Source organism: Arabidopsis lyrata (assembly GCF_000004255.2).
Source record: "Arabidopsis lyrata subsp. lyrata unplaced genomic scaffold ARALYscaffold_6, whole genome shotgun sequence".
NCBI classification, from domain to species: domain Eukaryota; kingdom Viridiplantae; phylum Streptophyta; class Magnoliopsida; order Brassicales; family Brassicaceae; genus Arabidopsis; species Arabidopsis lyrata.
Window position 1 is genome coordinate 11,530,884 of NW_003302550.1, and position 137,949 is coordinate 11,668,832.

Here is a 137,949-nt window from a genome sequence, read left to right on the forward strand (position 1 = left end):
CTCCCTCAAAAATATCCTATTATAATAAATCGCTTTGAGATCGTAAGTAGGATTTATAAACCTAAATAATTAAATATGTTTTGAGATCGATACGTGAACATGACACACATAATAATTTGTTACAAGTTTAAAAAATTCAATTATAGAAAGGATTAAATACAACTACTACATAAACAATACGTGATTAAAAAAAAACTGTATACTTATAAATGTTTTAAAGATAATAATTAATGTTTTACATTGCTAATTAGACAATTTAACAAACTAGTAATTATTTTTTGAATGAGAATGAATGAAGCTAGAGTGTGCCAAATAGAGCATTAGTGACACGCCAAATCAAAGCCTTGTCACATTGCTATCAAGCAAACATAGAGGTTTTTGGTTCTCGAATCTGATGCCTATTCATAATGTAGCGCATACAAACACCAGAGTTGAGTTCATGCTTGTAAAACTATAGCAAGCACGTCCTAATGAACCTAAAACTGATTTTGTGACTCAAGAATCTGACCCTAAATTGTTGGATTCGATATCTGTGTTAAGAAATTCTACAAATACGATCTCATTGATGATGGTTTAGGGGTTCGATCTAGATATAAGGAAACTTATACGCTTATAACTAAATTGCTCACTACCTATTCAGTTCTCAAGCTTTGAATCTTTTTTTTTTTTTTAAAAGCTTTGAATCTTTATTTATATTTACTTTATTTTACCAAGTTCTTCCATTCACACAATTTAGCAAATGTTTCATCTTTTATGTGAATGAAATAACACCATGGGTATCTAGATAGTCATCTATGATGGAAATAGCTCAAAGCTATATATGTATGTATTGTGCAATGTGCATACCAATGCTAAAAAGAGCTCACCTTCTTTATTATATGAAAAAGTGTTCACAAAATTCAGTATCTCCATCATTATTTTTAAGGATGCTCTTTCCAGAAAGAAACAAATAGCTTACTAAATGCTCATGTTACCAAGTCCACTATGCCATATTGATGATATATAGATACCCTTTTCGGTTTAAAATTGATACAGCTCACATTTTACTGTCTTCCTGTCTAATATTTTTAGTCCATTAGCAAAAAGATCCTTGTAATGTCATTTTCTAGTTCTTGTAAAACACCATTTTCCTTGTTCCATTGTGTCTTAATAAACATGGATTTTACTGGTTTTTATTCAGAAATAATAATCGTCTTTTTTGTTATTACAAGTTGATTAAGCAGCTTAGCTAAGTGTATATGTACATGTACTCGTTTGTTATTTGTGTTATAAGTTAATCAATTATTTTAAAACGAACCTTTTTTTGTATAGTGCATGAAAATATAGTGAAACAATATATAATCTGATATTTGAGTCTAGGGGACGCAATCATCTATACCATTTGATGTCAAAGAGCACCAATTTCCAACACAATTTGGTTGACAAGCCAACCATATAATTCAGAGCCAAGAAAAAGCATAAAACTAAAAGCAAAAATTAAAGAAAGAAAACTTGAGAAAAAGCAGAAACATTATTTGAAAAAAGTAACTGTAACTGTAATGATAAATAGAATCTGTTCGCCTATTTGGAGTCAGCCACTACTAATTACTTCAACCAGATTTTAATTGAAATGAAAAAGTGAAGTTTCGAATTAAAGATTCGATGTTGACAATAATAAAATTGAAAGATTTGATTTTGGGATCTGAATATCTGATTTTGTTTCCTAAAATTTCCCCAACAGCTTGGCAAAAGTGTAGGGCTCCAGCTTGTTACTTATGTGCCTTTTACAAAAGTAAATTTCTGTAAGATCCTTGTTCCCCTTTTTTCCTTTTCCATTATACTTGTCATAATTTGCTCTTTATTTCATGTATAAATATCTCTTCTGATAAACTTAAAACTTCAAGAATTTAATAGGTATATATATATTTCTGAGTGGAAAAAATGAACCCATCTCGTAGAGAAATATATGTCAGTGTACATTCTCTAATTACATTGACATCTTAATGTAAGCCACATGCCATGACGCTAATTTATCTAGAATTTACATGACTTTCAGAGAGTTTACATGAATTTCAATTTCATATAGTCAAAAATGTTGAATCCTTTAAATAAAAATAATTGTCAAATAGAGACGAAAGAAACATTTACCTTAAAAAATCCAGTGAATTAAACAATATTGGTAATTTTGATCTGAACATGAGTTGTGATCATTGTCGCTTAAGTGGCCGCTATATTGAAGATAGGATCTATATAGGAGTTTAAAAAAAAAAAAATATTTAGAATCGAGGAAATAACCTCACCTTAATTATCTCGAATGTTTGATTCGTCAATATGTTGGGCAAAGAAAGATGCACTCCGTGAATGAATGGTCGTGTCTTCTTTGAATTTTGTCAATACAATGATAAGTTGCCCTGCGCCACAATCCTCAAGCAATTCAGCTAAAACATATTTTATACCAGTTTCTACAAGCTTTGATCGTGTTCTGTATAAAAATTTGTGAATATACTTGTTGGACAAACAAAACTACCGCAAGACTAGGGATTTTGTCAGCGTATGTTTTTTTTTTCTGTATTGAATCTACCATCTATTACCACAATTTTGTTGAACCTAAAAAAAAACATGATATAATAAGGAATCCAAATTTCAGGGGACTCGCACAAAGGGAGAAAACACTAAAATTGAGACACTCCATCTATTGATAATTCTTTTTCGGGATGATGGCTTACATCAACCATGTCACTCAAGACTTCATCCTCATCTAGAACATAAGTTATTCCATCCAAAACCAGTCACTGGGTTTTAGAATAAAAAAGAGCCTTCAATGCTCTCTAAAAGCTGTCTCTGCACCCTTCACAAGTAGAGTGGCCTCAAGCTCAAATATCCCAGCTCTTTAGCCACATATCATATATCTGTAACATCTTCTTTGGTGAGATAATCGCGAAAATATTGATTGTGGGGGACTAGCTTGCCAATAAAAACCAAATGAGCGATTTTTAATAAAACATTTTAGAGCATTAGCATCGGTGATCTCTAATAAAGTGTCTTATCATTAAAATAAAGAAAAAATAGAAAAATGAGAAGAGAAGGAGAGAAACGTCTCTCTAGTTTAAGAAATTTTAGAAAAAACATAAAAAACTCTTCTCACACATGTCTTTTTATGATTGCTTTAAAATTTTTGTTATTTAAAATTTAATTATAAACTTTAACTATATCAATAGTATTAATATTATTATTATTATGAGATACTATTGACAATATCTAGAACGATGGAGCTGCTCTTAGTATAAATAGATGAATATGTATCTTGTGGAAACTCCATAAACATCATAAACTATTTATCAAGAAAAAAGCTTTTAAAATTTTAGAAAGAAACAAGTAAGAAAAATTGCTAGTTTTTGGTAAAATAATCTAGACCTTTTACGAACACATTACATCGGTCGTGCTTTCTCATGTTAGGATCAAACACTAAAAACATAACCATCATCAGTTTTTACTTCAGCTTAATAAAATTTAGGGCCTATATCTTTGTTGTTATTCTTACAAAAAAAAAACCATAATGATTAATATTTTAAAAGAGTTTTCTAAAAAAAAACATTCAATTCGTCATATTTTGCAACTGTATCTCCTATCTCCAAAAAATACAGTTCAATATTTCCATAAAGGTAAAAATTAATATAAATCTCATACATATTTTCTAAAAAGTTTTACCGTCACATACATTATATTTTCAAAATTATAAATGTGGATTAAACTTCTCGTTGCAAAGGTTTCAAATTGATATATTACTTATCAAATTTAACAAATTTGACAATGATATAACGACTTATATTGCATATTACTTTTGATTTCGCGGGGTTGATTTGTATTTTTTTAGAGATAAAAAATAATTTAAAAAAGAATTTTTTCAGGATATCCAAAAAAACATAAACAAATAACGCGTGGTTGATTGTGTAGTGTTTGACATAATCAACTCCTTTTTTTCCTGTTAGTTTTTTCAAATATTTTGGTGAAAGAAAGAAAAAACAAGACGTGATTTATGTTAGTATTCAAAAGTGATATGATGAAAAAGATGATTAAACCTCTTTCAGTTTTAAGGGAAAATTTACCAAAATACATAACATAAATGAATGATTCATAAATAATTTCTCTCTATTTGATCAAATTACATAATTGAAAAAAAAATCAAAACTTAAAGACTATCTGAACTCTGAAGTAAAAATTAGAAAACAAAATCGTCATAATTTATACTTATAAACCGCATTTTAGAATATCGTATATAGTTTACAGTTAAAATATTGCTCATTTTTCTAAACAGAAACATTCGTAAAATAATATTCACCTCCCAAATTTAAATTCACAACCAGCAAAAAGGAAAAAAAGTTGCGCTGTCCGAAAATTCACCTCGTCATAGAGGAAGTACTGTAAAACCCAAAGAAGCGACCATAAGGTATAATTATAGGTTGATGAAGCTCTTTCTGCGGAGATACTTGTAACAATTTTTACCATTTTTCATTGTATTGTAGAGATCCTAATAATACGGCCAAGATAAAAACAACGTGATTATGAGATCCACAATGGAATCTAAATTGGACGATCTATCTGACTAGAGAGATCTAGTATAGATTTCAATATACCTAAATTTATTAACAAAAATATGACAAAAAAAAATCATGTGGAGGCCGTACATCTAGCAATAATTGGAAAAAAAACGGTCAGCAGAATTATAAATGTGCAGGTCTTAATTTCTGACGAATGTACAAGCAGTGGTCCTAATTTATATGACACTTCTACTAGGGAATGAAATCATTTCGACAACGAAATTTCATTGACACACTCATTGGTAGGACACATATTCAATTACTTATGTCCGTTAAAATAAAATAAAAAAGTTAAGTTAAAACAAAGATTATGTATATAAACAAAAAACCTCACCACAATACTCTGCCAAAAAAATTGAACCAAAAAAAGAGAGAAGAAAAACAAAGAGCATACCTAACTAGGGGAAACTAAAAAAAAACCCAAAAAAAAAGAGAAAAAGAAAAATTAGAAACATAGAAAGAAGGTATAGAAAGATTTACAAAGTGGGTTATAAGCATGCAAAGAGAAGAGGGTCCCCTCCTCTCCTTTGGGGCAGATGATCATCAATTCCCACCACAATCACTCTCACTAATTTCCTTTTCATTCTTTTCCCCAATTTGCATTGCAGCTGGAGATAAGTCTTAATTTACATCACCTCCTTTGAAACCAAACCATCAGTTTTCGATCGCTACCAGCGTTTGGCAAGTTATGTTTTCTTGATAGAAAACCTTAGCTTTCTCTCAACTGTCTAGTCTCTATAAGCTTGATTAGATTTTCTTGACTTGCTCGTCTTGTTTCCAACACTTGTGTATGTCTTCAGCTATTCTCTTTGCATCCATTGATGCTCCAGAAATCCCACGTTTTGTGAATCCGACCGCGTATAGCCCACATTCCCCTCTCCATCCCTCTGGGAACTCTTGTATTGGAAATCCATCTTTCTTACTAAACATTTTATTCTCCTGAAAAATTATTTATTTTCCAAAACTCATTTAGTACAAAATATAAGAAAATAAGAATAAAGATTTTGTTAAAGAAGGTGGACAAAGGTAAAATAACAATATTATCGTTATTGACTAATACCTTTAGCCAAGAGGGTACGTTGCTTTTGTAGCCAGTTGCCAATATAATGGCGTCAAATCTCTCTGTTTTTCCGTCATCGAACTCAACTTCATGTCGTTTTAACCTTCTTATCCCGGAACACACCTTTTTACCATTAACAAAATCAACTATCACAATCAGTAAACTGGTTTTTAGCATGTATTCATATCATATATTCTTTGATTAGATTATACAGTACCTTAATGTCTCCGGTTTTGATTTTGGCTAGAGTGCCAACGTCGAGAACCGGAGTTTTACCGGAGATATTTTTGAGCTCAAGTGGGCCTAACCGGGGCCGGTTAAGACCTAACAAGGTGGTATCCCCGAGGATGAACCGGGAAACTACCAAGAGGAAACGGTCAACGAGCCGGATGGGCAGCCATTTGAGTAAGAACATGGACAGCCCAAAAGTTGAAGTACCCAACATCTCTCGTGGTAGGACGTGCACCTTCACAAGTAAAAAAGAAAAGAAAAAGGAAATAATTAGCAAATACGGCAGATATATAGTAATTCGGATGAGAAAATCATATTATATTTTATTAGTTTATTATGAAAAATATTAAGAGACTGTTTTTTTTTCTTCTTTTGTGAGAATGTTTGCGCGTGCTCGTGACAATCCCAATAAAGTTGTTGTTCTCATAGTTTTTATTCTTTGAAAATGTTATAAAAATAATATTTCTGTATTAAAGAAATTAGGTAAACCTCTTTATTCATATAAAAATGTATTAACAAATTGTTGGAACTTGAAGTCACAAGGGCCTAAAGACAGAATAAAATTTTGAACTAGGATAATACCAGCCTTTGTATATTCTCGTAAATTTATGAATTTTCTTATTAAACATATTAAATAATAAGAATATCAAACTGAAAAAGCAAAAGAAATTATGATACGTATAAAAATATTACTGTAAAGTGTAAAATACACAAAATGGGAAAACATTTGCACAGATTATTTCTCCGAAATTATCAGCCAATCAATAATGAATCGATAATTAAAAATCCAAATATTTTTTAAATATTAGTTTAGATATAATTTGGTTTCCTTCAGAATTTTGTTACAATGAAAGCTAAATATTACTTATTACCGATAACAGTAAAAAAAATCTTTAAGCTATGCATAGTAAACAATTTTTTCTTCAAAAATATGAGTGTTCATTTAATCAAGTAATTTTTTCCATAATATAAACCAGAACGTTTTTTCTAAAACTCATTTCACAAGACCATCTTATAAAGCGCTGTAAAAAAAAAAAACTTAACATCTTAAAACATATTCGTGTAACAGAATTTAGTACTATTAAAAGAATCTATTATATTGATATCGGATAATACTTATAGGAATACACACATAATCCTAGAAATTCTAAAAATCTAGAAAACAAAAAGCAAAAGTTTATAAAAAAGTAGGTAATATCTTGAGTTAAGAATAGAAAAACTGTTAATATCAGAAGATCAACTTGAATGAAAAAGCTTTTCAAGATTTTGTTTTTTAGCAATAGAAGAACTCCTCAAAACATGAAGGAGCCAAAATATCGAAAACGCATGAGAAAAAGTTAATTTAGTTTCCACAATACTTTCTTTTTAAAAAAATCAAGAAACAAAAAAAGAAAGAAAAAAAAAAAAAACTCACAGCGTCTCTGACAACGAGAGAAGGCTGAGCACCGAAGTTGCAGAGATCCAAACAAACCTCCATACCGGAGTTTCCACATCCGACGATAAGAACCTTTTTTCCGGCGAAATCTCCACCGGTCTTATAATGACATGTGTGCTTAACTACCCCGGCGGCTGCAAACTTATCCATCCCCTCAAACCTCGGCACCACCGGCTCCGCATTCTCCCCCGTCGCCGCTACTAACCACCGGCAAACATACTCCGTCGTACCTTCCTCTCCCACGCTCGTCACGCGCCACATCCCAAGGTTTTCATCAAACTCAGCCGACTCAACCGTCTGGTTAAACTCCGGCTTTATGTCGAACCTCCTAGCATAGTCCTCAAGGTACTCGATGAACTGTTGCTTCGTCGGGTAGGTAGGGAAATCGGCGGGGAAGGGTAAAATCGGAAGTTCACAGAATTGTTTAGGAAGGTGAAGATGAAGACGGTCATAAGTCTTGAGCTGCCATAGTGATGCTATACAGTTTGATCTCTCTAGTAGTACGGACGTAATACCTCTCTCTTTTAAACATGCGGCCGTGGCTAGTCCCGACGGTCCGGCGCCTACGATCACCGGACCGGTCACGACGCATATACGACGCGGTGACGTCATGCCACGGTGGTCATGTGCTAGTTTACCTTCCATCTCTCTCTTCCAACAGAAATCCATCAAGAAAATAACTTCTTCTTGTTTCTCTCTCTTGGCTTTATATATATAGAGAGGGACTTTGGTGTAATAAGTACGTATTGGTTAAGAGAATACGAGAAGGGTTTGTAGTATAGAAGTAGTGGTGGTGGTGGTGACACTAATTAAGAGCAAAGGACAGAGAGAACAATTTGACATTGATGCATATATGAAGTGAAGTAAAACAAAAGAGATGGTAAAAATCTTTTTTATTATAAAGGTATTTATAATGTTTTTTTTAAGAGAAATATTCTCTAAAGATCGGAATCAAAGAGGTTAGGGTTTGGATTGAATCTGCTGAAAAGGAGGGAGAGAAAGAGAGAGATCTTATCCAAATGAGAAGAATGAGTAAAGAGAGTGAGAGAGATAAGCGTTGTGTTTGTGTTTTGATGAGTGTAAACCGGAGGATATGATCAGAGAACTACGGGTCTCTTTAAATCGCCATTCAAACTTATAGGAGAGAGAGATTGTTAGTTGTGATGTGACTATCTCTCATGTGTGATTGATTATGTGTATTTATATAATTATGACTCTGTATATATGTGTGCTTAAAAAATGGTTAAATATAAGGTTTATATATTTAATGGAGTTCTCTTTTGAATTCCCACCTGTAAGATTTTGGTGTTCCACTATACTTTTGACTCTTTCTTTACCTTATGGAAATCTCAAAGATTGATGTAAGTAATATTTTTATTGTATTATGATCAACCAATGGATGCATAAATAATATAATTTTAATAAACAAAGTAGATTAATTTTATATTTTTTCTAGGTATGCATGTCAAGTGAATAACTGAATAGCGGAATCCTTCAATATTATTAGAAAAGGTTTTTGTGAGGTATTTAGAAAATGCATTTACAAATCAAAAGAATAACCGACATACATTTTCTCTAAGTGAAAACGTGAATAAGTGGATGATTGGTTCGTCTGTAGCTGTAGATTTATTGCTGTAAAATTGTTGTTGTATGTGTGATGACTATAGCTGTAGGTTTTATTGTTGTAGAAATTAGGCTGTAGATTTTATTAATATAATATTATTATTTAAATAAATTGTTGTAGCAATAAGATTTTAGTTTTATGTACTTTTAAACAAAAATATAATAAATAAATAGTAGTTATGTGTTATATAATTTCTCAAATATCAATTTAATAAATTATGATATACATATATATAATGTATTTTAAAAAACCAATGTGAGTTATACATATTTTTTTGCCCCCAAAAGAGTTTTATGTCAAAAATAGATTTTTACCTACTACTTAGATCCATAAAAATAAATTTTCATAATATATATATGGATGAAACAATAATTACTTCTTAAAAGAAAACGAGAAAATAAAGTGGAAAGAAAAAAAAAAGGTACAACTCTTTTAAAGACCATAAAATTGTGCTGTAGAAAAATTTGTACTCACAGCCAAAATAATTAAAAAAAATATTATTTGGGCTATGAGAAAAAATAGGAAAGTTACAGCATAATTGTTTCAATTTTTTTTTTTTGAATGTAATGTTAAATTAAATTCAAAAAGAAAATAACGTTTTTACATCAAGTGCCACTTTTGGTTGAAAGAAGAAAATCAAAATCGTTTAAGCATGTGAATTGATATGGTCAGGTTCTTAATTGAAACCAAAATTGTTTTAATTTTGGGGATGTATCTTTTTTAGTGGCTTAAACATCTCATAGTCCAACCAATCATGCCCTAAATTGTATACAATTCAAGCCATCTTATTAATAAGTTTTTGTAACTCGTTTGATAGTGTAAATCATTCAAGCATAATGCTTTTTTTGAAGAAACGGGTGCAATTGGTATCATAGAAAAGTAAATTATAAAATCTGTATTTAAAAAAATATTTTAGTATCAGCATAATCTCTACAATCTTTTATAAAACTAGAATCTTGATAGAAAACGCCATGAACCGATTGAAAATATTGAAAATGATGTTTAAACATGTTTTATTTTGATAAATAATTGCTTGAAATGACAACTGCAATAGTAATTCATGATTTGTTTTCCCAACAAAAGCATCAAATTTATTGAGAATGTTTTTTACATCCATATCTAAGTCGAGCATAGTTTTTTAGTTTTTTTTTTTTAAAATGAAAACAAATAGTTGTATATTTTACCACGAGCTTTGTGACTTAGAAAATCTGCTTTGATATTAATTACAACCCCCTCGTTTCATGCAAACTAACTCAAATAAAGGAAATTGGGACCTTATGTTTTGGAAATCAATCAACTTCAACCCATATTTGAAACCATGAGTACTAGCTCCATTGATTATGTTATCATATAGTGAGCAGAAGCGAATATGCCACACCAAAGATAAGATCACCCAACGAGAATATAAAGCTCTAATTGTAGTGTCAAGTTTCTCTGACACCCTTTAATATCTAAGATATTTACTCTGTCTTCATGAAGTTGTAAGACCCATCATGTTTTGCTAGTGGCATTATATATCAGTAAACCACGAACCATAACAATGCATTTGCTCTTAAACAAAAGTATGAATATGCTGATCCTCTCTAACGTTGGCCGTGAATAACATTTTGCATTCCTTAGGTGCAATCTCAACCTTATGTTGATGAGAGATTGATCCCTACCTTTAAAGAGTCTCTTATTTTTGGCCTTTCAAATGAACCACACAATCTAAAGAAAGACCATCATCACTTGATTAGTTACATAATTTTAGATCCTATGTAATTTAACACATCAAAAGTGTTTGTTTAAATATCTGAAAGAACGTTGATGAGCAATTCTTCTTTAGCCAATGCAAATTACTGTTATGGCGGTTTGTAAACCGATCAAACATGAACTCAATGCTTGTTAAATTTCTTGTTTTCAAATGACGATTTAGAATTTATAGACTTTTCTGGTTTTAATGTTAATATTTTATACTAACCCCACCGGAAACGAAAGAGACATGACCAAATTTTTGTCTTCTTCAAATAATAAAATCAGTACAACCAAAATACAAAATATTTTAAATAACATTAGTTTATTTATGTGATTTGAGTCTCAGAACGATTCTTAATGCTTTTCTAATTTATTTATTTAATTTGTTATCGCATGTTTGAGTTCCTGCGATTTTTCTGATCTCTAAGTGCCTTTTAATCTATTGAATTCTTGTTATTTATTTGTTGGGGTTTTTTTCAGGCATCGAAAAAAGTTCAAATTTTTTTCTGGTAAATATTAAATAGTTGGGGTTTTTTTTTGGAATTTTCTCAAATGTAGATAGTGATAGCTCATTGTACTTAATTACTCAAACGTAGAGGTAAAACCATATGAAGTGTCGTGTCTCGCCAGCCACATAGATCGTACATTTGGCAACTTTGTACTTCATTTCATATGCTTTCTTTTTCCAAATGGTACCATTTTATATACATTCTTTTTGCCCCTCCTCAATAATCAATTTTATTGCTAAGCTTTTATTGGGTGTGTATGGACATTATAATTATAACATTTTCTTCTAGATTTCTGTCAAGGGAGTCTTTGCTTTATTTTTCAAAAAGATGACACAAAAATAATAATAAACTTAAGGTGGTTGATGAGTGATTAATCATGAGTAACAGTATTAGAAATTTTGGCTTTAATTAGAAAATCTAGCACGACGTATGTGATTTTTCTTTATATTTTTTGCACGAATGATATATATGATTAATAGTAATATAAATATCAAACTTATTGTAAGTATTTATATGAAAATTTGTTAGAATTACACAATGTATTAGTGTGTATATCACTTGAAAAGAGTAAGGTATTATATATAGGATTATACTATGAATATATGGACCAATTTGATTGCCGAATTAAATCATCGCAAATTTTAGTGTATTTAATCTAATACATGCAGGTTGAAACAATTGAGTAATTGAATCTGACTTAAGACTAAAATAGAAAATAATATAAATTATTAAATAAAAACCATATATATATGAATTTATATTTATGTATATATGATATACCAAATAAATATAAAATTGGTATATAGTATATCAAAATAAAGCCATACATACTTTAGAAGGTATACCAAATTCGTTATATTGCATGCTGATCAATTGGTAAACTAAAATAGTTTAAAGGCATACCAAATTCGTTATATTGCATGTCGACTAATTGGTGAACGTAAACAATATAAAAGGATACCAAATTCGTACACAATTTTAACCTTCTTGGCATCCCCTTTTGCTATTTAAATGGTTTTTCTTGGCTTTTGGTTATTTCGTCATTTCGGATGTCATGTAACCATGAGAGATAGAGAGACTTCATTGGATGTGGATATGAGTGGAGTAAAGATCCCAAGCAAGACAAAAATATAAATACCTAATCCTATTTGTTTAATTGACCACTTCGAGTGTTTGACGTAATTAATCAAATATCATCACCCAGTTGAATCTAGCAACCTACCCAACCATGTACGTTGTACATGTGTTTATTTAGATTTATAATTTTTCAAATAATTAAAACATTGTTTCAATAAATCTGACCCTAAGATTTTTTTTTTGGCCGTCATTGTTTCTAACTTATAATTTTTCGACTTATACACCATGCCGTGTGCTGTAAATTCTTAAAAAAAATTGCTGTTTTCTTAAAATGTATATATATACACTCTATTAATATAAGGTATCTTGAAAAACATTCTGATATAAATATATAAAGCAGTGCATAAGCACAATTATATAATTTAATCAAACTGATATCTGAAAAGGCCATGGGAACTGACTTCAAGATCAATAAATTAAAAGTATAAAGGACACAACGTTAGTAGGCTTTGTAGTGCCTATAATGTAGCCTAGGCGTTAAAATTGTCTTTACGCGTCGGTTTAAACCGCCTTCTTTATACATTTACTTATGCAATCAAAGTATCATGAAACTATATACTAAAGTGATTCTATAGTGCAACTTTAATAACCCTAGAGAACATTATAAAAGAAATAATATTCTAAAGGATCTCGCTCCAATTGGTAGTACTATAGGATAGTGGAATGTTTGTGGAATAAAACAGAATTAGTATATATATCCGTAGAACGAAAATCTCGTTCCGTCAAATTAACAAACACATGCAGATTTTTTTTTTCCTTCTCAGTAAAAAGTAAAAATTTTATGCCCAAGAAAAATGTTTTACCTATCATCCATATAAGAATTAGAAGCATAAAGATGTGCGTACATTTGACGAAATACATGAACGATTCAGAAAACTCAACTAAGAACATGTGCAATGAGAGTCTCTCAGCAAAGTCTTTCAAATATAAAAATATTAATAAAATAATCACTAGTATTATTTAAATACAAGAGTCTCTAAAAAAAGTAGAGAAAGTCTCCCATAATCTCACTAGACTCTCTCCACTTTTTTGAGAGACTTTTGTATTTAAATAAGAATATTGATTATTTTATTAATACTTTTGTATTTGAGAGACTATGGTGAGAGACTCCCATTGCACATGCTCTAAATCTTATTTAGACGTGGTGAAAGAAACTTTTCAACTTACACGAGCATTTTTTAGTACTTGTCCCGTTTTTTTCTTTTGTGTTTCGACTGTCCATAAGAGGTAATTCTTTGGTTGAGTGAGCATGTTCAACTGAGAAAAACACTTAACATTCTCTTCCACATCGCCAATAGCTTGCACCTTTTGCTTATTTTGGAGAGCTTCAGGGAATGAACTTGGTAGAGAGAACTTGCACCTTTTGCTTATTTTAGCGTGTGAGGTTCCTTTTCAGGGAAAGCTCATGAATTGAAACGAATAATCGAAATCTCACATGACACTGGGAGAGTATGTGATCGATGATTTGGAGTTTTTAACCGTTGACGGATAACAAGAGCATCATGCGAAAGGCTTCTATAGCTGTTGGTCCGTCGCATCAAGGTGTTTCACAATCTGTTTTCACGTTTTTATTTTTGCATCTCATCCGGGAAAGATAACAAGAATGTCATCGCTTCATCTTGTTCCAAAGCTTCATTGCTAGGTTGAATAGATGGACCAAAATTTGGTTTAATTACCGTCATATGTTTCTTTGTTTTTATTTTTTTGCTTTAGAACCATATGTATAGGTTTCTAATATTTTGATTGCTACTTAAACTATTTCCATATCTATGAAATATTTACAATTTAGCAAAAAAAAAAAAAATACATTGCCAATAGCTTGCTCCGGAATAGGAGAGCTAGGTTCACTTAGTTGTGTCAAAATCCAAATTATTTTTGTTTAGGAGAGTGTCTATATAAAACCCATGACTAACAATAAAATGTTTTCAAGACTTTCCGAAATACCAGACTACGACGTTGCAATACCTATTGATCTAGCTTGTTTTTTAAGGATCGTCTACAACAAGGTCATTAAGACAAGACGACACACTAGATCTAGATAGTGTAAACACTTGATAACATTTCCCGAAAAAATTGGTGCATTAGATGACCATGATTCTCATCTCGGATACTCCAAAGATAAGAAATGAATACCTGACTTGATCCGCATAAGACACTAGAAATGAAACATGGCAATCATGGTTTCTCATCTCTGATTTGTTTTTGTTTTTGATCGACAAATTTAGAGATTTTTGACACATATCCTTCATGGAACTTAAAGAAAATAAAAAAAAAAACATTAAGCCTTGGGGATAATCTGAATATGAAATTGGACTCTTAGTATTTCCAGTAAATACAACTTACTTCTTGAGAAAATAGCAGGCAAGTCTTACCTTAACTTGTTTTTTTTTTTGGTCCCATGCATCTTCAAAACTTGATGAATACCACAACTAAAAAAAAAGATGTTTCCGGATCTATGACATCAAGATTATGCCTTAATAGTTGATTTTCTATACTTTTGCCAATTGTGATACTATATGTTATATATATATATCTGTCAGGTTGGACCCATAATTAATGCATGATTATTAACTTAATCTCAAATAAAACTTTAATGATTATATGATAAGCATAATGATTGTTGCCTTGAGAGAGGGCCGATATAATTTGGCTATCCATGTTTTAGAAACAGCTTATATTAATATTACTCAAAAGAGTGATTCATGTGGAATGTTGTTTACATAAGTAATGTGTTGCGGTTCGGTACAATTTTGATTATTTGTCCGTTGCATCATTTTATTCATTAAACTTCACGCTCCTGCGATGAATAAATAAATATTATAGTTGTCAACTAGTTTAATCTCCTTAGTCATACATGTTTAGTTTTGAACTGCTAACAAAAAAAAAAAAAAAAATTGTATACAAATACAATTAAGATGGTCTATCTATAATCCTTTGCCCACTCACCTCCACTTAACTAAATAGTATCCTTTTTGCTTTTTGTTTTGTTTTCTGCTTTTCCGCTCACGAGACATTCGTGGGGGAGAATGACTTCTGGTTTTTAATCAATAATTAAAGGGAATTTCACACTGGCCGGTTTGTTTGCTTTACTTAGAAATATGATAAAAGGAAGAAAAAAACAAAGTGATGAATAATTAATCGTGCTAAGTTTTCTAATAGCAAATGGGGTTGCTAATAATTACCCAATCTGTCTAATGATTATAAGATTAAGTGGGGTTGTGAGAAAGAAGAAAGCAAAGGTAGGAATTCTAACATGATTAAAGAACTTATACATGCTTAATTGAAACTTTCTTACTTTTTTAGTTTAGCTTAAGCTTGTCTTTGCTTTTTTTTTTGGTCAAACATCTTATGATTGTGTCTTTGATAGTTTTCTATCTTTTTTTGTTTTTTTTGTCAAATCTTCTATACGTACTATGGAATTTGTTTGTAAAATAGTCAAATTTATTGTAATTCAAATAAGCTTTTAGAATGTAAAATATACCAAAATAACTTTGTAGTTAAAGCTTCGTATTGTGAAATTAATTGTTCGTGAAACCGTTTGTTATAATCGCATGTGTTACATATTAATAAATTTGATAGATTGATCATCGTTTGTAATAAAATATAATTTAATCAAAATATCTATATAATATTATAATAGATGATAAAAAACTAATTTAAGTAATCAATATCGGTATTTTTTCTTTAAAAATTATATGCAAATAATGATTAGTTTGAACTGTTGTCTCTGGATTTATATATAATTTTGGTCAATTTATCAATTTTGAACGCTAGATTTGTATTTTTGTTGGTTAAATTTTTAACAATGTAGACTTTTTAAGAGCGTTAGTATGTTGGTCGACGAAAAAATAATATACGTTAACAGTTGGTAAATAAGTCGACCAAGGTTAAATGAAAAATTGATAGTTTTCATGTATATTTTTTTTTCCTTCTAAATCTCCCTCTAGTAAATAAGGTCAAAGGTGGGGATGTGCCTTTAGTCAAGTGGTTAAGTTCACTTGACTCCGCCTTCCCCACCGGAGTTCGACTCCACTAAGTCGCGCTACCCTGCGTAGTAGAGATTAGCTATGGATTGGGTTTTGTCGATCCAAAAATGTCAAAAAAAAAAAAAGCTAAGTTATAATCGACCAAATAATCTAACGGAAAGCTAAGTTAAAAATCAATTGCACGCTATATATATATATATATTTTTTGGCGCATTTTCATGTAACTAACGGACCACCATATTTTGTGAAGTGTAAATCTAAGCCCATTATGGAAAATTAAAATGTTATGGGATAGGCATAGTGAGGGCATCCGCAGTGGTGTATCCTTGCGTGGGGTGTATCTATTTTAAAATACAAAAATAATGTAAAAGTTGTCTCTCTCTTCACATCCGGGTGTAAGTTTACACTCGGGTGTAAGCCACTCTATCTCTCTCTCTTTCTTTCTCTCTCTCTTTTATCTCTCACTTTAAATTATAATAATAAAAAAAATCTTACACCCCTCTTTCACACTTACACTACTGCGGATGGTCTGATACTGGTGGACTTGTTGTAGTTGTAGTTGTGGAGATTTCAATTGTAATTGGTTCTTTTCTTGACGCACATAGGTAAACTAATGATTGTCCCAAAAACTATTTATATGATTAAAAACTTCAATTAAAGTTCGTTAACGAAACTAAATGTCCATCTACAATCACGTGAAAATCTTAAAACTTTTTTTTCATAATGAAACGATGGGTTGTGTTTTGTGAAATGATTAGTTCATTAGTCCCAAACTAAAAGATTAGGGTTCTTGAGTGAAACCCGTTCCTTCCTTGATTGGTCCTAAAATATTTCTTCCAAATATAGAAAAAAAAAACAAAAATTGACTGTCGTATAGATTTCGTTGTATGTGAGGGGATTTCCAAAGGCGTATCATCCAGCTTGTGTAAATTCGTTGAGTCTTGTTTCCTTTTTATACTGTTAATAATGTGATATTGTTGTATATATTAGTTCTTGTTCATGAACTTATGATACTATATATTGTCGACGAGATTCAAACCGGCAACGTTAACACATTTCAATATCTTCACCAAGACATTGAGTCACTGGAATTCGGTTCTATCTCTTACAACTTGGGAATTTCGAATCTACATGATCGTGATCGTGACACGTATAAATTTTATATCAATGTATTTAAAATAGAGAAAATAATATATCAGTTGGAAGGTGAGGTTTGGGTTTTAAGCTCCCACCAATCTACTCTTGCCAAATTAGAGCTAAGAAATTATGGATTGTGTCTATCAATTTTTTTTTTTTTTAGTTGACCAATTATGTATTGTTAAGTGGGTGACTACTAGATCACACTTATCCTCCATTTGGAAACTTTTTCAATATGTTTAGATATACATGTTGAATTCGGAAACGTTGGTAACAATTAGTCGAATTTGATTGAACAAAATGTTAAGAAAAGGAGAAAAAAGAATACATGTTTAATATATAAAGTTCATGAATTAAACTCACAATGTTCATGAATTCAACACATCATCTTCTAAATAACAAGGTTATTCAGTAACCCTTACCGAACTAAATTCCACTATAAAATCAAAAACATTTCCAATTAATTCGGGGTTAGAATCGATACCATTTCAATATTAATAAATTTGCAAATCAAAATCAATTAACAAGTAGTGCAATGGCTCATATATCTTATATATGCATCTAACTATCTATGGCGCAAAGAAGTTAATCAAATATTAATTTGGTATAAGTGTCTCATACGAAGGTGAAAGACAAACTGGGCAAAAATATAATGGGCTTTAAATACCAAAGACTTATTTAGCTGGACATGCAGATGAAAGATGAAAGACTTATTTAGCTGGACATGAAGATGAAAGATGAAATGGCGTCGTTTTACACAGAGCTCAACAAAAAAAAAACAAAAAAATGCGGTGAGCGTGGATCGAACACGCGACCTTCAGATCTTCAGTCTAACGCTCTCCCAACTGAGCTATCCCCGCTTGTTGGTTGATTACATGTCTTTGTGTATTATATATATAATATTTGGGTGCACTAAACACCTGTCTGGGCCTTGCTTGACCCATTAATTCTGAAGGCCCTATAGATTTTATCTAGAAAAGTAGAACAAAATAGAAAATAATCAAATATAAAAGAAATATTTGTGGACAACAAACACAAATTTCTCCATCAAAATTTGTCGTTTATTTTCCTTATCTCAATTTCTTTGTCTTCCTTATCAGAATAAATAAAAACATTTTCCTTTTTCTATGGACCCTATCTCTTAAGAAGTGTAAAGACAGGTGGCGTTTCTTAATCTTGAATCTGTGAAATTACATTGTAGCAGAAACAGATTCTTTTTCCGACAAAACATGGGAGATGTTGAGGAGAAGAAGAAAGTACTTCCTATGTCTGAACCAGAAAAATCCACACCGATTAAGGTAAACAATATCAAGAATCTGTCTTAACTCTCAAACTTGAACCCTTTTTTGAAACAATCAACACACTACACCATTTTCTTGATTTGAGTAAAATGAAATCTTGATAAGTCGAATCTTGATTTTTAAAATGTTTTTTTTAGAGCTATGTCTCCTCGAGTCCACCTTCTGGTGAGCAAAAGGCTTTGTTTTTTTTTTTTTGACAGTATCGTTTCTGCAAGTCATGTGGTGAAGGAAGTAGTTGCAGGACAGTGAGGTCAAGAACAAAGCTTATGAACGTTTTGATAGAACGTGGACGGCCTCACGAGGCTCAAACTGTTTTCAAAACATTGGCAGAGACGGGTCATAGACCGTCTTTGATCAGTTACACAACTCTTTTAGCTGCAATGACGGTTCAGAAGCAGTATGGTTCCTTAAGCTCTATAGTCTCTGAAGTGGAACAGAGCGGGACAAAGCCTGATTCCATCTTCTTCAATGCTGTAATTAACGCTTTCTCTGAGTCCGGTAACATGGAAGATGCGGTGCAGGCTCTGTTGAAAATGAAAGAACTTGGTCTAAATCCAACTACGAGTACTTACAACACTTTGATTAAAGGGTATGGGATTGCAGGTAAGCCTGAGAGATCATCTGCGTTACTGGATCTTATGTTGGAGGAGAGCAACGTCGATGTTAGACCGAATATAAGGACGTTTAATGTGCTGGTGCAAGCCTGGTGCAAGAAGAAGAAGGTGGAGGAGGCGTGGGAAGTGGTGCATAAGATGGAAGAGTGTGGAGTTAGGCCGGATACGGTGACTTATAACACGATTGCAACTTGTTATGTGCAGAAAGGAGAGACTGTGAGAGCTGAGAGTGAGGTGGTTGAGAAGATGGTTATGAAGGAGAAGGCTAAACCAAACGGAAGGACTTGTGGGATAGTTGTGGGAGGGTATTGCAGAGAAGGGAGAGTGAGAGATGGTTTGAGGTTTGTCCGGAGAATGAAGGAAATGAGAGTTGAAGCGAACCTCGTGGTCTTCAATTCCTTGATAAATGGCTTTGTTGAAGTCATGGACCGTGATGGTATCGATGAGGTAACTTTAACGCTCTAGTTAATGTCTATTACTGGAGAGCTTGAATTGGTAGGTAATAAAAAGATGAAAGTGCAGGTTCTTACCTTGATGAAGGAGTGTAACGTGAAGGCTGATGTAATCACGTACAGTACTGTGATGAACGCTTGGAGCTCAGCTGGATACATGGAGAAAGCTGCACAAGTGTTTAAAGAAATGGTTAAAGCAGGAGTCAAACCAGACGCTCACGCTTACAGCATTTTAGCGAAAGGGTACGTTAGAGCAAAAGAGCCAAAGAAAGCTGAGGAGCTTCTTGAGACATTGATAGTTGAATCCAGGCCTAACGTTGTGATCTTCACCACGGTGATCAGCGGCTGGTGTAGCAGCGGAAGTATGGATGATGCAATGAGGGTTTTCAACAAAATGTGCAAGTTCGGGGTTTCGCCAAATATAAAGACGTTTGAGACGTTGATGTGGGGATACCTAGAGGTGAAGCAACCATGGAAAGCAGAAGAGGTTTTGCAGATGATGAGAGGGTTTGGTGTGAAGCCTGAGAATTCCACCTTCTTGCTGTTAGCAGAAGCTTGGCGTGTCGCGGGACTCACTGATGAGTCGAACAAAGCTATCAATGCATTGAAATGTAAGGACATAGAGATCGCAAAGTTAGAGAAGCTGTACCAAAAACAGTCCTCTGGTAGTAGTTTGAATCTATTGCAGATTCCAGTCGGGAAACGGGAGCTTCCAACCGCAAAAGCGATGAATCTTTCTGCTTGTAAACTCGGAGCTCGAGTGCCAATCATATGCCAGAAGCAGTCCCAAGCACAGTTTGGGATCAGTGGACAGTTTGTACATTCTTGTACAGTGTTCTTGAACTGAAGCCAGAGATTTGGCTTTTCTTTTCTTCTGTTGAAATTCCAGAGTCAATACTTTGAGAACTCTCACTATATGTACATTACAGCAGAATGTTCTTGTATATAAAAAAAAAGTATTGTACAGTTGCTATTTTCAATAACTGCAGACTCATAGATTTGGAAAGAAAAAAAAGACCTCTTAATAAGCAGTAAACATAGAAAAACTAGTGACTCAATTCTGCTTCAAGGAATCAACACACACTAACACACAGATAGGTTTAGAGTCTGTGTTTGCATTCAATTATTGCCTCACTTTTGGAGGGATTGTATAACTTCTTGATCCACAGGTTCTAAGGGAAATTTGCTGAGAAGCCAAACTAAGAGAACACCAAGAAGAGCACCCGAGAACTGCGCAACGGGTCTAACAGTTTGAATAATTGTCAAGAATTCATTGCCACCAAATATATATCCACAAAATTTAGTTTCTAATAATCCAGTTGAAGTCTGAGCTGCTTCAAATACCTGTGAGAATCAATGTACCACTTGTTACACAATTCCCAGTAAGAAATGAGACTATAACCACAATGATGATGATGTGTGTAAATGTTGAGAGACTCTTACCCTCTTCATAACAAACTGACCCAATATAAGAAATTCAAGAAATTTCCTCCAACCCGGAGACATCTACAAAAACAGTTTTAAAATAAGTCATTTTGATTGATTTATAAAAGGTACTTGGAACAAAGAGAGAAGAGAATTAGACTACCTTGACACGGACACTGATCACAAATAACCCGAAAACAGCTCCCGAGGCTCCAGCAGAAACTGAATTCGGCGGTAAAGTGAACCAAGAAACCAGGTTAGCTCCAACACCAGTGAACAAGTAGGACAACCACAAACCAAAGTTTCCTTTCTCTTCTTCAACAATCTTTCCTGTTAACCACAGAACCATTCCCATTGTCCATTAGCTCCGAATTCGATAGAGTCAAAACGAGGTTAAAAATCTTGAACTCTCACCAAAGATGTACAAGAGAAAAAGATTGCTGGAGAGATGGTTCCTAGAATCATATATATATATAAAAACAAAAACTAAGAATCAGGAAAAACGTTAATATCAGCCAGAGAAAAAAATTAAGTAAAAGAAAGCATAGAACTCTCACCAGTTAGCATGACAGAATGTTGCAGTCACAAACTGGTACCATGCCGGAAAATCGCTATACAAATACATAGATTTGATCCCGCGAACCTATATCGAATAAATTTTATAAACGTATGATACCATAGTGAAAAAAACAAACAATTCGAGTGACATTTGGGAGGAAACCATATAAGATGTCCTGGTCTCCGGTCTGAGAGGATGTATGGACCAACTAATACTTAACTCAAAAAAACCAACTAATACTTAAACTCAAAAAAAAAAATCATTCCTACAACTTAATCCAAACAGATACAAGTACCTGAAAGAAGTGTTGAGCCATAAATATGGCAAGATTGATAAGAATGATCAAAAATATGCCATTTGCTTGCTTTTGTGGTTTCTCCAATTCAAATTGTGGTGTGATGTCTGGAAAATTTTACTTGGATTTTCAAAAGTGTAAAGGAAATGATGGAAAAATCGACTTCGAGGTAAAAAGATCTCACCGGTTTCGCTGGAGCGAGATCTGACGACGGTGAGAGGACGCAAGACGATGGAATTAGTTGAGTTGATAGAGAGGCGAGAGTTGGTTGGCGAAGAAGCTACATGGCAACGATGTAAAGACGGTAATTTGGAACTAAGAGAAGAAGAATGGGGGAGGGAGAGATAGTGACGATAAAGCTGAAGGTGAAGGTGAAGCTGAGACATTTGAGAACTCAAAAATCTTTGATCAGACTCAGACTTGCTTCTGCAAAAATATGCTTTTGACTGAATTTGCTACAATAAGTTGTCTTTTACAAGATTTGAATCTACATTTTGTAGTTGTTCTAAGTTTTAAGATAAGATTAAATAAATTAAAAGTAAGATCAATGATTATATAAATTAAAAGTAAGCTCAACAACAACTACACCCACATGCTTTGGTTTGGGGAATGCTTAGTGCAGAACGCATACTTTAACGAATTAAAACGTTTTCACCGCTATTTTATTCTATTCTATATACTGACATCGTTTGATTTTTCTTTTGGGAAAAGATGGATACCAGTGTTGACAAACTTTAACAATGGAGGTGCTACTACTGATGGAACCAGTGAGTTGACACTGTCATTTGCTTTGTTGAAACTTGAGGTCTCGTCTATACCAAGCGGCAAGCGCAGTACTTTCGTCGAACTTAACAAATTCGATGTATCAAATTTCAAGTCGTGGTAGAAGAAGATGCATAGTTTTCTGTGCACCATGAGTTTTTGACAAGTATTTCACCGAGGTTAGACCAGTACTGCCTGCTGATAATACTAATCCACGTACATTGGTGAGCGTCCAAGCGTGGGACGATAGGGTTTTTTTTGTGAAAAGGCTACATTTAAGCTTGCTTAGCGGACAAACTATTCAAAGTTTACAATAAGGTTAAACTTCCAGATTTAGGATGCCTTGGAAAAGAAGTACAAGTTGTACAATGTAAGCCTCTGGAAAATTTGCAACAAAGAAGTTTCATAACTATCAAATGGTGGACTCTAGGCCTATCATGAAACAAGTACATGAGCTACAAGTGATCAGGCAAGATATAGCGACGAAGGAATTAAGATATGTGAGACTTACGCAGTGAATTGCTTCAAGGAGAAGCTATCCCTAGTTGGATTGACTTCAAATGGTATCTCGACCACAAGTAGAAGCCTCTGACTTTAGCTTAACTTGATTTTCAATCCTCAAAATGAGTCACTGAAATGCGATAAATCCATGTTTATAATGCGAATGTTGCTGAGTATAAGAAAAAGACGAAAGCCAAAATTGCGTCCAACAAGGTGGTGTAGCTATGATCACAAGGCGTCTGACTATCGCAGCAACGACCTGTGTGCGATGACTAAGGAAACAAATGTGGTCATGACTGATGAGAAAATTGCAAAAGTGTACCAAACTTTCAAGTTATGCGGAAAAATATATACTATCTTCTTGAAACTGGCTTTGGCTGAACCGAGGCCAGACAGTACATTACGACAGAATGGTCTTATATAAAAATGATATTTGTACAGTTGCTGTGTTCAATAACTGCATACTCACAAATTTGGAGAAAACCCTTCTTAACTAGCGTAAAATTCTGCTGCAAAAGAACTAGTACTCCAAGAAACTCGGATTAGAGCCCGTTCTTCAGATTTTTACAAGGATATTCTGTCAATCTATCAATCGTTTCATCTGCCTTGCGTTCACTGGACAGCTAGTATGTTCCTTACAAGAAAAGGTTATCCCGATTGTCTCCTCACTTTTGCGGGGACTTTTTAACTTCTTGATCCACAGATTCCGAAGGAAATTTGCTGAGAAGCCAAACTAAAACAACACCAACAAGAGCACCAGAGAGATGCGCAATGTGATTAACAGTTTGTAAAGAGTAGCCACCATATATAGTTCCTGATAATCCAGCCGACGCCTGAGCTGCTTCCATTACCTATGAAGATCAATAAACTAAACAATTATGGTCCCTGAATTCTAAGAGCTTCTATCGTATCACCACTTGTTATATATATCATCAGACATATTCTCTCCATATAGAGTATAATAAACACAATACTCATAAGAATATGGGACTGTAAGCAGGAATACGGTTATAACCAAACCGATGTTGTGAGTAAATTTTGAGAAAATCTTACCCTCTCAACAACGAACTGACCCAATATAAGAACTTCAAGGATTTTCCTCCAATCCCAAGACATCTACAAAATCAGTTAGAAAGAAGCTGAAATTAGCAAGATATTAATGAGGAGGTTGATTTACAAGGACCTTAAACAAGGAGAGAAAGAAAAAGTTAGTGCCTTGACGAGGACACTGATTGCAAATAACCCAAAAACAGCTCCTGAGGCTCCAACAGAAACAGCATTTCTCGGTAAAACTAACCAAGAAACCAGGTTAGCTCCAACACCAGTGAACAAGTAGGAGAGCCACAAACCAAAGTTTCCTTCTTCTTCTTCAACAAGCTTTCCTGATTCCCAAATGTCCATTAGCTCCGGATCAATAAACTAGCTAGAATCCAACTATGAGAAAATCTTGAATTCTCACCAAAGATGTACAAGAAAAAAAGATTGCTGGAGAGATGGTTCCTAGAATCATACACATATAAAAACAAAAACTAAGAATCACGAGAAACATCAACATCCGCCAGAGAAAAAAAAAAACTAAAGTAAAAAGAAAGCATAGAGCTCTCTCACCAGTTAGCATGACAGAATGTAGCAGTCACAAATTGGTACCATGCCGGAAAATTGTGATACAAATACAAAGATTTGATCCCGCGAACCTATATCGAATAAATAACATAAACGTATGATACAATGTAAAACATAGCAACATGAAACATCATGTTTCTGATAACCAGGTCACAATAGTAGTCTACACCGTGTAGATGAAGGATATCTAAATACAAGCCACATAGTCAATACCTGAAAGAAGTGATCAGCAACATATATGCCAAGATTGATAAGTATGATCCAAAATATGCCATTCGCTCGCTTTTGTGGTTTTCGATTGTCTTGTGCTTTATCCAATTCAAATTGTGGCGTAATATCTGGAAAATTTACAATAATCAGTGTATATGATGATTCCATTGAACATTAAGATACTGAAGAAGATGTTGCTAAGAATCCAATAGAATCACTGGGAATGTATCATTAACTCGAAAAAAGAAAAACGATTAGAGTTAAAAAAAAAAAAGTCTCACCTGATTGGCTGAATCTGCAAGTTATTTGAGATCTGGAGACTGTGAGAGAACGAAACACGGTGGATTCAGTTGAGTTAGACGGCGACGAAGCTGCACGGCGCCGATGTAAAGGCGGGAATCTGAAACGAAGAGACGATTGTGGGAGAGAGAGACGGTGAACGTGAAGAAGCTGAGACATTTGAGATTTGAGATTTGAGATTTGAGAGTTGAGAGAGATTCAGTTTTGGTCTAATCCGGTATAATAAATAAACAACAGAAAAATATTAAACTGAGATTTAAATAAACCAAACCAAATCAAACCAAACCGGATGATAGAACCGATGGTAATCGATCGTCTAGTGGTAAATCGTGGTGATTACTATTTATCATAACTACGTGAAAAAACTAAAGTTTAATAAAAAATTTGAAACTTAAATCATTATTTTATTCAAGAAAATAAATGATTTAAAAAATAAAAATTACCAGGCCTAGCAAGATTCTCTGCTACTGTATAATAAAATGAGATAAAGATAACCAATTATATGGAAAAATATATGATCTTTTGAATATTTTATTTTTTTCATTTCTAACTACTTTACGGTTCTATCTCGTTTTTCTCCTTATTTTTAGAAAACCGATTTTTTTTTTCAGTTTACAAGCATTCCAATCAGAGGAAAGAGAACGGAATTTTTTTAGAAGAAAACAAAAAGCAAACATGGTTAAGAATATAATTGTCGTTGTTTTTTTCAGTTTATTTATTTTATAGACGATTTCAACAGCTAATGCAAATCTGTGTCACAACAAAGGTCCAAGCAAGACTACACCACATTCTTGTAATAAACCTAATGGTACCCAAATATGTGAGACGACTGCTTGCCAAAAGGAATCATATCTTACTGGACAATGTATTCCGAGCAAACAAAAAACATGCAGGCTACGTGCATGTGTCATATGCATTGTTGGAATTTAAAACGTGCTGGCTAAATGTATGTGTGTATGTTTTATCCATATCGGGTTTAAAAACATTGGTCATATAACATGTCCTCGATAAAAACAATATATAAGATAATAAGACCAATGTTTGCTTTTATTTTATACAGCTATCTTATTCCGCTTATATATTTATTTTGAACATCATTAATTATATAGTATTACGAATGAAATCATATATTTGAATCAAAATGAACATTCACAAAAAATAATACAAACTATTAATTGTTGATATGTGATGTATATAGTGTGATTCTTTGGATAAAATACCAAAGATTAAATACTGTATAGATTTTAATGATTTTATTACTGTTAATTTGACATAAAGAGGAAGAATTAACGAAGCTTTACCTGCAAGTATGAGAGAGAGAGAGAGGGAGAGAGAGAGAGAGAAGAAGAAGAAAATTGACATAAAGAGGAAGAATTAACGAAGCTTTACCTGTAAGTATGAAAGAGAGAGAGACGAAGAAGAAGATGAAAATGACGATGAAACTTTATTTTATGTGTAGGTTTTTTTCTTTCCCCGAACCATAAAAAGTTTTATTAAGAACTTAAAGAATTTTATAAACAAACCGGATGATAGAACCGGTGGTAATCGATCGTCTAGGGCTAAAATTGTGGTGATTACTAGTTATCACAACTACGTGTCAAAAAAATAATAAAAGTTTGGAACTTAGATTATTATTTTATTCTTGATAAATGATTTTAAAAGTCAAAATTACTAGGTCTAGCTAAATTCTCGGCTAATGTATAATAAAATGAGCTAAAGATGGCAAATTAGATGGGAAATATATGGTGTATTGAATTTCTTTTTAAAAAAATATTTTGATTTCTAACTATTTTACATGAATTATTTACGGACTATTTTTTTTTTTTTTCTATTTTTAGAAAACCAAAATCATATATATATATATATATATATATGTATAATAAATGACTAAATACAAGTATTCCAATAAAAGAAAAGAGAACAAATTTTTTTTTTAAAAAAAGAGAGATAACAAAAAGCAAACATGGTTAAAAATATAATTGTTGTTGTTTTTTTCAGCTTATTGATTTTGTTGATATTGTCAACAGCTAATGCGGATCCGTGTTTCCAAAAAGGTCCAAGCAAAACGATTGCACCACATTCTTGTAATAAACCTAATGGTGCAAAAATATGTGAGATTGCTTGCTGGAAGGAAGCATACATTATCGGACATTGTATTCCGAACAAACAAAAAAATATGCCGGCTACGTGCATGTGTCATAATTATTGTTGGAATTTAACACGTGCTGGCTAAATGCATGTTGCATATGTCTTATCCGAGTCGGGTTTAAAAATATTGGTCTTATAACATAACCTCGATAAAACTAAAATTATACAAAATAATGATCTTACGTTTATTTATGGGAATTTTGTCAATAGTGCCATGAAAACCACTTTTAGTTTTTTAAAATGCCATTTCGAAAAACTCATATCCTAAAGTAGTCATATTTGGTTTTTGTGGCATGTGTAAAAGTCACTAATGCCCTCCGAAATTGTTAGCGTAAAAAATGATGAAGTGACGTCCCTGACATGTTTTTGTTGGAATAAGGCTGTAGTAAATGCCTAAAAGTAGATAGTACCATGCATTAATTGTCGACGTATATTGACCAAAAAGTTTTACATTTTTTTTTCAACTGATTTTGTATTAAGAGATCAACGGTTACATATGACCGGAGTTAAAGTCACCAAAAGAATCAGACTCAAAAGCCATCAGACAAAAAAGTTTAACATATATATTGACAAAAAAGTTTCATTGACATCAATGGCATATTTAATCATAAAGTTGTCTACAATCTCTTATGTCATACAATCAAGATAAACCTCTATAGTTATATAAACTTGAGAGCAAAAGGGTCCCAATCGCCGGTACATCCTAGAAGAGAAGCAATTCTGGGATAGTAGTGTGAGGCTTGCCATAGACCTTAAAAATGGTAGACGAATAAAGTCAATCAGGTGGACAAAATCAGAGAAAATGATGGACCAAAAATAATTCGACCCTTAAACTAAAGCTATTGAGATTTAGGACAAGTGAAAAATTCATAGATAAAATAGGCATTTACGAACACGAACCAGAGGGATTACAGGTTCGTCGTCTTGTTCTCCGTTGGTGTCATCGTCAACATGGTATTTTGACAGCTGCAAATGGTGGACAAAATTGACAATCAGGTGAACGTAAAAAATGGACCAAAAATTGACGAACCTGCGGGATTATAGGGCCGCTGTTATGTTCTCTCTGACTGCCAACATTCATTTTAAAAACCTGCAAACGGTGGACAATCTGATGGACTAAATAAAAAACAAAATGGACAATAAAATGGGTTACAAAACACTAAAATCATATTCAATGGGTGGTTGGTTAAACTTGATGAATATACAGATCAACTTACGGTTTCTTTCCAACGTCGATTTGTCTCTTTCACTCTTTCAAGCCGACGGAGAAGAAGAACTCTACTCGACATCGTTTGAGTTTCTCTTAAAAACAGATTTGTGTTTATTTTAATTTTTTTAATTACAAAAGAAATAAATTGTTTTTTACTTTAATTAGAATTTCAGTTTTTGTTTGAGTTGGCGACTTGGCGTGTGAGTCGAATGAGTGTTGTCATGTCATTAGTTTGGGTGTAAGATAGGAAGGGTAATTCTGTCATTTCGATTAAGAAAAATGTTGTTGTGTAAAAGATGTTTTTTAAATGGCATAGAGCAAAAGTAAAACTTAAAAAGGGGCATTCTCTTTAAAAATCTCTTTATTTGGGATATACAGCCATCTTATTCCGCTTATGTATTTATTTATTTACATATTTATTTTTTTGTCATCAATTTTTTTTTTATGTATTCCGCTTATGTATTTATTTTAAACATGATTAATTACGTAGTATTACGAATGAAATCATATATTTGAATCAAAATAAACATTCACCAAAAATAATACAAACTATTAATTGTTGATATGTGCTGTTTAGTGTGATTCTTTGGATTAAATACCAAAGATTAAATACTGTATAGATTTTATTACTGTTAAAAGTTTCCAGGAATGCTAATCTAATAGTAAAAATTAATTTTGGAGAAGTGTGGAGATATAATGTTTATTTATATTTTATTTTGGGAAAACTTCCAAACCAAACCAAACCGGAAGAATGAACCGGTGGTAATGGTCTGGTGGTAAAGAAACCCTAGGCTTTTTTTAGTGTCTCTGGACTCTGGTCTTCTTCTTCATCTAGTTGTTCTGAACCGCCGCAACACTAAGAATTGATCGGCGAGCGCTACGATGGCGAGCAATTACGAGTACGAGGAAGGTCCGGCGGCGAGCAACGAGAGGGAGAGCGGCGGGGAGAGCGGGTACGACCCAAATATAGTGGCGGATTCGGTGAAATCGTTCGTGGTACACATGTACAGACACATAAGGGAGAAGAACGTGTACGAGATCCACCAGATGTGTGAGACATCGTTCCAGAGCATATCGGAACGTCTGTTCAAGGAGACGCCATGGCCAAGTGTGGAAGCTATAGCTCCATACGTAGACAACGACCATGTGTTCTGTCTTCTGTACCGTGAGATGTGGTTTCGACATTTGTATGCGAGGTTATCTCCTACGTTGAAGCAGAGGATTGATTCTTATGACAACTATTGCAGCCTCTTTCAGGTCTGTTGTGTGTTGATTTGGATTTTGGATTCTTTCTGTGGATTTGAATTCTTTGAATTTGAATTGGTAAGTGGCTTCTTCTAGGTGGTGTTGCACGGCGTAGTGAATATGCAGTTACCGAACCAGTGGTTGTGGGATATGGTGGATGAGTTTGTCTACCAGTTCCAAAGTTTCTGTCAGTTCAGAGCAAAGCTCAAGAACAAAACAGAGCAGGAGATTGCATTGCTCAGACAGCATGATAAGGTCCCTATGATCCTACGATTCGATTCATCAACCAAATGTGTTACTTACTTACTTACCTCTATTGTTGTGTTACTTACCTCCTCAGGCATGGAATGTCTATGGCGTGCTCAACTTCTTGCAAGCACTTGTGGAAAAGTCTTGTATCATCCAAATTCTTGAGCATGACAAGCATGGCCTTGAACAGTTCACTGCCACTGATGGCTACGATTACAGCGGTGGAAGTAACGTCTTGAAGGTCCTCGGTTACTTCAGCATGGTCGGTCTCTTGCGTGTTCACTGCCTCCTCGGTGACTACCACACTGCTCTCAAATGGTTGCAGCCCATTGACATCACTCAGCAAGGTGTTTACACCAGTGTCATTGGATGCCATATTGCTACCATCTATCACTATGGATTTGCCAACCTTATGTTGCGACGCTATCTAGATTCTGTTCGTGAATTCAACAAGATTCTCCTCTACATTTTCAAGACTAAGCAGTACCATCAAAAGTCACCTCAGTACGAGCAACTACTCAAGAAGAATGAGCAGATGTATGCATTACTTGCTCTTTGCCTCTCCCTCTGCCCTCAACCTAAACTCGTTGATGACTCTGTCAGCTCTCAGTTGCGAGACAAGTATGGTGAAAAGATGATGAGGATGCTGAGGTATGACGATGAGGCCTTTGGTATTTACGATGAGCTCTTCTCTTATGCATGCCCCAAGTTTATCACCCCTTCCCCACCATGTTTCGAGGAACCTCTTGTCAATTACAATCAGGTTACTACTCCAGTTTCTTTATAAAACAAAATTTACGACGACTCCTTGTGTATTTAACTTTCCCAGCTTGGATTATCTCAGGATGCATACAGGCTTCAGTTGAAGATGTTCCTTTATGAGGTAAAGCAGCAGCAGCTCTTGTCGGGAGTGCGGACATTCCTGAAAGTCTACTCCTCCATTTCTCTTGCTAAGCTCGCAAACTGCATGGAAGTTGATGAGCCCACTCTAAGGTGAGGGAGCAACCATGGCCAGATAAATGGCTTTTACCAAAAGTCTCTCCGCAATCTACTTTTTTTTTTATATATCTTTGACATGTATGGGGTTTTAATTTGCAGGACCATATTGTTAACATACAAGCACAAGACCCATTCAGTTGATTCCGATGGTAGGATCATCTCCAATGCAGACATTGATTTCTACATCAACAATGTATGTTCTTTCCATATCTTTCTGATACCGATACTCTGGTGCTTTTAGAAGTAACTTTAAATCTGGTGAGACTGCAGGACATGATCTACGTTGTGGAATCAAAACCCGCAAAACGTTATGGTGATTTCCTCTTGCGACAGATTGCCAAGGTATGTAAACTGAAACTAAGACTTGTGCACATGCATGATAAGAGTCCTGACTGTTATTTTGATGTTTTTCCATTGCGCAGCTGGACGGTGTGATAAACGACATGGATCGTGTCAAACTGGAATGAGGACTTTTCTGTGTTACACCTATCATCAATGCCCAATCTGATCTGCTCTCTTTTAAACCCTAAATTTACTTGGAGCCAAACACTTTTGAGAAGCTGTCTTCATGTGGTCAAATGGTGTAGCTCGACTCTTTTCTTGTGTACTTGTAATCATCTTTGTATTGAATTATTGCCAGTTTTTTTTTTGATTGAGTATGGCACTTCAGATTATGAATTATCGCGTTCCTTCTGAACTATTTGTCCTGTTTTTCTATGCCAACAATGAGTTTAATCTTCAGAAGTACAATTTTTTTCCGTTTAAGATGTGCGAGCTTTATTGTTCTTGTGTTAGTAAGACTATTTGATCCACCTACAAAATTCATGATTGTCTCAATCTAATCAACAGTAGAGAAATTGTCAGTCGCCATCTTTACACTCTTTGCTCTTGTGTCATCGAATGGTTCTGGTTCTAACGAATTATTTTTAGATATTAAGTCACTTTCTTCTTTCACTTGTCTTTAACAAACAGGTGAACGAAACACCAAAAGAGAACAAATGACGTAGTCTTTCTTAAAAGTAAGTAGTCGAACGAAACTTATTCTCAGACAAAATCAAAATACTAATCAAAGGAAATAAAATACTGTAGTAACCATTCATCTAACCGCTGGGCTAATTTAGCGGGGTGAGATGTTGGTAACCGTGCACTGGTTAACTGAGCAAGAAGGTTCAGGAGTACTAGACGAAGGGTCGTCCGGACTCTTTCCAATGTAAAAACCGGGTGTTTTAGACTTGGGAATTTGACTTGTTTCGTTTCCTAACATCATTACCACGGATGACATCTTTGGTCTATCCTGGACGAGTTTTTGGACGCATAGGAGACCAATCTCAATGCACCTTAGGATTTGCCGAGACTGTGATGAATCATGTAATATGATTTCATCGACAATCTTTTCCCAACTTCCATTCATCCAGTTTATCCAGACCTATTCAGAGAAGAAAAAACACCAAGGCTTATTAATTTTTATAATTATACCAAAAAATCAACTTTCTTCTAAAAGCTTACATGGCTGAGGAGATTAGCACAGTTGGGGTCCGACAGGGAGAACGTCCTGTTCTTCTTGCCGCTTACAATCTCAAGCACAATTACTCCGAAGCTGTACACATCCGATTTCTTCGAGTATTTACCCTCTCCCGCGTATTCTGGAGACATGTAGCCACTGTATAATAAAAGATTAATCTTAATGCGGGAAAAAACCCGAAAAAACCGTCATCTATTTTTTTTTTTGCCGTTTAATACGTGTAGTATTAAATTTGGAATAAAAATACCTCGTTTAATTTCGGTTGTCTTTTAAAATTTTCGTTTTTTAAAAAATGGTAAAATCGTACCTCCGAGTTAACGACTGTTAACTTTGCTAACGGAAACCCTAACTGCGGTTAAACCTTAACCCATGGTGTTTACATATATATATATACAATATCTTTTCTAACATATACAAATATATTATCTTAGTCTGGTGGTTAAACGTGTGTTGAATTGTCCACTCGAATCTCACCGCCGTCACTTTAAAATGTTTTTTTTTTTTTTTTGGTCTTCGTCTTCTCTGTGAAGTATATGTGCAGACTGCAGACTAAGCATCTCCTTTTCAATCCTCGATTTTCCTCAGTTTTTGAATCTTAATCCATTGTTTGTTTGATTAGCGCCTCTGCAATTTGAGAAGTTCATGGAAAAATATAGTGTTTAGGGATTTGGAATCATACCAGAGTAAAAAGAAACTTATGGGTTTAAAGAGTTTAGGAATCTTAAATCACTTGTTTGATTTGATTTGATTATATATGTCTGACTTTGGGTTTTGAATGTTGTTTGATTAGATCCAATTGTGAAGTTTTTGATGGAGCAAATGCAGATCTGAGATTTTGTGGACACTTTTGGGTAAATCTAATTTCTGGAGAGAGATCGAGAATTGCTTTTGTTTTATTTCCAGATTTCGTTGAATAGATTTGCATTTTGTTTCAATAATTTCTCAATTGAGTGCTCTGATCTCTGAGTTTCTGGGTTTTGGGTTTGGTCTTGAAGCCATTGAGTAGGAGAAGAGGAAGACAAAAGAGAAGAAGGAGAAAAAAAAAACTAAAAAAAAAAAAACTAAAAAAAAAAAACTAAAAAAAAAAACGTCAAAATGGACAAATCGGTTTCGAACACAGGTTTAGTTGTCTTCCCACATTTAACCATCTCGCTACAACAATATCTTTGTAAGTTTTCGGATAGAGAATGTATATATATACTTAAACACCATGGGTTAAGTTTTTAACCACAGTTAGTTCTTCCGTTAGCAAAGTTAACAGTCGTTAACTCGGGGGTACGATTTTACCAATTTTTTAAAAACGAAGATTTTAAAAGACAACCGAAATTAAACGAGGTATTTTTATTCTAATTTTAATACTACACGTATTAAACGGCAAAAAAAAATAGATGGCGGTTTTTTCGGGTTTTTTCCCATCTTAATGCTAATGAGTTTACTAATACAAAATATATGTAGATAAGGTTTGAAGCAAAACTCTATTTATTATTCAGAGATGAGATGATGGCTTACTAAGTTCCAGGCGACGCAGTGGTAAGAGCTTCATCCTCGTTCTTTATGCAGATTCGTGCTAAACCGAAATCTGAAATCTTAGGGACCATATCTCTATCAAGCAAAATATTGGCTGGCTTAAGGTCTCTGTGTACAATTTTAACCCGTGATTCCTCTTGTATATATTCAAGTCCTCAAGCAATGCCATTAATAATCCCAAATCTTGTCTGCCAATTAAGTGTAGAGCTTTGGGTTCCACCTACAAAGATTGGAGGGTAAAGTATCAAATTCCCACTAATGCCAAACAACTTATGATCCCAAAATCCATCTGTCTGATTATCTATTATGAACTTGAGACTCATACTCTAAAAACAACTCATGCACATGCCAAGTTAATAAGTTAGTATATTACTAACCAAATAGATGGTCTTCAAGGCTTCCGTTTTCCAACTACTCGTAAATCAGCACCTTCTCGTCATTGTACGTACTCCAACCAAGGAGGCGAACAAGGTTAATGTGTTGAAGGCTTGCAATTATCTTAACTTCGTTCTGAAATTCAGAGATGCCTTGTGTTGAGGTCTCCAATAGCTTCTTCACTGCGATCTCTTCCCCGTCGTCATGTAACAGTCCCTGCAACCAAATTGCATGAATATGAAAATCCAATTTTTTTTTTTTATTTAAGTGTGTTCCAAAGCATAATTCTTACCTTATAGACTTTACCAAAGCCACCATGTCCAATTTCATTGGAATCAGAGAAATTGTCTGTGGCCCTTAAAATGATCCCAAAACGTATAATAATAATAATATATCATGAATCATCATTCCTGGAACATATATTATAAACCTAATATTAAAAACAAAACAAGAAAAGTTATTTACCAAGAGTTGTTCTTGATGATGTTGCTAGATTTTGTTTCCTTTTCCAGAAACAAAAACCAGCCACAGAGAATAAGACAATCACAGTGGGGATGCTAACCCCTAAACCTATGATTTTGCCTTTGTTGTTGTTCTTCTTCTTTCCTGAAAGATTCGTAAAATGATAATTTTTTAACTGATGATAATATAAGTCTAAGAGGATTCATCAGAACTAACCATCGAGTTTGATATAGATTTTTTGACTTTCATTAGAGTTACGCCGGAGATCGAGAAGTTCTCCTGTCCAAGTGACACATTCTAAGCTGCCACTTAGTAGGTTATGTGTTATTGAAAATGCAGTGCATTTACATCTGACAACACAAATATCCTGGCATTCTTGAATGTCGCTGGTCCCAGGGAACGACGTATTTTCTGTGTATGGAAAACTCATTTGTACTAGTGGGATAAACTTATCCGCGCCGCATTTCAGAGGCGTCTTCCGTGTGCAGCCATCTGTCATGTTGGTAGAGTTCCTCAGCTCAAACCCTTCAATACAGTTACAAAACTGTTTCGTGTTCACGTTCACGTCACAGTAAGCATTAGACCCACACCGATTGAAGAGATCGCATATGTGATTGAATAAACTCCATGACCAGTCCCACTCTGTTGTGCTCTGATTCCACGTATACTGGATTAACAATCCTGTGTAGGCCATTACTAATCTTGAGAAAGAGGTTTCGTATGTTGCTATGAACAAACAAGTGGGACCTACTCTTGTCCGTGTTAAATTAAACAACGGAGGTAGTTTATTAAACTTGTATCCATTCCATGGACCGCTATCGTATAATCGCCCGCCTTTATCCCAAATAGAAAGCTTAGGGGAAATTTCGGTTTCGAATTTGAATTTGTAATCTCCACTTGACGGATCATCTAGGCTTTTCCAAGATGTTAGAATGCTTTTAGGATCCAACCCGAGTTGCATATGAGGGAGGAGAGTATCCGTTGGGAAATCGAAACTCTGCCATAACAAGTCTTCTAGATGGTTTGATGATCTCAGCACAAAATTTCCGTTATCAAGAAGCGCTGCCACCACCGGAGATGTCTGGATTCTTAATTCCGTTGACCAGACGAGTGCATTAACTTGATCCCGGATCACAAGGTTAGTTTCAGATATTCCAAAGCTACCATTGGAATCCAAGAGAGGGTTATCTCGGTTTGCAACCCAAACATAGGTGCGTTGAGCTATGTTCTTGTACCAAATGCCGACCATGACTGAAAAAACCAAGCTCGAAGACATCCCCGGGAGACACAAGCGTACGGTTGCTTTGTGGCTGCAATGTTTCAAAAGAAAGCAACGTATTTGTGTTACTTAAAGGTGAACCAATATGAAAAATAAGACAAACGAGCAATCCAGCAAAGGAACGATGTAAACGCATATCTGTCGATGAAGAAGAAAAAGAATTTACTCCTCTGGAATCTGTAAATCACCAAGAACGAAGAACAAACATGTTGTTACTAGGATACATAAAAGTCAAGAAGCAATTGATGCTACTTTGAATTTAGTAGTGGCGACTTAAATTTTCAGAACCTTGAACACTTTCAATGTTTTTAAAATTTATCTTTTTACATGAACCAGATATAGTGGTATTAGTTAATAATATTAAACTCATCGTTGGCATATATCAAATCTGGACAAATAATTCCAAAGGAACTCGAGATCGGCTATAACTGAAATGCCATACTCAATACAAAAAAAATAAAAAAATAAATAACTGGCAATAATTCTTAAGAGCAACCCCAATGGATCCTTAAGAATTTTTTAATTGTAAATTTTGACAAATATAAAGTTAAGGATTTGTTTAGGGGTTCTTAGAAATATTCATGTCCAATGGTAGAAAACCTTAAGCGATCCTTGAGAAAATAAAATTTGGTGTTTGAGTTTTGATTGCTTGAAAAAAAAGATATAGAAGACAAACTATACAAGTTTTTGATAAACACATATTGAATAACAAAGATTCATGACAATAATATGACAAAGTATACAAGATTCATTTGAAAACACATCAAAGACAAAAAAAAACAAAGCTTTCACAGAGAAGGCAAAGTTAAATTCAAAGCTAGCAAATTTCAACAGAGAAGCCTGTCGCCAACATCATCACTGTCATCTTGATGCTTGTCTCCAGTACCATGATCACCCCTCTTACGCGTTACTCTTACTTCAATCCTTTTCTTGATATAGATATCGTTCACTAAACAATATTTACTAGTTACAATATTGTCTAAACACTAAACAACCCGAAAAAAACAATTAAGATACATAGAGGACATGTAAATGCTCAACTTTGTTTAAGCAAATCCAAACACACAAGGGTATCCAAAAACTTACTGGCTGGCTGTGTTTCTATTCTGAGATAAAAGTGATTGCTGTAGAGTCATCATTTGCTCAAGACCAAAAAACAATAGATAACATTAGGTTTAAGAATTACTTGAAAATAGCTTAGATACACAGAAATGTTTCTTTCGAGAGACCACATGCTCAAAATTCATATGCATACAGACAATAGAGGACCAACTAACCTGCATCATCTCCGGAGAACTAAACTGACGAAGGAAATCTGGATTCTGCATCATTTCCCTTAACTGAGGATTCAAATCTAGCATGCTTCGGAATTGCTCGCCATCGTCGCGCTCGCCGATCAATTCTTAGCGGTTGCGGCGTTTCAGAACAACTAGATGAAGAAGAAAACCAGAGACACTAAAAAAAGCCTATGAGGACCTGAAAAGACAAAAAAAAAATACCAATCTGTGATTAGAAAATGAACTGAGGTACTGCAAGTATAGAAAGAGATAATTAAACATGACAATGATGATATTTCAAAAAAGAGCATTCAAATGAGAGTCTCTGAAACTAAGCTATCACATGGAGTAATATTGCTAATTAGAGTAAAAGAAGACACAGGAACTTGCAAAAGAATTGTTACCAAAAAAAAAAAAAACTTGCAAAAGAAGACACAGATATCTGCTTGGATATTTGCAGAGAGAAACCATCGCCTATGCTCTTACACGAGCTATTAGGGAATCAATGAATAAAACAATAAAAATGAATACAAATCAATACAAATCAATACAAATTCTAGAACAACACAAATCTAGAAACGATAATAAGCACAATAATAATAAGTTCCAATTATTATCAATGGGCTAAGTGAAATACTAACAGAACAAAGACTTCAAAATAATGGATACATAGCAAAATCTTAAATAAATTGGTTCAAACACTGCGCAATTTTTTTCATATATAGCATGCTTATTCTACGGAAGTCACACTATACTACGGCTGAAATCACCTAACGGCCACATGCTCTTGAGATTACTACTTTAGCTCAATCGCACATTTATGCAAAGAGAGTTTTAAACCATCAGATACTGCTACTTCAAATATAGAGAACTACAAACAGATCATGGAGAATGTTCAGTGAATTTCTCATCCGAATCTAAACCACTTGTTACCTTTCAACCAGAAAAGAGAGCAAAAAACTAGTATTCTCCAAGACTCTAAACCATCTCAAAATACATGATTTTCCATAGATTTGAACCAACAGAAGACTTTTAAACCAAGGACACAGTCTAAATAAGTTTCAGGTCTTACATCTTAAACCAAAGAACAAACCTTTTGACAAAATGCACCAAAAGCTAAAATAAAGGAATCCATCTCTACCCTTCCCTCACTTCCACATGATTTGATGATCTAACAATGCCAATAAGAAGAATAACACAGAAGAAAAAGAAAGAAACACATAACAAAGAGCCAAAGTGACAGAACAATCTTAAGCTAAGCTAAAACATGTGTAAAAGGCACTGGCCAGACACTGGTTGGTACCAACACTAAATATGAAGAAACAATTATCAAAGGATACCATTTATAGATTAACAACTTGTAACTAGATTTAATTGTGAACATGCGGATTGTACATTAGTAGAGAACTTTTAAGTGAATATGAGCCTTGTCTTAGAAAGACACATCAAAATAAGCTCACGAAATAACCACAAAAACCAAGCTCAAAGGGCAATGATATTTCAAAAAAGAGCTAATTAGAGTTAAAAAGATACAGGAGCTTGCAAAAGAATTGTTACCAAAAAAAACACAATCAATTCAATAACAGTAGTCAATAGCAGAAATACTCAACTAATCCACAATATCAACACAGTGCACCTAGAAGAAGGATCCCAAAAAAAAGTTAGCAGTCACAAACAAAAAAAAAACCCAATTCGTCAAAATCATCATCGAACTCAATAGAAGAAGGATCACTTGGATGAAGATCAATTAACACGATCTAAGAAGGACAAAATCCAAAAGGGGGTGAGAAGAAAAATCCAATCTTACCAAATAAGAAGCAAAACCAAGATAAGGTTCGGCTTTCATGTAAATCTAGAGGAAGTTTTGCTGAGAACTTGTTTCCGACAAAAGAAGAACGTTGCGGCGTGGCTTTCTTCACAACTAGATGAAGAAGAAGAAGAGAAGATACACTAAAAAAAGCCTAGGGTTTCTTTACCACCGGTTCATTCTTCCGGTTTGGTTTGGTTTGGAGGTTTTCCTAAAATAAAATATAAATTAACATTGTATTTCCACACTTCTCCAACATAAATTTTTACTATTAGATTAGCATTCCTGGAAACTTCTAACAGTAATAAAATCTATAGATTCTATACAGTATTTAATCTTTGGTATTTTATCCAAAGAATCACATTAAGCATCACATATCAACAATTAATAGTTTGTATTATTTTTTCTGAATATTCGTTTTGATTAAAATATATGATTTCATTCGTAATACTACATTATTATTGATGTTCAAAATAAATATATACCAGAATAAGATGGTTGTATAAAATAAAAGCAAACATTGGTCTTATACATTGTTTTCATCGAGGACATGTTATATGACCAATGTTAAATAATAATAAGAATGAAGGTAAGGGTAATGCAGAGGTCGATGATGGAGATGATGTTGTGATAGATGCAGGAAACGGGGATAATGATGATAGGTTTCAGACACTGTTTGATGAAGGTGCAAGGACAACTGCAGAGTTAGATGAAGCTACACGTAAATTGGCTGAAGAAGAGGCAAGAAAAAAAAGCAAGGAGAAGAAGAAGAAACAGATCCAGAGTTCGGCTTAGAGGATGTAAAGTATCCAGATACTCCAATAGAGTCAGATGAGGAGTGGGAGCAATGGAAGAATCCACAACGCGAAAAGGGAAAACCGAAGTATCATGGAGATTTGAATACAGAGCCTTATATCTGGTTGTTTCAGACATTCAACAGTGGATTGGAGTTTAAGGATCAGCTACTGCGTTACTCCTTGAATACTCAATATGATATAAAAATGGCCAGGTCAGAAGCAAACAGGATAGCTGCCATTTGTTGCAATAAAAAGTGCAATTGGAAATTATATTGTTCAGTTGAGCCCAGATTGAATAAATGGATGGTGAAGGTATGTCACTACAAACACAATCATGCAAAATCTAGTCGAGTATCAATGTTGAAACAAGGTGTGATTGGAGGGTTGTTTAGAGAAGAAATAAGAAGGAATGTCAACTTAGCAGCTGCAGAGATAAAGGACATTATCAAGGAACGCTACGACATTGTTGTTAACATATCAAAGTGCTACAAAGGAAGACGGATCACTTTAGATTCAGTCCTTGAAGCTCAATCTGTACAATATTAGTTATTCAGTTGACTTGGCAACACGACAATGTGCATGTCGCCGATGGGATCTTACAGGTATGTTTTCTGTTGAATTCTAATTTGAGTTTGATTTTTGATGGTATTAATCTGAGTCTTGCTATCAATGATAGGCATACCATGCAAACATGCTGTATATGTTTTAGATGACAACCAAGACGATCCTGAGAAGTATGTGGCTGATTATTATCAATCCTCTTACTTAAAGAACACATATGTGGATAACATAAAACCTGTCAATGGTGAGCAACTTTGGACAAAAACATGGAAACCTCCTATTGGGATCCCTAACATTCGCAAGCCAAGAGGTCGACCAAAGAAACGTGACAGGAAAAAGGAACCTTTTGAATCACTCCAAAATGCAGGAAAATCAACCAGACATGGGAGGATACCACATTGCAGCCGATGTGGTCAAGCTGGCCATATTAAGAGTGGATGTAAAAATGAATTAGTTGTTGTGGAGGGACCAAAAAACAGACGTGGTAGACCTCGAAAACTTGCATCAGTTGAGGTATTTTCTCTTTCTTTCTAATTTTGATAAATGCTTGATAATTGGTTTTGAAATTCTCTGTTTTATTTGCATGAATCAGGTTCAGCCACTACGCCAACCAAAGCCAAGGAAACCTAGAGCCAATCCAGCTGCTTCCTCTCAACCATTACCAACCACTGCCACCATAATCAATCAAACTTCTGATGCAATAAGTTCTCAACAGTTACAATCCGGTCAATCAAGTTCTACAATTCCTACTTCAAGTGCACCACATCCTTCAATCTCGTCGAACAAACCAAAAGCTAAGAAGCGTGGACGGCCTTTAAAGACAAGAAAGGTGGAAAACATTCCAAGAGGAGTTGGAACATTTTGGAGTCCATTCACAGGTTGGCAAGTGTTTGGCGACAAGGCGTATGATATGTCTAACAATGACCCTCAACGTCCACTTTGAATGTTTTTGTCTTTCAATTTCTGTTTTGGGATTCATAGTTTTTGTTATCAATTTCTGGGTTTTGGAACAAAGTCTGTCTTTTGATGTATGTTCCGTGAACTTCCCGTATCTATGAATGAAGTTTATTATTTTTAAAAATTTTCTTCTTTTTCCTTTTTAATTTTAAATTATTCCTTTTAATTATATAAAGTCACGTTTGATTAAAAAAATACTCAAGAAAACAGATTTAATCAAACGGAGGTTAATGGTGTTAAGTGTTCTGTTAACAGATTCAAAAATTCTGTTAAATATTGTGAGCCCACGAATATAGTCATTTTGGGGTATTATGTTGCTAATGTTTTTACTTTGAGGTATTTAAGTGGAAGTGCAAAACTTTTAAGGTTTAAAGTGGGAACTGGTGTCACTTTGAAGGTTTTTTGTGGGATTTTCCCGTTTTTAAACCTGACTCGGATAAGACATCTGACACATGCATTTAACATTCCTTTTGCTTGGGCTTTTCTCGTGACACAGATTCGCATTAACTGTTGAAATCGTTAATAAAATCAAGAAACTGAAAAAAATAACAACAATTATATTCTTAACCATATTTGCTTTTTTTTTTTTTAAATCTTTTTTCTTAATAGAATTTCGTTCTATTTTCTTTTGTTGGAATGTATTTAGTCATTTATTATACATATATATATGATTGTGTTTTTCTAAAAATAAGAAAAAAACAAAATAGCCCGTAAATAATTCATGTAAAATAGTTAAAAAAAGCTATTTAGCCGAGATTCTAGGTAGGCCTAGTAATTTTTATTTTTTAAATCATTTATCAAGAATAAAATAATAATCTAATTCCAAACTTTTTATTAGTTTTTTCACGTAGTTGTGATAAATAGTAACTAATCACCACAATTTACCACTAGACAATCGATTACCTGCGCACCGGTTCTATCATCCGGTTTGTTTATAAAGTTTTTAATAAAACATTTTATGGTTCGGGAAAAAAAAAACTACACATAAAATAAAAGTTCCTTCGCCATTTTCTTCTTCTTCTTCTTCGTCGTCGTTCTCTCTCTCTCATACTTGTAGGTAAAGCTTCGTTAATTCTTCCTTTTATGTCAAATTATGGTTTTGCTTCCCTCCTATCTCTTTCTTTCAAGATCTCAAATCAGAGTCATTAATTAACCTTAATTATCATTGTTCTTGGATATAAAACACTTTTACCTAATGAATTACCGGAATCTAATAATTGCATCTGTGAATTACAAGAAAAAAAACTAATTTCTTGACGAACTAGTTTTTTTTTTTTTTTTAGTTCGTCTTGATTTTTTAGATTCTTTGTTTTGCAGTTGACAAATTCGATCTTGTTCTTTTCGGACAATTAGAGAGATGCAGGTACAAAATTGAAAATTTTAATGTTTTTTTTTTTTTTTTTTTTTGCAAAACTTTGACTAAGTATGTGTGTGTGTGATTGATTGATTGATTCATGTATAGGCATCAAGAGCGAGACAGTTTTAAGAATACAAAGAGGTTCATCGAGAGAAAGTAGCTGATCCAGATATTCAATTGGTGTGTGACGATACCAACATATTCAAATGGACCGCTCTTATCAAGGTTTTTTCGGATAAGAAAACTGAAAAGCTTCCTTCATTTTACAGGGAAAGTTTGTGGTTTCTGATTTTGAAACAGTGTCGTTGTTTGTTGTTGTATTGCTGCAGGGACCGTCGGAGACTCCTTATGAAGGCGGTGTTTTTCAGCTTGCTTTTGCTGTTCCTGAACCATATCCTTTGCAACCTCCTCAAGTGCGATTCTTGACCAAAATATTTCATCCAAATGTGCATTTCAAGGTGAAATGATGATTGCAGTTTTTAATAATCTCTCCGGTTTTAAAAAAAAGGGCACTGTTTTTTATTATTTGGAATTTGTAGACAGGGGAAATTTGCCTCGACATATTGAAGAATGCGTGGAGTCCCGCTTGGACGCTTCAGTCCGTGTGTAGAGCTATCATAGCATTGATGGCTCATCCTGAGCCGGACAGTCCTCTTAACTGCGACTCAGGTACAAAACTAGTTCAGTGTTTTATAGTATGCAACTGCTTTTTACTGAAATCTGTGTGTTTTGACACTTTTGTTGTTGGGGTTGTTGCTATGATAGGGAATCTTCTAAGATCTGGGGATGTGAGAGGGTTCAATTCAATGGCACGCATGTACACGCGCCTCGCCGCAATGCCAAAGAAAGGATGATGATCCTCTTGCTTTTTTCTTTGAATTTGTAATGATAATGATTTGCGAGAGTGAATACATTATTAAGTTTCACATGTGTAAGGTTTACAAGGAGATGATTCTTCTTATTAGTTCACAATTTTACCAATATTACAATCGGTTTAATCGCAAGTCATATCTTCTTCTTTAAGGAATTTGTCAAACCAGTCTGATGATTCTTTGATCATGAAACTCGTCACTTCGTGCCCAACTCCATCTTCTGCTTTGAACTGCTCTCTCGAAATATCAAAAGTTTTTTTTTTAAAATTCTCTCTGGTTGCAATAGAATTATAGACTAGATCAGAAGTTTACCTTGAAGTTTTCAGGAGAAGCAGTTTCCTTATACGCCTTCTCAGCTCTCTTTAACGGAACTTCTAGTCCGCCAAGAGGACATCGAGGATCTTTTGCTCCTGCATATGTAACGCGGCAAAACTTGTAAGTGTGTCGATAGATAATGAGCATACATATATATATCGATTGTGCTCACCGTTAAGGATGTAAAGAGGCCGCGGAGCAATCACTGGTAATGAGTAAGGCGAATCAAACTTAGAAGCTAGGCCAGGAGCTATTCTGTTCCACACCTGTTATGTCAATATATACTTACCAATTATAATTGAGTTGCAATCCAAATTCGTAGTCACTTTCAAGCTTCTTTACCTTCTCGACTAGTTCTTTGTCGATTACATTCTTTCCGAGATTGATCCTTGCTTCTGAAACCGTAGAAGAAAAACAAAAGCAAAGGAATTATAATCCTCGTACATATTATATTGACTCACTTTGTGTTTTTCAAAATCTGACCTTCAAATAAGGTTTTATGCTGTTGACTCTTGCTTCCCACTCATCATTGTCTATTGCCCATCTAAATCCCCGCCCAACATTCAAAAACATTGAAAAGTTTTCGAATTAGGAAACCACCCTCATACAAACAAGAATATCCTTGTAGTTGCTTATGTTGTTTATCGGTATTTGGTTAAGGGAAAGCAAAAGAAACTAATGATGATTTTGCACCTGAACACCGATTAAAGGGACAGCCACAGAATAGCGGGTATTAGCTGCAGCAGCAAACCAAGCATGCATCCCTGTATGTTTCTTTCACAATGAACAAATATTCCGTCCGTAAAAAATATTCTGTCTTCTTCATCATCGGCGCTTAACACTGAAACTGATTTTGTAATACCCCGGTTTCAGGAATATGGTGGTGCATGTGGAGAGGTTCAAAAGAATTGATTTGGCCACCTATGTCACCAAAGTGCACTTATCTTTTCGGTCAACCGTCCTGAGAGAACTCCACAGTTAAGCGTGCTTGGGCTGGAGTAGTTTCAGGATGGGTGACCTTCCGGGAAGTGATTATCGGAACTATATGAGTGAAGACAAAACACAGGTAAAGATCATGTGGTGATTTGTAGGGTCGGTAAACAAGTCTTTAAAGCCTCCTGGACGTAGCGGAGCAGCCGTTGGACATGAGTGGGGCTCACAGGCCTGAGAGAAGCGTGGGTGCTCACTGGTAGGGGTGGTCGGGGCGTTATAACTGGTATCAGAGCAGAACCCAGTCGAGTGTGGAGTCATGGTGGTGCATGCGGAGAGGTTTAAAAGAATTGATTTGGCCACCTATGTCACCAAAATGTACTTATCTATTCGGTCAACCGTCCTGAGAGAACTCCACAGTTAAGCGTGCTTGGGCTGGAATAGTTTCAAGATGGGTAACCTTCTGGGAAGTGATTGTCGGAACTGTGTCAGTGAGGACAAAACACAGGAAAATATCATGTGGTGATTTGTAGGGTTGGTAAACAGATCTTTAAATCATCCCGAACGTAGTGGAGCGGCCGTCAGACAGGAGTGGGGCCCATAAGCCTGAGAGAGGCATGGGTGCACACTGGTAGGGGCAGTCGGGGAGTTAGAGATTTGGTTATACACTGTTTTTTTTTGTTTATGTGGTGATTGGTAGTGATGATGAAGTTGTATACCATGATGATTAGTCAGAATTCGACACTGGATTCATAACAACGATATTACATCTCGATAGGCAGTTGTGCAATCAGCACGTTCACCGTGGTAGCAGCTCCTTCTTGTGAACAAGGACTCTAATAGTGTACAAGTCCGCTAGGTACCAAAGTACAAGATATGCTTCTATTGGGAATCTTCCATAGTGAACCGGGTTCAAGTTTATGGTGCTGAGAAATGAATATACCAGATGATAAGGTAGGCCAAGGAGTGGTCCTTGGTCAAGACCATATCTATGGATATAGAGCTTTAAGAATCCATGAAGTGTCTCGATTCCTCTGTATATCAAAATATTATCCAGCATCTTCTCTTGTAATCCTTGTGGCATACTTGTGGCATACTTGCGATCATACCCCTTAAGGTGTTTTCCGTTGGATTTTCTGGACTCAAGGTGAGAATCATTGGGACGATGGCTGAGATTTGTCGTTGAGTTCTTGATAGGAAATCAGGGAGAAAGTTGTCTTTTCCTTTGATATGTTTCACATCGAACTTCCATTGTGAAAACCAGCTTGCCCACCTGAGTAGTTGTGCTTGCGGTAGGACCTTCTGCTTGAATTGGATCATTTTAGGAAATGATGACATGTCCATTTCGATGAGGAAATGCTGGCCCACCAAGTGAAACTCGAACTTTTCTATCCCTCTTTTTATTGCAAGTATCTCCTTGTAGGTTGAATGGTAGTGCTTTTCACTGTCCTTGAAAACTCTGCTTTTGTAACCACAGATATGTCTTTTCCCTTTCTCATCTTCTTCCAAAAGGACTGCTCCCCAGTAAAAATCACTTGCATCCGTTTGTAGGATTCGTCTGCCTTTTGATGGAATCTTTAATGCTGGCAAGGTCTTCGAGATTCGTTTTAGCTCTCTTACTGCTTCTGTACATTTTTATCCCAAGTAGGGGCATTTTTCTTGAGTTGAGTAGAAAGTATCGATATGTGCTTCGCCAGACCATGGATGAATTCCGACATGTAATTGACAATGCCAAGGAATTGTTGGACTTACTTGAAAGAGAGGTTTTCGTCAGGGAACTCATCGAGTTGTGTTTGCAATATGAGGTTGAAGATGATATTCTCCTTTAGAGATGTGCATACCCAGAAAGTCAATCTCAGTTTCTCCAATTGTCATTTTCTTTTCAGAGAGCATGACTCCATATTGTTGCACAATGTTGTGAAATTTCGCCAGTAGTGCTGTATGGGAATCAATGTCTGGAGAGAATAGTAGAATATCGTCGATGTAGACCAGTGCGTTTGGGAGGATTGGCTCAAATATCTTGATCATGGCTTTTTGAAATAATGAAGGTGCAATCTTTAATCCGAACGGCATGACCTTCCAGTGGTAATGTCTATCTGGTATGCAGAAGCCCGTCTTTGGTCTATCCTCTGGTTTGATTCCAAGTTACCAAAAACCTACTTTCAGGTCAAATTTGGAGAAGACTTGTGCTTGAGGAAGTCTTTGGAATAGGACTTCTCGCTTTGGGAGAGGAAACTTATCGTCTGCAAGGAAATGGTTTAGCGGTTGGTAGTTGATGGCTAGCCTTAGTTTTCCTCGTACTTGTTCAGCTCTTTTGTTGACATAGAAAGCTTCACATGCCCATGGTGAGGTGGTCTTCTCAATGAGGTCTTCTCTTTGAAGTTGGTCAACTTCTTCAAGGGCCAGATTGTAATGGTCTGGATTCATTCTTGGATGGCTTTCATTGGTTGGATTGACATCTTCATATTTCATGAAAAGTAGTGATATAAAGAAGTCCGGGTTCTTCCATAACGGTGATGAACACTTTGTGAGGAACTCCGAATGTGAGGCAGCACAAGAAATTTTGATGATTCATCTTTGACGGGATTTAGAATCTCCATAGGGTAAATATGAGAGACAGTAGTCCAAGGAAGTAGATGATTCTTGCGTTTAAGTCCTTTAGGATGCCAAGATACTCTTTTGAGGCCATGAAAGACATCAAACCCAAGTATGAAGTCTTTTCCAGGAAGTTCAGACCCGTATACCTTAGATTTGATCATGTATCTCGGAAAGAGTTGGATATAGATAGACTTGCTGATTAAGGAGATGTGGAAAATCTGACCATTAGCCGCCTTGAAAGCCACCGAACAAGGATTCCAGTGAGAGGCTGGAAGTATGTCTGGCTTGATAATAGACGATGCTGCTCCCGTGTCCAGATAAGCTATGACAGGGATTGGTTTGTCACATTTGGTCGGGAAGATGTAGATTTTGGCGTTGGGTGATGGTTGGGATATGTACGCCAAGTCTTCATTTTTTGGTTCTTCCACCTTTAAGGCATCAAATGTGTAGAGGTCAAATAGCATGAATTGGTCATCTGCGTCTTCTTCTTCTTCTTCAGTGCTTGATTCATCCGAAGAGTCTTCTACTTATTCTATACCCATTGCTAGAATTGTGTTGTCTGATGGTTCATCGTCAAGAGAGAAAATGGATTCAATGTCGGAGTCATCGATATCTTCGATTTGGGCCAAGTATCCGAGTAGATTGTCTCTTTTCTTCTTGTTTGGGTATTGTTTTGCATAATGACCTTTCTTCTTGCAGATGTAACATCTATCTGATTTCTTGAAACCTCTTTGTGACTTTTTCCTGAAGAACTTCCACTTCTTTCTTCTTGACAGTTGAGAATATTTTTTCTACCATTTCTTCTTGAATCTTCTATCTTTTCCGTAATTTGTTGAGCATCCACACTTCTTTTGTTTGCATTTGATGGAGAGATCTGGACGATCACATGCTCTTCCAAGGAGTTTTCCTTCTTCTTGCATTTGCTTTAAAAACTTTTGGTGATTGCATAACTTCTCTAGATCTGCAAGAGATGTCTGGAATATTTCTCCTAAAGAGGCTTGCGCAAGATTTGCATTCTTGAAGGATAGCAGCCTAGAAGTCTTGTTTCCAAGTGGTTTTGGAAGTGAGTTTAAGTATCATTGCTTGAGGTTGACGTCATTTATCCCGTTTAGGGCGTAGAACCTTTTAGAGATCCTCTCATAGTGCTTTTCTAGATCTCTTTGTTTGAAAGAACAACACTTCATGCTGAGGTATTCTTCTCTTGTCTGGTCCGTGTAATGATTCCATGCTCCAAGAAATTCATTGTGGATGTGTCCAATCAATGCATCAATTAAAGGAGTTTGGCGTATTTGCAACTGTCGGTATTCACCAAGGCTTGTCCACCATTGTCTGAGTCGTCCTTGGAATTTGGAGACTAATTTGTCAATGACCGTAAGGAGAGTGACTCCTAGGGAGTAAATGTTCCGTATGCCAAACATGCATCTCATAGATCTTGTCTCGCCATTTTGATGGAGGAATTTCGTCAAAAGAGAAACCATGATGTGGTTCAGCATCAAACCTTGAATTCCACTCTGGTTAAGGCGTCTTATGTTCTCTCCTTTCTTCGTATATATTTCCATCATCGCTGTCCATATCTTGTTCTTCTACAGTTGGTTCTGCCATCATGAAATGTGGGATTAATACTTCATACTCTGCTTTTTCTTTTATCTTTTCAGATCTTCTTGGTTTGACCTTGCGCTCTGAACTCGTCTCTTGTTTAGCAACCTTCTCGAGGAAAGTAGTAATCGGATTGGCATATTCAACCATAAATTGATCTTCACTTCTTTTAAGCGGGTTTTGAGACTTTCAAGTGCTTGGAACATATTCCTTTTCTTTTTCTGTTGATTATTTCCTCTTTATGGCTTGCCTTTCTGTAGCAACTCGTGTTGGTAGGAAAGAGGATGAGCCAAAAACACTTGGGTCTTGGGAAAAAGATAAAGGTTGTGATTGGGCCGTATGAGGTGGAGTATAAACAGGATAAGGTGTAAAAAGGTCATATGGCATTGGCTGGGGTTTTGGCTGATTTTGTAAAAAGTTTAGTTGGGCTCTGAGGAATTTTAGTTATGACTCCTTTTGGTACATGAGGAGTGAGTTTATGGAAACAGTAGTGGCTAGGTGAAGGAGTTCTTGGTGTAAAGAAGAAATTCTCCTAATTATATCTTTGATGGAGAGATCTATGAAGGTTACCTTTTTGTCAATTTTGCTTAGTAGGTGATTTTGAGTTGCTGCATTTTCTAATTACCAATTTAGCGTTGCTTATGCTGCGCTGATTTGCTTTATCGAACCGTCTGAATTCTTTATGTTCGGGTTTCTGATCTTCCACGAATGCTTGATGTTGTTTTCTTCAAAATCTTGTGATGGAAATGATGGTGCTTGATCTGATGGAGGACCAAACATGTAGCTCAATCGAACTTCTTGTATATCTAAAGTGGCATGGGTCAAATTACTTGGGTATAATACATAGTATTCAAAATTTCTTCCGCTCGGTTCTCCAAGTAGGCTGACTTGCGGGTCTCCCGACTCAACGCTCTTTGAGAATTTGTTGAGAAGATTTCTTCTTTCTTCGTCTTGGTGTGTATTCTTCATCAGAACTGTTCATTAAGCATTATTCACAATCACAAACATCAAAGAATTTGTGACCTGTATCATCAGCAAATGAGTAGACATGATATCCGAGTGAATCAAACGACTCGATTGGAACGCTAGGTAGTTGCTTGTATAATTTCTCATCACGATTATCTTCTGTTGGAGAGATCGTATTGATTTCTGTGCAGAAAGCTGTCAGTCTTGGCTTTTCTTCTTGTTGCTTAAAGGCAATCTCTACTGCTCCGTCATTTCTTCTGTGAATAGAGGAATCCACCGATTGTATTGGAATACTTCTATCATGGAGTTTCTCATAGTTGGTCACCCATGATTTAGGAAGTAATTTGCCCAGTTCTTCTCTAGGGATTTGTCTTGGAATATGGATGCATGAAGGGCTGTGGTGTGATTCCAGCTGAATGAGCAAAGCATCCTCTGTATCTCTAGGAAGGCTAAGATCCATAGCATGGTTTTGGACTCGGTACGCCATTTGATGGTGGAGTGTTGCCGCATAAGTATTTCCGACTTGTTGAGCACCTGTGATTTGGAGCTAGATCTGCATATTCTGGTAGATCTGGGGATCTTCAAGCGCCACATTGAAATTTGGGAATAGTGTGACAAAGATAGTACCAGCGTTCATAGTGGTCTGGATTATTGCGATGCAAGCGTGCTGATATTCTCTGTATCTGGTGTCGAGAAGAGCGACTCTTGCTACAACATGTAGACTTTTTCTTTCATGGAGGGTTAAAGCTAGGCGTATCGCTCCATAGTGAAGGTGGGTGTAACCATGAGCTCTCCACTGGTGAATCATACCCTCGTTGAGTCGGAGAGGAATCATCTGTTTTGCCTCAGTTGCCGGGACAAGATGTTGTTCAAGCTGGGAGGCTAGAACAAGTTCTCTCGCCGCATGCTTGTGTGGACCGAAAACATTTTTTATGATTTTTGGGAGAGTAGAGTTGGGTTTTGTGAAAGCCTTATAGGGATTTAATAAAGGAAGTTGGGTAATAGGAACTTTACTTTCATCACTTACATATTCTACTTCATATAGATAGTCTATTTTACTGGCGTTTGATTTTCTGAAAGAAGAGGATTTTATTAAAGAAGATGAACTTTCCATAGTGTATGTAGAGGCCAGAAACCATAACAAAATGCTTTATATCTTACCTTACCCTTGAGGTAATAACCAACCTTGAGTTGTTTTTCTTATTTCAACAATTGCTAAGAATATAAAGAAAATAATCAAGAGGTACTTAGCTACGCAAATTGAGGCAAAAATCTTAATCAACCATTGAAGCCTCAAGGTACTTCGAGTATTACGACCTCACAAATTTCTTTCTCTATACTCTCTTTATCTAGCTTAGCCGAATTTCTGATGTGGAGAAAAACAACCTTAGGATGTACTACGACTCAGGAAGGTAACAGATAAAGCTTAGACTGCCATGGCTCTGATACCAAATTTACAGACACATAGTGGATACAACCACGAATGAGGTATTTAGGATCAGAAGTATAAACAAACTAATATATGAAGGAAGTAGGAAGGAAATTATAGCGAAGAGGTAGTGATGTTAACTTGGGCATGGAACCCCCATTTAATAAATGGGTATGTATAAGTAAAATAAACCCATTTAAGGGAAAATATTAAATGGGGTTAAACGGGTTACCCCAATTAAACCCATTTATTAAATGGGGTGTCACACAAATAAATGGTTACCCATTTACGTCTATTTATATTAGTTATATTTATTAAAAAATATTAATCCCTTAATAACTAAAATAAAAGAGCAATCTATTAAATACATTAAAACTAAATTATTCTACTTAAATTCAATTTTTGATTTAAATATATATATTTTTTAAATATGTAAAACCGCGTTTTCCGCCTAAATCTTAAAACTATGTTTTCCCGCCAAAATTGAAAAATTACGTTTTATCACCACAAAATAGCGTTTTTCCGCCAAAACCGTAAACCCATGTTTTCCCGCCAAAACCGTAAACCCGTGTTTTTCCGCCAAAACGCAAAATCGTGTTTTCCCGCCAAAATTGCAAAACCGTGTTTTCCCGCCAAAATCGTAAAACCGTGTTTTCCCGCCAAAACCGTAAACCCGTGTTTTCCCGCCAAAATCGTAAAATTGTGTTTTTCTGTCAAAATCGCAAACCCTTGTTTTTCCGCCTAAGTCGTAAAATCGTGTTTTCCGCCAAAATCGTAAAACCGTGTTTTTCCTCAAAAATCTCAAAATGGCGCTTTATCACCAAAGCATCGCATACCATAAAATAATGGTTTCTGCCAAAACCATAATCCCACGATTTCCCGCCAAAAACGTAAAATTGCGTTTAATCTCCAAAAACTATTTTCCACAAAACATTGTTTTTTTGCCAAAATCGTGAAATTTTGTTTTGTCACCAAATTTGTGTCCTCACATATCTGTATTTTTCCCGCCAAAACCGCAAAATTGCGTTTTTTCAAAACTATATTATTTTTCAACAATATAATAAGTACAGTTATATCATTATTTATCAATTGATTTAAATAAAATAATTTATAAATTTTAAATAATTAATTAAATAATTATTGATTATAATATTGGTTTAAACAAAACAATGTTATATGGGTCTAAATGGGTTTAAATGGGTCAATGAAATTTAAATGGATTAAAATAAATGGGCTATAAACTTAAATGGGCTTATATGGATTTACAGTAAATGGGATAGGTTTTGAATGAGGTGGATCTAAATGGGGTGGGTTTACCCATATTAACATCTTTACGAAGAGGAAATGATTATATAAAAAGGGGAGATTTTATGACTACATAATGCTTGGGCAAAAAAACCGCTAACCAAATAACCGACCGAACTGAACCGAACCATATCCGAAGTTTTTAAAATAACCGAATGGTTAGTAAAATCCCATATCCAAACTAACCGAAACCGAACCGATAACCAAACGGTTAACCGAAATATCCAAAAACATATAAGATACCCAAAAATAATATCCAAAATTATAATTATAAACTCAAAATATTAATTATTTTTAGAATCAAAACAATCAAATACTTTAAATAATCAAAATATCCAAATATTGTTTGTTATATTTGTCAAAGTTAAATACTCTTTTAAAAAATTGAATCAAATTTTAATTTTCTTTCTAATAATTTTCTTTTTTGTATTTTCTTTTTGTATTTTTTTCGGATAGTTTTGGGTAGTTTCGGTAAATTTCGGTTATTTTAAGTAAAAACCCGAACCAAACCGAACGTGATAAAAGTTTAGTTAGTTACGGTTATCTATTTAAATATCCAAACCGAACCGAACCGAACCGAAATTCGTAAAATATCTGAATGGTTATTATATTACCATATACAAACTAACCGAAACCGAACGCAACCGAACCGAAACCGAATGATTAACCGAATGTCCAGGCCTATGACCCCGGGAAGCATATGCCTAAGTAAACAAAAAGTATTAATCAACAGGGTAAATTAGCGATGCGAGTGGAAAAGTTGTGACTAAAAGCGTAAAATGACAAAAATGTCCTTATGTCTAGTGAATAACTACTAAATTCGTAACCCTAGTTTTGTTTACTCCCATCACAGATCGAGATCTCTCAAACCAAAACCAAAGTGATTCGTCGTCGGAGGCAAAAGAAACTTTCTCCGATTCGAACTCCACCGGAACTTCCTCTTTCTTTGCCGGAATCATCACCCCAAGCCGAAGATCTACCATCGGAAACCTCTACTCCTCGAGCCAAAGTCGAAGTAATTTCTCTAATTTTCCCTTGTGCAACATCAAAATTGATTTCTAAGGTTTTGCTTTCTGGGTTTTTCTCTTTAATCTCTATTGTGGGTTTTTTGAGTTTTGGCTTATGGCTGATTCTTTGTTAAATTGCAGAAGAATGAGATTCAGAGTTTAACCTCGGAACACATCAACAAAGTTCCTCCTCATATCTTAACAAGCCCTTCTTCTTTCCAAGGTTTTAATTTCTTACATTTTGAACTTGGTTCTTCATGTTCTGCATCAATCGTTGTTCTTTGAACTTATGTGAGCGATATGGATCCTGGAAGTTAATTTTGTTTTGTAAAAATTCTCGTTGCTTTCATGATGATGACACTATGAACTCTCTCTGTGAAGATTCAGCCAGATGTTTTCCATGTCGCTTTTAGTGATGCTCTGATTATGATAGACGTTTTTTGCCCTTCCTCCATTGTCTCTCCTTGTGTAAATACGTTTGTAATAGGTCATTAGGTGTAGGTTAGCTCTTCTGCTTTTGCATTCTTCTTTTAGTTTTCTGAATCTTTGATTTAAGCTAGTCACTTTGGCTCTTTGTTATGTGTTTCTTTCTTTTTCTTCTGTGTTATTCTTCTTATTGGCATTGTTAGTCTTTTTATGAGTGAACTCTATTTGTATTCTTGATTTGTTTTCTTTCTTGTTTTGTTAGCTTCACCTTGTTGTGTACTGGTTTGAGAAGCTTTGTTATTGCTTTCATGATAAATTTTTTTAAAAAATCTTAGGTTAGGTTTAGCGATTGATTGATTTTGATATGAACCCATTTTGCAGTGCTAAGAGGTCAAGAAAGTTTCAGCCTGTAGACAGATTCTTCTCATTGTCCTCAGTTACATCACCAACTGTATGTTTTTTGTTTTCTTGTGTTGACTTTGATCTCCATTTAGGCTATGAATGCTTATTGTTTAAAAATTTTAGAGCAATATTGGCTTAGTTCATCTTTAGTTTAGAATAGTATAGTGATTAGTATCATGAACGTTATTCTTTAACGTTAGTAATAGTATAGATATGAGATTAGTATCATGAACGTTATTATAGATATGAGCTGGCTTTGAGCATTGTGTGCACGTTATTCTTTAATCATGTGATATGTTTGGTTTCTCTCTGCAAATATCCAAGCAGATATCTGTCTTCTTTTGCAAGTTTGTTTTTTTTGGTAATAATGAAGATTAAAAAAATTTGATAACCAAATACACAAATAATCATTAAAAATGTATTAGTTTTGGAATTTTAAAAAATCAGTCGCAGCGATAACAAAACGAACAAACTTGCGATTAGTCGCAGCCGCTGGCGATTTTGAAACGAACACGACCGAACTAGTTTTTTTTTTTTTTTAGTTCTTGATTTTTTAGATTCTTTGTTTTGTGTTTTGCAGTTGACAAATTCGATCTTGTTCTTTTTGGACGATTAGAGAGATGCAGGTAAAAAATTGCCAATTTTTATGTTTTTTTTTTTGCAAAACTTTGACTAAGTATGTGTGTGTGATTGATTGATTGATTCATGTATAGGCATCAAGAGCGAGACTCTTTAAAGAATACAAAGAGGTTCAGCGAGAGAAAGTAGCTGATCCAGATATTCAATTGGTGTGTGATGATACCAACATATTCAAATGGACCGCTCTTATCAAGGTTTTTTTTCGGAGAAATTATTGATAAGAAAACCAAAAAGCTTCCTTCATTTTGCAGGGAAAGTTTGTGGTTTCTGTTTTTGAAACATTGTCGTTGTTGTTGTATTGTTGCAGGGACCGTCGGAGACTCCTTATGAAGGCGGTGTTTTTCAGCTTGCTTTTGCTGTTCCTGAACCATATCCTTTGCAACCTCCTCAAGTGCGATTCTTGACCAAAATATTTCATCCAAATGTGCATTTCAAGGTGAAATGATGATTGCAGTTTTTAATAATCTCTCCGGTTTAAAAAAAAAGGGCACTGTTTTTTATTATTTGGAATTTGTAGACAGGGGAAATTTGCCTCGACATATTGAAGAATGCGTGGAGTCCCGCTTGGACGCTTCAGTCCGTGTGTAGAGCTATCATAGCATTGATGGCTCATCCTGAGCCGGACAGTCCTCTTAACTGCGACTCAGGTACAAAACTAGTTCAGTGTTTTATAGTATGCAACTGCTTTTTACTGAAATCTGTGTGTTTTGACACTTTTGTTGTTGGGGTTGTTGCTATGAAAGGGAATCTTCTAAGATCTGGGGATGTGAGAGGGTTCAATTCAATGGCACGCATGTACACGCGCCTCGCCGCAATGCCAAAGAAAGGATGATGATCCTCTTGCTTTTTTCTTTGAATTTGTAATGATAATGATTTGCGAGAGTGAATACATTATTAAGTTTCACATGTGTAAGGTTTACAAGGAGATGATTCTTCTTATTAGTTCACAATTTTACCAATATTACAATCGGTTTAATCGCAAGTCATATCTTCTTCTTTAAGGAATTTGTCAAACCAGTCTGATGATTCTTTGATCATGAAACTCGTCACTTCGTGCCCAACTCCATCTTCTGCTTTGAACTGCTCTCTCGAAATATCAAAAGTTTTTTTTTTAAAATTCTCTCTGGTTGCAATAGAATTATAGACTAAATCAGAAGTTTACCTTGAAGTTTCCAGGAGAAGCAGTTTCCTTATACGCTTTCTCAGCTCTCTTTAACGGAACTTCTAGTCCGCCAAGAGGACATCGAGGATCATTTGCGCCTGCATATGTAACGCGGCAAAACTTGTAAGTGTGTCGATAGATAATGAGCATATATTGACTGTGCTCACCATTAAGGATGTAAAGAGGCCGCGGAGCAATCACTGGTAATGAGTAAGGCGAATCGAACTTAGAAGCTAGGCCAGGAGCTATTCTGTTCCACACCTGTTATGTCAATAAATACTTACCAATTATAATTGAGTTGCAATCCGAATTCGTAGTCACTTTCAAGCTTCTATACCTTCTCGACCAGTTCTTTGTCGATTACATTCTTTCCGAGATCGATCCTTGCTTCTGAAACCGTAGAAGAAAAAAAAAAAACAAAGGAATTATAATCCTCGTACATATTATATTGAATCACTTTGTGTTTTTCAGAATCTGACCTTCAAATAAAGGTTTTATACTGTTGACTCTTGCTTCCCACTCATCATTGTCTATTGCCCATCTAAATCCCTGCCCAACATACAAGACATTGAAAAGTTTTTGAATTAGGAAACATCCTCATACAAACAACAACATGCCTCATAGTTGCTACGCTGTTTATCGGTATTTGGCTAAGAAAGAGCAAAAGAAACTAACGATGATTTTGCACCTGAACACCGATTAAAGGAACAGCCACGGAATAGCGGGTATCAGCTGCAGCAGCAAACCAAGCATGCATCCCTGTATGTTTCTTTCACAATGAACAAAATTAGAATGTATAACTATAACTACAAATCATGCTACTCAATTTGTTGTATGACTGACCTCCTAGCGAAATACCGGTGATTCCTATCCTTTTCGGGTCTATATCATCCCTCTGAGTAAGATATTCAGCTAGTTTGATCAAATCCCATACCTAAGAAAGAAAAAAAAAACGATAAGATGTGTTACACTCTAAAGCGAAACCAAAAAATAAAAGCTAAAAAAGAGACAAATGTTTTTACAGTATCAAAGATAAAAGGCATTGTGTTTCCATTTCTCCAAGATGATATAAGAGCCTACATCAATATTTACACCAAAAACCCATATCAGAACTCTAAACACTAGAAGAATCATTAGATAAACGATGATTCGTAACAACGATATTACATCTCGATAGGCAGTTTTGCAATCAGCACGTTCACCGTGGTACCGAGAGTCTAAACCGATGGCTACATATCCCCGCGAAGCATATGCCTAAGTAAAAAAAAAAGTATTAATCAACAAAGTAATGTTGCTTAAAGGAGAAATCAAAAGTTATTGATGTTAGTTTTACTTCAAGCCATGGTCTTAACCATTCTTTGTTTGTGTTTGTGCCATGCATAAACACAATCGCGGGCCTTCTTACTTTAGTCCTCTCTTTCAAGCTTAAAATAAGTAAAGGTAATTTCCCTTGCTCTGAATCCTTAAACCATTACATAGAAAACAATTTAACACATACAAAAAATATCAGAAAATTTGTTGAATATATATATAAAAAATGTTACCTCAGTGTGCAAATGAAGGTTTTCTTCTTTAAGCATTTCTTTTAAGTTACCAATGTTTTCTTTTGGACAAGACTCTATTGCCTGTGTTTGGTAATGAATTGTTAACTTAAAAAATGAAACAAAATTTTGAAGAGAAAAAAAAAGGATTGTGATCTCACTTTTGTAGAAGGAACATCAGCTTGAAAGAGAGGATTTTCGACAGGATTTGAAGAATTGGCTATTAATGGAACTGGAGATTAAGATTTTAGAGATTAATCAAAAGAGTTTTAAGGAAAAAAATGATAAATCAATTAAATCTGTGATTAAGAGATTGGGAAATTAAATGAAATAATAGTTAATAACAAGTGCGAGAATTAATCTAATTAAAATTTTGATTATAACCTTTGGGTGATCGTCGACTCTGAAGCAGACGAAGAAACTCCGATCTAAACACATGGGCTTGAGTAATCGGCGATTCCATAGCTCCGGTGGTGATCGGTGGGAGAAAAAGATTTGGTGTTCTGTTTTTTTTTTTTTGTTAAGAAAATTATGTCAACGGCATGCAAATTTTCACAATTAGCCTAGCCACCTGATTCTTAATGACGTGTTTTAGTTAACTTTTAATACATTTTTGTTTTCTTTAATGTTTTATTTAATAATAAATAAATAAACACTTTTATTTTTGTCGTCACATTCTTGTTTTTTGGGCATTTGGTTAGATACTTAATTTCGATAAATCTTTATGGGTGAACGACATGTGTCCCCCCCCCACGAAGTTTCATATAGTACCATAACAACATAGATTTCGGGTTGTACCATAAGCATTTGCAGAATTGGGCAAATGCTTAGGGTACAACTTGTGCAATTGGGCATTATAAAGATTTCGGGTTGTACCATAAGCAATTGGGCATCATAAAATTTTGCAGAATTGATGATTATGTTACTTACTTTTTGACAAGGCTATTGATGTTCTCTCGGATTAAAGATGGTGAAGAAGGTAGAGAGAGAGAGGAGGATGGTTTATTATCCGGTTTATTATTCTAGGTTTTGGCCGGTTTATTATTCTAGGTTTTGGTTTGACATCGGGTTCAGCATAGTAAACCAATAATAAACCACGAAATTTGAATTTATGGAGACTGAGGTCTCGAACTTTCAATTTAGGGAGAAATTGGAGTTTAACTTTCGTTTTGTGTGGACTGGAGACGAGATCCGAAATCTATGTTGTTATGGTACTATATAAAACTTCGTGGGGGGGGGACACATGTCGTTCACCCAATCTTTATTAATGAATTCGAAAAAAATTAAATCACTTGCCTTGCACCAACTGGTAAAGGAGAGGGACCATTGTCTCCTTGAGTTATATGTGCAATCTGGACAACAAGAAACAAAAAAATATTTAACAATGGACCGCTACAAACTTGGGAAGCTCTCCTCCAAGCCATCATCAGTGATTGTGAATGGAAAATCTGCACAGGGAAGAACAACCAATGAGTCAACACCATAGATGATGATACCCTTCAACTTGGTTATCGATTGGAACCAGACACTATAAGATGCATATACTGGCGATAAGGCTTTTGGTTGGATCTATCGAACGGAGATTGTGGTGAGACAACAAGGATCTATCGCAGCAAGAAATATTAGATCGACCCTGCGAAATTATGTTTCAGAAACCAAGAAAAAAAAAGACAAGGTTCTATAATCACATGTCCTTTTTTATACTTAAATGATAGCAAAATGAAAAGTCTCTTTCAGCCTTTAATAAGATGATGAAAAAATGAAAAGTTTCATCATTGACTCGGACGTGTACACAAACTTTATATACAAAGCCCCCCGAGCCAAAAAAAAAAAAAAAAAGATAAAGAAAGACACAGCCCAATAGAACCAATTACCTTAGTTTATTCTTTGAGCTTGCTGTTTTAACTTCTAACCTAGATATCAAGAGCATCAAACTGCATGGATTACCAAAGTCGGAGACGGGTAAGGCAAAACGAATCTTCCAGCTACTAATTTCGTCCACACTCTAAACGCAACGGCGTGTGCGGTCGTGTGTTTGCCGGAGAATTACCAGCAAGAAGATGGATCCGTGGTGATCCATGAGCCCCTTAATGGGATGCATTGAAGTCATCAAACCCAAGCTCAAGTAGTTTTTATATGCTTAGCCCTTTGCAATTCTTGCTGGTATTCCTCTTGTACTTGAGGTTAATTCTTTATACACTACACAGGCGCTGAGTTTGGTTGTGTTCAAAACATTACTCATTTATAGTTTATATCATCATAGCCGATGTTCTTTGATTCAATAATAATGAAAGGGAAAATATACATTAACGAATTATTGAACTAACCTTGGAAGAAAAAATATTGAACTAAGAATTGTAGAGCTTTACCCCGGAGGGAGCTCTTCCAGAAATTCTCGAAGGCCCAAGACAAGCTTAGGCCTAGGAGGGGGTTTGGAAATAGTTTTCAACCAGCAATAGACGCGCCTCGGTTAAGACCTCATTAGCTGCGTCATTGTCCCAAGCGCAAAGATACTTTTATATAAACCAAAGCCTCTTTGTTTTATAGTCATACAATATCCATCAACTTGATACTTACTTCCGATGTGGGACTCTGTACCTAAAACAAATAATCAAAAAGTTCTAAAAATTTTCAATTATGACCTACGAGATAATTATTGGAATATATCAAGATTAAGACTAATGATGGTAGGGGCTGCGCGAACGCAAACCCCCTCTGCCACAAATAATGACGTAGGCTCTTCCTCAAGGGAAGACCTTAAGCATAGCACCCCAACGATATGTGCAATGCGGTCACTAGCCTAGGCCACTCGTCTTATTGATCGCGAGTTGACCCCGTCCAGGTAAGTAATTTGCTCGATCCAGCCACTTCTCTATTTATACTCCTGTATTTCCCAGTCATTGTTTCTAGTCTAGCGATGTGGGATTATTATCACTTACACACATCCTGCCGTTTGAAGCTACTGGTTTCCAACGACGTGCTGGTCTCTTACACAAGAGTGTATGAGTTATACTCATGGAAGAACATGAATATGAACCTAAAGTTACCCAAAAGCCAAATTTCATAAACCCTTTTTTTTGGATTTCTTCAGTTTGGTATAATTGTGTGTGGAATGAGTTTTGATCGCAAGATTTTTCTTCTATAAGAATGTTATAACCCTTCAAGTGTAATTACGAAAACTTAATAATGATATAACAATATCCAAGGAAACAAAACTTCTCTTCCAAGTTTAGAGAATGCGAAGTCTAAGAGATCCGAAGAACACTAAGAGATGGTAACAAAAGAGACCGAGAAACTTACATCGACTCTTGAACGATTTCCTCAGTGACATCAATAAGATCCTCAAACTCAACTTCCTTGGCTTCATATTCATCTTCTTCCACATCACTAACTTCACCATCTCGAAGATCTTGCCTCTCGAGTTTCTCCTCTTCATGCAGAGACTTCCACTGCATCACCCATTTCTCCCATTCTTCCTTCAATGCCCTTCTCTTCTCTCTGTCTTGTTCACTCAACAGCAACGACACGTCCTGATCCTCTGCCTCATACTTCTTGCTGTACTTCTTCAGGTTCTTTGCTATCTCTTCTTCCTTCTCTGCAGTTAAGAATGATGGCGGTCTTGGACGCCAAGCCAACTGTGTAACCATACACAAATATTTTATTAGACATCGTAACGGATGATGCTAGTTTGAGACCGAGTTTTTTGTTACATACCTGGAAGAAATGATCCTTCAGTATCCGGTAAACCAAATTCCCGTTGAAAGACCATATGGTGAACCCATTCTCCATCTCGTGGACTGATGTCACTGCGGTTGCAACGTACCTTTGAAAAGAAAAAAGTGCAAAAAACATCACCAGTTGGAACAAAGAGAAACCAACCAATGGACTTGTTTAGTTTTGAGACACTAGTACCTTCCAGTTGGGTCCCATTCGATATCCGTGGCCATGAAGTGTTCAGCTGTGGCCATTGTCTCGAGCTCATCCACGTTGAAAAATTCAAGCTGGCCATTGAAACCTTTTAACCCAGCAAGAATGATGTACTTTCCTGTGGGCGACCAGAAGAGGGCATTGGCTTGTTTGGCCTTCAACGTTGCGAGCTTTGAAACCCTTCCAGTATTTTGTGCGGTCTTCATCGAGTAGAAACTGACATCTGGTCTTGGTTGGTCACCATGAATCACAGCAAACCTGTGACCCTTGGGCTCCCAAGCGAAAGCAATGATCTTGTCGTTCTTGTTATCCAGCTCAAGAACCTCGATGGGAATATCCCTTTCTTTGATACGGAAAAGCTCAAATCCAGAGTATGTGCTCTTCTTAGTTTTTGTGTATCGATCAACCTTAACAGCAAGATACTCTCCACTACTCTGCCAGTACATCTTGCAGTCGCTCACACTGAAGAGATTCTTCTGCCTCAGCTCCACCTTGCTCGGGATTTGGACTAGAGCAACCTGAAGAAAGGGATAACAACATGTAACTACATAACAACTCGCAGAGAAACCGAAGCGTATTGAGGTTTCAGGGCTTTTCATTTACATAAGATAAAAAAAAAACATACCTTGGCAGGTTGGTTTCCACCACCTTGTTCAGGAACAAACAATGAAAGGATGGAATCAGTGGGAGACCAGCAAATATCCACAACATTATCAACCTTCATGGATTTCTTGTCTATTAGGCTGAAAGTCTCAGTCTCATAGACAGAGATGGTGTTTTTGCTAAGCTTGGCAAAGTATTTATCATCTTTTCCACCAGCCCATCTACAGAAAAGTTTTACAAGATATCAACAAATGTGCATAATAGTAGACCAGAGGATAGATTTTGACTCTTTATTTTTAGGACATTGACATGCAATTGAAGAAATTACCTGAAAACAGGCCAAGAGGCACCAGCAACACCACCAGGTCCTCCAATTGAAAACTCATCAGCACTACCCTTGAAATCTCTCATCATCCTCCCGGTTCTCACATCAAAGACCTTAATCTCTACTTTCTGTAATTTTGACAGCAATCAGAATCCTTTGCATAGAAATGATATACAAATAAAAGTTGGAAAGAACAGAGTCAAAAATGAACTCACACTTGCATCTCTCGGATTGCTTGGTTCTTGGCTATGGTAAGTTACAAGATATCTCTCACCTGGCGAGAAATCAACTAGTTTGACCTAAAACAGAATCAACAAAAGGTGTCAATTCTCAGGCCAACAGAGGAAAAACGGAAGTACTATGTAGCAATTAACAGGAAATTCAAACCATAGAATGCTGATAACGCATGAGACGCGTGAATGTATCAGCACCACCCCAAACAGCTGCCCCCTGCTTGTGAAGTGTCACAAGGTATGTACCTAAAGGAGACCACTGCACATAACTCTCTGTCCAATACTGCATAGGAAGAGAACATCATTAATTCAGATGATGGTAACATAACATATAACATTGCTCTAAACAGTCAAGTAACAAATAAGAGATACACAGGAAGATGTAAGAAACTAACAGGACGCTTATGAACAGGTTCAGGCTTCTTCTGCCTGGCATCATTCCAGTAAACTTCAGTATCAGGGCCTGAACGAATGACTAGCTGGTCCCGGGCTTTTTCATCGGTAAGCCACTTCTGCAAATTTTCCTGAAAAACAAACACCATATAAGTAACGAAAAATCACCTAAAAAGGCTGCATTCAATAAAGAAATAAACATGCAATAAGAGTATTGCAATTATAATTATTGGTTAGTATACATCAAATGCGTAAAACAGATCCTAACACTAATTCAGCTAGCAAACACATGAATTCACTGAATCAATCAGAGAATAACCAAAATAAAGAAGTGATTGCACAGACACAGTGGAAGTTATTCAAAAGACAACAAGTACACGTACCCCAGGGACATAAGGCCTGGCCTGAGGAGGCTCCCACTCCTCCCTCACATTCATCAACCTATCGAAATCATCAAACATGTTAACAGCAAAGATGTGAGTCTTGTCCAACTTGTAGCCATGCGACTTTTCCTTAGCATTTTGTGCTTCCTGCAAAGAGCCCCAGACATTGAAACAAACTCTTAGAATATACACTACCATTGTCAAACAATCTAGTTCTGTCTCCTACATTATTGCTTAAGCAAACTAACTAAACACAGAGATGCGAGTAGATAACAACCTGAGGAGTATTGAACTCAATAAAACAGTAGCCCAATGTCATCTTCGTATCGGGATCAACAGGCATCCACAGTCCATTTTCCTTAATCACACCTAACTGGTTATAAATTTTCTTGAGAACACCTTCTAGTTTCTCAAACTTCTCCTTGGGAACAACAGGGAGGTGATCAACAACGATAATGTTACCAAATCCAGTGTCGAATTCTGACTGATCATCATGGTATACAGCTTCATCATCACTACCAATCACCACATAAACAAAAAAAAGTTTTCATTGTTCATACGTTACTAGATATAAGATTTCTCAGATTTGAAACGAAGATTCTACAAAAGCTAAGAAGCGGAGAGATCTAATGGAAAATCTAACCTCTCGATCCCAAAGTTGTTTCCAGGAGGAAGTTGGATTGAATCGAGATTAACCTCAGACCAATTAACCCCTAACTGAGCCGATAGGGCATCAATATCAACTACCGCCGCCATGATTTCGAAACTGAGATCGAAGTTTCTCTCTATGGATATCGAGAAAGAGAGAGAAATCGCTTTTAGGAAGAAGAAGCTTTGCGGATAGAGAGAAGAGTGTGCCTAGGGTTTTTAGTTTTTTGTTTTTGCAGTGTTAAGCCGATGATGAAGAAGACGGAATTGTTTTACAGACGGGTCGGGTCATGTAATTGGTTGGACCTATATTATTCTAAAGCCCATTATTAATTAAACAGATACGCAAAGCCCATTATCTTCGAATCTGGTTTGGGGATAGACGTTTTTTTTAACTTGAAAGTAGGTGACAGTTTTTACTCATTTACTCATAAACTTTAAAACATTTTAAATTTTGTTTTTTTTTTTTTTTTTAACGTGACATGGATCAAATGTTAAAAATGAAAAATCTATGTAGTCGAGATTTCACGGTTTAGTAACAGGTTTATGGCATACACAAAACATGAAATATAGTATGAAATTCAAATTTCTAACTACTCGGAGTATGTTCTATCACAACGATATAATTCAGATATATAAAGGTTCGAATGGTTATGGCGGTTAGAGCAGACAAATACGTTTGCGGTTCGGACCGCTTTTTATTTACCATTCATAAACTATAATATGTAGTAGTGTGGATTGAAAAAAATAAAACAAATCTACGGACCATTTTAAAAAATGATTACTTTTTTTAACTTGCAACTTGCAAGCTATGTAGCAAATTGGTACTCAACTTCACACCATTTTTAAATTATGTCTAATCTTCCTATAACTTTTTTTCCCTTTAAATAAAAAATGTGACATGGATCGTACGTTAAAATGAGTTAGATCCTAAAGTTGTTGTCAGAAAAGTTCCCTAAGTAATGCCCCAAAAACTTGAGTCTCGAATCTCGATGGCTTTGTTCTTCATCTTCTGGTTTCTTTCAGCTTGGATTTGTGTTGGTTTTGATATTTGTTCCTGCTTAAAATAATCTCTTAAATTAGCACATCCTCTACAAGGATAAGATCTTAAGTTAAAAGCAAGCTTACCATTTACGCTCGCACGGTTTGAGAGATGAATGAGATAGTCCCTGAAGCTTGACAAGATCTGTCTTTCTTGTTCTAAGTAAATAACCGAGCTTGTGTCTGTGCCTTCTTTCTCTTGCCTTCTTTTCACTCGGGCCGACGTCTCTTTCTCTGACCCGATATCATTTTCTTCGTCACACATCAATGCACGTGTTGCTGGAGATAAAGGCTTCTCGTCTATTCTATTAGCATCAAGGACACAATCTGGAGAGTCATTGATCTCATTAGCATTTATTCGGGTTCGATCAAATGAAGGGTCTTTGTCGTTCTTCCTCCCTTTGTCTGTTTCACCATATCAGACATTCTCTTAACAAAGATCTGATTATATGAGGAACATATCCTCCTGTACATCACAATTTCTATGCAACATTGTGATAATATGTAAAAAGATCTTATTGTTCTACTGCATGATATGTACCTGACAATTTCTTTGCTACATTCACCGATTTTGAGACCAAAAGCGAACATAACTCTCTGACATGATGTGGTTGGATAATATTTGACAGAGAAGACCTATAGAAGTAAACAGTCAGGTATCATGGTAGTTTCGAATGGGCAATATCAAAGAAAGGAAAGGTTTGATATTTCCAACCTGTAAGCACTTGTTGTAGACCCGGATACCGCCTTTTTGTTAGGGAGTGAAAATAGAGAAGTGTCTCCATTTCTTGTAACACTGTTTACCTAGTTGGAACACGAAAAACACAAAGAATTATGCTTTCAATGCAAAAACTGAAGCTAAAGACCATTAAAAAGAAACGCAGGATTGTACTATTTACCCTCTGATTTTGGACAACGTGTGACGAAACTGCAGATGAACCTCTAGCTTCAACAGAATGTGAAGTGTCATTGCTCTTTCTCTTTCTTGATTCAGGAGGGTTCAGATAAGCAGACATGTCGATGGCGCGGTTAACAGCAGCATTGGTCAACTGTTGTATGTAAGTTTCAGAGACGTGAGATCTATGAAGAAGAGAATTTCTTTCTTCGCTTCCTTCAAAGTTCTTGCAATCTTGACATTTACAATTATCCGAACATAGAATATTCGCCTGGTAACACTCACAGTACTTCTTGAGGCATCCTGATTTCTTACAGTGACATCCTTTGCTATGCTTTCCAACAAGCAGAATCTGCCGCACATTCTCCTACAAGTCGGTTTCGAAACATTCCCAACACCGCATATAAGTTACAAAACTAACAACAAATGCATAAAGTTACATTTTTGAAGTAAACAAGATATAACACACCTGCAAATCTTTCACTCCATGAGGACTACCAGCAATCTTAGGCTTAAACGCATCCGGATTACGCTCTAAGATCGCCGTGATAGCTACTTGCCTCGAAGACTCATTCTCCAATTTGTTGTGACAATTCAAACAGTTACAACCATTACAATAAGATCCAGACGCAAAGCATTCACAATACCTATAAAGATCACAAGACTCTGCATAAACAAAACATCTACAAAATTCACTATTAACAAAGAGAGAGAGAGAGATACTCACAGTTTCAAACACTTTGAGTTTTTACAATTGCAATGTCTCTGTTGTTTATTTGGAGTATTCTCTTTCGATTCAACTTCAATATTTCTTACTGAGTCCAATGGATCTTGATTTCTACATACCAAACAATCAAATCGCTAATTCCTCAAGATCGAAACAAATTTGATTAAATGAGAAATTAACCAATTTACCTCACTCGACACTTCTCTGATTGATTCTGTTGAACTTGGTTGTGACCAAATCGGTGAAGCGGTGGTTTCTGCGGCGGTGTGACTTCCGTGGCTGATTCTTGAGAAGATTTCGCCGGAGAACTCGGCGGCGGTTCTAGCGATTTCTGAAACGAATCCATCTTCGCCGCAGGGATGGAGAAATCTGATTGACGCGGCGGAAGATTCTGATTGGAACTCAAATCTTCCATGGCAAATAATTTGGAGACGGAGCAGAGATTTTTTTTGAATAGCTCTCTCTTTGAGATCTTTTTGAAAAATCAAAAAATTGAATTTTGATGAGAATTTGATCGCCGAAATCTAACGGCTGAGATGAAAAGGGCTTAATCAACGGTTTAGATTGTTTGATTAAGATCAGTCTAGGTTTTTTGAGGATACGAGCGGAATTTGGCGCTAAAGAAGACTCCGAGTGTTTTACACGTGCGGCGGTATTCTGTTTTTTGTTGGTTTAAGATAACCGACTGGTTAAGGACTTTTCCATTGATGAACACAAAATAATACCTTAGGTGTTCTTCGAAATGGTGTAATAATGGATAATTCCCTGATTCTATAAGTTTTTTACATATTTAGTTTTATAGGAATTTTGTTTGTGGATTCATTTACTGTAAATTCATGCTGGAATTAGCCATTTTCTGATTTTTTTTTTACTGTAACCAAACTTGAAATGCTACAAACCAATAATATCAAAGAATTACAAGACTGAATTGTGAGTGTCTTGTTACTCATTAAGGTATACAAGGGAAAAAATTGGCGTCTGTTTAAGTTTATTGCTTGATACCTACAAAACAGAGAGCTACTTCGGCTTGTGCTTGAAGCTCTTCGAGAACCTTCACAACTTTCTCACGGTCAAACCCGATTTCATTCTCATCTTTAAGCATTTTCCGCACTCTTCATATTGCAAGAAACAGACGGGTAAGACAATTTAATCAGATCGCAAATCAGAAGAGATTTGTTTGTGTAAAACACTTGAGATTTGGATTGAGTGCTACAAACCTGTGTACAATGGATGTGTCTCCGTGTCCGGTGCAAACTATAAACATCGCATTTGTGGGTAATGCAGCGTAAACGGATTGGACTCTATCGTTCATTTTCTTTAAGATTTCCTTTGTTTCAGGTGAAACATTGCTTTTCTTAAGCCCGGGGTTTTTGTTACATGTAAGCAATGAGATCATCTCGGCTAGTCTGGAATTTAGTTTCTGTGGATCATCCGCTCTGCTCTGGAAATGTGCATTCAATTCTGAGAATTGTGTCCAAACGAATTGTGACCGCTTGTTCTTTACCTAGTAGCATATAAAAGACACATACATTATACTTTTATGTAGCCAGCGAGAAATACAAAGGCATAAATGGATTCAGAAGTTTTAACCTCCTTCACGGCCTTTGAAAGTGCTTCGTCGTCAGAAAAAACTGGAATTGAATTGGATGACTCAGAAGCATATCGCTTCACGATGTTGACATTGTCGATTATAGAAGTCGTTTTCCCGCTCTCATTCAAAATGGCGAGGAGCTTTTTTCTTATCACTTCCGGTGGTGAACCAAAATCAGGTCCTAGAGGAAGCCAGAAAAGAAAATCACTTAAAACGGATACAGAGAAATAGAAACAAGACTTAATAGTGAGGTTAAGAATATGAAGTTCTTGCCATGTTTAATCTTCAATAGTGCCAAATCCATGGCTGCTTTTGCATCCTCCACGCTGTCATGTCCGGATTCAGACAGCTGTATCTCTCTAGCAAGAAACTTTTTTGCTAGAATTCGAAGTTTAGTTTTATAAGATCTACCATGTGGATGCTTGTATAATACTGCAGTGTCAATCACCAGATTATGAGAGATCTTCAAAGATAACAAGTCATTTTCCAAGGAGTGTCCGACTAATATGGTCTCTTTGAAAACCAGCTTTAAGAACTCTTCCTGAACATAGCAAAACGGCTCTAATTATACTAGATCATTACGAGTCTTCAATTTAAATGTCCTAACCCGTATCTAATAAAAGTTAAAAAAGGATCTCGTGAAACCTGAATATCTTTAAGAGTTGTTGTAACTCCCTCCATCATCACAGCTGTTATTCCACTATACCTGCAAACCAATGTGTTTTTTAGGCATATACCTATTAAGAGCTACTAGAAACAGACATTGTTCTAAAATTCGTATGTGATATATACAGAGTCACATATATTAGCATGTCTTACCTTGTGTTGTAATCAGTAATAGGATTTGTTGGCTTGACTAATTTATCTAATAGAACCTGCACGACCATGGAAACTTGGTAAGATAAATGACGAGATCTAACATACTTAAAGAAGTAAGAAAGAAGATACCTGTCCTTGGATATCCACCAGTGTCACTCTCGTCAACTCCAAACCCTCCTTTGTAATACACTAAGGGTGAAACAAAAAGGAAAGAAGCAAACCTCCATAAAATATTTGGATAATCAAAATAACTGTTAATATGTTTTGACAAAATAAGATATATTAAAAGATTATATCACAAAGCATCATCATGAAAGGCTAGAAAACATAGTTTGTTTACCATCTCGCAATCAAGAGCCACAATTTCGTGTGGACAGGATCCTGTTGGTGCAGGAAGTGTAGGTGTAAATTCTGCATAACCAAAAGAAAATAAGCAAATGATGTTACACGAAAGCAAAAATTTAACAGCTCAAACAGGATTAAGTTGTTAATTTTAAATGGGTAGAACTCGTACCGAGTTTTTCAAAAGTGTATCCATTTTGTTCCATTTCCTTTCGACTTAAAGTATAATAAGTAACAGGGAATGGTATATCTTTTGTGAGCTCAACGAATGATTTCCCCATCAGAGTGCATGCTTCTACAAGCGAAAGATATCATCTAGTTAATGCCTTATATTGGGAGAAGAGTTGTAAAATCTGACACTAAATTTTCCACGCACGGCTGTTACATCTGGTTAACACTGAAACCTCGCAATTAATAAGGAACAATGATCAAGAATCATCAAGTGAAGTCTACTACCTGGGCTAGATACTAGAGGAGGTGGTTCCACTGAACTAGTAACAGTTTTCTTTCTTTTACCCTTGCAAGTAAGGATCGTATCGATTGTCCTCATCTCATCAACTACACAGCTAACATAAGAATAAAATCAAAAGATAGTCTTTACCAACAATCAACCAAATAATTGTATTCACAACAAACCCCCAAGTAAAGAGAAGCACCAAAACTTACACCAACCTCAAAGCTAAAAGCGCGATAGGATTACCGCAACATGATTTCAAACTAGACAGTGTTTTAGACTGTGATAAGTATAAAGCTGCATCCAATCCAGGAAGGTAGAGCATTACAACCTTTGGAATGAGAGGCTTGTTCTGCAAAAACCATATCTTTAAAATGTCATTTAAACTTCAAAGAAACCGTAAAGACACAACACAATCAATCTTGTTCATACCTTAATAAACACCCACGAAGGCATAAAACCTTCTGCAAGAACCCATGTCACAAGTCCTTGAACATCCTAATCAAACCCATGATGCAAATTATTACATTTATCATCATAAACTTCCAAAAATAGAATAGTTACGAAAAAAAAAAAACTCTCCTTTGCATCACAAAACCTACTTGTAAGTTCAATGTTGTATCAGGGCTTTTGAAATCGAGTTCTGCTTTCGCCTACCAAGAAGAAGAAGAAGATTCAATTCACATATGACAATATTGAGCACTAATCAATCAAATCATACAGAAGAAGGTGTTTATACTTCGGGTCCATATATATCGAAGAAACTGTTTCCGGTATTGCTCTTATCACTACCGTCGTCACAATCTTCCGCGGCGGTTTCGGCGTCGCGCTTCCGCTTCGAAGACGACATTTTTGAGACGGCGGAAAGATATTGGATGAATTAACCGAGAGAGTGAGACGAAACGATTCCGCCGCCGAATATCGCCGTCGCGTAACACCGTCGGACAAATTGAGGGTTTTAAAAGTTTATATGATTTGAGAAAAGTACAGAACCATTCAGTTTTGGTCTGATTCGGTATAATAAACAAAAATCGAAAGTAAAGAATAATTAATTCGAAATTTAAGCAAACCGAACCGGTTACAAGGAGACTACAGTATTAGTATTAGGCCTAAGGTGTAAACTCAATTCTCATGGTAAATTACTGAGGGTGGTTATTGGTTTGTGATTTAAATAGAGTTTTAGTGACTTTAAGGTGGTGTTATTCATTGATGGATTTTAATAGAATTGAAATCCAATACTAATCCAGTGTTATTCAACTAATGATTCTAAATCTAACTTTAAAATCTGGTGTTATTGGATCTTATACTTCATTAGATTTTAATATTTGGTGTTATTCAACTAATGATTCTAAATCTAACTTTAAAATATGGTGTTATTCAAAACTAAAAGACTTGTAAAATCTTTGTATATTAAATCATTTGAAATGAAACCTCTTTAGAGTTTTACGAGTAAACTATTAGAATCAAAATCCAAGATATACTGCAGAGATTTTGAAATCCACACAAACAGATTCTTAAAACCAATATCAGAAAACAAATCTAAACCTTAAATAATTGACTTTAACTTCATGGTTGAATAACACCCCGTAAATGTTATGTAGAATCTATTGTTATTCAATCAAGATTTTTTAAAAGTTTGGTGTTATTAATTTAAGATTTAGAAAAAGTAATCTAAAATCTTCACAAATCTGGAGTTACACTACAAAAGATGCGGCACTTTACGTCAGTTATTAATGACTTTAACGTCAGTTATTAATTGACTTAAACAAGTTAACGTTGGTTTAATAACCGTCGTAACATCGTGTGACGTTAACTATGGGCCTGATTGACAAGTGCTTTAGAGTCTTTACAAAGCAAAAAAATTTCTAAAGATTTGAAATATATCTAATCAAGCTTTAGAAGCTTTGGCTTTCCTTTTTTTCTTACATCCAAAATATTTTCTTAATTCATTTTTTTGGCTGTAGAATGCTTTTTTTCCTAAAGCACATAATTTTCAACTTTCCAAAATTTTAAATTCTATAGCCAAAATTCTACACCAAGAAAATATACAGTCACAGCAAATAAACCTACAGTCATAATTCTACAGCAAAAAATGTAAAACTACAGCTGTTACCAATCAGTCTCTATACTAACTTCATTTTAAAAAGTGACGTTTACTTTTTCGTCGAAAACATGCGTCGGTTTTACTAAATCTAACCACAGTTTAATAACCGACTCAAAAGTCAAATCTCGTTTGTTTATGTCACTTATAAAACCGACGTAACTAGTGTTCATTTTTAATTATTTTTTCTTTAATTAATATAATGTGTACATATATACACATATATAGTTAGTTTATATAGATGACCTTAGTGAATACAAATTTCAAAAGATAGATAACACGTAATAATTCTTTGACCAACACATAAAAATCAATTAATAAAATATATTCATTTTACACGGAATATAAAATGTCACCATAACACCAATTCTTGAAAGAGAAATAAGCATATCTGACCTGAAATAAAAACAAAGTAGCCATAATCAGTAACCAGAAAATAAAATAACAGCAGAGTCTCAGTTTAACATGATCTCCAATAGTATCATTTCAATGACTATGTTTTCTTTTTGACAGCAATCTCACGAAGAACAATTTAGTAAAGCAAATTACTATGTTTTCTCAAGACTGTGATAACACCAAACTTTTGGATTCTATGTCTAACTATGACATTAATTTCTCCTAAATCAATATGAAGTTCTGAACTATACAATGATAAACATACCAGTTTCAAATGAAATCTAAATCAAATGACTCTGGTTCAGTTCAAATTCCAGTTTTTGAAATGTTACTTTCCTGATATTGTAGATAAATTGTAGATAAAGCTACTTTAAGTGTTATCCTGAAGATACATATAATTTTATTACCTGGTCACTGCTAACACTAGATGATTGATGAAGATTGGTGTTAAACTTTGTGTTCCCACCTACTGCATTTACCTGTAAAAATTCACGTTATGTTATCTGCAGGAGATGATAACTTCAAGTTCACAAAGAGATTGTACATTACTTGAAAATGATTTCTTTGTCCAACAAGAGCGTAAAGAGCATTAGTCAGGATCTCTACTTTATTTTCGAGTCCTTTCATGCGGCACTTAATATCTAAATCTTACCATAGAGACATAAAATGTAAAAGAGAGACAGAAAATCACTATCATATTCTAGAAAGAGACAGAGAATCACTATCGTGTTCTAAAAAGAGACTGAGACTTACCACCGGTATTCTTGCTTCGTTGCACATTAAACTTCCATCTGACTTAGTTCGTGATGCAATAAAAAGTTCAGCTCGATTCGGTTCTATGCCCGACACCTCTTCCTAAAAATTATGATTGCAAAGAATTAATAAGAATAAAAAGAACCGTAAGACTATATAATGCAATGTAAATCTGATATAAGTTTGTGAGACTAAACTTACCATCTCCTTAGACTTTCGGGCTAAACTCTTTTTTTCCAAGTGCATGTGGTATCTTAAGTTTGCTTCGACTTTTAATATTACGCTCTCTCATTTTCTATAATTGCAAAATTTTAACACAATAGTACATAGTTATTTATATGTGATGTATCATGTATGTATATATAAAAGTAGTAAAAATCTATGTTCTATAAGTTTTACCTTAGCCATATCACTGAATTGCATTTCCACAAACTCTTTCCATTGATCTTCTGGAATCAGTCCTGGTCTCACATCAAATGATTCCTCTAGAGTATTTCTTCTATACTTTTTCCAGAGATGTTGCTTCAAGTCTCGACATCTACCTCCTAAAGCAGATAAAGTATATTTCCTCCTCCTTCTTGGATCATCAAACCAAAACTTCTTATGTGTTTATGTAAATGTAAACACAAAAAAAACTCATGAAACACTTTCAAAATTTTTAGCAGTTTAAAAAGTAATCTACACATGGAATCCTATTTTTCTGGCTGCATTCTAGCACACAAGGCACGTAACTCTAGCACACATGTCACATAACTCTCTTCTCCTTCTCTATTAAAAGATCTTTGACTCCACTTATATAGTCTTGAGATATACGATGTTTTGTAATCTAAGACTTGTCCATTCTCAATTCTGAAACTATACAAGTTCAAGCAATAAACAAACACACTCTAACTTCCATAGAAATGGAAATTGGAAACCACAAACAAAAAAAAATAATCGATAACTCATGGAGTCATAAAAATGTCAGTTAAACATATATTCTTATTGAGACAAAATCCAGAAGCAACATCAATCAAACGTGTTAAACATCCAATGCTCATCAGTAAAATACATACCCAGAATCAATTTTCACTCATTTTCAACCAAAATTTAAAACAATATTCACAAATCCAGAATCAATTTCACTCAGGCAAGAAGCAAAACAAGGAAAACATGATGAATTGTGTGTGTTGTCAGTATCTATTTCAAGGATATGTTAATGTTCATGTTAAAGTCCCTTAGTTTTTTTTCCTTTTGAGAACCATAGCATAATCAAAACTTCAATATAACAAACACAAATCTCAAATAGACAAATAGTCGACAGTCAATCTAGAGGGAGCAAGTGAATGGTACCTTGAATTTTGGAGTCGGCGAGAAAAAATCAAATCGAGATTGATGAGATCGATGACGATTCGGGATCTATTGAGACTGATGAGCGCTTGAAATCTACTTAGAAACTCAAAGAAACAAAAAACCCCATGATTTGTTCGATGACATTGAAGTTCTCCGAAGAAGACGATGCTCGTATTTTCTGGGTTTGAGAAGCTTTGGAGAAGAAGAGGATGCTCGTAGTCGTAGTTCTCCGAAGAAGAGAATGCTCGTGTTTTCTCTCAAGTCTTTAGTGGTTGGGCTTTAAACCCAATAATAGCCCACCAGTTTTAACCACCTTTGCGTTGGTTTATGCCGTCGGTTTAGTAACCGACTCTAAATCCCTTCTTTTTAAACAAGTTAACGTCATTTTCTAAAGTGTCGTTAATTAAGTGACTTTACATTGTAGATTTATTGTAGATTTATTGTAGTGTTATTCAATTAAAACAAAAGAATTTATGATTGTTAATAAATTAAATTATTATGTTATTGGTTTATGACTTTCTACATTTTTTTTTTACAAAATAAAATCATGAAAAGTATCATCAAAATAAAGAAATTGTTTGGGAAATTTTTACAAGATTATGAAGTATTAATCAGCAAGATTATAGAAAACTCTCGAAAATTTTCTAACAATAGTTTGGAATCTTTCATTTGTTTATTTTCTATGATTTTATTAAAGTCATCAAAATTCTTTGTAAATTAGGAACCAATAACACCTCCTAAATCAACTAACATCTTCTTTTTCTTTTTTGTTTTAAGAAAATTATCCATTTTACGGTTTTTATAGTCTATAGACTATAGTAAGCCATAGGTTCGAATCCCATTGAAAAAGACTATGACATGCACCCGCACCACCATATAAAAGACTCACATCCGCAAAATCCGTTTAATCAAAAATTTTATTTGACCGTTCTACATCCGCCTAACGATTTATGAACAAATTGACATGACTACAGATTTGCGGAGAATAGGAAATTTTGATTTGAACTTTACGGTTACAAAATAAATAAAAAACAATTGATAAACAAGATATCAACATGAGTTACTAAAACATGTAATCAAGATAAATCTATATGATTTTTCAGGCTTCATTGGGAAAATCTCATAATACTGGTAATGTCGAATTAAACAAAAATTGAAAGTTGCATACTTAGAAACTTTCAAATAGAATTAGTCCAAAAGTTTGTCTTTGATACATATAACTAATTATATATTAATATAACGCATGGTACTGTGCCATCATATCATTCAAAAACCGTTGCAATGTCATTTCAAATATATAGTCTTATCAAATGTATAATCTTTGTATTTTATTGCCAATTCTGCAATAATATAGATGCAAACAAAAATGCACGAATTGTTTCTTGCTAATGAGAATCGAACAAATTTCTTTTCCCACGGTCATTGATCATTTCTACTCTTCATTACTAGAATTTCTTATTAGCGTTTACCGTAATTTTTTATTAATTATCCATAAGATCCATGACTCGTGTCAAATATCATTTTATAAAGTTTGACTTCATAAACATTGTATATAGTCCAAATGGTGATGGTATAATAAGTGCCACAGAAGTGACAGAATTATTGAATGTAAATTATGTAATATCCCGAAGTCAACTTGTTTAATTTTAGTCATTTTAGAGGTAATTAAACCCATAGTAGATGGTTTAAGTTGTAATACAATTTTACATTACATACATTTGCTATCCGAAAATTCTGAAAAATTTCATGGAAGCTATAAAGTTTATTTATAAATTATAGCCTTGAGAAGGTGAATTCCGTAAAGCCAACAAAATTGATGATATTGAATATGAATGATCCTAGAACATGCTTAAAACCGATCGTGAAAATCGAACTTTTCTGTTGAAACTAGAGGAGGATTTGTGGGAAAACTCTTTATTATGTGTTGTTAATCTCAAAAGAATTGATACACAATATATAGAGACTAACTTATGTTTAACCTAATTGGAATAGGAAATAGATAAACATGAATAAGTAAATATTTTAAATCTCTTAATCCTTATCACAATAGGATATCTAGAATATTCTTCGGCTTCACGGGCTTCATAGGCTTCACGGGCTTGGTCCGCTGTCTTGCTTCCCAAGTTACCTCAATACTCCCCCGCACGACAAACGTGGTACGCAAAACGCAAACTTTGCATTCACAAAGCAGAACACGTATGTCGTGGATAGGGATGGCAGACGGGCCTGCCCGCGACCAAACGGACCGCCCGCGAGGTGCCCGCTTTTCTTCTGATCCGCGACGGACCGGCCCGCCGATGACCGCGGGTTATAAAACTCAGTCCTAACCCGCCCCGCAAAGCCCATCGGTTAGACGGACCAGCCCGCGGGTAGAGTATTCTCGTGAAGAAGCTCAACGGTGAAGACGACTTCCATGGTTGTTTGCTCAAAATGGTGAAATCGGAGGTGTCGTGAGATTTAGAAAGGACTATAAAACATAGATTTTCTTGGAGGTGGAAGAGATCTACATATTCAAGATCTGCTTCTATGGATTCTGGTTATGGAAAAGGAATTGGAAGTAATGAGGAAGAAGAAGAAAGTTGGTGGTTCTTAGTTTAAGACACTGAAAATTGAAGAAAGAAAGATTTAAGGGAAAAGCTTGAAACATATGAGGTGATTTTCAGGTTTGTGGAATTGGAAGTCCTAAGCTAGTTCTTTAAATGGCTCAAATAATCCATAGAAATAGAGCTAAGATTCCTATCAAAATCACAGCAACAAGAACCGCGACAATCACAACAATCTCGATTTCAATTTTGATTTTGATTTCGATTTTAATTTGGATCGATCTTCTCTCCTCATTCTGCAGTTTGTACGGTACGAAGGAAGAAAAACAAGTGGGTCGCCCGCAAACCCGACCCGCAAACCCGCAGCCCTTAATGGGCATGTCTTGTTTAATCCGCAATTCAAACGGACCAAGCCCGCTAGGCCCGCTATTTTTTGGGCTTCACTACATAGGCCCGTGCCCGCCCCGCTAGGTCACTAAACGGACCAGGCCTGCGGACAAAAGGCCCGATTGACATCTCTAGTCATGGACAATATGTCGAAGACGGACAAATCATGTCAACACACGCCTCAGGGTTTAAGCTTCAACTTTGAAAATAGGGGTGGAATTTTTGCTCGTCTTCGGTCTTGGTAAAAGGGAATACATCCCGTGGGCGCAAATTATGCTGCTCCACAAACAATCATCCTTATCTTAGATGGTCCATAACTCGGACTAAACATGACCTAAAAACATGAGCGTTCCAATAAACTATACTAATGGTTAAACTATAACCAAACTCCCCCGTAATGGTAAAACTATTACCAAACTCTCCCACAATAAGAAAAGCGAGATATAAAATTACTCTGAAAAATTCTTAACTCAAAAATAATTCTAGAAACAATAAAACTAGAAACCCATATAAGCCATAAACCCTTAGAATCATTACTAACTAAGAGTAAATTTCTTTTCTTAAAAAAAAAAAAACGAAAAACCAAATTCCATTGAATTATAATTAAAAATCTAACGTGGAACAAATCCACACTTAACGTCATCATCTTCATCATCTCCGTCCCCACTGTCTTCAACGTCAAGTCCTTCGACGGTCATTGTTTCCATGATCTCTTCTGAGTGTGAGATCACAAAACTTTAAATGCAGAATTTTAATTTTGATCCACAAGGATCGACTGCTCTGATACCATGTTGAAACTAGAGGAGGATTTGTGGGAAAACTCTTTATTATGTGTTGTTAATCTCAAGAGAATTGATACACAATATATAGACTAACTTATGTTTAACCTAATTGGAATAGGAAATAGATAAACATGAATAAGTAAATATTCTAAATCTCTTAATCCTTATCACAATAGGATATCTAGAATATTCTTCGGCTTCACGGGCTTCATAGGCTTCACGGGCTTGGTCCGCTGTCTTGCTTCCCAAGTTACCTCAATATTTTCTCATCAAGCTGCATAATGAAACGTGTGTTTGCCTGAAAAAGTGTCAAAAACCTCAATTGATTGTTCAGTGGGTAGGAGGTAAGAAACAAGTGTGTATTAGAGATGTCATCAAAAAACACAACTCTACATGCATGCCTCTTCTTGTAGCTCTTGAAGAGCTTTAATTTTCTTGTTAAACTTAATACAAGATTCCAAAACATGATATATGACGTGAAACCCTTACAAGTTTCAAGACTAGCTATTCAAAATATTGGAGATTTCGGGTTTGAGTCATAGGAGACTCTAATCACATTTTAAATATAGTCATGATTGAATCATATCAAATGGAGATATATGTATAAAAAGATCGATGTTTTGAATGACTGACTCTAATTAATACACATTATAATCATATAATATTGAAACATTGAACGACTAATATAATAGTTAGAAGTAATCATATCAAATGGAGATATTTATAAAGAGATGTTTGGAATTCCTGATGATATCATATTTTCTAGAACATCTATATAGTTACAAACCTAAAAGCAACAATACATAGAAACGGCTTTGAATGCTGCATTATTCTGAGTTAGTTATTCTAATAATCAACTATTACCTGGACGTTGATTACAAAATTTTCTAACAATAAAATGTCAGCTTTTTATAACTTCTTTGATAAAGTTAAAATTTAATATTGTCTTGTCGGAACAAAACATTTTAAAATTAAGGTTTTGCACATAGTAATTAGTAGTATATACTTTTCCTTACTATATCGGACTCCACTATCTAATATCTTTCACAAAGACAATAATTGAGAGCATTCTTGAAATGGCAAGCAAGAAAAAGGTAAAAATTCAAATTAAAAGTTTGTCAAAAAAGTTCATTCTGTGCTTGAAAGGTTATACTTAATTTTATTCCGTGATATTCGAACTTATTCAATTGCATTTTCGTTATTACTGTTTGCATGTTACATTTTTTTTTTTTTGCGTAATATTTGCCTGATTTTTGGGTGCTCTGTGACCTTTTGTTCTTTTATGAGAAAATGAATTTTTTTTGTGTACACTCGTATTCTACAAAGAAGTTTTCAATAGATCTTTACGTTTTATTTTCATTTTCTTTGCCAACGAATTCCAATCGTATATGATTCATACTTTTTGTATTTCTAATTTCTATTCTAGTGATCTAGTGAAAACATACAAAAATTATATCTGCATTCATTTTTTTATTAATTAAGTGAGTATCACTAATCAAAAATGAATGCAAATATAATTTTTTTTTATCAACCTTGACTTGATATTTATTAAAACTGAAACTCTAATAGATGAAATCAAATGTATTTATGAAAAAAATAATTTATATTATAATTTTGATAACGAAATTTAATTTAATCAACAATTTGCCACAATATTTTGCAAAATGTTCATTATACAAATTTTAGTTATCATATTTAACACTTTCTTTTTTTGGACAAACTAAACCATATTTAACACTTAAATATAAATTTTTCATTGTTAGAAATTTTGGATGTTTTTAACGGCAAAGATACCTAGTTATATGTGTATACATGGAACCATAAACTGATAAACATGCATCTTTTTCAAAAAAAAAAAAAAAAAAAAAACTGATAAACATATTGCATATATTGAGTTATTACATTAATCTTTGATTATAGAGAAGTCATTTCAATAGATTCTTCTTTCAATGTATTTAATGGATAGTGACGGATTCTAATTACAGTTAATCATTAAAGTTTATAGCCTTTTATCAACGACGAGATACGTAAGATCGTGACCAAAAAAAAAAAAGTGGGATCCATTTTGAACCATTCATTACAGTTATTAATTTATTTACACATAATCAAACTAAAACTACTTGTATTACAATAGTACACACTATATAGAACTTAGTGCTCCAAAGACCGAAGAGGAGATTCTTTTGTTCTACAATTGGTTCGCAAAAGGAAATGCAATGAGTAAGTCATTGTTTGATAAATAAAATAATAGACTCGAAGGCAAAATAATTCAAGTGTTGGATATTTTAATATGCATCAACAGATATAAAAATTCAATAACTGGTAGTGGAAACAGGAAAAGGCAAAAAACAAACAATTGGTTAGGATTAATTTATGCTTAATCAGAAGAAAGTTTTAACTCTAAGGGAGAAAACTGAAAAGGAATCTTCAATAATTTTAAATCAACAACCTACATGATTTTATATCAATGTTATCAAAAATAATAATAATACTTTTAAATCAACAACCTACATTCAAAATAGAAAGGTACGTGGCTTCCATTGGCTACTATTACTCCAATATTATTTATTTTCCAAATTTTCCACACTGATTATTAAAAAAAGAAACACATGTTTATGAGAAGTATGTACAAGTATTCATATATCGAACTCTCTCACACACAAATTGAGAAAAAGAGAATTTAAAGACAAATAACCCTAAAGTCACCCTACAAAATAAAGGGTTCATTAAAAAGTAATTATTAAACACAACATTACTAGTATATTTTTTTATGATTATGACTTAATAATTATACAGTCCTTGAAGATCCCAATCTTGTGATAACGAGGAAGGAATCATTTGATAATCACTTTCGGACCATTGCGGTGGATAAGCCCATAAGTCTGCAGAGTCAGAGAATATAAACTCGTTACCTAGTTGAGTCAAACCGTCGTAGCTCGATCCCAAACTTGGCAGCTCTACGATCTCCCCTAGCTCCTCGGAGCCGGTCCCAGAGGAAGACACGAGAGACTCAAGCGAAGAAGAAGACTGTGAAGACGAAAACGTTAAAGAAGAAGAAGAGAAAGAATACTGCGAGGTCTCCATGTGTGCGGCTTTGAGAGCCGCGACTTGGATGTCTCGAGGGTTAAGCGAGCTAGGCCGCGGGAAAGAGCCGGCTAGGTCAGGGAAGTTGAGTATAGCGGAGGCTCCTTTAATGCTTAGAGCAGCTACGTCATGTGCACGCGCCGCCATCTCCGGGGAAGGAAAAGTTCCAAGCCATATACGGGACTTTTTCCTCGGTTCGCGTATCTCCGACACCCATTTTCCCCAGTTCCTCTTTCGGACTCCCCGGTAAACCGGGTGCTTACCGGTATCTTTAACCGGTATCTTCTTCTCTTCTTTGCTCTCTTGACTTACTGAGTTAGTTTCCGAGGTCTTGGAAGTACTCTCTGAAGCTATCATTGGTGATCTTACTTTAAGAAGAGCTTTATACCAAAAACATCAATGCCACACTTAACCCTTGTGTTTTTTTGGATTTTGCGGTGTAGAAAAAAAGTTTGGGGATATGATAAATGAATTATTTTGGGGAATGAGTTAATAATGAAGGAAAGTGAGAGACAGAGTTTGATGGGTATTTGTCTCTACATTTATCAATCACTTCCTTATTTATATGCAACAATAGTTTGAGGGTGGAGGTGGGGTGTGGTAGGGGTAAAGGGAGATATGGGACAAATATTTCACTAAGTCTTTAGTAAGTAAAAGAAAAAAGGACCCACGGGCTAAATTGATTTGATGCTCTTAAAAAGACCCGTACATATTTTTATTTATCATGACAACAACATAAGTCCATATTTGCTTGTGTTTTGATGACCCTATTTTTATTGAGAGGTATTTTTTTTTTTTTTGGTTGTTTATAGCTAGCTGGCTTTTGCCAATTTGACGTTGGATACATTCACTTGACAGAACAAAATTTGTGTGAGATCTAAAGATAATAAATAGTTGTGATTGTGACAACAATCCACAAGTTTTCACGTTTATTGTAAGTTATTCCACATTATGGTAACTTATCCTAACCCTATAAATATGACTTTGTATGTCGTATGAATAATAGGATAGTGGAACAACCCAATGATCAAACAGTAAGAACTCTCATTAATTAGTAGAGTATCCAAAATTATAATAAAAGCTATAAGATATGTTTTTGTATATTAATAAGGTTTCGTTTTTCTCTAGTTATATTTCAAACACATTGTACATCATCAATTTTCGAAAACATGAAAACTTTTTGGTCGACCAAACATGAAAATGTTATTATGTTATTAATAGTGAAATATACTAGTAGAAACACGTTTTCGAAACATCAAACTGTAAACAAAAAAAATACATTATTCATTAATCATCATCTATATATATATGTAATATGTTATTATTTTGTTAAAAATATGAGAAGGACAAACTACATCACTAATCTATTAATGGTGATTCTGTTTTACTTTGTATTGATCAGGTCTCTGTTAGACTTGTTCAAATATGTTATGTTACCAAAGGTTTTGTCCGGATCTTTAGCATTGACATCTATGTTTTTGTTGATGTAATTTGGGAAGTGTAGAGAAGTCAGTGGCGGATCTAGAACAAAAATTTAGAGGGGGCGATCAATATTTATATCTTATGTAAAAAAAATAATATATATATATATATATATATAAGAATATTAAATATAAAATATTGAATATATTTTTTGCTTTGTTATTTATGATATATAAAATTTATTATACTATATAAGAAAAGTAAAATGGATACAATATTTCTTTTAAAAATCATTTGAGTTTAAATAAATCAAAGAGTAATGTTTAAAACTTAGAGATTTTGAATTAAAATATTTAGTTTGATTTAAAATTTATATTTACTAGATTTTTTGTTTTTTAGTTAAGTTTTTTTTTATAGAAAACTCAAATATTTGGAAAACAACACATAAAAAATATAAAGAAACCAGTTATCATAATTATGAACCGTCAAAGTTATGGGAAGAGACAAATTTTTTAAACATTAATTTTTTACTTGATACAAAAGAAAAGAAATATTATGGTCTATGCATTTAGATAATGTTGTTATTTCTATTTAGATTTAAATTTGTAACTAATTAGATAAATTAAAGGGGTAAAGAGATAACTAATATTCATTTACCTTTTTTTTCGGTAACGTCAATTTGGTTAATTGGAAAACAAAAATTTAAGGGAGGCAAGATGGATTTTTTATAGGGGGGCAATTAAATTAATTCCTTAAAACTCTTCAAAGGTTTCAAAAAATTAGGGGTGACAACTGCCCCCGTTTTAATTAAGGTAGATCCGCCCCTGAGATAAGTCTCTGTTTAGGGCTATGCTTCCTCATCTTGGCACCCATTGCCTCTTTGTCTTCTCAAAAGTCTCTCTTATTTGGAGTGGTTTGGATGATCAAGCGTCGTCGGTATTAAAAAGATCTTTTTCCAGGTTGTTAGAGCTTCCTCTGCCCTTGTTGCGGAGTTTGTAACCCTTCGGGTTGCACTGGATACACTCTCTCGTGGAGTCTTTGGGATCGTCCTGTTTCGATCTCTTTTGGCTTCCTTTATAAAATTGTATCTTGTATTTATCTTTAGTTTATTTTTTTAGAATATTTTAAAGTATTTTTTGCTTTGTTATCTTATATTTATCTTTTACTGGATTGTATTTCTTCCTCTTTTGAGTGAATTTGAGATTTAATTTCAATGAAAATTATCAGTTTGATAAAAAAAATAATATATTATTCTGCTATCTCAGAACTAAGCTAAAATGGTTTTATTTTTAAGAGGTTATATTATGATTTTGAAACTAAAGAAAAATAAGGTCAAGAACTAATGCAATTATGTAGAAGATTAGGATCTAATGTGAAATCAATGATCTATCGTGTTTCCTAAAAGCAAATTTCATCAAAGTTCTCTTTAGAATGAATATAATATATAAATAAATAAAAGTTCCCTTTAGAATTCAAGAATCAAGACAACTTGACGAGATAAACTATTTTGGTGTAGAGCCGACATAATAAACTTTTATTTTAATACATGATCGTGACTTTTTATTAGATTTTATGAATTTTCTTCTTCGGGGAGAAAATGGTGTGTCAACTGTTTTTATTTATTTTAAGTTTTCATCTCAAATTTACTGTTCAACTATCCCTTATCGTGATCTCGATACATCATCATGCTTGTCACTACAGAAACATTATCTATGTATAAAATTAAATATATTTTTTGTCAACTATAAAATTCAAATACTTTTTTTTGGTCTAGCATGTGTGTTTATATATATTCATACGCATTTTGAAAAAAAAAATATATATATTCATACGCTTATGAGGTTCCTCTATAGGTATACAATACAGAGGATTCTGATGAATTTAAGTAGAAAAGTTATATTCGAGATTGTTAAGCTGCAAAGTCTCAACTTTCTTAAGGATTTCTGCATGCACGTTTTTATCCAAGAGATCCTTGCATCCTTTTATTTCCACAGAGAGAAATTTTCTATAATTCTTAGACATTTATTGCATTGTAATGATGTGGGCCCAAAAATTGTAAATAATTGTTAATGTAATTGTAGTCAATGGTTGAGAGTATCTATGAATTTTAACAATCTTTTTTTTTTTTGGGCAAATTGAATTTTAACAATCTTTGCAATCGATTTTGGTATTAAATATCTATTTTTTAAAAATCGTTAAGCGCTAAGAATTTAGAATTTTGATAAATCTAGAACTTGAAATTTAATCTTATGTAATTATAAATTAAAAACTACATCAATAAATAAATAAACGATAATTTTCAACGGTTAAGACTTGAGACCACATATTAACAAAAAACCGTATGATTCAGAAGGCATATGGCCGTTTTGCATCTAGATGGTCTGTTTTTAGAATACTAGCAACATCCATGTGTAAATAATGAAATAATGGTTTTGATTGGTAACTATGTACCGATGTGGTACATGATGTACCGCTTTGATAATTATCAATTACAAAAGCAATATTAAAAGCATTACCAAAAGCAATACTCAAAGTTTTTTTGTACAACTTTTATATCAATCTTTTTTAAAGTTTTACATTATTCCGTAAAAATTTACCGTTAAAATTTTTGTAAAAATTTTGTTACCAATCGGATCAATAATAAATTATAGAACATCCACACACTAAAATTTTTATCATGTTACCAATAATTTGTATCAAAGAAGAGGGTTAGACTTAAACGTTAGAACAGTTTAGGATAACCCCTTTTTTTTTTTTTTTGAATATCTGGAAGTTTCAAGTCCGAAAAGATTACTCCCAACGGGCGTCGAACCCAGTATCTCCACCTGGAAGATTTACCACTAGACCAACACAACGTTGGTAGGATAACCCCCTTTTCACACATGTGAAATCAAACCTCTAAACTAAATTCACGGCAGTGGTTGGTTTTGTGAATAATTGGTTTTGTGAATAATGTAAAATGTGAACTTATTCAATTTTTCCGTTCATACCCAACTGGGTTCATTATCCGGTCGACTATCAGATGCAACTTGATGAAGATTTACAGTATTACATGGTGAAGTTCAACAAAGGAAGACCAAGCAGTTCAGAAGAAGATAAACAAGACAGATATCTCGAGAAGAATTGCTACGAAAACTGCCAGAGTCATGGGTAACAAGCTATGAGAAGATACATCAAGCATCTCAAGCACCGATCCAGTCATCTGACGTAAGCTTTCACTCTAGAAGCGATGGAACCACTGAGATAAAGTTCGAAAAGCCTAGATCGTCTTTTCAAAAGAAACTCTTTACTCAATTCACTATCCAAATTGAGGAGCAAGAGTTCTATGATCCCGTCAAAAAGAAAGATCTTCAACCAATCGCTTTTGGTCAGAATGGAACTGTTGTATATCCATTCAAAGATGAGAACGGACATTGTTACTTCGATGTCTGCTCATGCACCGCATGTTTGGAAGATTCTTATGAATCAGATGATGAAAAGCGAAGAAGACGGAGAAAAAAGAAGGATCCACTTTATAAACGCTACCTTGAAGGAGATCCTACAGTAGGTCCACTTGGTGACGACAACTACGACTTCATAGTCGAGTATTCAACAAAGAAGGATGACTCAAACCAGCAACTCATGATGATAAGGATGGATTTTCCTCCACCAAAAGACTTTGTCAAGGACAATATTGTGCATACACCAAAAATTGTTCCGAACAACATCAACTCCTCTGGACCCGACGAATTAAGCCAAGCAGAGAAGGTTCTCAACTGGCAAACAGAAAATGCCTTTGTTCAGAATCAATTACTGTCATCCATTAGCCACAAGATTGATCAAATGTCGGAGAACAACAATAGAAGATTCAACAGTCTACAAGGAGCCATATCAGAGATTCAACAGAAACTCAGCAACTTGCACCTGGAAATGATGTCTATGGCGAAACAGATGAAAGTTAATACATCTCAGTTCAGAAGTAAAGAAGCTGAACAAACCAATCTTAAATATCAACTCAAAGATCTTCAAAGGAGCCTAGAAAGTCTAGTCTAGAATCAGAGGCGAGTTAATGTGTATAATCCTTTTGACTATATGTCATCTGGATTACCCACATATCAAGAATCATATTCTCCAGGATTTCTGTCTGGATATCAAGATCCAAAACCAAAACAGCATGTACCTGGATTCTTATCCTCTGATGAAGCCTTTACATCTCGGTTTGGTACAACTTCAACCAGCAATTTCAGAACAAAGGTGGCAAGATCTAATCCAAGGCGTCAAAAGGATTCTGAGTTTCACATCAATCCATCCAAGAAGCCAAATTTCACATCTTTATCAAGCCATGAGTCCGCTCAAGATGAAAAGAAAGAGGATGTTGCAAAAGAAAAAGAAATTGCGATGATCGAGTTTTTGATGTCTAGTTTACTAGACAATCTTGTGAAAACATCTGATGACGAAAGACAAGAATTGCAAGTTCAATCAAAAGAGCAGCAGTCGCTACCAATTGTTACAATGACTCACATTTCAGCTCTTTCGGATTCAACCTCTTCTGTCAATGAATCAGAAACAGATGAATCTCTTCCAAATCAGTTTGCAATAGGAGATGAGTCACATATTCCAAAAGAAGAGCCAATCTATGAAGAAATTTCAAGTGACGAGGAGATGGGCTATGAACCTCAAGGCGTACCAAAGAAGCAATTTGCATCAAAGATAATGGTGTTCACATTCGATGACATTCATTTTGAAAAATGGAATAGTCGTCTTGACGAATTTCATGCGTGGATGACCTCCGAAGCAATCACTTCCCCAACAGAAATGGTGATACAACAATTCACATCGAGACTTTCAGGCGCATTAAAAGAATGGTGGAATTCGCTTGGAGAATATCGGCAGCAGCAGGTGTATCAGACAACGATACCTCTACTTCTTGGAGAAATACATAGAGAATTCGTTGGCACCCCAAGTCATCTAAAAGAACAACTACAAGAAGAGTTCTACACAGCAAGGTGTTGTTCATTGAAGAAGAGAGATTTAGCAAAGCATTTCGAGCGACAAACTCGAAGGTATTATGCTCTCAATGGTCTAAACAATCCAAGCCTGAAGCAAGTGTATCTCTCATCCATAGACGATTACCTAAGTCAACAAACAAAGCTGTATATCAGAGATCAAGGGCAGACAATCGAAGAAATCTCGATTGGACAAATCCAGCAGCACGTGTTCAGAACCCTTGACAAGCTTTGTAAGCAAAAGGAGTTTTGGTCAGAATTCATGGACAAGTCAAAGCATCTTTCGAAGATATGTGCTCGCCCGGATCTGAACATCAAATGTTCGAAAAAGAAAAAATGTTCATGTGAAGATCGACGAAAAGACCGAAGAAGATCCAAGAAATCATTCTTGAAGTCGAAATATTTCAACAAGACTAAACGCAAGCGATTCTTTAGGAAGAAGAAAAGCTTCAAGAAAACTTCGAGATGTTTTCTATGCAGAAAGACTGGGCATTTTGCAAAAGACTGTCCAAACAAGTCTAAAAAGAAGAAACAATATCTCATTCATTCGATATCCAAGATAGCTCCAGATCTTGATATCGATAACCACGATCTTGAGTCAATACTATCTTACGATAGTGACGAGAATGATGCTATATGCAGTTATTCAGATTATGATGAATCTTCAGAATCCTCATCCGAAGATGAAAAAGATGATTGTTGTTTCAAGATTACCCAGATGCCTCAAGAAGATGAACTTCAGACACCACATCTACCAGTAACCATCTTTGATCCTTCCAAAAGAGAAGAGCCAGTGCATGCAATCGCATTCTTCGACACAAGAGCTCATACAACAATCATAAATCCAAAGATTCTCTCACGAACCATGTGGATGCCTCATCAACAAGATTTTAGAGTCGCGAATGCTGGATCCCTAACGGTTAAGCTGAAATCAAAACCAATCACAATCGAGCTTTTCCCTGGATGTCAAGTTACTAAGGAAGTACTAGGTTCATCTGCACCTGGTAAAGACTTAATCCTTGGGTGGGATACTTATTCGGTACTGAAAAAGAAATTCGGTATTTCTCTAGAACCAAGAGGTGTGAGATGGAAAAATCTCTACAAGGCTTTTACCACGATGCATCGCTTGTTCTCAATCGAAGACTCAGTATCTGCAGAATTCAACAAAATTGAAGAAGAATTAAAGATGACATCATGTGCTGATTCACACACGGAGTTCCTTCAAAAGTGTAATCATCCGCTATAGTTAAACTCAAGCTTCTTCGTATCCTTACAATTCAAGGAAGATGTACACACAACACCAACAAAGGCAAGCCATGCAGGAATGCCTCCAACATTGTTGCAGAAGGCAAATGAAGAATGCAATCAATTGATGGATCAAGGTATCATCTCAAGAACAAATTCTCCATGGGCATGCAAAGCGTTCTACGTTAATAATCGTGCAGAACAAGCAAGAGAAAAACTCAGATTAGTTATTGACTACAAGCCGCTAAACCAATATCTGCAAGACGTCAAGTTTCCACTACCAAATAAAAGAGCGCTTCTCCAACATCTCCAAGGTGCAAAAATATTTTCGAAGTTTGATCTAAAGTCAGGATTTTGGCAACTCGGCGTTCATTCTGAAGAAAGATACAAAACTGCGTTTTACCTTCCAAATAGACATCTTCAATGGAATGTCTTACCCTTTGGTCTCAAGACGGCGCCATCGCTATTTCAACAAGCAAAGCTATTTTTTTTTTTTTTTTGGACAAACCCATAATTCTTTGTTTATCCCTATATATTTTATAATTTATTCTATATAATTTTTATATGTTTTGGAATTAGTCTTACATAAATATACAAATTAAAGACAAATTCTAGGGAAATAACAAGCACAAATTAAATAATTGATGATATAAGACAAAGTTGGTTACAAATTTGGGTATGAACATATATACTAATTCAAGTAGCAGCAACGATCGACGTTTTGCGTTCCTTAACCGCATGTTCGATATCCATACATGCATTTAAAATTGGTATAAATATTCTATTATAGACTAAAGATTGATTGATATGGTTGTGGCGATCAAACTTCTAAAAGGTGCTAGTCGCTACTCATTTGCTGGATGGCCAACTTGCGATTACGCCGACTTAACGATGACTAGTCGATGTTATTATTTTATGTTATTTGATAGTTTTGTATTATATATTTGAAAATAGAGCTTAATATCGTTGAATCTTATAATTATATGATCAATAAATCACAATGCATGGTTTGGCAGTGGTAATATTTAGGGGTCGATCGATCACAACCGAAATTATTAGTTGTCCAACGCTAAAGTTGGTCAAAGTATATAATAAACTAAACCATCACGGTAGGTGGGTGTGACTTGTGAGAGAAAAAGTCTATTTTTGATGGAAAAAAACAAGGGATATAAATGTTCAGATTCTAAGAATATAATTAATAATGTTCAGATTAATAATGTTTAGCTATTTTATGATTTTTTTTTGTTTTATATAAACTCTATCGGCTGATCCGGTTAGCTCCGGTAGAAACGCACCGAAGTGCTTCAGAGTGGACTTCTCCCCGAAAGATCACCACACTATAGTTAATTCTATACATGGATGAAGAGAATTTAAAACATCTTAGTTTTGTAGCTACCTACATTCTTGAGTTCGAATTAGGTTTAGCTACCAAAGATAAAATGCAACATGTTTTTCTATAAGAAATTAGTTTTTTTGTTTGTTCATTGATATTATCTTTATACAAAGCAATTTAGTCCTCTACGATAGCTCTATCAGTTGATTTTGGAGAAATTTTGAGAGTGATTAAGATTAGATCATGGGTTCGAATTCTACCAACGGAGAGAAAAAGACCAATTTACTTTATCATGGTTTTTTTTTTTTAATAAAAAATAATCGATTAGCCAAAAAAATATATTTAGTAGTTGGATTACTTGGTGACTAACTGGATCATTTGACCAATAGTCTATAGATTGGTTAAGAATGAAGTTTAACGGCAATTGTAATAGAGCGGTTAGTGTGATTATTAGTATGGATGCATTAAATACGTTGAAGTGGTACGAACAAATTATTGAACACTGAATTAATGAAAAATGAGAAACTAAAGATAGCAAAATCTCTTTATCAAAAAAGAAATTAATGGAAATTGTTTTGTTTATTTAGCATTCACTTTGTTTATTTTTCTTACTAATTTTAGTTTATAGTACATTAACTAAAGTATTTCTTCAATTATTTCATTTTCAGATTGTGGCCAAAAGTAGTCCATCCAACAAATTTTAATAGTAATCAATAACAAATAATATCATCTTGATCATCTTATTCCACAATCAGGCCGGCACTATGGCCACTAAATAATTTGTACTTGTCACTTCACCATAAAGGAAAAGGGTCATGTGTATTGAATATTGATAATAATAATTTACTAATAATAATATGGATCCGATTGGTAACACACATAGTAATCAGATAAATTATACATAACTTTGAAACATAAGCAAATAATTTTCGAATGGGTAAGAAAAAGTGTTTATAAATCAACCTCACCTTGTTGATAAAAAAAAAAATTAACCTCACCTTAAATCGTAAGCAAATATTTTGTTTTAATTCATAGAATCTTTTCATGATTTTGTAAAAAATATAGCCCATTCCCCCCAAACAGTTAATCATGTCTGCTTTTACCAAACCAAAATTGAAGCAGGCCACTTTGTTCTCTGGAGAGACGAAGCTCTATTTTTTTAATGAAGTAATAAAACGTATGGGTATATATGGCATAGTCTTATGTTTCGGCGCTAAAAGTATAGAGTATTAACAGAATTTTCTTTTATTATTAGATGATCTTTTTTTTTTTTTTTTTTTTTTTTTTTTTTTTTTTTTTTTTTTTAAATTACTTTTTATATATATTAAATTCATCCCAAACTGGGCTTTGGCTTTTGGGCCAGCGAAATTACACGGATACAAAATAGGAAAAGCCCAAATCGAAGATTGACGGAAAAAGAAGATCTGATCCGGACGGTACACCGGAAAACACGAAATCTAACCTAGAAGACCGACGCTAACAAGGACGACTCCATAGCAACAGAGTATTCGACGACAAGCAATCAGCCGGAGTTAGCGGTTCTTGCCTCAAGCCATCGCCGGAAACACGCCACAACCGGAACATTCCTCTCGGAAAGGTAGATCTGCCACAACCGAGACCTCTCCTCTCTTCTCCCCTACCTAGCAAGAAGAGAGAACACAAATCTAACCCTTACCTCCTCCGTCAAGCACCCTCGAACCAACCCGAGCAAACCGAACTTCAGATCCGGCGAAGAGAAAGCCAAACACGGCGGCGGCAGATGGAAGAGGCTCAAACTATCCACAAACCACACAGATCCGGCCAAAGAAACCCGCATCTAGCCATCTAAGATCCTGCCAAAGATCTACCGTTAATCTCTTCGCAAAGTGATGAAACCCACCAATCCAAAGCCCAACTTCCGCCGCAAGCCAGAGCTACATCTCTGAAGCCACCGAGCCGAGAGAGACAGTCCCAGAACCGCCAGCGTCCTTGACCAGCAGAACGCAGGAACCGCACCTCCAAGCAGCCGAGAAGAAGAGCCACCAACTTGCATCGAGCAGAGGATCCAACCACACCACACATCACCGGAGAAGAAGGCGCCCACCACCGCTTCAAACCCTGACCCAGCCACCGGCGATGAAGAACATAAAGCTACGGCGGCTGCGACTCGAGAAAACCCTAGATCTAAAACAGAGGAGAGAAAAGAGAGAAAAGGAAAGGAACGATTGTCCATTATTAGATGATCTTATAATTAAAAGAATCAACAATATAAACTTAGATCGTGATATTAAAATTTGATTTTCTCAAATGTTTACATGATTACTGATTTTTGATAAGCTTGAATCTGGTACAAATCAATATCAATGTCACACGTAAGGAGTTCAAGCAAAAAGTTTAAACTGAGATTGCGGTCTATATATATAGAAAACACTTACAAGAGCCTCGCTATTATCTATATGAACCGCAGTTTTAGATTAGAAAATTTCTATAAATATTTGTATTTACTCTAATCTACATTGTATTATGAAATTCCGTAATACGTTCCTAGTAATAAAATTGATCTCATTTACCAATGAACGTAACCAACAAACTTTGTTGGGTGAACTACGTAAATTTATGTTTTTGCGTTAGATTTTCTATATCTATCTACTCACATTTTTCACAACACGGATTTTAGTGTTCGGCGACTAATATTGTTTGAAGAAGAAACTATTTCTTGACAACAATCTATAATGGTTTGGTTAGAAAAGAAGAAGAATGTTTTATAGTTGTTGGAAACGTATTAGAGAATATTTGACAAGGTTACCGTACGTTTACGTCCTCTCAATCCAATTTTCTGTTCAGTTTGCACGAATTCAACATATATGTATTTGGAAATTGTGAAAACGAATTTGTATGAACAATTAAGCGGTAATGTCTTGTCTAGACATCGTTATTTCACAAAGGACGCATGGATATTGGCATATTTTAGTATTCAAACAAATGTTCGAATGCGATGTCAAATACACTTTGACATTGCCTATTTTCATTTTAAAGGAATTATCTTAAAATGCATAATAAAGTGGTGTAACTCAGAACTAAAATAGTTGTATATCATAATTTTCATTGTTCATTTGGTTTATGAAGTCATTAATTTCTATAAGTTTCAAATAACATCTTAAAAGTTTGTCGTTCTTTTGAGTGAGGCTATATATTGGATTCTTTTTTTGTTTGTAATTGTTCCTTTAACAAGATAATAGTATAATCCTGATAATATTTAATAATAAGAACAAAAATTACGGAAAAAGACGTGAAAGAAGAATGAGTTTATAAAGAAAAGAGAAAAAGGCATTTTTTGTGTCGACGGCAGAAAAAGACATTTTATGTGTCGACGAGAAAAAAAAAAAGGATAGCGAAAAACATTGGAACAAAAATATGATTTAAATGGAAAAAAGTAGTGGTCCATGAGACATCTGGAAATGTAGGACATGACCATAAAGATTTTTGATTTTCTTCCTAAGAGAGTATAAGGTAGTCAACGAAACGCGCGTATGGTTGTCGTTTTGGACCCACTCATACATATTTATGCATGTAACAGTTTCAACTCAATTATTGCAAATGCTACAGTGTTATTCGAAGATATTCTACAGGAATTCACCGACCCATGTTATTTTTTTTTGTCGATGATTCATATAATAAATGGAAGAGATATTTGTTTATGTTTTTGTCAATTTATAACTTGAATTAATCTGAATGAATAAACAGAATGTACGAAACGAATTTGAAAATTGTCTACTATTTACGAACAAGAGACCATTCTAATCCAAACAAAATTTTATCAAGGTTTGTAGTGACCAATTTCCCAATTTTATCAAGGTTCTTGCAAGAACTACATTAGTCGAACTTAGGACTGTTAATTATACCCTACTTTTTTTTTTTTTTTTTGAATACCAGGAGGTTCTAGGCCAAAATCCGTAATCTCCCCAGACCCGAAACCACAGTATGTAATATTAGTTTCGTCTCAAACGTCACTCGAACTGGCGACCTCTAAGCTTCGATTAATGTTAATCACGAATAATAGATCACTATAGGTGTTCTTTGTTTTTCAATGCATTGGTTTACCTCTTTTTTTTTATTCTTATCAAAGTTTAAAGATTCCGCGATAACGTTTATGGTTTGATTGTTAGGATTGCTTCTATTTATCCTATTATCTACAAGTTTTATGGTTTCCGCTTAACTTTTATAGCGGCAATTTTTTTATCTGTGACGTCTTTTGAACCTAGATCCTTTTTCGATAGAAAGTAGCAATATATATAAAATCTTGTTGAACAATAAAAGAATGTGTATTCAGAACATTTTCATGAATTGTTTTTGTAAAAAAAATTTTGGATGATTTTGGTAATGGTGCATGACTATTTGAGGGATGATAATTGGCCAAAAACTCATGATATATTTCCGTCAATAAACAGTATAATTTATCGCGCATGTTTTTGGAAAAAAAATTGATTTTTTTTTTGAAAAAGATTTGTGGAAAAAAAATTGATACTAAGGGTCTAAATGGTAACCGAGGAATCTGGCTGAATTTTTAGTGATTTTTAGCTGAATCTAGCTGAATTTTTACATTTCTAAATGGTAACTGCTGAATCTAGCTGAATTTTGTTTTTGTGATTTTTGGTAAAATCTGTCAAAATAGTTAAGACTTAAACTGAAAAATATCGTCAAATAATTATGAATCTTAATCAATAGAATAACTAAGAAATATCTAAATAAAATAGATAAAATTATCTAATTGTCTAAGTAACTCTTATATTAATAAATAAATACTAAAATTATCTAAAACTAATACTAATATAAATAATATATTGGTTAGCAAAATTGAAATTGTTAAAAATACCTCTTTTGGTGTACCCCTTTTCAAAAATGCCCCTTTTAGATGTCCATTTTTAAAAATGCCCCTTTTTAAATCTGAAATTTTTATAAAGTTTTATTAGGTTTATAAGGTACTTATGGATTGTAACTACTACTTGAAGACTCGATCCAAGTATTTATAAGGTTTTATAAGGTGCTTTAAAAGGTTTTACAAGTTATTTTAAAAGATTTTTAAGGTTTTTCAAAAGTTTTACAAGATATTTTAAAGGTTTTTAAAGGTATTTAAAATGGATTTATAAGGTATTTATAAAGTATTTATAAGATTTTAGATACATAGAAATGTAGTTTGTGTATGTTTTAATAATATTACATACATATTTGGGTAAATCTTATATTTTTAAGAGTATTTTTTATAAGGTTTTAAAAAGGGGTATTTTTGAAAAGTGGCATTGAAAAAATGACATTTTTGCAAAAACTCCATTATTTTATCCTATTTAGTTTTTGAACTGTTAAAAATGTAGAGATTATTAATGAAATTTTTGTCAAAACATTATTGAAAAATTAATTTCAAAAATTAACATGATAATAAAATAAAGATTATCTATATTTTTTATTGTCATCTAGTAGTTTAATCAATAATATGACGAGAATGATTAATAGAATTATCAAAACTTTGATTTTTAAAAAATTATTTTAGCATATGTATGAGTTGTTTTTGCGAATTTTAAAAATTTATTTTAGATTAGCTTAAAGTTATTAAAATTATCCAAAAATATCTATAATATTCGAACATAAATTTGTCTCTTGTCTATTCTGGTAGTAATTTTATGTGTCTGAATGATTCAATATCGTATTTGTATCTATATAGTACGACTTATTTTAAAATATAAATTTGATTTGTAATTTCTCATATATAAAATATTTTAATTCGAGTTGTGTATTCTTTATTATCTGAATTTTTACCAGAAATAAATATATCTACATATCTGTTAGTGTTGAAAAAATTGCTGAATCTGGCTGAATTGAACTGAATTTAGTTTTATGCAAATGGTGACTAGGGAATTGCTGAATCTGGCTGAATTCAGCTGAATATATTTTTGATGTTACCATTTAGTGCCTAAGCGAAATAACGTGACATCGGATTATATAATGTCCTATTATTAAAAACCATGTACGATAAAATGCATTATTTGGTGCTATTAATCTTTTTATTTTGGAATCTTATGCATTATCTTTTTTTCATCACCATTTTTTTTAACAACAATCTAACTATTGCAATAATTTTTACAGTTCGGGGCAGAACACACACACTCAAAACTATTGCCGACGGGTTGGGTTATAATCAGTGAGCAGTTTCATTTATATTTCTACAAAATTATTGAAATTGGACCACCAGTGTCTAAATCTTGAAATTATTTTGCTTTTCAAAATTATAACAAGTGGGGATATAAATGTGGTTTTTTTTGTTTTCTCTTATATGATGTCGCTATGGTTGATTCTAGAAAAAAAGCGATAACGACAGAGCATCACCTTTTTAGTCTTTCACAATATATAACCAATTAGCATTACACACATCATATTGATTGTAGTGTCTAAAGTAGTGTTTGAAATTCAGCATGCAATGATGATTTGAATTTTTTTGTTTTTCCATTTACAGTTCTAATATTGCGTATGTCATAATTGTTATCTATTAGAATTCAACTTTCAGTGTATCTATACAATAACAATGTTGGAATGAAACTAATTTTGGGTTATATGGATCTACAATCCCACCAAGTTATAACGATTTAGAGTTTAGGGTTTTGATGGAGTAAGAGAGTTTTGATTCAAGAAACATAATTAAGGCTTTCCATTTGGTGATGATGTTCCACATTAAAATGGTTGTGTATATGATATCCTCAAAAACGACGATGTTTCCATATTTTTTGTGCTACTCAAGAATGAATACCTGCAAAATGCCGAAACTTTTGATAAATAATGTTATTGAATTTTTTTTTTTTTTTTGTCAACTACACATTGATTAATAAATAATTCTTTGATTGGTTGCCTAATTAGGAGGAGTAGAGTTTACAAAAGTAACTTCAGAAAATAAAAGTCTAGAAGAACGGGCTAAGCAGTCCGCTTGAACATTACATAAACGAGAAATAAGAGAAAGCGAAAAGAAAGGGAAAGAGACACGGAGAAAACCAAACTCGTCTAGAAGATTGGAGAAAGCAGGCCATTCATCCGGTGACTGTATCATCGAGACTAACTCCGAGCAGTCTGATTCAAACACCTGACAATCGATCCCTCTTGAAAGGATATTTTTCATAGCCTAAATTAAAGCTTCCATCTCCGAGTGAAGAGGGGAGGGACACCTCCGAAGGTACTTTGCACCGAGCAATAACGTTTGATCATTTCCTTGAAAACACCACCATCCTATACCCATTGTTGGATCTGAATTTTTCCAAGAACCATCAATCCGACATCTTATAGATTGAACCGGTCGTTCCAAAGTTTCCGTAGTAGAACTAGTTTAGATCGGATGCAACTGAGCTTCTTCCCACATTAATTTTTCACTCAAAGCATGATTTAAAATATCTCTGGGTTCAGATTGTAATCTCTTGAAAACCTTTTTATTCCCATCTTTCCCGATGAACCACAAAATCCAAGCATAACTAAAAATTTTCTCTCCCACATCTAGATTAGATTAGATGTTATTGAAATTTTAAAATACGATATTGAGTAAAATGGTAATGCCGTAAATATTTAATCATGATTTTCAGACCACCAGGAGACAAACACTTCCATGCCAGTTCGAGATTCTACTTTTTATAGGCTGAAGAGGATAATGCAGTACATTTTCAGAGATAATAACATTAAATTATCTGTTTTTTTTTGGACAAAACATTAAATTATCTAAATATATTTCAGACATAGAAGTAGTAGAAACAATCAGTCAAAAGTTAAACAAATTATATTCGCACCCTATTATTTATTATTTATATAATATATGTTTGGTGAAAAGTTAAAAACGTTGAAAGGTTTTTTTTTTTTTTTTGGCCAAGAAAATACTGAAAAGTTAGAAATGATAAGGTTAATGTAAGAGACAGACGAAACATATGAAAAAGAAACATGTCTCCAGTTACGTCAAACATCACCATCTCCATTTATTGTCCTCTTCGGTGTTGAATAATTTTCCAAAAGGTTAAGATAATTCCAGAGAAATTCTAGAGACTAAGATTGGTTTTCTGAACATGGCAGCTTCAATTCTGCTTCTTGTTTCTCACATGCTTCTGTTTTGTTACTGATTGAAATCAAACTATACACTGTATCATTGTAATAAGTGAAAACATTCTACTACTACTAGATTTACTGATCGAATAAAATTGTGGCCACTTGGTTTTGTGATATAGTTTTTTTGTAAATTGAGTTTACTCAGAAATTTTATCTGTAAGAAATGTACATTGAATTGTTGGACAAAATTTTTAAACAGAAATTTGGAAAACTCGGTTATACCAAATCGAATGAAGAATCATATGGAACATATCATACTTCTCTGGCTTTGCATGCCACAGAAAATGCTTCTGCACTTTCTTCACTCTCATTTGCATTGACCGGTACCGGCGTTCTGGTATCGACATGAGAATCTTCTTCAAATTCGGGATATCTTTCTCCGGTATAAAAATCGCAAATGATTCCCAGTTCAAAACCTCGAAAAAGGGCGGGACAAAGTTATCAGATATGATGACCGGAACACAATCATAGAAAATGGCCTCTACCACTCTCGGGCTGTTCACTTCAAAGCCTTTGGCGCAAATGCAGTACTTGCTCGTCTTCATGAACTGAAGGTAGTTCTTGTTTCCTTTAGTCCGCGGAAGTTTACCGAATATTTTCAAGTCGGGATCTTTGTTGTTACCCCAGTAGGAGAGAAGGATTGGCCTGAGGTACCCGTGGTTGGGTTTCCCAGCGAAGAAAGCAAGTATCGGCCTTTGGTTCGCGGACTTTCCACCCATGTTACTTAAGGGTTTTTTGGGATCTCTAACGTAAGTTTCTGGTAAAGATGTGTCCTTTCCAAAGACAAAGCCTTCTTTGACATCCGAGTTGCACAACGCCCTTATACTCTTCGCCATATGCGTCCGCGTCTCCGATGGAGCCTGAAAATGTCATGAAAGACCACACATTTATCAGAAAATGACCTCAAAAATCCAACCTTATAACCTCAAAGAAATATGTCACAAAAGACCATAATTTATCAGAAAAAATGTTCTCAATAATCACATCTTTATAACTTCATATAGAAATGTCACAAAATATCCTCATGGAAAAGAGTAGAAGGCATTACCCAATCGTGGCAGGCGGCAAGAAAATGATCGGCACCGGAAGTTCGATTCCAAAAAGGGTATTTAGCAGAAATGAAGTCTATATAGTCTTTTAGATACTTAATAAGATTGCGGTGACTGTGGGAGTCCTGAACATATAGAGTCACCTCAAGCATCCGGGAACTGAAGGGTAGATAGAAAAGATGAGCTTTTGCAGGGTCCTTTGTGACAAATTTGTTGTTGTTGGATTCAATAATGTTCATAAACCAGCCTTCTGATGCATAAATCCCTCTAAGTATTGGACTATGCATTATTGGTTTGTTTCCTTCTTTGTAAGCATAAACCTTTAAAATTTTCTCCATCAACTCATAGCTCCTAGAGAATTCAATGTCAACTCAAATTAGTATCATTAGAATATGATCTTTGATGCAGTTTTCAAGTAAAAAAAAACCGACTCACCTTTTGAACATGGAAACATTGCGATAAAGAGGAGCGTATAGGAGAGGATCTTTGTCATCGATCGGTGCATTCTCGATATCATATTTTGCTTGTAAAAGCTCTAAGTCAGGTTTAGTAACCCATTTTGGTTTCTGAAAAGAGAAAAAGAAACATGTTATACTATTGTTACTTCTTAAGTAAGGATGTATTATATCAAGATCTTGATGAACCTTTGCTAGACGATTATGAGAAATACGGTTTTGACGCAACTGCTTGCTCATATCGGATATTGACATCACCCCGGAAGCAGGCATTTTCGCGTTCTCTTTTACATCAGGAACAAATCTGACAATAGAAGAAGCATCACCAACATTTTTCTTAGTTGGATTCCTTTCCGGTACCTTGCTAGTGGTAGGCAATGTTACGTTTTCCTTTACCGGAGACGGGTTTATACCAGGTAATGCAACCGGGGCCTTTGCACTAGCCACAGGCGCGGTTGCATTTTCCTTTACCAAAGACGGATTTAAATCAGGTAATGCAGCTGGGGCCTCTACACTAGGAGCAGGCGCGGTTGCATTTACCAGAGACGGGTTTAAACCAGGTAATGCAGCTGGGGGCTTTGCACTAGGAGCAGGCGAGGTTGCATTTTCCTTTACTAAAGACGGGTTTAAACCAGGTAATGCAGCCGGAGACTTTGCACTAGGAGCAGGCAGTAAAGGCGGTAATGTAGCGGTAATAGGCGAAATGGCGGGGGCAGAGGAATTCACGGTACTATCGAAAATCTGATCAACCTCAACTTCTTCATCATCTCCCAGGGGACTCGGCGCCATAGCGGAAGTCGAGTCACCTATAAGTGAAGTTGAGTTTCTTGAAATGGGAATCTTGGTGGAAGAAAATATGGATGAGATAGCGTAAGGTAGCTCGATGTATTGAAAGGTAACAATGAGAGCAAATGTGAGTCCCAATAGCCATAGAAGCCGTCTGCTTTCGACTTTCCATAGCCATGGACACTCACGCCTCATCTTCAAGCCCTGCAATTACCTGTTAAACTCAAAAGTATCAATATTTATGATCAACCAAATCATATAAATCAATCTGATTCCTCAAAAGTAACAATCTTTAAGAACAACAATACTAATTCAATGTGATTTACATAATCTGATATGGTCAACGCCTAAAAACCAATTTATCAAATTCGATTATAAACATTAGACAAAATTGTGAATTCTAGAGCTAACTTGAAGCAATTTTTACAGAGGAAATTCGAGTTTTGTTACTCAAAAATATCAATCTTTAAGAACAAGGATCATAATGCAACATGATTCTTGAATCTAATATAGTCAACGATTTATTTTTCTCTGTTCTTCTCAATCTTTTTTTTTTTTTGATATCTGTAATGATTATCATCCGAATAATCACTTTTAATTTTTCATCATTGCATGCAATATATTAAAAGAGAATAAAGAACCGTAATGATCGACATATGATTTTATTCTCCAAGAGGCAAGAACAGAGACAGAGAATCAGAGAAAGCTTACGAAGTTGAGAAGTTGATCAGAAGTCAAACAAAGATCAAAATTGGTCGGATTATAGTCAACACAAGACTCACCAACAAACAAGAGATGACAAAAAGAGTTTCTCCTTGTCTGATTTTCTTCCTAATGAGTATCTCTCTGGTTTACGAGAAACCCAATGGACGACTCTTTGGAATCAAGAACTCATTATTTAGGGTATTAGAAAAATAAAAGAGAGGGTAATTTGGGAATTTGGGAGGAGGAATTTTGAGTTTAGAGCCGCCACGCTTTGTATCTTCTTCGTCTTCTGAAGTCACAAAAAGATTCTTCTCTTTTTTTTTTTTTTTTTTTTTAAACTTTTGTCTGAGTAATCCTGCTGGCTCTTCATGCGTTATAAGACGATGCGTTATAGTTAATCCACGGAAAAGATACAGCAAATCATCTTCAAGTAAAAATTAAAAACAATTTTTAATTTATAAACAGTTACATTTGGTATTGTATCATCCTTTTTTTTTTTGTTCAATTATTACCAAAATTAGTTACATTGACAAATTGAAACCAATTAATAAAAGTTTGACTCGGTTTAGTTCTTTCGATTGAACTAATCTTAAACTCAACCCCAAATCAACATACAAACCTTCTTTCCAGTTTGAGTAACAATCTCACAATCTGTACAGAATTAAAAGAACTAAACCAAACAATCGATCAAATTGAAAACAAACCAAATTGATTTGGACAAAAATATCTTCAATGCTCTGTTTTTACTTTTTACAGTTTTTTTACTTATCGTCAGACGTACCAATATACAGAGAAGTGTATTTATTAATTTTTTAAGGAATATACATCTTTATTGACTAAAGTTTCCTTACCTTTTTCCTACTTTTTTTTTTGTCGTCCTTCTAGAACTATTATTTTTTTTTTCACTTTTTTTTTGCCGTCAAAACCCATATTATTAAGTTATCGGCTTCTAATACTATTATTAAAAATGATACAATTCGTTGCATTTTATTGAAAATCTTTGCAATGAAAAATGGGATGCCATTAAGGTTGCTTGTATATTGAGACAATTTATTTTTACATTCAACTATAATTTATCGAGATACGGAAAGTGTGAAATTAATTAATCATTTTGGGACAAAGCAAAATCAGGATAGTGAAAACCAAAATTTACATGCATGTAGACAAAAGATGGTGTTTGACAAGTGACATCACATCGATATTACAATTGACCATTATTATTATGCTGATATCAAATTGAGCATCAATTATTTTAAAGGTCGATTGGGCGGAGACAAAAATAGAGCATCAAATTAGCGAATCGAAAAAAGTTGATTTGTCTCAGACGAAAAAAAATAGATCGCTATCAATGGCCCTCGGTTTCAAAAAATTTACAAAATACCAGTTGCTTACACGCTTATGCGTGTGGGATAGCACCCTTGACTTTTTTGGCAAAAAGGAATAAAGCGGTATTTAATCAGATGATATAACGTTTATATGAGACAAAAAAAATTGAGGGGTATCTACTATAACCAAACATTTAATAACGGACAGACTAACATTAATTGTTGTTTTTTTGTCAAAATGGAAAATTTTTAGCACGCTACAAATATATATTAGACGATTTTAACGTTTGTATACATGTAAAATACATGTATAGAGCGTTAAAAATAATTATAGTGTTAAATTATTGGATCTATGTATACATATATAGAACGTTATTAATATTTGTATATATATAAACATGTACATGAATCATTATTAACATTTGTATGCATGTAAACACATATATTGAGCGTTATAACATTTGTATATATGTAAACACGTATATAGAGCAAGATATTACAAAAAAAAAACGTATATAGAACGTTATTAACATTATTATACTTGTATGCATGCTACAAACATAATTATAACTACTGTATCCCAAACCGCTGAACGGAGCAAGTGAATGATGCGTTATAATTGGACATTGAAATATCATTGGAATCATAAATTTTGTCAAATTTTCGATGGATTTTTAGCGGTTTTCGTCGAGTTTTTACCGGATTTCTTTGAATTATCACCGGATCTTCACAGATTTTCGTCGAACTGTCATTGCATTTTCATCAGTTTTTGTTAAATTGTCACAGAACTTACGAAGATTCATCATAATAGCAACACTAATTGTGTTGAATTTAAAGTGTTGCTATTACAGTGCGGTGCTCTGTTCGATCCTGGCTCAATATGAACGATAGCGGCACACGAGGAAGATTACATGTAAGATATATACATAGATCTATAAAGATTTTTGGATATTCATGCACAACATATTGATGTCTCATGTATTAAACCGGATCATATCGAATGGAAACACACGTAAGGCTATTTTTGGCAAAAAAAAAAAGGGGCTAATGTCTTCTATGTTATGTACTACGACAAGATTTTATGAAAAACTAATTAGACTCAAAATCTTTGTCTCCTAGCCAATTATCTCTTATTTCAAATTGATATTTTCTGTTGAACCTCATGATGAACTTTAGTTATAAAACCACTTGTTGAAACTACCATTTCATACACATATTTATTTGATGAAATTTCAAAATTTTATTAAAAAATTAGTAGTGCAATAATTGTTTTTCCACAAAGACAAAAGTTCTCAATAAAAACAGGTTTGTGGAACAATAAGGAATAGCTTTTTTATATAAAAAGAGTGTAAATGATACTTCTTCCGTTTTATAATATAAGATGTTTTAGAAAAAAAAATTTGTTTCACAATATAAAATGTTAAGTTTCTAGATAAGTTATAGAGATTTGGCAAATGTGCCACAATTTTCGAAAATCCTAGAAAATGTACCACATTGCAAAACGATTTAGCATTCATACCACATGTCTTTGGTAGCGTGGTAGAGGACGGACGAGTTTACCCTTCTGCATGCGTCAGGAGTGTGGAAGGAGCTACAGGAGTCGCCAGGAGTCGCTTGTTGGGAACCGGGGAGCAGGTCTGCTGCATTAAATGAAAGTGATGATTAGTTTTATTATAGTTAATAACAAAATAATTGAGGTAATAATAAGGAAGATAATAACATTAAATGGGGACGTGATGGGGAAGGATTTGGGGAAAAAGAGCTCTAAAAATTGATTGGTTTATGGAGTGTTCTTGAGAGAGTTTCTGGTGGGCGACATTTAACGCGAAGGAGTGGTGGAGGCTGAGGGACATTTAAGGCGAAGGACTGAAAGTTTACAGAGGTACAAAATTTCTTCTTGAGTAGCTACATAAATGCAATTGCAGTAAATAGTGGGAAACCAGAAGGTATAAATAGTCTATTGTAAATTTGAACTAATGTTGGTTTTTGCATTATTTTGGGGACAGGTTAGGATGGACAAATCTGTGATGATGCTGGTCGGAAATTGGAAATGTCTGGAGGGTGGTATGTGGCGGTTTCGTATGTCAGATCGGTACTTTGCAAAATGTGTTGATGTAGAAGACGAAGACAAGTTTGAGGGAGTGGAAGATAAAATCGCGAAAGTGTATGGGATAGATAAGAAAAAGACGAAAATGGAACTCAGCTGTTTCTGTGGACAGCGAGAGTTCGTTGACAAAATTCAAAAAAATTCGTCTAAAGAAAGGGAGCATGAACATGTACGTAAGTGTTGATGAAGACGAGGACGACATGCCAGATCGCGGAGGACAGAGTGAACTCAGCGCTTTCGATGAGAACGTGTTAAGAGCTGTAGCAATCGCGGAGACAGGTCACAGAGGAAGTTTCCAGGCTATGGGGGGACAAGACTTAGGAAGTCACTGTCTTCCATATACGTATGAAGAGGTAGATTTCCTAGCAGAAGTGGATGAGATAGAGCAAGTATACAAGGCTATTAATGTGAAAAAAGGTCGAGGATCGGATTATTTGGAGGAGTTTGGGGCTAATTCTGGGGAAACGTTGGTGAGTTGTGAGATCTCAGAAGATTATGATTTTGATAAAATGAGAGACATGATCGATAGAGACTACCCGACGGACTGGGATCCTTACAACCCTAAGAGAGTCAAGAGTTGGTCCGCTAGTGGCGATGCTGAAGTTAGAGGAGAAGACGATGTAGCGGTCACCTCGGGTGGTAACAAGACTACAACGCAGGAGACGAGTTCATCAATAGTCGGTGCAAATCTCAGGCTGTCCCCGATAGCAAGAACACGTACATGTGATTATCGGGAAGTTGAGGAGTGTAGACCTGATGATGCTGTAATGTTTAGCTATGAACAGTTGGCGCAGTCATTACTAAACACCGAAGTAGGAGAAACAAATGGTGCAGAGATGGCCAGCGAAGAAGAGCGGGGGACAGACGCGGAAGATGAACCAGATAACGAGTCATTGTTGTCCTTAGAATTGGCGCAGTGAGTTGTGTCCTCGGTGAGGAGATATATTGCATGCGAAACGATAACGCAGGAAAACACAGACATCGAAGTCGAAAGACAGTTGTCCCCGAGCGGGATCATTAGGGTTAGGCATGCACCAGATGGTAGTGTTGGGGATGCGGACGATGATAGTGGGTCGTCAAGAAGACCAACTTAAATGATCGACTATGGAGTAACAAGCCTGGTGTTCCCGATAATCAACTCGACTGAAGGAAGTTTAGCTGATGAAAGGTGTACTAATCGACAACAACCTAGAAGATGTAGTAGGTTATCGCTGCGAGGACGGAATAATGTAGTTGCTGAAGATGTAGGTAATGAGAGTTCTGGGGGATCAAAACTAGTAGATGAAAGACACCTCGAAAATCGAAGTATGTCCCAAGTGGGTATAATATAGGTGTAGAAGATGGGGACAGTACGAGACCAGAAGAGGGAGCTTTGGCTTTGATGGACATTGGAAATCAAATGATGCCCCCCAGGTGTAGGTATAATGCAGTGTGTGAAGTTCCGTAGGACGACCCGATATTTTTAGGTGACGCGACTCCGTTCAAGGACAACGCAGTGGCAGTTACCGGAGACAAGGCAAACATGAATTTAAAGAAGTCGGAAGATTATATGTATATCGGGAGAATATTCAAGAATAAGAACGAGCTGCATAAGGCATTGTGTATTTACTCAATAAAAAGGTTGTTCAATTTCAGAATAAGCGCATCGGACAAGACAAGGGTGATAGCTGTTTGCGGGGATCGGAAATGTCATTGGAGGATATATGCTACTTATCACAAGGACTCAGAGAATGTGGAAATCCGAATAGCAACTCTTAAACATACGTGTGATGTTGAAGCAAGGTCGCAATACGGGAAGAAGGCAACGGCCAGTATATTAGGGGAATTACTGAAAGCGAAATATGCTCATGGCAAGAAGGGACTAAAAGCTTGTGAACTCCCAAAAGTTGTCTTGTCGAAAATAAACGTCAGCATAAGCTACATGAAAGCTTGGTATGCGAGAGAGATTGCTATGAAAAGAGCTCGGGGAACAGAGGAAGAAAGCTATAAGTTTTTGAAGACATACCTGCATCTCTTAAAGACAACGAATCAAGGTACGTTGTTTTCGGTGGATACAACATATTCTGACAAGGGGACAATATTGTTCAAATATCTTTTCTTTGCTTTAGGAGCTTCAATTGCGGGGTATAAATACCTAAGGAAGGTTATAGTAATTGATGGAACACAGACGAAAGGAAAATACAAGAGTTGCCTAGTTGCTGCTAGTGGACAAGATGGGAATTATCAGATTTTCACCTTGGCGTTTGGTGTGATCGATGGAGAAAATACAAGTGGGTGGACATGGTTTTTTAAACAACTTAGGCAGTTTGTCCCCGATGAAGAGGATCTTGTCTTCGTCTCTAATAGGCATCAGTCCATATACGCTGGGCTCAGGAGCGTGTACCTCCTTGCGAAACATGATGCGTGTACGGTTCATTTGTTCAGGAACGTCAAACACAATTTTAAGTGTGTGGGGCTTGCGAAAATGGTCTCAAATGCAGCGAGAGCATACACGGTCGGGGATTCGCGCTATTGGTTTGAAGCAAATCAAAAAAAGAACATGGATTGTACCAATTATCTGATTGAAATAGGTATATCACATTGGATACTTGCTTATTTCCCGGGGATGCGCTACAACTTGATGAGCAGTAATATCTCCAGTCCTTAAATGCTGTGTTGCAAAAGGCCATCGATTTCCCTATAGTTACCTTGGTGGAATCCATAAGGACAATGCTGATGAGATGGTTTTGAGAAAGACGAGAGAAGGTGAAAAAGACATTGACATGGTGTACACCAGGGATAGAACAACTGCTAATATATCACCTAAAAGAAGCAACCGACTGTGCTGTGATTGCTTCAACTGAATGGATTTATCAAGTAAACGACGGGTATGAGACGATGTTTACGGTTGATCTTCGTAAGAAGACATGTACATGCCGAGTTTTTGATGTTCTTATGGTACCATGTTGCCACGCTTTAGCCGCCGTAGGTATAAGAAACGTCGACATCTACTCTTTGATAGGAAAATATGCATTTGTAAGTGAATGGCGTAAATTATGGACAGAGCATATTCTTCCTCCACCTAAAGAAAGGGACACGGAGGTCCAGCAGATATAACTCAGGTGGACGTGAATGGCCCGAAGACAAAAAGTCCATCGGGAAGGCCAAGGACAGTCCGCATTCCATCACAGGGAGAGCATCATGTAAGAATAAAAAGTATACTTTTAAAATATAGTCTACAATTATTAGTCCTAACAATGTTACCATGGACTTTTGTAGGGTAAGGGAGGGAGGAAGAAAAAAGAAAACAATTGCACCACGTGTGGGAAGAATGGGCACAACCGAGCTACATGCAAAAATCCAATACAAAATGGATTGGAGTAGGCGGGTTTTCTTTTGTTTTTGGGGAAGACAGACTGGTTCCCATTAGTATAAGTAACGGCGTAGGAATTTCGGATATGGTCCATATATACAACATGGATTGCGGGTGGTTTTTGGTTTATTGGACACATCATGGGTGAAGGTGGTTGGAGTTTTTGTTGGTTTTGAAGGAAACTCACTCCACCAGCATGGTTGGAGTGGGTTCAATATAACTGCAGGGGACGAGATATGTTTGTTAACGGAAAGTTGTTTGGTTTGGTCCACAACAAAATGTGGTTTTCTTTTGTTTTTGGATTAAGGGATGTACTAGTGGAAATATTGATGTAATATAATGAAACATTCCAAATATAATATAGTACAATATTATCGGTAAAACTAATGATGATTTTAACGAATCATGCTCCTACTTCATACAAATACAGATTTCTATATTACGTTGTCCTCCGCTGATATGTGATCATGTCCACTAATAGATTATAAATTACGTTGTCCCCCACGGAGTTTTGGGTAACCAATTTCTATAAACAAGGCAACTTTGAAATACTCAAACACAACAGTATAAGCCATCTGCTCTCCACTGTTCTCTCCCATAATCCCTTACGCTTCCCCATGATTTATCCTTCTGTATCATCACATCACTTTTAGCTGAATAAATTGATATTATATTGTTACTCTACTTTTAGCGAAACGTAGAGTAAGAGAAAAGACTCTATTTATCTCTCCTTCTTAATGTTCTCTTCAGCTACATAATTATCCCCTTTTTTCCGAAACTCTACCCAGCCATCATTTCTACCATCAACTTGTTTTCCATGGACCATGGGCCTCCATAGTTATAGCCAGCCATCGGATTCATCCCAAGATCCCCTTGGTTCTTATAGACCTGTTTATCCCGCGCCAATGTCTTTTGAAAATCGGGGTATTCCTCGTCACTGTTACTGCGGAGGGACGATCAATCTTGCGAATTCACTCTCCGAGAAGAACCTCGGTAGGCAGTTCTATAAGTGCGGGAAGAGAGACGTAAGTTTAAATCCCACTTTTACTATATTCAATTGGTCGATCTACTATAGTTACATTTGCTATCTTTTTATTCAGGCCCGACCTGGGCGCCATCTTGTTAAAGGGTTGGACGAAGCATTGATGGACGAAATTTCAGCTATAAAGTGCTCTATTAGGAAACAAGATGAACACCTTAAGTTCCTACTTACCACCCTTAACGGTGACCGCCTTGATTTTCCATTGATGTGCACTCGGCTAGATCTTTACCAGCAAGACATTAAAGAGCTTCAACATAATTTTGGACTTTTGCAACGTTCCCCTCGTTCCATTGTCGACGTCGCTCGTTCGTGTCCTCAAAACATCTTGCTCGTCCTTGTGGTTTTGGTCCCCGTGGCCGCATTCATGCTTGGCACTTATATGTAGTGGGTCAGAGCTTTAATAGCTCTTTTTCATCCTTCGGCACTTATGTTTCCTTCGGCTATAATGTCCCCCCTTTGTTGTTTCATATTGTATCTCGGGGTCTATCGTGTTATATTGGTCCCTTTGTTGTTGTAACACGAATTCTACAAGTTATCTATATTTTTAAGATATGAAGTATGAAGATATCTCGCCCCAGATATATTTATTTCTAATGCCAACAAGCTAAAGTAAATTTTAGCTGAATTTTATTTCCATTGTCGACGTCTCTCGTTCGTGTCCTCAAAACAACTTTCTAGTCCTCACGATAATTGTCACCGTATCCTCTTTCATGCTTGGCACTTATATGTAGCGCCAACTATGCTTTTATTGTCCTCCCGATTAATGTCCCCAACTACTACTTACAATTCCCTAACACGAGGACTTTTATTTTGTATATGCTTTTGTCACATCTAACATTGTTTTTACTTTACTACATTCTTTATCCTTACCTACTAAAACTCCTTGTAATCCCATCTATATATAGTTCTTCTGGTTTTTGTGCCAAACCATACTTCCAATATCTTGAGATGTTTTTGTGGCAACAACTTCCCAAACATCTTAGGGTTTCGATTGTCCTTCTTGTTGGTAAGTCATGTTACCGATACTTAGGACCCCTAACTCTCTCTGGGAACGCTGGCCGGCGTCTCGCACTTGATCCTTCTGTTTTGCGGGAGACTTCTCTGGCTCCCCTTGAAGCGCATCCTCAAAATTTTTTCATCGGTTCATCCATTCACTTGTTTGTTTTACGATGTGTGAAGGCTGGGAATCCGGTTGCTTGTTACTTAGAGAGCATTATGCTCGCTGCAGTCGAAGGGTTAATGAAGAAGCAATGGACATCCTCGCTCATATACCCGATCCATCCCCCAAAATTCTATTCACCAAAGGTCTCTACCTTGTCTCTGTTAATATACCTATGGATGCCATCACCGCTATGAATCTATTCAAACAGGATGTTGTCTCTACCCGCAATGCTGATCGTGTGGCATGCTTGTGATGTCCGACATTAAGAAGATCGCCCTAGACCAACATAGGTTCAACTGGACTGGCTATACGTGCTACTTGATCCATCCCCCTCGTCGATATTCAGAATGTTCCAAATGTAATTTTTGGAACCCTTGTCCTCTCTGTGTTAATTGGTGGGTCTTATGATTTTTTGTTTTGTCTTTATATGGTCTCCCATCGTTTTTTGTCTTCGTAGACCTTTTATATAATAAATATATATATTATTTGTACGAAAGTTGTGAGATGTGCTTGTAAGTTTCTTTATAATACTTCAGTTATCCAAATTCAACATGTCATACAAAAACATATCAAGTGTATTTGCATAGAGGCATTGATAGACAAAGTAGAAACATATAGTCTTCGATGGACAAACCAAGTACGATAGTTACATGTGGGGGACATAAAGCCGATCGATGGAATGATGATTTTGGACAATAAATGTGATAGAATGAATACAAACTTATAGTCTTTCGAATTTAGGTAGATTACTGTGTTCATAAGTAAATCTAAAAATAGTACATAACTAGTAGATCCAGGTACAACAACAAAAAGGACAAAATAAAAGGCGAGAGACCTTGATAGACAATAAGAAATTTTAAATTTTGGGACAGTAAAGCTGATAGATTAAAAAGAGCTATTAAAGCTCTGACCGCTACAAATAAGTTCCAAGCATGAAAGCGGCTACGGGGACAATTATTGCGAGGACGAGATAGAGGTTGTGTGGACAAGAACGAACGACGTCGACAATGTTACGAGGAGCGCGTTGTAGAGCAGCAGCATTATACTCAAGACCATTAATGGTTTGCTGGAAAAGATCAAAACGATCCCACATCGATGGAGGGTAAATGCGATCCGCCTACCGGGATCAGCTTTGGTGATGGAATTCACAAGATGGACATGCCCTCCATAGAAACACATTCTAGGAATACCAAGGCTGTCGGAATTGTTGGAAATGGATAGGGGCGGAGGCGAGGAGGCGTAAACAGGTCCATAGAAACCAAGAGAATCTCGGGAAGAAGACGATGGCTGGCTATAACTATGGAGGCCCATTAGTCTGCGGAAACAACAGGATGCGAGAAAAGATGGTATAGGTTGGGAGGACCAGTTGAAGAGGAGATAAGAAATGAAGTAACTGAAGAGAACATTAAGGTGGAGAGATAAATAGAGATGGCTGGATTTCCCACAAAAACTTTCCCCCCAAAAACTCGTAAAATTAAATTAAAATTTAAACAACTTTTACTTTAACTTGATGTGAAGCTATGAGGAAATGTAAGGAATTAGAGGAGAAAACAGTGGGCAGAAGGTATGGGATGTGTCATAGAAGAAAATAATTGGAAAGCAGCTGGCAATTGCAACAAAAAACATAGATAATCGTGTATTTTGTGGTTGATATTTAACTTTTGGTTATATAGTCAAAGGAAGTTACGATTTAAGGACAGGATTGTAGTTGGAATAAACAAAACCAGAATACTAGTTATAAAGGACTAGTAGTTTGCTTAGGTTCAATCCAACAAAGAAAACAAAGAGAAAGAGAGAATATTACAAAACAAGAAATAAGTTTTTTGTAGAGCCATGTACTAAATAGATTAAAAACGAAGAGCCTGGATGAACTCTTCATAGATGTCGACAGCGAATCTCAGCCTCATATTCTCCACCATTTCCTCTGTGATGACATCATGACTGATTGCTTGAAGATGAAGCTCAATAAACTTAACAGAAAGAGGGCCGCAGTCCCCGACATCCTCGCTTTGGAATAGTTCAGGAATTCTCTCAACTACAAATTCCTTGGGCACTGGGGTCTGGATGATATTCTGGGAGACCAGGTCCTTGATTAGAGAAGGGATAATCACAGACAGAGGTTTTATCATGTTTTTCATCTGTTTGGCCTCTGATGCGCCGCCCACATTAGAGTCGAGGATAGCGATTGAATACTCTTTCAGGTCAATGATAAGCGAGACCCAGTGACCTTTGGCCAGATGCAAAGGGGCATATAGAGTATCGACATCTGTCAACCAAGCCTGCCTATTGTAGCGCTCAGGGACAATACCCCTGACAACATAGTCCTTAAACATATTGCTCCACACCCAGTCCGATTTGTTTTTTGACTTCTTGAAACGATCAAACATCTCGCAAATGTTCAGAGAAAACCATGTATCCAATACAGCAGCCCTACTCTCGACAAAAGAATCCCTCAACTTCCGTCATAGAAGACTAAGCATGGCATCAACGTGCTGGAATGAATATGAAATGAGTAACATAAAAAAGACGAAGGGATTAATAAGATAAAAGAACTGCACTAACCTCTTGGTGGACACTGGACAGGTTGGTGAGGAGTGTGAAGATCTTTAAAAAGGACCAGGGGACAAGATGACCATCAACTTAGTAGTCCCTGCGACAAGTGAAATAAATTTAAAGATCATCACACTAAGCTAATAATTAAGACTAAGCATAGAAGGAATTTTTAAAAATGATGGAAAAAATACCCACTTCTGACGATAAGCTTTGAGTGTGGACATGAACTTTCTCCGCAAATCATCATTGACTTTGACGAATGGGTGGAGGACCTCTTCAGGCAGTTGAAAAAAAACTAGTTGTCCCCTGAATTTCTTTGATTGGAGGAGTGTCAAGGAAACGCTGGGGTTTTTTCCTTTGCCTTTTCGAAGGGAGCACCTGATGTGAAGAATTCCCAGTCTCAACTTCACTGGTACATTTTTTTTTCTTTCTGTCAGAATCTTCAACAACAGGACTAGTCCCTACTCCCTTGATATGTGCATCCTAATAGGAAGACAATATAAAGATATTGCATTGATGGTCACTTATATGAATTCTATGATTACTTTTGTTATTTTTAAACCCTTTTTAAAATGAATACGTGCATGTGACTATAATATTATTACCTCATCGCCAGAATCATAATCATCTACAGCTTCGTCGTTTTGGTCCTCGACAACTTGATCATCTTCTACAGCCATATCCTCAGGACTGCCACCACAACTGGCAGTATCGCTTTCCTCGTCCTCGTCTTCGGATTTACTATTATCATTGTTGTTGTCCTCGTCCTCAGTCTCGTCACTGGGTTCTTGACCTTCTTCAGTCACCTTTGTTTCCTCAGCGTCGTCCTCATCAGGCCTCTGATTTGCATCTTCCTCCTCCGGGGCAGCATCAACTTTTTCTTTCCCACCACAACCATCTTTTCCAATTGGGACCTATAAAAATCAATATAGTGTTAAAAAAAGCAAGCCAATAAAGATAATAAGTAGGGAAGGAAGGTAAATTGAAACCTGAACAGTCTCGTCTCCTTCTTCTGCTTCATCTGCAAACGCTTCCAGGGGAGTAGAAAAAAAGTTTGGCTGTGATAGAGAATAGACAAATTAATTAGAAACTTAATTCTACAATAGTAAATTAGGATATATAAACCAATAAATCGGAAAATTTACATTGTGATCTTTATGCAAATTAGAGGAGGAGGGGTTTAGACTATTTAGCACATCAGTTACTCCTCCGTAAGGGATCCACGCTGTCCTTTCCAACTCATCCAGAACTTGGCTGGGGTCTTTCCCCTACATCTCGTTAATTAAACAAGCAGAGGAGGATGGATGGTTACGGACAGGTGATGCATACTTGTCCTTGTCCCTGTTTTTTGGATTGTTGTCCTTGATCTCAGAACTTCCTGTAGAGGTTGGGTTAGGCTGATTGTTGTCACCATCATTCGAAAGAGGAGACTTCTCGCCTCCTCTGTGGCTTTTCGATGGAGGAGACTCCTCGCCTCCTCTGGGACTATTCGTAACAGGAGATTTCTCTGTCCCTTTGGGATTCTTTATAACAGGAGTTTTCTCTGTCCCTTTGGGACTCTTCGTAACATGAGTTATATCTGTCCCTTTTTGACTACCAGGATACTTCCCACCATACCGCAGGTTGCTTATGATCTCATCTAAAAGTTCATCTTTCATCAACTTCTTATCAATATCAACCACCCTTCTGATTTCATCGTAAAGTTCAATCTTCAATTCCCTCCTAATGTCACGGACTCTTTGTTCAACTTGTTCCATGATAAGCGCATGAAGGACATCCTGTCCACCAGGCTCATCACCCAAAGGATGAGACTCTTCATCAACTTTCTCTTTTCCTCGAGAGGACCCAGAGATATCAGTTGTTTTGGTTGGGCGCTGGGCAGGCGCCTTCCTTGGCCTTGAAACCTTTTCTTCTTTGCCCTTCTCATCTACCATAATTGGGGGCCATTTAGAATACCCACCACTTCATACATCTTTCGTGAACTTATAACCACTCTCTATAAGCCTTTCCATATAATCCAGAGCTGGGTCAGCAACTTCATCAACCCAATCAAAATCTTGAGGATCACCAGTCAACGCCAACAGTGGGGCAATATTCAACTGCAGATAGGGACAAAAACAGTTATATAGATGTAAAAAAGGGACAAAAAATCTAATCAATACCATTAAGTTAACAAATGGAAACTTACACCAGCGATTTGCTCAGTTTCCATGATGTTGGAGTTGTGGAAAGTTTTCAACGGCGCTAACTGGAGGACAGCACGATCAGCGAAGGTCTGCTCATCATCTTTATCTGGAAGATATTTTTCCAGGGCTGGGATGGCCTTGAACATGAGTAAATAGAAGGCAATAGTAAACCCATGGGTTAAGGAATGAGACTAATTGAACTTAGAAATGAGATCACTCCGACTTTTGACTTTGTTACTAACTTTAACCATACGCATCGTGAGGAGGAATGACTCACGGCCCCAAGGAAATAGTTCAAAAGTCTCCAAATGCCATACCATTTCGACAACTTGCTTGGAAGCTCTTACGGGTTGGGAACTGCAGATAATGATACCATCAACACTGAGTATGAGAGCAAGACGCAGCCTTCTCCACTCCTCCATCCTCTCTGCACGTGGCAGATTCTTGTCCGCCCGCAACCACTCAACAATATCTTTGATAAGGACAGTATGTCTGTCCTAACCAAAAAGGGTTTCCCAGTAAGTCCTCTTTGGTTTAGGGATGAGAGGTTTTTGCGACTTCAAAATGTCGCCTGGCGATGCGTACGGATGGCAAGGAAGCCCAATTAAAATCTTGAACTCTCTCAAGGAGAAAGGGAATGGCTTCCCAGCGAAAACAAACCAAAGTTCATGTTTTTTTTGGTGTACAAGCCTCTACATAACATCTGGTGGACTAGTTTGCCAGAGAGAGAGCATTTACGGGAAGATCGAAAAGGGGATCGAAGACAGACGCTCGGATATAATTCCATTCTTTAGTACCCTCTAAGATATCAACGAGATCAAGCAGATACTCTGGCTTGGAGTAAGAATTGATACGACCAATAGGAGGGTAGAAACGGTTGCATATAGCCTTTTTGGAAGGAGGTCGGGGTCAAAAACAGGGACGATTGGAACAGTAGATCCAGAGGGCGGACTTCTATCTTTAGATCTCTCGGGGACAAACACGTTATTTGGGCAGCGAGGGACGGAGGGTATAGATTTCCTAGACGGAGATCTGGATTTAGATTTACTAGGGTTTGACTTCATCTGTGGACAATAATATGCAACGATTCAGATAAAAAGGACAGAGAGATCCATTTAACACAACTAAAAATATATAAGGGAAGTAATATAATATTACGGGGACAACAATCGGCTAATAATGGAAACTACCATAAACGATTAAAGGACAGAAATTTGAACGCGATGGGGACCAATAAAGTATGCTGCTGATTGACACTATAGATGTTGTACCATGCAAGAATGACAGAAAACTGAAGAAGAAAGGATTTACCTGTTTAATCTCTTCCGATGGTAGAGATAACTGTTGAAGAGAGAGAGAGTTGTAGAGAGAGGTTGAAGAGAGAGAGAGGGAAAATGGAGAAGAGTGATGTTTAGAAGAAATGATGATTGTTTTGGGTTTAATAAAGAAAGACGGTTACCGATGCGTCAGGAGAGAGAAATTGTGGACGGAAGGACATTCGGAGAGTCCCATCAACCACAGTGTCGTGTCGCCGGTTGGAGGGCAAAATCGTCTTTTCAAAACAGCAATTGGGTATGGTTGCTGAATGGGCTGCGAAAGTAGTACTGGGTCTAAATTTTGGACCAAATGTGGCGCCCAATCTAATTTTCTCTAAATTATATATTAATTTAATATTTTATAATTATTTATATTATATAGTTTTTTTTATGATTGATTGAACTTTTTAAAGAGGATGTAAACTGTAAACGATGTTCTTTGTCATTTGCTAATTTTGTTTCTATTGCGTTTAATTGTGTTCAATGATTAGCTTTTTTGTTCAGCATATGCTTTATCCAAATTACTTCTTATGAAATAAATTATTTCCTTTAATGGAATTTAATTCTAAATGAATTTCAGTTTGATACATAAAAAGAAAATAAATAAATTCAAAACCAATATTATTTTAACATAAACCATTTTGGTTCAAACAGGCCATTTGCTCAACTGGGTTCGCTTCAATCTCTACTTCCACTTCACTATGCAGTTTCTTCGGCTAGATTGACTTTGTGTCTTGGTATTGATTCAATGAAGTATAGGTCATTGTCTCAGGGTTTGATATTTGTGTCTTTTAGTATCTGTGAGCAACTTCTTTTTCAACTCTTTAAATCTTCTAGAATTTTACTTGTCATGCTAATGGTTTCCTTTGATGATCGCTCTTGTTTAGTTTATGAATTTGGGTCGACATTGTTATGATTTCGAGTTTCTCAGATTTAAATTCGTTAAGTTATCCCTTTTAAAGATTAAATGTTCCTCTCTTCTTTTTACAGGCATAGATTCCTCTCTTCTTTTAACACACATATATATATATATATATATAATATAGTAGCTGATAAGGAGTTCGTGTCACTAATATATAGTGCATGATTATTATTGTGAAACTAAGCCTAGTTCTTGTAGGTTTAAAGGAGAGGGAGGCGAAGGAGTTGGGGCATAATTTCTCTAGCGTCTTGGTTTAGGAATTGGTGAAAGTTTAGAGAGCCTTTCGTTGCTCGAGTCCCTTATATAGTGTAGTTTTTGGTGAATTGACAAAGAAAGAGTTTACTTGTTTCATTCTCATCAGAAGTTTCTACCTTTTTAAGTATCAAGTCAAGTTTGATATTGGTGTATGGATGTTTTTTTTTGTATGAATGTAAAATTATATTCAACAAAAAACTGTTTTACAATAAATGCATCGTTAGAAATAGAGAATTTGAAAAAATCAAAAACAGCTTAATTGTTATCGGGTATACGGGTTTGGAACCAAAACCGCAATATTGGTGTATGGATGTTGCACATTAGTCATGCTTTTACGATGCCATATGCTAATGTAGTCATCATGAAATGTATTGTGATCATCTTGCAGAGCTTGGTCTAAGTGTACCTCGATAAAGAGATCAGAAATTCAGAATCATGCCAAAAGAAATTGAGTTTGGGACGAGAGATTTTACAGCGGCTCGAATTCCAGTCTTCCTTCTGTTATTTGTCAAATTCAACTCACCTGTTGGTATTTCCCTGGTGGTTCATACTATCTCCTTCTGTATGTAATTTAGTTAGTTTTTTTTTTTCGTTTGACAAGGATCAAGACCGAAGTGAAATTGGGTTGTATTCACTACAAGAAATATCTACATTATTAGCAAGAGTGAAGAGCTATTATATGTCATTAATAGCGTTTTCATAAACGCTGTCTTATGCCCTTGTTATGGTAGACCCCAACATACGATAGCGTTTTTCGAATGCTATGGTAGACCCCTACTTACGATAGCATTTTTGTATTATAGCATTAGTCGAATGCTATAATATACTTTATTATTACACACGTTTAGTGTTGTTTTATATAATATCGTAAAATTTTCTTTCGCTATTTAAATTTAATTTGATTTATAAAATAAAATTTATATTGGAACCCAATTTTGTAAAATTTACTTATTGGACATATATATATATATATATATATATATATATATATATATATAACGTTTATATTTTATAAATCATCAACAAGTAATATTACATTACAAAAAACAAGTCATACATAACATTGTATTAAGTCTTATACTATTTTACTAAATTATCGCCTAGTCTTAAACAAACTAAAACTAACATCATATATTAAACGATATAGTCAACTTTCTCCTTGAACTTAGACTCCCATCTCTTCAACCATTCTCTCGTATCAACAGCTTGATCAAATTGTAAAACAAACAATATGTGATTAAGCATTATTTCAAACTAATAATTCTATTTGTACAGATACGCAAACTTGAGATATAAGATTTGGTAGAGGAAAGATAAGGAACCTGAGAACTCTTTTGCAGCTCCTCCCCGAGTGACATTTCCTTCTCATACTCATCAAGCTCCTTCTGCAGCTACATAGAGAAAAACTGATATCAAACCAAGAACTTGTTCTCTATGTTTCATCTGATAAGTTTTAAAACATAGAACAGATAATAAACACAATATTCATCTGAAGCAATGGACTGTGAGTAGAGAAAAATAAATAGGAACATACCGGGAATAAGGTGAGGACATAAGCATCTACAGTCACTCCCATACACATCACAACACCAAGACTGAACAAAAGCATACATTATACATTATAGAACAAAAGTTGAGAACTACAATAAGCCAGATATAAGGAATTAAATCATTACTCGAAAAAGTTGAGAATTCAAGGATCTGATCTGCCAAGTTTTCAGCACAAGGGGCTGAGTCATTAGGAAAAATTGGAGCAGCTCCTAACTGCAAGAACTCTTCGTGAAGATACAAGAAAAAAAGAGAAATTATGTGAGTAATCACGACAAGCAAACTATAAGGCAAGAAGCAACGAAAACATTAACAAATTCAGTAAAACAGAGATTCTTCAGACTTACGGTTTAAGGCCAAATCAGGATAAGTAATCAATGGTCGCTTTTCTCTATCTCCAAAGACAATGACAGACACAACACCACTAGCAGTTATAACACGATGCTCATGAACACAAGAAACCAACAAGTTTTAACAAAAGTAACGGATCATGAAACCAACAGGAAAAAACTAAACTTTTAACCATACCATTGTTAAAGGTCGATCTTGATTCTCAAATTATATGGATCTCCATGGAAGACATCAGGAACCACGACATATAATCCAGATCTGCAACCTTCTCAGCAAGTTTCCTATCACAATAAAACCATAAAACGAAGACAAGTTACAGAAACAATTAACCTAAGCATTGAGCTAGAGAAAGTAACACAAATATAGAAAAAAAAAACAAATAAATCTTCTCATAAACCTTCATATCAAACGAGTTCCTTCTCCCTCTCTCTCTCAACCAATTTCTCAACCCTTACCTTCTTCCTAGCCTTAGCCTCCTCCTTTTGATCCTTATCTCTATTTCTCATATCCGGTTCACGATCTCGTTCACGACGACCACGCTCATGGTCTCTCTCTCGCTCTCGCTCTCTGTCTTTATTCCTATTGCAGTCTCGATCTCGCCCTCTATCTCTCTCCCTGTCACAGTCACGTTCTCGGTCCCGAACTCCGTCTCGATCCTTGTCCAGATTGGTGTTGTCTGCATTGGAGGAATCGACCGAGTTCGTGAACCTAGCTGGAGACTGAAGGATAATGAAGAGATGCGAAATGAGGCCGGGGGCGAGCTCACGGTGGAGTCGGAGTCGATGAGAACCTAGGTTTCGATTTGGGGGAATTTTTTTTTTTTTTTTTTTTTGTCGTAAACAGCTAGTAAGTTTTTTTTGGCTTTGCTATAAACTAGGATATCCCTATAAACTATAACACTTAAAATTTTGGTTTCTGAAGTTTATGGCGCTTAAGTGAAATTTTCATGTAAGTATCGGCGGAATAAGTGATTTTCGCCTCTGATTTGGTGATTTTTTATCTTAGCGTTGTTTTAGTGCTATTATATAATAATCAAAAAATAAAATTCATCTATCATAACAGTTACGGAAAATGAGCTATCGTCAGATGCTATCAATGTGGATATTTTTTGTAGTGATTCTGAACAAATTTGTCTGAATGAACAGGAATTATTGTTTCTGTTGTGCCCTTGCTTGCTCAAAAGTGTCTTGTAATGGATTTTCAATATTTGTTTCATGTTTTGTGTTAGTCATATGTCTTATCTAACAATCATCTATTTGCTATACAGCAAACCAAAACCTCCTTGGTTCAACATCTCTCCCCGGTTTGCTTTGGTTTTGCCCATTAGATAACATGATTTGGAAGAGGTCAAGAGGAGAATCATAATCATTAGCTACTTTTTTTTAGTTCAGCTAGCTAACAAAAGAATGATCACGATAGATGCGACTTGTGGATAATTAGAATATCGTTTAATTTTCAGGAGACATGAATGATCTATCTCTTCACGATTTAACGTGCCACATTTTTTTATATGCGCATGGGAACCCATTTTTCGGCATTTCTACGTTAGCTTCTATCTACATTTGTTTATTTGTAGAAGATATAATGGAGATTTTTAGCATCTTATATTATTATTATTTATATATAGTAAAATTTATAACAGTATAAATTTGAATTTCATGATTTTAGTTATTTTGGAAATTAAATAATTTAATTTAAAGAATTTGATCATTTTTTAAATTAAAAAGTTAGTTCGATGATCATTTTATGGTAAACTAAATTTGTCGAATATTTCATTTTTAATGTACTTGATAATTAAAATAATCATTAGTTAAAAAACACTTACCTTTAGTCAATTAGCTAGATACAAGATTGCATCAAGATTTTCTTATAAACTTCCTAATGAATAACTTTGTATCAAGATGCAATTCTCTGATGGATGCTTCATTGAGATGTTGAATTTAAATATTGAATCTGGATGCAGGGCCGGCGCAGAGGCCAAGTAACTGAAGCCAGCGATTGGGGCCTCAAAATTTTAAGACCTTTTAAACTAAAAATTTGTTAAGTTTTGGATATGCTGCAAAAGCTATAAATTTATTCTGTAGGGCCTTTTAAAAAAAATGATATGAGCTTTTAAAGACAAACTAATTATCTTCAACACTAAATTTTTGATTTAGTAAAAAAAAACTCTAAAACGCTGATTGAATATTAAAAAAAAAACTGACAGCTACATGATACCTCTTATGCGTGTATGTGAGTCAATTTGCTTATTTTACACGTGAAAAATCATAGTTTTTGAAGTTAATTGTTAGTTTTGCTTTTGAATTTATTGTTTTTTCCTTGCAAATTTGTTTTAAAAAAGAAAGCTGCAAATTCGATAATGATTCGTTAATGGTTTTTGTAGTATATGAAAAAGGCATACTTTTTGAAGCTTTGCGTAGGGCACTCGCAGATGTCGGGCTGGTACTGTCTGAATGCATGAAGAAACGAAATTAGTAAAATGTTTGGACTTTGAACTAAGAATCTAAGATCAAGATTTAATTATAAATGGGAAAAAAACTACGTAAATTTAGAAACAGTTATATGATTAGAACTTCACAAGTGTACTTTTGTTGTTGTCGGATACATGTGCTTAAGATACATGAGCGTTCATGAAAATGACTCTCTCTTTCTATGTGCATGTGCATGAGAGGCATGTGACCACCGCAAACTAAGCCTTAACTGATATTTTTAACTTTATAACTATTCATAATTTTTTTTTAATTCATAAATTTTAAATAGTCCAGGCAACACTTGATTACAAAACTACTTCTTGTTATTGTTTGGCAGTGTCTATGAGAATATAAAAGAAATGTCGACACTTGCGAAATTTCTATTTGCCAAAAAAAACAGATGGAACTTCTGTAATTTTAGTTTGTTTTATATTATTCTTATACAATATGCATTTATTTCTTAAAACCTACTTAAGAATCTCTAACTTATGAATTTTTAAACAAAAAAAAATAAAATATTATTTTAACATAAAGGAGATGCAAAATTTCATTCAAAAAAATAATAAAGAAAATACAAATTACTATGGATTAGTGCTGCATCGGATCGTGAGAGCAGAAAATTAAATTACTTCATCCCGAGATGTTTATTTATCAAGTACTAGTTTACTTGAAAATCTTTTCATCTTGTCCTTTTGTATTGTTGAGAATATAGTAGTTTTAACCATGCATAAATTATAAGAATTGCATGAAACAAATATTATAGTACTAATCTAAATCATCAAATTGAAGAAGCAAACAAAATAGCTTACAAAATACAGTTCAATCTCTTGACGTATTGTTAATTAAAAAAAAAAAAAAAAAAACTCAGATGATTGTCAATTTAGAAACAATTACAATAGTTGCAAAGCAGAAACTTTGAAACAACTATGCTACAAAAGAGTAGAGGGACCTTGATCATTGAGGTGACACATTACCAACACTGAACACTCTCCCACCAATATTTTCATCATTATGAATTTTTACCTCAATGTTTGTATATATTAATTATGATATAGTACTGTTTAACTTGAAACAAATTAGTTGTTTCTTGTAATCACCACGATTAGAGTTATAAGTGATCCAATATATTTTGTAATGGTAAAGTATAAGCCTGAGAAAGTAACAATAAACATTTTGTAGATCTAACATTAACTAATGGATGATAAAGAGACCAAAAGAAAAACTAAAAAATTCATTTCATGTCATGAGGAATGCAACAAAAGTTTTCTAGCAAATTCCAAAACAACACAAAATTAAACGGAAGAAAAAGTAAATTGTCATGATCATCAAAATTTAGATTAGCAAAATTTGATCTAAGAAGATAATCCCTAATTAAATTATTGGAAAATAAAAAGGGATCAATTAAATCAAATAAGCTGTCTGAAATCTGGGCCAACGTTGTGGTGGATCAAGTAATCATCACCGTCCGATGAAACGTCGAAAATCATGGAAGTGTCCGTACCGTAATGGTGATGTATAAACTCATGATGGGCCCTACTCATCTCCTTCTGTCGCCGGAGCTCCATAACTTTCCGATGAGAATTTGAATGCTTCGTCAGCACAAACGTCGGACTCGCCGCGGGTCGATACTCCGGGACTAGACGCCCGGATTTGTACCTGACACCACAAGCGTTGCACAACGTCTTTGGGCCCATTGGGCCTGTTCGCCACTGCGGCGTCTTATCGGTGGCGCAGTGGAGACACTGTCTCCCTTCTGCGCCACCAGACTCCGGTGAAGAAACATCCTTCTTCCGCCGGTGTCCTCCATCGATGGCTTGCTTTTTCCCGAGCGGAGCCATCGATAGAGGCGGCGAGGTCGGTGGAGACAAGTGTTGGCTAGAGAGAATGGTTTCTCTGGTGAAAGGGTTGTCGTAAACCGTTTCCTTGAGAAGCCCACGTGAGGCCCAATTACAAGCGGCGGCGCGTGAGCGTTTGCTTCTAGCTTTGGCCGGCACAGAAACGTCGGTAGTAAAAATCGGACTGCTGCTATTCGGGTTTTCCGGGCTTCCGGTATCGGATTTCGGGTCGGGTCGGGTCTTAAAACCGGATATTAGCTGGAGCTTGTGTACATCTTCAGGCGACAACGATTCATCCACAATGTTTGAAAGCCACTCCAACTCATCAGCCAAATCATCAGACTAACAAAACAAAACGAACCAAATCATTTAATCTTTTTTTCTAAAACTTCAATAATTACAAATTACAAAACATAACATTTTGTTTTATTACAAAACATAACATTTACTTTACTAAAATTCAAGAATCACCAAATCTTGTTAATTTCAACGTACCGGTACACAAAGGTCACCGGAGAAGCTAGTACCGTCTTGAACATCACCGTGAAAATTGGAAATATCAGCGGCGGAGAAGGTAGAGCTGTCGGTTATGGCGGTGGTTGTGGTGGAATCAGCAACAACATCGTTTTCTTCGTCATCATCATTAGAGAAATCAACTAAGAGGTCATCAACGACAAAATGATCAGATGTGTGAAAGAATTCATGGGCTTCATCTTCCATAAGTTTCGTTGATTAAAGTAAAGAGTTGTTTTTATTTTTCCGGTAAACTCTCGTCGGAGGTCTTTGGAGAGAGGAGAGAGTGAAGTGAGGGGAAATGTGAGTTTAAAAAGGAGTAAAGTTAGAGAAAGTTATGGTTTATCTGTAGAAAAGATAAACTTTTGTTTATTTTATTTTTTACTTTCATTTTTATTGCGCTTGAAGGGGACAAGAGGTCTAATTCTGAAAAGTTTGACGAAGACAAAGGAGATTTTATGGGAATTTTTTATTTTACACTTACTCGTATACCTATTTTGGTTTTTTTTTTTTCCTTTGGTAAATTGTAATTATTATGATATTGGTTTTGCGAACATTTAGTTTGTTCACATATTTGTACAAACCCATGTGTGCGCACGATTTTTTTTATATGTGTAATGTGTTTATATGAAAACTAGATAAGGACCCGTCCGATGGACGGGTTTAATTTCTTAAACTTAAAATCAAATTTAACAAAAAATTAATTAACAATGTTGTTAGTAGTTTTATTTCAAAAGTAAAAACAATATTTACTTTTTTACTGTTGCAGTGTTTCTTTCACCACTAAAATTATTTCGAATGAAAAATATATCACATAGCAATAATTCATGGTATACTTATATGAAGAACTAAACTTAAAAATATTCATCATAAAATTGGCGAATGAAACCAAAATGGTTTTTAATTAGACACGTTAAAAATATAAAAATGATAAATCGACTAAATCTCTTAGCCTTCCAAGCTAACGTTGCGGGTTCGATTCTAATATACTCGATTGCAATGACTTTATGATCAATCAATAAAAATTGATAAATTCAAAAAATTATAAGCACAATGATATATGAATCTTATATAATTCAAATATGAACATAGAAATTTAAATAAACAATTTTGATATAGTATAATTAAATTCAAAATATCAAAAACAAAGAAGAAGCATATATGGTTCTTACATATTCAAGAATTTCAAATAAACAATATAAAACTTTACTTAAAATCATCACATATTTCTAATTAGAAAATAAAATTGATATAAATAATATAAATTTGTAATTTAAATCATGACACATGTCATTATCTAAAATTATCAGAACTATGATATATTATAAATCTTATATAATTTAAACTGAACATGGAAACCAAAATAAATAATTTAAAGATACAATATTTAAACTAAAAATAAAAAAATATAAACACGATGATATATGAATCTTTGATAATTTAAATATGAAAAGAGAAATTAAAATCAACAATCTAACAATACTACAATCATAATTGAGGACAAACAAAAAACACAGTTAAGTAAAAAAATATTACAAAAAAGGAAAACAAATTGATCTCTCATATTTCTAATTGAGAAAATAAACTCAAATAAATAATATGAGGATTAGTTTAATGAAATCATCATGTATTTCTAATTGGAAAGGAAATTGAGATAAATAATATCAAATTTTAAATTAAATCATGACACATGATAAAATTTTTGAATGATAACGGTTCATGATACTATTAATTACTAACTTTAAGAAACAAAAACATATCATATTAGTTATATAATAACATATGTTTCCTTTTAATAAATTTGCCTGATCTTTTTCTTGTTTTATTTAAATATATATTTTTAATTATAAAAACGTATAATTTCCTTATTATTATCTTTTGACATTTTAAAATTGTTTATAGAAATATTAATTATTTACAGTTGTCTTTTTTTTTTAACGTCTAGATTTATTATTTATTGCAAATTATGAGAAATGTTACATAGACGATTCTACAACGGACAATTCCTTCCGACCCTTATTAGATTCACGACGGACGATACTTCCTTCTTCATGCTCTTGACGGACACCTTGAATGATCCACGACCTAATGACACTTCTCTCTCTGCGTAGAATCCTGGCTAACGGCTATAATTGTACATCGCTGGAGATCTCCTGCACATTTGCCTCCATTAATCTGCAAATTTATTGATAAATCGCAGTAACTGAGACTCGAATCTCAGACCTCTTAGTGTAAATGCATTAATTAACCATTGGTAAACCAATGAGCGAAGGGGGCTTCCTTACAGTTATCCTTATAATTATATTTTACATTTTATTTATAATTACTTATAATTATCTTTTTTTTTTAAGTAAATTTTTGTTTTACACGTGTCAAAATCTAAAATCGATAGATTTGGTATGTGTCACGATCCTATGAGTTACTAACTTTGAAAACCATACTTTATATAATAAGATACTAATTCCGGCAATTTTTAAAGATATATATTTCTTTTCTCTAACTCAACATAATGTTTCTTATTAAAAAAGAAAAATTAAAAAGTATATATGTTTTACACTCGTAACAAAAATAGAAAATTACAATTTTAGTCAAGTGGTTAACGGTCTATTGTTGCATTTTTTTACTACCGGAATTCTACTCGCATTATCCCATGTAATAAAAATTAAGTTATTAGTCGGGATTTATCGACCTAAATGATAAAAAAGTTTCAGAAAAAAATTGGGAATAAATATTTAGAATTGTAGTCTGAATTCAGATTAGATGATTGGTTTTATAATCTTGAGATTTGTGAGAAAGTAAATTATAGAGCATAAATTTGCAGGGAAATTTAGAATTTGCTTAGTTGACAAATACGAAGGTGGGAAATATTTTTGACTTCATTTAAAGGATTAATTGAATCAAACATGTGCAATTATGGTATAGTGGTGGGGGACAACTTTACCAAAAGGGTCATAACGTTGCTTCAAATTACAGAAAGTACCACTCACGTGCATGTGATGGATGATGATCACGCCGTTGATTATCATCAACCAACACTCGATAAGCGTCGACACCATTACGAGAAAGTTGAAACCGATCCACATTATTTAAATGTATTGTAAACCGGATCGAGTCACCAGTTTTGGTATAATACCTAAAATGATAAAGTTTATCAAATCATGTATATTTGAGGCAGGCGGATCTAGAGAATTTGTTAATGGAAGCATAAAACATTAAATGGCTGATGGAGTACGTGTGTAGTAGTAATTACTAGCGACAGTCGACCTTAAATATGTGTTAATATTTTTTATCTTTACATTATTGGTTGAACTAGATTATAATTAATTTTATTGCTCCGTATAGTTTTTAGACTTTTAGGAGGAAAATGGTATTTTCGTACAATTTGCAAAGTGTGTTTTTCGACCTGAACAAATACATATGATTAATTCCAATACAAACCGCAAAAAATATTAATTTCATACACACTTTACATTTGGTATTTTATTCGGAGTCGTAATTAACGGGTGTTAGTCACCGTTACAGTTGCTAAGCTAGCTGATACGTGTTTGATGACGTGGCTTGAAAAGATGTCGTTGTATTTGCTGGAGTTAAAATTTTAGTGTTTGTTTTTTTGCAAAAATTGGGTCTTGAACCCTGCCATCGAAGATAGTTGAGGATCAAATGTTATGGGATGTGTAAACGAGTGAGATGTCGGGGGTTTGAGACCCAATTTGCAAAATAATAATTTAAATTTTAACTCCAATAAACAAAACGACGTCGTTTTAAATCATGTCATCAAATATATGTCAGCTGACTTAGAAACCGTAACAGTGTACTAACACCGTTAATTACGATTTTGAATAAATCTCTAAATATAAAATTTGGATATGAAATTCATATTGTTTCAGTTTGGGAATTAGAATTAACGTTACATGTTTATTCATATCAAAAACACACTTACAAATTATACGGATATGAAGATATCATTTTCCGACTTTTAGGCTATCCATATAGGATAAAAAAAATTAGTCCGTATTTTAGTTTATTAAGTCCGTTGCTCTTAATTATGTAATTTTATCTTTTAGCAGTTTGTCGGAAACACTAACAGTAATGGATGTAACACAAACAAACTCTATCAACAATGCAGTAAGTCGACAAAAGACTTTCGGATTATAATAAATGAAAATATGGTTAGGGACCGTGTTAGGTTCTTTCACGTTACTTTAAAAGTTATAAGTCATTATAACCCATGATAAGATTTCAAGAAAACTAAACTATGAAATCAATAATAACCTGATTGGGCGATCGAAATAACTAAATATACAAAACCTAACAACAAAATCAATAACAGGACATTCTATATTTCTATTGGCCGATTCGATTATCTACCACATCGAACAATATTTCTCGGGACTTGTATAAGAATATATTAAGAAAATTTGTTTACCTATTGTTATTTTATAAACACGTTAACCCTTCTTCCTAATCCCATGTTAAATCTCTTTATTTCTTTTTCGATCCCACTTTTAGCCACGACAATTTTCCAGCTCACCCAATCAGAAATAGTATGACTGGTCAAAATACACTCTTCTTTAATTACCCCTATATACGTTTTAAAACTTATTAACCACTATACTATGTTGCAAATACCAGTCATAAAATAGAATCCAAGTCCGTGTCCTGAAAATAAGACACGGTAATCACTCCAGAAAACGAAATGAGAATTAATATTGTAATAATTGTAGCCAAGGACTATAGCTAACTATCACAAAAACTATCTATATCTAAAGAAGTCCCAATACATGAAGAAAAGAGATAAATACTAGAAACGAGAGCCAGTACAATGAGATCGTTATATATTATACATATATACTTGGTCAATCTACAAAGACCGTTCATAAGTCCTAGTACGTATCTAAGTTTACGAACTCGATGAGAACAAAAATAAGAAAAAGAAGAGGATATGATCGTATCTACTGATCACTTAATTGTGCATTGACAATAATTTTAGGGAGGATTCACTACTAGACTAACCCAAATAAAACGTTTAATTATCAGAGTAACACTCAAATGGATTTTAATGAAAAACTCTCAAATATCAGCCGATTGAACTAACGTTGTGTTGGTCCAGTGGTAAATCTCTGAGGTGGTGGTATTGGGTTCGACGTCCATTGGGAGGGATCTCTTCTCCGAATGAGATGAATTTAATCGATATGGTGTGGGTCCCGCCTCTGGGAGATGTAGGATCTTCGGTATGCCTGGGAATTTGACCGATCGGTTTATTCGGGTTTGGTTTCTCGGTTTTCTGGTTATTTCGGAATTTGATGAAAGCTGTTTCGAAACTAACTAACTAAAATTTCGGTTCGATTCGGACACGGTTATTTTGGTTTTTGCAATTCGGTTATTTCGGTTTAATAGTTTTCGGCCAAAACTGGGCTTTGTCTTTTTTTTTATGAAATTAAGTGGGCTTTCTCTTAAAAAACATAATTGGGAACAAAAAAAAGAGAAAAAAGAAGATGGCGTCGAGAAGAAATCGACCAAGCAACGACGGCCGACGAACTGATGACTGGACACACCGGCGGCGAGATCTGTAAGGTGGAGCTCGTGTATAGATCTGAAAGGCGAAGAACATGATGATGTTCAAACATGGTGAATCGAAGAAAAAGATGTTGGTGATGGATCAAAGCAGAAGAAAAAGCTGTTTGTAATGGATCGAAGAAGTAGTTGAAGAAGAAGATGATGAATGCTTGATGAATCGAAAAAGAGAAAGAAGATTGAAGAAGAAAAGGAAGATAAAGATGATGATGAATCGAAAAAGAGAAAGAAGAAGAAGAATAAAAGGAGTAATCAAAGAAGACTGTGAAGAACAAGAGTGACTAGGCCATTATTAGGTTAGGGTTTTTGTATTTCGGTTAACCGTTCAGTTTGCTCGAACCGAACCGAAATTCTCAGTTAACCGAACTAAATTAAATTCTTTCCGATAGGTTTAACTCAATTAAGTGGAACCGAACCGATTTGTCCAAATCTCGGTTCGGTTCAGTTCGGACAAATTGGTTCGGTTCAAAGTCCCAGGCCTAGTCTTCGGGTTTGAACTTCCAGATATTCAAAAAAAAAAAAATCAGCCGATTAATAAAAACCTACTCAAGTATAGATTTATCTATTTTAAACCCCTTAAATAAACCATTCAATGAAAAAAACTTATCAAGTAAAGAACCGTTAACAAATAAGAAACCATTAGACTATTGTGTCGCCAAAACCCTAAAACTACTGCTATCAAATCGATACTTTTGCATTATGTTATGTTATAAAACAATGTGCATATTTTTTTAGACATAAGAAAATGCACTGTTTGTTTTTTTAGACATAAGAAATGTGATGCGATCGATTGAGAATACGAAATAATCAATTACTATATTTTATAACTAAAATATCACATCTTTGCATAAAACGATGAAAATTGACTATCCATGTAGAATTATAGGAATTAAATGCATATGAAATAAAAGAGAAGCACGGTGACGAATGGTGATTTACATTTTACACGATTTTTAAATTTTAAGTTTACATTAGTAGTGATTTTTGAAAATTCATGTTGTTTTTGATCAAACACCACGTTGTTTTAAGTCTAAAACAAATTCAATCAATAACGACACAGAGTATCGATTAAACGATATTTGTTTAGAGGGAATTATAGATGGATTTTTTTCCATTACAAACTCTTACTTGAGGATTTTGTTTCATCAATAATTTATTTGAGGATCTTATGAAAAAAGTTCTTACTTAGTTTTTTTTTTAATAATTTCGTTGAGGATCTTGTGAAAAAAATATTTACGTGAGTAGTTTTTCATTAATAATTTAGTTGAAGATCTTAAATGGATCGGCCGATCTTTGAGAATTGTTTTTCATTTTAGTCCATGCCGTAAATAACAAACCGGTCCATGAGTAGCCTTCTCCTCACTTAAGAACTCTTCAAATTTAAAAGGCGAACAAGATGATCGTTAGTTCAGTATAGGAACTCAGTGGTTTCCCATTTGTACCCATAATTTTCTCCTAAATCATGAACACTCTCATACACCCATATGAACAAAACATGAACAAATCCGTGTAATGTGTAAGAATCATTATCGTATTCATCAATTTTACAGAATTTATAAGATTTTTAAAAGACTCGACTCCACATTTGGATCAAGAACTATTTTTCCAACTTGGCTAATGTATTTTAGATCTTGATATACATCATATATTCAAATAGAATGGATACATAACCTTATTTATTATTAGTGGAAATAAGCTGAACGGCGGAATATGCAAAGATAAGCGATTTTGTAATTTTTGATATATACTATAGGAGGTATTGGGTTAGATTCATCTTTACCCAATAGAGGCAAAGAGTTGGTTGAAACTTGCAACCTCAGCAATAGAACTTGGTTGATGTATGAGTATATTTTTGCGTTTCCCTGTCCGTAATGGTTATTTACTAACGTCTTCTAATAAATTCTGTACTGTAAGACATTCATAACAAACATGTAGAAAAAACTGACAAGAGAAACCCCAAATAAAATATGATGAGAAAGAAGACGAGCAGAAAAGATTATGAACAAATAAGATTATGCATGTGACATTTGTACAAAATTTTCACTAAAGCACTCACAACAATTTCCTAAAGGTGGTACATGTGGTTGAAATGCATTGTTTAAAAGATGCTACATCAATACAACACAATGCTTTAGGGGGAATAAGATATGCATGGATAAACGTTTTTTTTTTTTGTTGTTATAGTTTACACAAAGTTTTTATAATAATGTTTTTAGCAAGAAAGTTTAGAACGCACAAACGATAGACTACTATTATAAATCCAACGATAAATGTCTACCACTTTTCTATAATTCTTCTCATATATTTATGAGCTTGAGAAAAACAAAATAATGATATTTTTAATATATTTATTTTAGTAGTTATACAATCGATTCGTTATGGAAACCACATTAAATAAAACCTTTACAAAATCAAGAATCATCATCTTACAAAATCCATAAAGAGAACAAAACTCATTGTTTATTTATTTAATCATTTTTTTTATCCTAATAATTTTTTATTTTATCATTTTTTCTAATCATTGTATATTACCTTACTATATTTTTTTCATAGTAAAAGTGACGGATATTAAAAAAATAAAATTATCAAAAATATGGGATTATCCATCTTATACAATTGAGTTGTTGATGAAGCTGAGGCTGAGACGGCAAAGTGAAGACATGGATTGGCTTAGAGGGTTTGCTGTTATTGGTATATCTTTAGATAAATTTGTTTTACATTTTCTTAAGTTTGTTGCTGAGTTGTTTCAGCCAAAAAATGAGTATGCGGAAGAATGTTATGGGTTCCTAGATCTTATTGAGACTCTAAAAGGTGCCCATCTACATATCAATTAGGGTTCTCTGTTTGTAATCGGTGTTTATAGATATTAATACATGGATTTGGAGTCAAACCTTAACACCATCATACTTGTGTGTATGTGTTTTTTTTTTTTTTGGAGGGAAAATTGTTCATACTTCTTAATTGTTTCTTAATATCTCATTGACTACGAAATATATTCACTTCAAAGTAAATGTCTCATTTTTTAACCTCAAAGTAACTATCTCATAGTAGATTTCTATTATAAGAAGTAAGCGTCGACAATTCATAGGAATCATTGATTCACTAATGATTCAGTAGATTCACATGATTGTCTGCTTATTTCAGACACGTGTCTTGAGAAGACTTTAGTTCCGTGGGACCTAGATATTGATCTTACGCCAACCCCGAACGTCCTTCGAAATGATGGATAATTACATCACTATTATATCTTTTCACAATTATTCATCTTAGCTATTCAGTGATTGCTTGAACCATACTCTTCTTGCGTTTGAAAATTACATCACTCAATCCTTATATAATAGAATAATAATTGGTTTATGTTATCTTCCTATATAGTATATGTTTAGTGAATAATGATAACGGATCGTGAGAAATGCGTAAGAGTGGCCAAAAAGATGCCTAAGAGTGCTCCTCACGTGCCAAAAGCGAAAGACACGTGGTGCAATACTTAAATTCAGGCTAACTAGTGGACGTGAAACGAGACTACTCATGGCTTAGGTAAGATGATTCTTTGAAAGTAAGCAAAGACTCATGCTCTAGAGAACCGCGTGCCGTTATATAATGTGTAAAAACAACGTGACGTTAAATTTGCTAGGATTCTAGTGGAATGGTGATAAGAAACTATCCAATACTACGTTTTCAACTGACGTCCAATAAAATCTTACATGTAGAGTAGAACCTACCCGAAGATTAGCTTATGAGTGATGTTGCGTATGTGATTTTCATAGGAGGATTAGTTAATCCGATTCCTAATAGATATGAGTTAACAATACCGCGGTCTCCTTTTACACAACTACGTCTACGATGGTGGTCAGGCCGATACACTTAACCGCAAGGTAGTATATACGGGATCGATCCACAAGAACCAATGATACACTAAAGACTTCAGAGACTCGTTATAAGCTAAAACGAAGAGTTGTTTTGTTTGGGTTTTTAGATTGTAAAATAAAAATGCAAATAAATTAAACGATTTAACTTTCAAGATTTAAATACATTGGGTCATAGGGTATTTCAGAGATCAATGAACAATGGAAACATGAGACAAGGAATTCAACAATTAAGAACCGTTCTTGAACATGAACACAACTAGACTAATTCTCTTTCAAGACATTAATCACTAAATTTGACTACTCGATTACTAAACTTTCGCATGTAATTTCCTAGTCAAATTCGCATTATCAAACAAGTTCATTTAGTTCACAATGCGTCCTAACTTTAACTTTCGTTGGCTAGAAATACATTGTTCAATTCACATTCTTTCAAGCATTCTATCGAACACTTTTGATGCATAGAAAAACCTAGAATCTACAACAGGGTGATCAATCCTATTCTAGCATTAAGAACATGTGAATCAAAGAACCTAGAGAATGAGAATTCCTAATAACAATCAATCCATTAATCCATTGAATCTCCTAATTAGAACCCTAAAACCCAATTGGAGAATTACTCATAGACAACAATAGAAACAAGACAAATAGATTGAAAAGAGAGCATAATTGAATTGATAAATAAAGAACAAGGGTTTAGAAATCTTCTCCAAAATGTCAAAGAGGATGAATCTCTAGAATCCAAAAAAGCTTACAAGAGAAAGGTCTCAGAAAAAATTCCAGAAAGAAAACGTCCATGAGAAAATTAGCTTTCTGGGGTTTTTATATCCAGTTACAGAAAATAGGAAATAAAACTAGTTAAGGAAAACAGGAACTAGGCATCAAACAGTTGCCCGATGAGATTTGCCTGATGCCATTCTTCAGCAGATTTTTGGGCAGAAACCCGGATTTGTGCATCAGGCAGTTGTCTGATGAGATTTGCATGATGCAATTTTCCAGTAGATTTGTCTTGGATCACCATATTCCCATTTCATCTCCTAACGCCCGTTTTTGATACGAAAAGCCTCCAACTCCAGCATAGGTTCCTAAAACCTGTAGAGACTCGATAAATGACTAAAAAACTCTAAAAACATAATTTGACTCTATAAAAGATATGATCTAAGAAAAAAAACAAAGACTCTAAACCGTCAAAAACACAACACATCACCTATGACTTTTATTATGAGATATGCTCTTATCAAATGAACTGTTGATATCTCCTATACAGATTTCTTTGATTATGGATTCTAGGATAGCTATGTTTTGTCAAGCAAGTCTCGTTCAACCCCTAGTGATACGTTTTTCTTTTCAACACTGGACTATTACTGTGTGATCTAGTTTTAATTTGGAGCTAAACAAAATAAGTTTCATCGACCTATGTTACCATCTAGGTGCTCAACTAATAAGTTGAAGGAATCTGTAGGCTTATGTTATTATGTAGACAGGAAATAAGCATATATTAAGGTTCGATATTTTTATACTTTGATGTCAAAGTCTTATTTCTTTTACATGATTGATCCACAAATAAATATACTAGTGACAACACAGACGTTTGATTGTACATTAGACGAAACAAAAAAAAATTTACATTACACACGTAAAACTTCCATCAGTTTTAACTACATATATATAACTCACTTAATTCACATCTCCGTCTGCATGTAAATTCAAATCTATATATGAACATAACATTACGTGAGTATAAAAATAAGCTAATTAACCAAGGTACGATCTTTAAGCTCCTTAGCTAAAGCCGGCATGCAGCTAGAGCTCCTAGCGAGGCCACCTTTTTCCGGCTTGGTGACTCCAACCATCTTCTTAGACCTCTTCTTCAGCATTTCCTTAACCGCTTCTGCTTGGTACAACACTGGATAACTCCGGCCTAGCCTGTTGAACCGGGAACATGCGCTCATGTGTGCCTTTACTGCCTCCTCTCGCCGCTTCTCTACCACCACATCACTGTTGATCATCTTCTCCATCTCCTCCTCCACTGCCTTTTCACACAGCCCGCAAATCAACTTCCCTAAAAATTTTGAACGCACCCGGTGTATGTATTCTGGCGTGCACTCTTCAGACATGCCACAACACTCGCACTTTGCATCTTCCACTTCGGATATCGTTGATAAGGACAACAAAGTTGTTGCGGTTGCGGTTGGAGATGGTTCTTTTGTTAGAGTGTTGTCTATGGATATTTGGTGTGAAATATCCGAGATTGTGCGTTGAAGGGGGGCCATTGGAAGGATATGTGATCTTTTGGTGTTTTCTTGTATTTGTTGTATATATGTGTAGCAAGTCACTTGTATATATAATTAGTATGTTGTTATGATGCGTATTTATAGTGTTAAGACTTTAGAGAATAGTCTCGAGGGTTCTGTTTCTTTATTTGCTTTTGTTTTTTGTCCTGCCAATAAAAGCATGAACAATTTAACTTTAATTTAATGACCTATAAAGGATCAACTTCACATGTATATCTTGAACAACACGGTAAAGCCAATAAAAGGTTTCCTCTTTTGTTAGTGGGAAAGAAAAAGAAGATGAGGTTTATTGAGATATTTGGTAACACATTAATTGATTTTCATTTTCATTTTCATTTTCATTTTCATTTTCATCGTTTAAAGTAAGTTTTTATTTGGTGACCAAACATTTGAATTACAAAAATTAGGAGTAATGCATTGTTTTTCTTAATTTGTTCTTCAAAAGGAGTTATAAACTTGGTCCAAATTATGCAAAACCCTCATATTTTTCATATTTGAATCTGTTTGAATTATGTTGTACATGGAAAGTCCGATTTATTTTTCTTTGGATTTTAATTTTCTAAAAAAAAAAAAATTTTAAAAACTCATAATCAATACATATTTCTTACAAATAACAAAAAATAAAATCAATTCAAATGTTAAAGATGAAACTGACAACAATTAAAAGATGAAAAAATAAAAATAAAACACTCCACATCTAGTACCTACAAGAAAATTTTAAAATATTTATATAGCTACATGTGAAATTTTGTAACTAAACTAGATTTTAACCCGCGGTACACCGCGGGGCTATATTTTCTTAAAAAAATCAAAATGTAATTTGTTTGATAGATTATTTTGATTGTTAATTTTAGGATTTCACCCGTGGTATACTATCTTTTATAAATATCAACCCAAACCCGTCCCATCATATTACCCGTCCCGTGAAATGGTTCCCATAAGATATATATACATATATATTAAATTTGTATAGAGTTGAAATAATATTAATATTACAAACTTT

General features: G+C 34.8%; 17 protein-coding genes, 2 long non-coding RNA genes, 1 other non-coding gene and 2 pseudogenes across 32 annotated transcripts; 4 read left to right on the forward strand and 18 right to left on the reverse strand.

Moving 5' to 3' along the window:
- Positions 1-4,693: 4,693 nt before the first annotated feature.
- On the reverse strand, positions 4,694-8,690 carry LOC9310341 (indole-3-pyruvate monooxygenase YUCCA6). Its single transcript, XM_002874228.2, has 4 exons — positions 7,283-8,690; positions 5,855-6,103; positions 5,638-5,760; positions 4,694-5,516 (listed from the first exon to the last, which is right to left on the reverse strand). The coding sequence occupies exons 1-4, from the start codon at positions 7,970-7,972 to the stop codon at positions 5,325-5,327; spliced, it is 1,254 nt and encodes a 417-aa protein (XP_002874274.1). The 5' UTR covers positions 7,973-8,690; the 3' UTR covers positions 4,694-5,324.
- Positions 8,691-18,217: 9,527 nt separating this feature from the next.
- TRNAF-GAA lies at positions 18,218-18,290 on the reverse strand. Its single transcript has one exon. It is a non-coding gene; the product is annotated as a tRNA-Phe (tRNA).
- Positions 18,291-18,561: 271 nt separating this feature from the next.
- On the forward strand, positions 18,562-20,780 carry LOC9310342 (pentatricopeptide repeat-containing protein At5g25630). Its single transcript, XM_002872132.2, has 3 exons — positions 18,562-18,728; positions 18,932-19,792; positions 19,868-20,780. The coding sequence occupies exons 1-3, from the start codon at positions 18,660-18,662 to the stop codon at positions 20,642-20,644; spliced, it is 1,707 nt and encodes a 568-aa protein (XP_002872178.1). The 5' UTR covers positions 18,562-18,659; the 3' UTR covers positions 20,645-20,780.
- On the reverse strand, positions 20,721-22,590 carry LOC9310343 (rhomboid-like protein 11, chloroplastic). The gene is made up of 7 exons (XM_002874230.2): positions 22,261-22,590; positions 22,077-22,183; positions 21,780-21,865; positions 21,637-21,677; positions 21,386-21,552; positions 21,241-21,303; positions 20,721-21,141 (listed from the first exon to the last, which is right to left on the reverse strand). Exons 1-7 carry the CDS (start codon positions 22,460-22,462, stop codon positions 20,929-20,931), a joined length of 879 nt encoding a protein of 292 aa, XP_002874276.2. The 5' UTR covers positions 22,463-22,590; the 3' UTR covers positions 20,721-20,928.
- Positions 22,591-23,673: 1,083 nt separating this feature from the next.
- Positions 23,674-25,664, reverse strand: LOC9310344 (rhomboid-like protein 11, chloroplastic). Its single transcript, XM_021022212.1, has 7 exons — positions 25,454-25,664; positions 25,176-25,300; positions 24,948-25,033; positions 24,799-24,839; positions 24,555-24,721; positions 24,393-24,455; positions 23,674-24,190 (listed from the first exon to the last, which is right to left on the reverse strand). Exons 1-7 carry the CDS (start codon positions 25,629-25,631, stop codon positions 24,005-24,007), a joined length of 846 nt encoding a protein of 281 aa, XP_020877871.1. The 5' UTR covers positions 25,632-25,664; the 3' UTR covers positions 23,674-24,004.
- A 3,980-nt stretch (positions 25,665-29,644) lies between these two features.
- On the forward strand, positions 29,645-32,088 carry LOC9310345 (eukaryotic translation initiation factor 3 subunit L). The gene is made up of 7 exons (XM_021022190.1): positions 29,645-30,087; positions 30,172-30,330; positions 30,416-31,087; positions 31,169-31,317; positions 31,423-31,516; positions 31,594-31,665; positions 31,746-32,088. Exons 1-7 carry the CDS (start codon positions 29,713-29,715, stop codon positions 31,788-31,790), a joined length of 1,566 nt encoding a protein of 521 aa, XP_020877849.1. The 5' UTR covers positions 29,645-29,712; the 3' UTR covers positions 31,791-32,088.
- Positions 32,089-32,341: 253 nt separating this feature from the next.
- On the reverse strand, positions 32,342-35,116 carry LOC9308249 (G-type lectin S-receptor-like serine/threonine-protein kinase SRK). The gene is made up of 5 exons (XM_002874232.2): positions 35,040-35,116; positions 34,750-34,963; positions 34,355-34,592; positions 32,830-32,983; positions 32,342-32,749 (listed from the first exon to the last, which is right to left on the reverse strand). The coding sequence occupies exons 3-5, from the start codon at positions 34,441-34,443 to the stop codon at positions 32,441-32,443; spliced, it is 552 nt and encodes a 183-aa protein (XP_002874278.2). The 5' UTR covers positions 34,444-34,592; positions 34,750-34,963; positions 35,040-35,116; the 3' UTR covers positions 32,342-32,440.
- A 135-nt stretch (positions 35,117-35,251) lies between these two features.
- LOC110224152 lies at positions 35,252-36,947 on the reverse strand (annotated as a pseudogene).
- A 207-nt stretch (positions 36,948-37,154) lies between these two features.
- On the reverse strand, positions 37,155-39,707 carry LOC9310346. Of its 3 annotated transcripts, XR_002331292.1 has the most exons (4): positions 39,573-39,707; positions 37,766-37,964; positions 37,575-37,630; positions 37,155-37,437 (listed from the first exon to the last, which is right to left on the reverse strand). It is a non-coding gene; the product is annotated as an uncharacterized LOC9310346 (long non-coding RNA). The 3 variants fall into 3 exon arrangements; XR_002331293.1 differs by having other exon boundaries at positions 37,155-37,612; XR_002331291.1 differs by having other exon boundaries at positions 37,155-37,630.
- Positions 39,708-40,155: 448 nt separating this feature from the next.
- LOC110227137 lies at positions 40,156-42,011 on the forward strand. Its single transcript, XM_021020473.1, has 5 exons — positions 40,156-40,161; positions 40,242-40,313; positions 40,881-40,971; positions 41,046-41,443; positions 41,523-42,011. The coding sequence occupies exons 1-5, from the start codon at positions 40,156-40,158 to the stop codon at positions 41,871-41,873; spliced, it is 918 nt and encodes a 305-aa protein (XP_020876132.1). The 3' UTR covers positions 41,874-42,011.
- A 914-nt stretch (positions 42,012-42,925) lies between these two features.
- LOC9310349 (protein PEROXIN-4) lies at positions 42,926-56,690 on the forward strand. Of its 7 annotated transcripts, none has more exons than XM_021022218.1 (8): positions 54,085-54,318; positions 54,404-54,485; positions 55,070-55,139; positions 55,671-55,716; positions 55,804-55,923; positions 56,037-56,165; positions 56,247-56,376; positions 56,473-56,690. In XM_021022218.1, exons 4-8 carry the CDS (start codon positions 55,711-55,713, stop codon positions 56,559-56,561), a joined length of 474 nt encoding a protein of 157 aa, XP_020877877.1. In that variant the 5' UTR covers positions 54,085-54,318; positions 54,404-54,485; positions 55,070-55,139; positions 55,671-55,710; the 3' UTR covers positions 56,562-56,690. The 7 variants fall into 7 exon arrangements, with proteins under 7 accessions (XP_020877879.1, XP_020877880.1, XP_020877878.1 ...); XM_021022216.1 differs by having other exon boundaries at positions 54,085-54,270; XM_021022217.1 differs by lacking the exon at positions 55,070-55,139.
- Positions 49,475-52,236, reverse strand: LOC9310348 (annotated as a pseudogene).
- On the reverse strand, positions 56,603-60,100 carry LOC9308251. 2 transcript variants are annotated; one of them, XM_021022202.1, is made up of 15 exons: positions 59,978-60,100; positions 59,729-59,880; positions 58,817-58,935; positions 58,594-58,664; positions 58,436-58,516; positions 58,225-58,353; positions 58,059-58,145; positions 57,914-57,967; positions 57,735-57,825; positions 57,580-57,650; positions 57,371-57,440; positions 57,229-57,281; positions 57,059-57,152; positions 56,892-56,989; positions 56,603-56,809 (listed from the first exon to the last, which is right to left on the reverse strand). In XM_021022202.1, the coding sequence occupies exons 2-15, from the start codon at positions 59,857-59,859 to the stop codon at positions 56,702-56,704; spliced, it is 1,257 nt and encodes a 418-aa protein (XP_020877861.1). In that variant the 5' UTR covers positions 59,860-59,880; positions 59,978-60,100; the 3' UTR covers positions 56,603-56,701. The 2 variants fall into 2 exon arrangements, with proteins under 2 accessions (XP_020877861.1, XP_020877860.1); XM_021022201.1 differs by having other exon boundaries at positions 59,729-60,100.
- A 1,480-nt stretch (positions 60,101-61,580) lies between these two features.
- LOC9310350 (eukaryotic translation initiation factor 3 subunit B) lies at positions 61,581-65,183 on the reverse strand. Its single transcript, XM_021022183.1, has 11 exons — positions 64,940-65,183; positions 64,574-64,811; positions 64,297-64,443; positions 63,916-64,044; positions 63,675-63,803; positions 63,503-63,586; positions 63,291-63,415; positions 62,985-63,183; positions 62,345-62,877; positions 62,147-62,255; positions 61,581-62,067 (listed from the first exon to the last, which is right to left on the reverse strand). The coding sequence occupies exons 1-11, from the start codon at positions 65,050-65,052 to the stop codon at positions 61,729-61,731; spliced, it is 2,145 nt and encodes a 714-aa protein (XP_020877842.1). The 5' UTR covers positions 65,053-65,183; the 3' UTR covers positions 61,581-61,728.
- Positions 65,184-65,801: 618 nt separating this feature from the next.
- Positions 65,802-68,077, reverse strand: LOC110227591 (protein tesmin/TSO1-like CXC 7). 2 transcript variants are annotated; one of them, XM_021022198.1, is made up of 8 exons: positions 67,796-68,077; positions 67,608-67,718; positions 67,350-67,527; positions 66,885-67,247; positions 66,701-66,789; positions 66,527-66,621; positions 66,073-66,390; positions 65,802-66,001 (listed from the first exon to the last, which is right to left on the reverse strand). In XM_021022198.1, exons 1-8 carry the CDS (start codon positions 68,020-68,022, stop codon positions 65,967-65,969), a joined length of 1,416 nt encoding a protein of 471 aa, XP_020877857.1. In that variant the 5' UTR covers positions 68,023-68,077; the 3' UTR covers positions 65,802-65,966. The 2 variants fall into 2 exon arrangements, with proteins under 2 accessions (XP_020877857.1, XP_020877856.1); XM_021022197.1 differs by having other exon boundaries at positions 65,802-66,004.
- A 367-nt stretch (positions 68,078-68,444) lies between these two features.
- LOC110227590 (small RNA degrading nuclease 5) lies at positions 68,445-71,799 on the reverse strand. 2 transcript variants are annotated; one of them, XM_021022187.1, is made up of 14 exons: positions 71,553-71,799; positions 71,416-71,466; positions 71,246-71,311; positions 71,032-71,165; positions 70,816-70,925; positions 70,532-70,654; positions 70,358-70,428; positions 70,147-70,206; positions 70,018-70,073; positions 69,844-69,904; positions 69,472-69,739; positions 69,198-69,379; positions 68,825-69,111; positions 68,445-68,719 (listed from the first exon to the last, which is right to left on the reverse strand). In XM_021022187.1, the coding sequence occupies exons 1-14, from the start codon at positions 71,661-71,663 to the stop codon at positions 68,596-68,598; spliced, it is 1,704 nt and encodes a 567-aa protein (XP_020877846.1). In that variant the 5' UTR covers positions 71,664-71,799; the 3' UTR covers positions 68,445-68,595. The 2 variants fall into 2 exon arrangements, with proteins under 2 accessions (XP_020877846.1, XP_020877845.1); XM_021022186.1 differs by having other exon boundaries at positions 71,026-71,165.
- A 9,839-nt stretch (positions 71,800-81,638) lies between these two features.
- On the reverse strand, positions 81,639-82,868 carry LOC110227594 (ethylene-responsive transcription factor TINY). The gene has a single exon (XM_021022213.1). The coding sequence runs from the start codon at positions 82,546-82,548 to the stop codon at positions 81,889-81,891; it is 660 nt and encodes a 219-aa protein (XP_020877872.1). The 5' UTR covers positions 82,549-82,868; the 3' UTR covers positions 81,639-81,888.
- Positions 82,869-99,395: 16,527 nt separating this feature from the next.
- On the reverse strand, positions 99,396-102,580 carry LOC110227589 (probable glycosyltransferase At3g07620). Of its 2 annotated transcripts, none has more exons than XM_021022185.1 (5): positions 102,352-102,580; positions 100,973-101,783; positions 100,764-100,894; positions 100,328-100,679; positions 99,396-100,139 (listed from the first exon to the last, which is right to left on the reverse strand). In XM_021022185.1, the coding sequence occupies exons 2-5, from the start codon at positions 101,762-101,764 to the stop codon at positions 99,471-99,473; spliced, it is 1,944 nt and encodes a 647-aa protein (XP_020877844.1). In that variant the 5' UTR covers positions 101,765-101,783; positions 102,352-102,580; the 3' UTR covers positions 99,396-99,470. The 2 variants fall into 2 exon arrangements, with proteins under 2 accessions (XP_020877844.1, XP_020877843.1); XM_021022184.1 differs by having other exon boundaries at positions 102,281-102,580.
- Positions 102,581-114,405: 11,825 nt separating this feature from the next.
- Positions 114,406-117,065, reverse strand: LOC110227140 (protein starmaker-like). The gene is made up of 4 exons (XM_021020480.1): positions 116,877-117,065; positions 115,132-115,419; positions 114,805-114,873; positions 114,406-114,729 (listed from the first exon to the last, which is right to left on the reverse strand). Exons 1-4 carry the CDS (start codon positions 117,063-117,065, stop codon positions 114,406-114,408), a joined length of 870 nt encoding a protein of 289 aa, XP_020876139.1.
- Positions 117,066-119,705: 2,640 nt separating this feature from the next.
- LOC110227595 lies at positions 119,706-121,174 on the reverse strand. The gene is made up of 4 exons (XR_002331295.1): positions 120,791-121,174; positions 120,171-120,674; positions 120,029-120,089; positions 119,706-119,885 (listed from the first exon to the last, which is right to left on the reverse strand). It is a non-coding gene; the product is annotated as an uncharacterized LOC110227595 (long non-coding RNA).
- A 2,893-nt stretch (positions 121,175-124,067) lies between these two features.
- LOC110227592 (GATA transcription factor 12) lies at positions 124,068-125,806 on the reverse strand. Its single transcript, XM_021022209.1, has 2 exons — positions 125,195-125,806; positions 124,068-125,041 (listed from the first exon to the last, which is right to left on the reverse strand). The coding sequence occupies exons 1-2, from the start codon at positions 125,417-125,419 to the stop codon at positions 124,271-124,273; spliced, it is 996 nt and encodes a 331-aa protein (XP_020877868.1). The 5' UTR covers positions 125,420-125,806; the 3' UTR covers positions 124,068-124,270.
- A 10,334-nt stretch (positions 125,807-136,140) lies between these two features.
- LOC9310351 lies at positions 136,141-137,108 on the reverse strand. The gene has a single exon (XM_002874238.2). The coding sequence runs from the start codon at positions 136,923-136,925 to the stop codon at positions 136,404-136,406; it is 522 nt and encodes a 173-aa protein (XP_002874284.1). The 5' UTR covers positions 136,926-137,108; the 3' UTR covers positions 136,141-136,403.
- Between the last annotated feature and the right edge of the window lie 841 nt (positions 137,109-137,949).

What these genes read in the sequence shown, in the direction of transcription:
- LOC9310341 (XM_002874228.2), bottom strand. Translation starts at nt 7,972, where the DNA reads ATGGATTTCTGTTGGAAGAGAGAGATGGAAGGTAAACTAGCACATGAC. An exon ending in CTCTCGTTGTCAGAGACGCT is followed by an intron (nt 6,104 to 7,282) that starts GTGAGTTTTTTT and finishes TTACTTGTGAAG; the next exon opens with GTGCACGTCCTACCACGAGA. An exon ending in TCAAAACCGGAGACATTAAG is followed by an intron (nt 5,761 to 5,854) that starts GTACTGTATAAT and finishes AATGGTAAAAAG; the next exon opens with GTGTGTTCCGGGATAAGAAG.
- LOC9310342 (XM_002872132.2), top strand. Translation starts at nt 18,660, where the DNA reads ATGGGAGATGTTGAGGAGAAGAAGAAAGTACTTCCTATGTCTGAACCA. An exon ending in AAAAATCCACACCGATTAAG is followed by an intron (nt 18,729 to 18,931) that starts GTAAACAATATC and finishes TTTTTTTGACAG; the next exon opens with TATCGTTTCTGCAAGTCATG. An exon ending in ACCGTGATGGTATCGATGAG is followed by an intron (nt 19,793 to 19,867) that starts GTAACTTTAACG and finishes ATGAAAGTGCAG; the next exon opens with GTTCTTACCTTGATGAAGGA.
- LOC9310343 (XM_002874230.2), bottom strand. Translation starts at nt 22,462, where the DNA reads ATGTCTCAGCTTCACCTTCACCTTCAGCTTTATCGTCACTATCTCTCC. An exon ending in TGGCTCAACACTTCTTTCAG is followed by an intron (nt 21,866 to 22,076) that starts GTACTTGTATCT and finishes TATTCGATATAG; the next exon opens with GTTCGCGGGATCAAATCTAT. An exon ending in ACATTCTGTCATGCTAACTG is followed by an intron (nt 21,678 to 21,779) that starts GTGAGAGTTCTA and finishes ATATGATTCTAG; the next exon opens with GAACCATCTCTCCAGCAATC.
- LOC9310344 (XM_021022212.1), bottom strand. Translation starts at nt 25,631, where the DNA reads ATGTCTCAGCTTCTTCACGTTCACCGTCTCTCTCTCCCACAATCGTCT. An exon ending in TTTTTTCTTGTACATCTTTG is followed by an intron (nt 24,722 to 24,798) that starts GTGAGAATTCAA and finishes TTTGGGAATCAG; the next exon opens with GAAAGCTTGTTGAAGAAGAA. An exon ending in GTCAGTTCGTTGTTGAGAGG is followed by an intron (nt 24,191 to 24,392) that starts GTAAGATTTTCT and finishes TGATCTTCATAG; the next exon opens with GTAATGGAAGCAGCTCAGGC.
- LOC9310345 (XM_021022190.1), top strand. Translation starts at nt 29,713, where the DNA reads ATGGCGAGCAATTACGAGTACGAGGAAGGTCCGGCGGCGAGCAACGAG. An exon ending in TTGATTTCTACATCAACAAT is followed by an intron (nt 31,517 to 31,593) that starts GTATGTTCTTTC and finishes GTGAGACTGCAG; the next exon opens with GACATGATCTACGTTGTGGA. An exon ending in TCTTGCGACAGATTGCCAAG is followed by an intron (nt 31,666 to 31,745) that starts GTATGTAAACTG and finishes TCCATTGCGCAG; the next exon opens with CTGGACGGTGTGATAAACGA.
- LOC9308249 (XM_002874232.2), bottom strand. Translation starts at nt 34,443, where the DNA reads ATGGTCCCTAAGATTTCAGATTTCGGTTTAGCACGAATCTGCATAAAG. An exon ending in ACTGCGTCGCCTGGAACTTA is followed by an intron (nt 32,984 to 34,354) that starts GTAAGCCATCAT and finishes TTTATTATACAG; the next exon opens with TGGCTACATGTCTCCAGAAT. An exon ending in GTGCTAATCTCCTCAGCCAT is followed by an intron (nt 32,750 to 32,829) that starts GTAAGCTTTTAG and finishes TTCTCTGAATAG; the next exon opens with GTCTGGATAAACTGGATGAA.
- LOC110227137 (XM_021020473.1), top strand. An exon ending in GTAAATTGGCTGAAGAAGAG is followed by an intron (nt 40,314 to 40,880) that starts GCAAGAAAAAAA and finishes GGATCACTTTAG; the next exon opens with ATTCAGTCCTTGAAGCTCAA. An exon ending in TCGCCGATGGGATCTTACAG is followed by an intron (nt 40,972 to 41,045) that starts GTATGTTTTCTG and finishes TATCAATGATAG; the next exon opens with GCATACCATGCAAACATGCT.
- LOC9310349 (XM_021022219.1), top strand. An exon ending in AATGGACCGCTCTTATCAAG is followed by an intron (nt 55,924 to 56,036) that starts GTTTTTTTTCGG and finishes GTATTGTTGCAG; the next exon opens with GGACCGTCGGAGACTCCTTA. An exon ending in TCCTCTTAACTGCGACTCAG is followed by an intron (nt 56,377 to 56,472) that starts GTACAAAACTAG and finishes TTGCTATGAAAG; the next exon opens with GGAATCTTCTAAGATCTGGG.
- LOC9308251 (XM_021022201.1), bottom strand. Translation starts at nt 59,916, where the DNA reads ATGGTGTTGACTCATTGGTTGTTCTTCCCTGTGCAGATTTTCCATTCA. An exon ending in CTGATGTTCCTTCTACAAAA is followed by an intron (nt 58,517 to 58,593) that starts GTGAGATCACAA and finishes TACCAAACACAG; the next exon opens with GCAATAGAGTCTTGTCCAAA. An exon ending in GCAAAACTGCCTATCGAGAT is followed by an intron (nt 57,968 to 58,058) that starts GTAATATCGTTG and finishes ATATTGATGTAG; the next exon opens with GCTCTTATATCATCTTGGAG.
- LOC9310350 (XM_021022183.1), bottom strand. Translation starts at nt 65,052, where the DNA reads ATGGCGGCGGTAGTTGATATTGATGCCCTATCGGCTCAGTTAGGGGTT. An exon ending in GTGGAAACCAACCTGCCAAG is followed by an intron (nt 62,878 to 62,984) that starts GTATGTTTTTTT and finishes CCCTTTCTTCAG; the next exon opens with GTTGCTCTAGTCCAAATCCC. An exon ending in GAATGGGACCCAACTGGAAG is followed by an intron (nt 62,256 to 62,344) that starts GTACTAGTGTCT and finishes TTCTTTTCAAAG; the next exon opens with GTACGTTGCAACCGCAGTGA.
- LOC110227591 (XM_021022197.1), bottom strand. Translation starts at nt 68,022, where the DNA reads ATGGAAGATTTGAGTTCCAATCAGAATCTTCCGCCGCGTCAATCAGAT. An exon ending in ATGGAGTGAAAGATTTGCAG is followed by an intron (nt 67,248 to 67,349) that starts GTGTGTTATATC and finishes ACCGACTTGTAG; the next exon opens with GAGAATGTGCGGCAGATTCT. An exon ending in ACGTTGTCCAAAATCAGAGG is followed by an intron (nt 66,790 to 66,884) that starts GTAAATAGTACA and finishes TGTTCCAACTAG; the next exon opens with GTAAACAGTGTTACAAGAAA.
- LOC110227590 (XM_021022186.1), bottom strand. Translation starts at nt 71,663, where the DNA reads ATGTCGTCTTCGAAGCGGAAGCGCGACGCCGAAACCGCCGCGGAAGAT. An exon ending in TGGTGGATATCCAAGGACAG is followed by an intron (nt 70,074 to 70,146) that starts GTATCTTCTTTC and finishes ATGGTCGTGCAG; the next exon opens with GTTCTATTAGATAAATTAGT. An exon ending in CAACTCTTAAAGATATTCAG is followed by an intron (nt 69,740 to 69,843) that starts GTTTCACGAGAT and finishes TGCTATGTTCAG; the next exon opens with GAAGAGTTCTTAAAGCTGGT.
- LOC110227594 (XM_021022213.1), bottom strand. Translation starts at nt 82,548, where the DNA reads ATGATAGCTTCAGAGAGTACTTCCAAGACCTCGGAAACTAACTCAGTA.
- LOC110227589 (XM_021022185.1), bottom strand. Translation starts at nt 101,764, where the DNA reads ATGAGGCGTGAGTGTCCATGGCTATGGAAAGTCGAAAGCAGACGGCTT. An exon ending in CTCATAATCGTCTAGCAAAG is followed by an intron (nt 100,895 to 100,972) that starts GTTCATCAAGAT and finishes TTCTCTTTTCAG; the next exon opens with AAACCAAAATGGGTTACTAA. An exon ending in AATGTTTCCATGTTCAAAAG is followed by an intron (nt 100,680 to 100,763) that starts GTGAGTCGGTTT and finishes TGAATTCTCTAG; the next exon opens with GAGCTATGAGTTGATGGAGA.
- LOC110227140 (XM_021020480.1), bottom strand. Translation starts at nt 117,065, where the DNA reads ATGAAGTCAAACCCTAGTAAATCTAAATCCAGATCTCCGTCTAGGAAA. An exon ending in CAAAAAGGCTATATGCAACC is followed by an intron (nt 115,420 to 116,876) that starts GTTTCTACCCTC and finishes TATGGTGGGAAG; the next exon opens with TATCCTGGTAGTCAAAAAGG. An exon ending in AGGACAAGTATGCATCACCT is followed by an intron (nt 114,874 to 115,131) that starts GTCCGTAACCAT and finishes TCTCTATCACAG; the next exon opens with CCAAACTTTTTTTCTACTCC.
- LOC110227592 (XM_021022209.1), bottom strand. Translation starts at nt 125,419, where the DNA reads ATGGAAGATGAAGCCCATGAATTCTTTCACACATCTGATCATTTTGTC. An exon ending in CCGGTGACCTTTGTGTACCG is followed by an intron (nt 125,042 to 125,194) that starts GTACGTTGAAAT and finishes TTGTTTTGTTAG; the next exon opens with TCTGATGATTTGGCTGATGA.
- LOC9310351 (XM_002874238.2), bottom strand. Translation starts at nt 136,925, where the DNA reads ATGGCCCCCCTTCAACGCACAATCTCGGATATTTCACACCAAATATCC.